At 47.3% G+C, this 108772-nt stretch overlaps 2 protein-coding genes across 5 annotated transcripts; both read left to right on the plus strand.

The window, feature by feature from the left end:
* The first annotated feature begins 761 nt into the window (after positions 1 to 761).
* Positions 762 to 59764, plus strand: MECP2 (methyl-CpG binding protein 2). The gene is made up of 3 exons (XM_069464357.1): positions 762 to 872; positions 57161 to 57511; positions 58625 to 59764. Exons 1-3 carry the CDS (start codon positions 811 to 813, stop codon positions 59709 to 59711), a joined length of 1500 nt encoding a protein of 499 aa, XP_069320458.1. The 5' UTR covers positions 762 to 810; the 3' UTR covers positions 59712 to 59764.
* An 11352-nt stretch (positions 59765 to 71116) lies between these two features.
* On the plus strand, positions 71117 to 80109 carry IRAK1 (interleukin 1 receptor associated kinase 1). Of its 4 annotated transcripts, none has more exons than XM_069462854.1 (14): positions 71117 to 71309; positions 71396 to 71563; positions 71682 to 71813; positions 71932 to 72044; positions 72231 to 72419; positions 72646 to 72710; positions 72932 to 73046; positions 73826 to 73944; positions 74323 to 74530; positions 74964 to 75029; positions 76411 to 76647; positions 77355 to 77487; positions 78222 to 78368; positions 78853 to 80109. In XM_069462854.1, the coding sequence occupies exons 1-14, from the start codon at positions 71174 to 71176 to the stop codon at positions 78912 to 78914; spliced, it is 1890 nt and encodes a 629-aa protein (XP_069318955.1). In that variant the 5' UTR covers positions 71117 to 71173; the 3' UTR covers positions 78915 to 80109. The 4 variants fall into 4 exon arrangements, with proteins under 4 accessions (XP_069318955.1, XP_069318952.1, XP_069318953.1 ...); XM_069462851.1 differs by having other exon boundaries at positions 77355 to 77745; positions 78853 to 80108; XM_069462852.1 differs by having other exon boundaries at positions 77445 to 77745; positions 78853 to 80108.
* Positions 80110 to 108772: the final 28663 nt, after the last annotated feature.

Here is a 108772-nt window from a genome sequence, read left to right on the forward strand (position 1 = left end):
AGTGGGGCTTCCTCCGTGCTCCCATTGCCCCTTATTCACACCTCTACCAAACCATCTGAGCCACACGGCCTTGGCGTGCACCCTCTCCCCGCCCCCTCCACGCCCCGCCAGAGTTCTGTGAAGTCCAGGGCTGTGACTTGCTGTCGGTTTATTCCCCACTATGAGACTGTGGCACCGGGAAGGCTCAGATGAAATAAAGCAATTGGTAGGCCTCTTAAACCAGGGTCACTTGGCTGGAACGTCGGGCTCCAGGGCAGGCAACTTTGCTGCTTCTACTGAATATGGTGATATTGAGAAAATGCGGGTGCAATGAAACGCCTATTGCAGCATACTGAGTACATTTGTGGATAGCGGGTTAATCGTCCAGTAGGGCCACGCAAACAAGACGTTCTGAGCCTAGGCCTTCACTTGCCCCAGCATCCGCAAGGGCCCCATTAATCCTTAACATTCAAATTCCGCCCACTAAACCAGTCCATCCACGCCCAAGCCGCCTCTTTTCTCCAAGTGACGGCGGACCGCAGCCAATCGGCAGCTGGACAGGGATCCACCCCCCTTTCCCTGGCTGAAACGGGCAGGAACTCCCCACCAATTGACGGCGGCGCCGCTGAGGCTCCGGCGGGGCCTGGCCGTCGCAGCCAATAGCGCGCGGGCTCGCGGCGGCGCCGGGGGCGGGGCGCGGGCGCGCAGGTGCAGCAGCCGCAGGCCGGCCGGGAGGGCGGGGCGCGACGTCGGCCGTGCGGGGTCCCGGCGTCGGCGGCGCGCGCGCTCCCTCCTCTCGGAGAGAGGGCTGTGGTAAAAGCCGTCCGGAAAATGGCCGCCGCCGCCGCCGCCGCGCCGAGCGGAGGAGGAGGAGGAGGCGAGGAAGAGAGACTGTGAGTGGGACCGCCGCGGCCGCGGGCTGGGACCCTTGCCGGGGGGCGGGGGACAGGGGCGGGACGTGGCGCGGGAGGGGCCCGCGGGGTCGGACGACACGGCTGGCGGATGGCGTCCCTCCTCTTTACCCTCCCCCTCCCGCCGGTGGCGGCTCTCCCCTCGGCCCGTCACCCGCTCTCATGGGTGACCGTCCTCGGCGCGGCCTCCCCGGAGCGAGCTGCTTTCGCCTGGCGCCCCCCTCCCTCCTGCCCGCCCTCGGCGCACATCCCGGCCCCGGCCCCGCGAGCGCCCCTGTCGCCGGGGCTTCGCCTGTCGGGGCTGCGCGCGCTCCTGCCCTTCTCGGGGCTTTGGGCCGCGGCGCCGTCGCGCGCCCGCGCCCGCGGCCCCGGCCTCTCCCTGGATCGCGCTCTCCCCTCTCCCTCCCTCGCGCGCCCCCCTCTCCCGTTACTCGGCCCCCCCACCGGCGCGCGTGCGCAGTCCGCCTCCCGTCGGGAGAGTGCGCCACAAGGGCTCCTGCGCTCTCACCCCCATCTCCGGGCTTTGCCTCCCCCTCCTTCTGGCCCGTTCCATGACTTTCTGCCCCCACTGCGAGCGAGTCGGTCCACCAGCTTCCTTCCCCATCCAGCAAGAACAAGCAGGTGGGGATTATTGTCCACCCACAAAAGGGTCTAGACATTATGTTCCTGGGTCCCACAACTGGTAAAGAGGTGGTTATAGTTCCCATCAGGAACCGTGGGTAAGGGATGGTGCGTCCGGCAGCACCTGAGGCTCTTCTGTGGGAGCGTGCCCCCAGGGTGCTCGGGTCTTTTAGGGGTACTGTGGCCTCGGAATATGAGCGCCCTTCCATCCTCCCCCCGCTTCGCCGGCGATCTTCCAGTTACATAAGTGGAGTGGGACATAGTATGTAACGGGCTCTCATTGCCCTGGAGCGCTCAGAATCACCAGTACCAGATGGGACAAGTTCATCGCAACGCTGTGGCTCCTGTCGATGTCCCTAAAAGTTTCTCTTTTTAGTTTGGTTGTAACTGAATCACCCAAACTGAAACTCAGGTGACTTTTATGTGGCAGTGGCAATGTTTCTGTGGTTTTGCTCTGAAGACTTAAGGTCATGATGAGTCTAAAAAGATTAGACTCACGGAGGAGAGCGTTTATGACATTGCTAAGTATGGGCCTCAAGGGGGGAAAAGCTCACTCTGGAATACCTCTGTGGCGGTTGCTTGTGTTGAGAGTGTGTTCGGGTGTGGGTTGGTCACAGCAGAAATGGGCTCCACCACAAAATTGATATTCCTGACTCATGGTCAGGCAGATGTGCGCTTCTGGTGATTTCCAGGAACAGGAATGGGCTCTGCTCAGCCATTCGCACGTGTGTCTCTGGTGTGTGGGATCAGTACCCCCAATTGTGACATGATAGGACTGAATTCAGGGGGTGGTTGGTGATCGTGGAACCAAACCTACTGGTGTGTGATGCTAAGTGGCTTAGATGTTGTGGGAGTCTCTCAAGTTTTAGGCATTTTGTTATACTGTAAAAACGAAGCATATACAGGCCTCAGGAGTAAAATCGTGCCAATAGGCAATTATTACTCCCGAGAATTTTGGGTTCTGTGGCTGGAATTTTCATCTGGATCTCCAGTCATAAAGCCTAGGAAACACTTGGTTTTATTTTCTTACCTGGATATGTCAGAACCTTAACGAGCACAATCTAGTAGAAGTACAATTGATTAAAATAAGTTGCCATAGATCACTCATTTGTGGCAGGTCAGCTAAGTGGCTGATCACTGGGATGGGTACATTCACATCTACACACAGACTCACAAACCTCACTTCACAAAGATTCCAATGTTTGTGCATCTGAGCTTGAGACTTGACAACTTGAGGTTTTTGCTTTGTTTTTCATAGTTGGCAATGTGTTTGCCTCTTCCGGAACCCCTCCGGTTAGCCGTTTGTCATACCTCTTTTAACAGCACAGGCAGTTTCCAGAGTATAGTTTCTCTGCAAAGTGCCTGGTGGCATCTGAAGTCAGCGTGTCCTGACCGCTTGAAGAAACTGTGTACGGTTTTCTTGCCAGTACTGGCCTACTATACCTTCCGGTTTCCTGTTATTAAAAATGTGCCTGGAATGCTTTAAACCTATAGTACCAGGTCTTTGTTTCACGTGATAGGAGAGCATCATGCAGTCAACTCTACTCCAACTTTTGTGCTGTTTGAATCCTGAGGTAGGTCTGGGGCAAGGACAGATCACTGTGAATTCAAAGGGTTGTGGTACTTGTATTCTGTGTTTTTATGTTTGTAATTTCCAGCCTGAGTCGTTTCCCCTGCCTGCCCTGCCTCCATGCAACCTAATCTAGTGGGGCAGGGAGGCAGGCTGCAGAGTTTAAAAGAAAAACTGACTAGATGAGCCCAATCTGATATTGCCCCCACCCAAACATTCCTTCCTCCATGTGGAGGTGGAAGAAGTTCATTTCTTTAACCTAGAATAAATAGCAGAGATAAAATTGTTAGTTCCTCACTTGAGCCTGGTTTCTACTACTGATGTACCTACTCGGGACTGTTTGCATGATAAATGGTGTGTACTATAACCTGAAATAACAGTGAATATCCGTGGAAATCTTTTAATTGGCTAAGAGCAGTTTGTTGCCAGGCTGCCTGAGTTATCTCTGAGAAGGAGAAAGTCACAGAAAATGTTTGACATTTGTAGTAACCAGTGTTTTAAGTATACAGGGGTGAAGCACAGTCCTAGACTGGTGAGTTCCAAGGAGTGTGGCAGGACACCTGCTTGTTTTCACTACCCTCTGCTCTGGTGACATCTGTGCACACCAGTCTTGTGTGGCTGGCAGATGAACTCTTTTTTTCTTAGGTAGAGCATTATTGCCGGGATGCAATGGAAGAACTTTGTCCTTAGTGCTTCCAAACCAACCATTGCCAGTCAAACTGCTGCTGTTCTGTCAAACCCCTGTGCCTTTACATCATTTTGGGTGGGACAAATGTAAACAGGTCCCTCCTCCTCCTTGGGCTTGCTTACACAAAAGTTGTGCTCTTCTGCTTTTTTTACCTGTCCTCCTCTCCCTTTCTCTTGCAAGGAACCTTTTCCTGTTGAAAGCTTGATTTGCATGCTGTTGCTTAAATACTAGGTTCCACCACTTTGATGGTAGGTATGGTGTGTGGGATTACTGAGTGGGAGCAGGAATTTGGGGGTGGGCAGGGCATCCCTACTCCCATATCAAGGAGGGTGACTATTCCATTAGAGACTAAAGCCTGTCCTTTATAACTTCTTCAAGGCACACTTACGCTGGGTCTTCTGGCCTATGAATGTGTCCTCACCATAGTGTGTAGCTGTTCTGCAGTTTCTGCAGGTGTCTCGACTCTTCATTATTGCCTCTGAAGCTGACTAGACCAAGCTTTAGTAAGGATGTGCTTGTCTTCCTTGTCTAAGAAGAGCTGGAGGTGTTATATATATGGACTTTCTTTATTGGGTTTTTACTTAACTGCTCTTATTTTCTGGCTCTTTTTTTTTTTTTTTCCATGAAATCTTGAGTTAATCAGTGATCTTCAACTTTCAGGACTAGAAGGAATCTTAGTCTAGTTCCCTCAATTTACAAGTTAAAAAACTTGTCTGTGAGAAGTTGGGACTTTTCTGGGGCCTCCCAGCCAGGATACTGATTTAGTTTTTATTATATAGCTAACGAAGTAATATTATTAACTTGACTTCTGGGATTTCAAAGCATTCTATGACTTGACCGTTTATGGGAATTATAAGGCTTCACTGAACCCCAAAAGATAATTCTAGGTACCGTCCTCGTAGCTGTAGACCAGTAAAAGACTTGATTGGTGTTGCCCTTCTTCTGAGTTTGATTACATGAGTAATCGTGTGAATAGTCTCTAAGTTGCATACTCTGAGCTTTTGTTTTTAGTCTAAAGATAAAAGTGCTACTCTTGGGCCAGCACTGGTATTAGAGATTAGCTAATTAATATGGGGCAGTTTAGGTTTTAACAAGGAAATGGTGATTATCTTGATGACAAAAAAATGTAATGACAAAAGTCCTTTTTTGAACACGTATTCAAAAGCAAAAGAGAAACTATCAGACTAATAACTCTGTTGAACTCTGAGATTTACTGATCTGAGAGGCTTAAAAGTGATTGCTCTGAAATAGACTTGCTTATTTTGGATGATGGCTTTGGATATCCCAGGTTGCTTGGTTTCCTTTGGTGCTGCTTTTTTTCTCTCAGGGTTAAAGCCCCTTTACGTGGTGATACAGCAGCTTTTTCCAAGTTCAGCTGCTTGAAAAAGAAGGGATACTTTGCTGGGTGTTCTTTTGGGGATGATATTTTGATGTCGCATGTCCTGTTGAACGTGTATTCTCTCCCCAAGTATTTCTGCATGACGTGGTGGAAAAAAATACTTGCCAGAAATCACCACTCATGGTATGCTTTGTAGTGTCGAAGCGTCCCCCAGAGGTGACAAGGCTTGTGATAGTGTCAATTCTAAAGAGCATGAATCTTGACTTTATTTTGGCACTGTGTGTTATGTGCCAGTAATTTGCAGTTTATCCTTTGTTTCTAGCTAGGTAAGCTGGGAAATAGCGTAGTACTTTGTCTACGTGTTTATCTTCAAAATGTCCCAAATAGCCCTGGGAAAAAGGTCGTGCAGCTCAATGGGGGCTTTCAACTTACGATTTTCTTTGTTTTAGGCTCCATAAAAATACAGACTCACCAGTTCCTGCTTTGATGTGACATGTGACTCCCCAGAATACACCTTGCTTCTGTAGACCAGCTCCAACAGGATTCCATGGTAGCTGGGATGTTAGGGCTCAGGTAAGTAACCTTCCTTTTTTTTTTTTTAGTATATGTCCTGGTTTGGCCATCTGTTTTTAAAAACAAAAGGAAAAAAAGATATACAACTCTTGAACAGTATAAAAGTACCCCAAAGACTAAAGATATAACTGTGCCAAACTGTGCCATATAATAAAAAAAAGTCACTTCCCTGAGCCCTGAAAGGTCAGTTTGGGTAGGGTTACTTGGTAGCCACAGCGTGATCTGAGGGCGGGCGTCAGATTAGAGCCGGAACTGGTGATCTGCAACTTCAGTTCACCTTGAAGCAGGTCAGCTGACCTGAGAGCGCTTGTGCTGAGCTCTTCACCTGCGCTGCTGCTGTTGCCTAGTGGTCTTCAGCATGATGCTTTGTTTGCTTTGGTTTTGGGTAAATGACTTACTGGTCAACGTTAGTGAGCAGTGGTAATGAATTTTCAGATAGGGGAACTGGCGTGTGGTCCCCTAGAAGGACGCCCTCCTGAAAGCTGTCACAGACCAGCAGGGCCCATGGCTAATGGCATATGCTTGCCACACTCCTCCCGTGGCAACTCAAGAGAGTACGTAGACACACATCTGGCTGTTGGGGCTCTAGAGCAGGATGAATAATTTTTGAAAACCTAGGGGCCCAAGTCATTCTGTTCTAGGTCTGACACTCAGGTGCTGTATCAGTTGTACTTTGGACTACTTTGGCACCATTGTGTGGTCTTTAGTTTTGTAAAAGTGAATGGTTCCTTAGTTTCTCAACTGTCAGGCTCAACATCTCAAGCTTTTTTTTTTTTTTTGAGACAGGTCTTGCTCTGTTGCCCATGCTGGAATGCAGTGGTGTGATCACAGCTCACTGCAGCCTGGAACTCCTGGGCTTGAGCGATCCTCCTGCTTAAGCCTCCTTAGTAGCTAGGACTACAGGGCTCATGCCACCATGCCTGGCTAATTTTTGTATTTTTTGTAGAGACAGGGTCTTGCTATGTTGACCAGGCTGGTCTCTAACTCCTGGCCCCAAGCGATCTTCCTGTCTCAGCCTCCCAAAGTGCTGGGATTACAGGCATCAGCCACTCCACCTGGCCCACATTTGATGTTTTGACACCTGGATTTCAAAAATTCTGTGTGATAAAGCAGAGTGTTCCAATTGAATTTTCTTGTTTCTTTTCCTAAGAAAAAATGAGTTTTCACATATGCTGCCATTGTGATTCCAGCTGAGACCCCAAGTAGTACTTTGTTGTGTCTCTGTAGTGATTTCTGACACCTCACTATAAAGATGTTGTAGACATCCATGACCAATGGCCTGTTTAGGGATTATGCTGGGGACAAGGTTTGGGTGGAAGAGAATAGAAGGTGTAGAAGGAAGTGAAGGGCATCACACTGCCTCCAAGTCCCAAATTTGGTTCCGCTCCTGATCCTGTGACTCAAATTGTCATTCCTCTTTACTGCTACAGGGTGTGCTCTGGGCTCAGCTGACAGGACGTTCTTTGTACTCCATGTATTTATGCTGGTGGGAGTTGTATGGCTAGTGCTTTGTGCTTTGTCTTGGAAATTGTGTGAACTAAATGTAATATGGGCAGTGAATGGGTTTCTTCTGGTAGATGTTAGGCCTGGGGGGTGGCTTGTATTTTTTAATAGTCTTTTTCTCAGATTACGAATGGATTTTTACAAAAGAGGCAACAGTGACTCTATAGAGTTTTTCCTAAGAAATGTAGAAAGGAAGAAGTTTGTTTTTTTTTTTTTTAATCTCTTATTACGAATGGGAAAAGCACAGCCATTTGAGCTTCAAGGAACTTTTTTTTTTTTTTTTTTGAGACAGAGTCTCACTCTGTTGCCCGGGCTAGAGTGCCGTGGTGTCAGCCTAGCTCACAGCAACCTCAAACTCCTGGGCTCAAGCAAGCCTACTGCCTCAGCCTCCCGAGTAGCTGGCACTACAGGCATGTGCCACCATGCCCGGCTGACTTTTTATATATATATTTTTAGTTGTCCAGCTAATTTCTTTCTATTTTTTTAGTAGAGACGGGGTCTCGCTCTTCCTCAGGCTGGTCTCTAACTCCTGAGCTCAAACGATCTACCCGCTTCCACCTCCCAGAGTGCTAGGATTACAGGCATGAGCCACCGCGCCCGGCCTTCAAGAAACTTTTAAGGGAATTCTCAAAAGACAGAACCTGTGTTTAGTAGATAAATGCTTGATATCTTATTATTTTTCTTCTTTTACCTTTTAAAAAATTTCAAAAATAATACACGCCTTTATAAAAAATCAAATCACTTAAAAATTTATTGAGTAAAAAAAAATGGAAGATGTCTCTTAACTCTCTGCTCTCACTACTGAGAGTAACTGCTGTTAATACCTTAATGTAGATCCTTCTACATCTTCTAAGACTACAAATATGCACTTTTTGTGGTTTTGAGAAACAGGATGGTATTACATATACATTTTCTGCATCTATCCATCTCACATATTTATCTCTGCCTCATTTCTTTTAAATAGCAGTGTAGTCTGGCGCTGACTTACCATCATGCATTTCGTCGTCCCTCTATTGGATTTCCCAATGGTTTGTTATTAAAAATACTGGGAGATTGAACTTCCTCATGTGCCAATATTTTTGAAGAACGGCTGCCTAAACTTGGAGTTGCTGGTGGGTACTGCCACATCACCTTCCAAAATGGCCATCCCAGTTCCCACAATAGTCTGAGAAAGTGCCATTTTCCCATACCCTCTCAGAATCGGATATACGTCTTTTAAGTCGGTGCTCCTTGGATTATTACTGAAGCTGAACCTCAGTAATCATTGGTCATTTGTATTTGGTCTTTGTGAATTGCCTGTTCTTGTTCTGCATTCATTCTTCCATTAGGATATTTCTTTTTAAATTGATTTGTAAGAACTCTTAATGTATTAAAGATATTAATTTTTTGTCATGGAGTATTCTTCCTACTTTGTCATATGTCCTGATTCTGCTTGTCTGTTACAAAAAAATTCTGTTATGATTTCTTCTTTTGCTTTTCTACTTAGAAAGTCCTTTCCTACCCTAAGAACAAATAAATAGTCACCTCTATTTTCTTTCTTCCTGAAAAAATTGATGATGTACTATATTCATATGTACAAAAGAACCTTATAGGTAAGTTGTTCTGTGTGTCTCCTGTGTTTTTTTTTTTTAAATTACCTGTGTGGGAATAAAGAAAAATAAATAAATATCTGTTTTTGTATTTAACTATGGGACAGGATAAAGTCTAGAGCCCACTTAGCCAGTTGTGTCTTAGCCATTTACCTGTTTTTGTATTTAACTGTGGGACAGGAAGAAGTCTAGAGCCCACTTAGCCAGTTGTGTCTTAGCCATTTGGTGAACCAATCATCTAGTCTTCATCTTTAACAAATGCTGGCTTCTTCAAGTGAACAAAGTATCTCTTAAACTTTTTCCTATTTCTCTCTATAAAGTTGCTTTTTTTCTTTCTGAATTTTTTCTTTGAGAGGCTTAATGACAGGCCCATCTGCATATGACCACTCATTCGCCCGACAAATATTTGAGCACCTACTTCGAGCCAGGAGTAGTACTAAGCCCTGGAGATGGGGCCTTCTCTTTGTCTGGGGGCAGAGTTACAGTGCTCATTCCAGAAGACTCGAGAAAATAGCAGATCATCACAAAAGCAGGTTTTAGATAAATGAGGAGGAACCCAGAGGAGTGTGTATATGTGTGCATGTTTTAAATTCTGACGTGTAAGTTAGAGCTTTAAAGGTAGACTGTGACATAAGCGTAATTTGTTTTCCAACTCATGTAATTGCAGGCTGATTTTGGTCTTAAATTATCATGATGGTAACTTTTTTTTGTTGAAACACTTCTGTATTCATCTAGCTTGGTTGGGATGGAATAAAAGTTGTGTACTGGTAAAAATGGTAATTTTCTTCTGTGATTTTTGAAGCTTTTCTGCAATAGCTGATAAAAATAAAGACAGGCTTTTAGTGAATATATTCTTAGGGTAACAAGTGTAATTTTTTGGAATTTGCATCATTTAAATCTAATAAATATCCTCAAAATTGGATGGAATTCTGACTTGGATTGAATTTTTTTTTTTTTTTTTTTTGAGACAGGATCTGTCACCTGGTGCTAGAGTGCAGGGGCATCATCATAGCTCACTGCAACCTCAAACTCCTGGGTTCCAGTGATCTTCCTGTGTCAGCCTCCTGAGTAGCTAGGACTACAGGCGAGCACCACTACACCCAGCTAATTTTTCTATTTTTTGTAGAGACGGGGTCTTGCTGGTATTCAGGCTGCTCTCAAACTCCTGGCCTCAAGTGATCCTCCCACCTCGGCCTCCCAAAGTGCTAGGATTATAGGCATCAGCCACCTCGCCCAGCGAAAATGTTTTTTACTTCAAGGAGAAGGGATATAAGAAATGACTTACGATTAAGGAAAAGACTTCTTGTATAAGGCTGGGTTGTTTTTAATGATTTTTTTTGAATAGTTAGGTATATAGATACAGAATGAAAAAGATGATATAAAAAATTACATAGTAAAAGACCTCCCTGTTATCCTGTCCCCAAGCTTTGATTTCTCTCCCTGGAGGCAGCCACCATTACGAACTTCTTCTTTTAAAAAAAAAATACGTGTGTGTATTACATTTTTATTATGGTAAAATATACATAACAAAATTTACCATTTTAATCATTTTTAAGTGTACAGTTCAGTGGCAGTAAGTACATTCACACTGTTGTACAACCATCACCACTGTCCATCTCCAGAACTCTTTTCATCTTGCAAGACTGAAATTCCATACCCATTAAACACTAACTCCCAGTTCTCTCCTCCTCCCCCCACCTCCTTGGCAACCACTATTCTGCTTTCTGTCTCTATAAATTACATGCGTTTGTGTATATGTTTTACGTGGGTGTATACACATGCAAACAAGGGTGTGTGGGGGTGTGTTTTTGCACAAACTATAAAATATGCATGTTTGTAAAGTTTGCTCTTTTAGTGTATCTTGGAGATTGTTTGGAATCAGTTCATATAGAGCCATATCATTCTTTTTAAGGATTGGGTTTACATTGTCTGTTATATGGATGTACCGTAATTTATTTAACCAGTTTTCTATTGATGGATATTAGTGTTTTCAATTTTTTTTTTTTTTTTTTTTTGAGACAGAGTCTCACTCTGTTGCCCGGGCTAGAGTGAGTGCCGTGGCGTCAGTCTAGCTCACAGCAACCTCAAACTCCTGGGCTTAAGCGATCCTACTGCCTCAGCCTCCCGAGTAGCTGGGACTACAGGCATGCGCCACCATGCCCGGCTAATTTTTTGTATATATATATTTTAGTTGTCCATATAATTTCTTTCTATTTTTAGTAGAGACGGGGTCTCACTCTTGCTCAGGCTGGTCTCGAACTCCTGACCTCGAGCAATCCACCCGCCTCGGCCTCCCAGAGTGCTAGGATTACAGGCGTGAGCCACCGCGCCCGGCCAGTGTTTTCAATTTTTAAAATTTTATTAATACTGTAGTGAATAATCTTTTATATGTACCATTTTGCTCACGGGCAAGTTTTATCAATAGTAGAAATTCCTAGAAGTGGAACTTGCTGAACCAAAGGGTATATGCATTTTAAACTTTAGCAGATACTGCTAAATCAAGAGTGGCCTTTTAATTGCAGGCTGTTAAAGAAAAAAACTACATATGAGTAGATAAGTACACAAATTTATGACTGCAATATTATTTGTAGAGATAAGAGAGCTGTTCATTAGGCTAGGAAGTAGTTTTTAGCTAGCATTCAGCACTAGAAAGCAAAACTTCAGAAGCTTCTATTTTATCACATGTGATCTCACGTGAGCATGGTATGTGAGGCAGGACCTTTTACTTGACAGGGGGAACTTCAGCCAGGGTTTTTTTGTGAATCTTGAAGAAAATGGATCATCTTTATTTTGGGAGCATTCTAAGTTGTGGTAGCTCCTTGGGACTCAGGGTTAGAGAGTCTCCCTCAGCTGCTGGACCTCTGCCTCATTTGTATTGTGATATGCGTAAGGAGTATCCTGGAAGTATTCAGGGCCAGGTTGCTGTTGCTTCATTTCTCTGTGACTTTTTTTCATCTTCTCCTGCCCTTGGATGTTATACTCTTCATATCGCAATGAATGAATAACTACAGATTATTCATTTAACTTGTAGTAACTAAACACGTATTATGTGTCAGTTACTGTGCTAGCTGCTGGGAACTGTCCTGCCCTCAGCAATCTTCTGGTCTAATGGGTGGTACAGAAAGGCAAACGGGCCATGACTTTTCCAGGGGCTGACTTCTGTAATGGAGATAAGTACCAGCCACTAAGGGAACACATAAAAATTAGGGGGGATCCCACCTAGACTAGGGGGATGGGGTCAAGGAAGAGATGTCTTTGAAAAATGACACTCGAGACCTGAACAATAAAGGAAATATTAGCTAGGTCAAGGAGAAAGCATTAATGGGGAGAGATACGTGAGTCTTGTGTAAGGATAGGCACGGATAGAGGCTCAGACAGAAGAGAATCTCTTGGGCCTGTTCAGAGTAGTTCAGTGTGTGGAGATGACGCAGGAGCAGCAAGCCAGGCCATGTGGAGAGAAGTGTTTCCATTTTCAGTTTGTCCAGTTAACAGGTGTTCAGGCACCACCGCACCAGGTATGCTGAATGGGCCCGGCTTTCCTTTCAGACTACGTCATGCTCTGAGATGTTCCCTGGGCCGCAGAAGGCAATGCGAGGTGCCCTATCCATCCATCCTGTCCCCCTTCTACTCCACATTGCTCTGAAGGCCATCTGTCATGAGCCAACTTACTGTTGCCTTCCTTCCCCACCCATTGGGCCCCTGAGGCTCTCACTCCACTCCAGGTCTGTGTTTTGTTTTGGGTTTTTTGTTTGTTTGTTTGTTTGTTTTTGAGACAGAGTCTCACTTTGTTGCCCGGGCTAGAGTGCCATGGTGTCAGCCTAGCTCACAGCAACCTCAAACTCCTGGGCTCAAGCGATCCTCCTGCCTCAGCTTCCCGAGTAGCTGGGACTACAGGCATGCGCCACCATGCCTGGATAATTTTTTCTATATATTTTTAGTTGTGCAGATAATTTCTTTCTATTTCTAGTAGAGATGGGGTCTCGCTCTTGCTCAGACTGGTCTCGAACTCCTGAGCTCAAACCATCCGCCCGCCTCGGCCTCCCAGAGTGCTAGGATTACAGGCGTGAGCCACTGCACCCGGCCTAGGTCTCTTCACAGAACTTTTTTTCTCTTCCCTTCTGCTCCACAAGACCCAGGGGACCTACGAGGACAGGGCTTCCCCTTTTCTAGCACAGTTTGTTCCCTCGTGCTCAAAAGTGCTGTTCATGTGGTAGCTACTCAGGTACTTTCCACCCGGACTTAGGAAATGTTAGCAGTTTGCCATATTCATGTTAAGCCTCCTTTTATGGAACTCAGATATGACAGATCTAGCTGAATCCCGGCCCATGGTTGCACTCTCTGCCATATCTCCCCAAGGTGGCCTGTCCCAGACCTAAAGGTGATTAGGTTACTGTCTGTGAAGGTTTATGGTTGTATTATACATGACAGTGTGTAGTATTCTAAAGAGCTTGCATATTTTTACAGGATGATACTCTACTGTATGAAACATTCTGCAGCTTACTCTTTTCACTCAATACTTGGCTTTTCAGCCAGGTCCGTGCTGCTCTATGCAGACCGTGTTCATTCATTTGACATGTCTCCTTATGCCTTAGAAACAATTTTTACAACAGAAGCCCAAACAGAGCCCTGAGGGAGAATGGGATTGTAAAGAAACAAGGATAGGCATCTGGTTTATGTTTACATCCTTTGGTCTTGTTAACCAAGAAGAAGAAATTTTTATTTCTATGTTTGTGAAAGCTTTCCACCAAAAAAAGACATCCATTTTCTAGACTTATTAATAGGACAGTCCACAGGTTTTATTTTTAGATTTGAAAGAAAGCAAAGCATGCTTCTGAGATATGCACATTTCCCTTTGTCCCTGTCTCCTTTGCAAGATTCCACATTGCTGCTAAAACATGAACTTGAGCATTTTCAAGCATGAGCTTACTTTCTGTGTGAATCATTTTTGAAAACATTAAAGAAAAAAACAGTAAAGCATTTTGGTTTCTTTGGGACTTCTGGTAGTACGTAATTTTAAACATTACTTTTATAAGTTGTATTTAAAATTTTTCTACTCATAGTAACTTATTTTTAAAATATAAATTTCCGTGTGTTTTTGGGTTTTGTGTTTTTGTAAACAGCAGAAGGTATTAGTCCATATTAAGTACTAATTTTCTCTAATATTTTCAGCAGTTTTTGGAATTACACTTGGCAAAAAAAGACAAATGTCTGCGGTTGTGACAGTTTGTCTTTTTGTTCTTTTTAACTCCAGAATAAATAATTCTAGTCAACAAGTGAATGTCCTTGACTTGTAAGAACATAGGAATGATTAAAGCCATCATAATACTGAAGTAGTTAGGAAAGGTTGAATGTCTGTTTTTTAAGTGCTACCACTCTATTAAAAATGTTAATATAGCTTGTAATCAATTGTATAAAATTTTTTAGTCATCCTTTCAGGTTTAAGACAAAACAAACAAAAACACAGTATTCAGCTCTTTAATTACATAAGTAAAACATCATTGTAGAACACTTAGAAAATGCATATAGCTACAGAGATAATATTTGGTGCATATCTTTCTAGACCAAGGGCTCTGATTCTGGGGTTGAGAATTCAGGGGATCTGTGACCTTTGATGGGAAAAACGTTCCATCTTTATTTCCACTAAGCTCTCACTGAAAATCCAGATTTCCTTCAATGGCAATTGTAGGCAGCAGACCATGGTAGTATCAGGAGTACCTGTGACTGTCACCACTAGCGATCAAAGATGCTTTCATATCATATTATAGTCATTACAGATATTTTTAAATATATGTTTATCACTGCCTCAAACTTAGGGTAGTTATTAGACCCATCTCTACATCTAGTTATTTGTTTACTGAAGAAACACATGTTATTCTAGCACCAATTCTCAAGATATATTGTTAATCAATTTCTATACATTTTATTACTATTTTACACATTTCAAAACATTTTTCTGAAGAGGAGTTCACAAGGCCAAAAGGGTCCATGGCAGAAGAAGGTTAAGAACACTTGTTCTGTACATGATACCATGTGACTACAAATGTGAAAACAGCACTTGAACTAGGTGTGGTGGCACATACCTGTAGTCCCAGCTACTTATGAGGCTGAGGCAGGAGGATTAGGAGGATCACTTGAGCCCAGGGATTTGAGGCCAGCCTAGACAACATAGATCCCATCTCTGCAAAGAAAAATGAAAAAAGTTAGCACTTGACTAGTCAGTTATGTGGGGGAAAGAGTTCAAGGGGGCTAGTCAGTGGGGGAAAGCACAAGTACAGTAAAAGGTGACAAAATGACACTTAAAACTTAGTTCATCTTATTATATCAAACATTTATGAACACCTTTAGTGTTTTACAGACACCGTGGGAAGTTTAGTGCAACTAAAACTGCTTAAGAATGCTTAATATCACATAAATTACTTGGTGGATAATAGCCTAAAAGTTACTTTTGCTGTTGGCATTTTAAACATCTTTCTAGAGTCTTCCTTATCTGCCTTTGTGCATGCACACATACTGTTTTAGATGAATGGGATCATATAATATGTGCTGTTGTAACTTTTTTCCTCGACGATATGTTGTAGATATCTGTGTCAATAAAAATGGATTTATATCTTTACTTTTTCCTAGAATGAAAATAACTTAATTGCATTTTATTATAAAAATTATGCATTTGGTGGAAAATTTTTTCAGAAAATACAGAAAGAAGAAAAGTAAAAATTGTCCATAAATCTACCATCTAGAGATACATAACATCTGGATAATATTTTATAGCATCATTTTTAATGACCAAATAACATTTCATTATATGGTTACGCCTTGATTTAGTTAAGGGGCATTTCCATTGTTTCTGCGTTTTCATCACTCTGAATGATGATATTCTGCATGCTGCTGGTGCCAACTCCGTTTTTGTATCTCAGACCTCTCTCTTGAGCTCCACATTTGAAGGCCTCTTCAGTATCCACTTGAGTTGCTCGTAGGCGTCTCAAATTTTAACAAGTCCCTAACAGAACTCTTGGATTTCTTTTCCCCTTCAAACCTACTCCTCTTCCCGTTTTCTCTGTTTCAGTAAATAACATCAACATCCACCCAATTATTCAATCCAAAATTCTAGGTCCCTAGGAGCCATCCTTGAGTCTGCTCTTCTTCCCCTCACCATCCTCTAATCTGCCAGCAAGTCCTATGAGGCCAACCATTTCTCACCATCTCTACTGCCAGTACCCCAGTCCAAGCCACAAAACACCTCTCAGATGGATGCAACAAGACTCTGGATGACATATTGAACAGCTTCTTCACTGACATCTTGTGAAACACTACATGTTTCATAGGTCTGTTTGTTGTACTGACATTCAATTCTAAATGACAGAATTATTCCACACTTAGTATCTTTTTCATCTGGCCAGTACAGTTCAGTTTAAGTACTGAGTTCCAGTCCTGCTCCATGCTAAAGGATATGCAGTTCATCAGGCTGTTGTCCATTCATTCATTCCACAATAGCATGAGGTATCTACTGTACCCCAGGCCCTATGATAGGCAGGAGGTAGGGTGACCTAGACAGGTTTGGTACCTTTCCTCATGGAGTTTGGTGACAGAGACAGATTTTAAATAACTACACAAGGCCGGGCGTGGTGGCTCATGCCTGTAATCCTAGCACTCTGGGAGGCCGAGGTGGGAGGATCACTTGTGCTCAGGAGTTAGAGACCAGCCTGAGCAAGAGCGCCTCTACCAAAAATAGAAAAATTAACTGAGTGCAGTGGCGTGTGCCTGTAGTCCCAGCTACTCAGGAAGCTGAGGCAGGAGGATCACTTGAGTCCAGGAGTTTGAGGTTGCAGTGAGCTATGATGACACCACTGTACTATAGCTGGGGTTACAGAATGAGACTCTGTCTCAAAAAAATACATAAATGAAGTAAATAAATAATTACACAAGTACTTAAGTGCTCAGAAGGACAAGTATCGGGGTGGGGCTCACTATGATCTTATGCAGTCATGCACTACACAAGGATGTTTTGGTCAATGGTGAACTGCATATGCGATGGTGGTCCCATAGGATTATATAATAATATATCATATTTTTAGTGTACCTTTTCTATGTTTAGATACACAAATACTTATTGTGTTACAGTTGCCTACAGTATTCAGTACAGTCACCTGCTATACAGGTTTGTAGCCTAGGAGCAGTAGGCCGTACCATATAGCCTAGGTGTGTAGTAGGTTATACCATCTAGGTTTGTGTTAAGTATATGATGTTTACACAATGACAAAATTGCCTAAGGACACATTTCTTAGAATGTATCCTGATCGTTAAGTGATGCATAACTGTGTAATGGGGGAACAAGTCAGTCTTGGGAGGGTTAAGAAGGCCTTCTCTAAGGAGGCAGCACCAAAGCTGAACTTTATGTTCGGCTGAGGGTTGAACAAAAGTGGACAAGGTGCAGGAAGGCTTTCCAGAGGGAGAAGAGCACGTGTGAAGGCCTTGAGTCTGGCAGGAGCTTAGCCTTGTGTGGCAGGAACAGAGGGGAGGTCAGAGAGGACAGCAGGGGCTGGATCATGCATGATTTTGGACGTTAACATCAGAGCAATAGGAAATTGAAAGGTAAGATTGTTTGGGTTTTGAATTTTTATCAAAATATTATAACTGCTTGGTAACAAGTCAGAGATATAACAAAAGAGATTATGATGAAAACAACAGTCTATATCCCTTCCCCTTCCTGTTCCCTGACCCAGAGATGTCAGTTTTTAACTGTTTCTGCTTTTAGTTCCTTTGATGGTTGCCTTCAAAATTAAATCATATGCTTATATTAAATACATCTTTCTTGCTTTGCCAACTTTAGGGAATTATATTAACTCTCTGAAATGAAAGAGGATGACTTAGCTTATATTACCTCTCCATGTTGAGATTCATATTTACGTTTCTGGGTAACAGTGTTTCTTGTTCCATCAACTTTAGTCCATATGGCAGTTCCCCTCTGTATAAGGTGGAGGACATTAATAACCCTGCTTGTCTTTCTACCTTCCCTCCCCAACTTCTGCCTCCTGAAAGCTATACTTGACCATATCCATTCTTACAATCTTTAACATTTATTTTCTGCCCAGCAACCATAGCCAAGTCATAGGTTAACTCTGAAGTTGGAAAATCAGTCAGCATCATCTACATTATTATACATATGTGAATATTTTTCTTGGCAAGGCCAAGTAATTAATGAATGCTAGGGTTACATTTCCTTCTTTATAGGTCTGTATCGCTCAAGGGAGAATGACCAATCAAGGTCAAACGGATTCTCTTTTCTTAGACTCTATCACCTGCATAAAATCCTTACTAGAATTTAATCTGCTTCACATTCAAACTTTGGCTTTCCTGTATAGCTCTTTGTTTTTTCCCCACTGTTTCTGATTGCCTTTCCCTTTTCTTTAATACTCCTTGATTGTGTTGTAAACTCCTCTTAGTCATGCGGTTCCCTCCCCACCCAGGCCTTCCTCTCTGAGCTCTCTTTCCTCCTCCTGCAATCTGAACAAATATTTGCTCTTTAAGGTTGCACACAATTGGTACCTGGATCTTCCCTTCATTGAGCTTTTGGGTTGGAGCCACTGCATCCCAGAACCCATATCTTTTACTTGGCTTACTCCCTCATTTTCTGGACTGCATCAGTAAATAACTTGCTAAGATTGGGTACGTGGGGAAAAAAACCTCTATCCCATATCCATTTCCTCTTCTCCCATTCCTAATGAACCCTGATATTATTCACCTTTCTACCTTATTCCCAACTTTAGAAAGGATCCTTAAGTCATTCCACACATTGCATTCCCTTAGCAACTGTCAAGGCTAGCACATTGACTGCCACACTAGAAAAAAATATTTTTTTCTTGGGGCCACAGTGTTTTATTACAAAAATAGAATAAAAACTTCAAAAACAAAATGATCCTTTCTAATTTAATGACAATTTTTAAAATTTTTTTATTGTTTCCTGTGCATGAGTTATACGCAACTTGGAAAAATAGTTCTGTGAGTTACATATGCTTCACGAGGCCTCAGGCTCAAAACTAGCATGAGTTAAATACAACTCACAGGGCAGTTAATGTGCTAGACATATGCTCTGAGTTGGTCCACTCAGACTGAAGGGAAGGGCTTTGATGGCACATTCAGGGAAGACTTTCTCTCACTGGAGTAAATAAGGAAGGTGCTGCTGGCAGCTCTTTTGTAACCTCAGATTGCAGGATCAAACCTGATGATAATGCTTACTCAACAAGGAAGGTGGAGCAGAGAGATGGGAAGGTCCTGGGTCTTGATGCCCTTGCTTAGCTGATGATTGCACTGTAGCTGGAGCCTGCCCTAGCTCTGGACTACCAGTTATGTGAGAGAATAAACTTTCTTACTGAATAAGCCTGCTTGCATTGGCTTTTCTGCTCCTTGTAGCAAAAAGCATCATAACAACAGATAGGTCTTCTGAGTCATTGCATGTCTGAAATGCCTTTCTTCTGCTCCTTATACCTTATTGGCTGAATTTAGGATTTCAAGTTGAAAATCATTTTCCCTGCTAACTTTGGAGGCATTTTCCCCATTGTCTTCTAGTATGCAGAATTATGAATGAAAAACATACCTGATGTCAATCTGATTATGGTTCTTTTGTAGGTGGCCTTCTTTTTTCTTTCCTTCCCTGGAAAATTTTTAGGATCTTCTCTTTTTCTTTAGTGTCCTGAAATTTCATGAGAATGTGTCTTTTTCATTTGTTGTACTGGGGTCATTCAATCAGAATACTTTTGTCTATTGTCAACTCTTTTTTTTTCTTTCTTTTTTTTTTTTTTTACACACACACACCCCCCCTTAACAACTCTTTTTTTTTTTTTTTAAAAAAATACTAACTTCCATCCTTTAATTTTCTCTATGGGTACTAGCTATTTAATTTTGGACCTCCTGTATTAGTCCTCTGTCTCAGTCTTTTCTCATATTTTCCGTTTATTGGGGATTTTTTTTTTGCTCTGAATTTTGGAAAATCTGGACTTTATTTTTTCAGCCAAACCTTTTTTTCTAACTTACTGTGAAGCCTGTGTGCCTATTGCCTAGATTTGACAATTGTTAACATTTTGGCATATTTGCCTGCTCTGTATAGATAAAGTGCATTTTGGGGTTTGGAGTTTTGTTTTTTATTTGTTTGTTTTTTATTTTTTGAGACAAGTTCTCACTCTGTTGCCCAGGCTAGAGTGCAATGGCGTGATCACAACTCATTGTAACCTCAAACTCCTGGGCTCAGGTGATCCTCCCTCCTCAGCCTCTGGAGTAGCTGGGACTACAGGCACATCCTGCCATGCCTGGCTAGTTTTTTATTTTTTGTAGAGATAGAGTCTCACTATGTTGCCTAGGATTGTCTCGAACTCCTGGCCTCAATCAGTCCTCCTGCCTGTGCCTTCCAAAGTACTAGGGTGCATTTTTATACCTTTTTGCGGACCATTTGAAAGGAATTCACAGACATCATGACATTTTACCCATAAGTACTTCAGCATGTATCTCCTCAAAATAAGGGCATTTTCTAATATAACTACAGTACCCCAATCACATCTTTAAAAATTAACAGTAAGCAAGGCACAGTGGCATGCACCTATGGTCCCAGCTACTCAGGAGGCTGAGTTGGGAGGATCACTTGAACCCAGGAGTTTGAGACCAGCCTGGGCAACATAGCAAAACCTTGTCTCAAAAAAAAAAAAATTAACAGTAATTCTCTAATGTTATCAGACACCCACTCTAAATTCAAATTTCCCCCAAATGTCTCTTATAGCTGTTCTGTGAGGAGGCTACAAAGCAATTAAGATTTATGCATTACATTTGAATATGCCTCCTTTGTCTCTTTTTAACAAGAACAGCCTCCCCACCTCCACTTCACCTGTGACATTGCCTTTTTGAAGCTGTCAGCCCAGTTGTCTTCTAGAAGGCCCACATTTTAAGGTGGTTTTTTTTTTTTTTTTTTTTGAGACAAAGTCTCACTATGTTGCCCAGGCTGGCCGTGGACTCCTGGCCTCAAGTGACCCTCCCACCTTGGCCTCCCAAGTAGCTGGGACTACAGGCACACTCCACTACATCTGACTGGCCCACATTTTAGACATCTTTCTCTTAAATGAGAAGTTAGGTCTGCATGCTTGTTTAGGTTAAAAACATTTTGGGCAAGAATATTTCTTAGACAATACTGTGTTTGTCATATAGCATCAGCTCAGGAGGTACTTAATAGCTGGTTATCCTGTGGTTTGTGATGCTACATTTTACTACTTATTTAAAGAAGGAGGTAACTGCCAAATCTCCAATTATAGATATACAGTTTTCCTGTTGTAATTGATAAATAATCTGCAATGTGCTGCTTTGGCATCATACAATATCCTGTTGCCCAACAGCCATTCATTTGATGGTTTTAGCATTCATTGATGGTACTTGCCTGAATCCATTACATTGGGGGTTGTAAAATGATGGGTTTTCTAATTCTGTCATCTCTTCTACATTTAATATTGGCATTCCTCTATAAAGAATTTTCCCTCATCAAGTAAGGAGGATTTATATTTCCTCCTAAAAAGACAGTGTACACATAGATGCTTAATCTTTGTTTTTAATTACTAAATTTCAGAGTAAGGAGTTGGAATAACAGTCACCTCAAATGGTGACAAAATATTTGCTGTTGTGGTTTTTCTTTTTTTCCTTTTTCATGTCAGTGTGGCCTCGTGGAGTTTTATTTATTAAATGGTTTACAATTCAACTACAGTCATTATTCTTTTGTGATCAAATAATTCCAAATTTGGTCAGTGACAGTCCCTTCATGCTGGTGCCTGTGTTCTCTTGGCACGCCCTCAGTAATTAGTCCTTGAGTGATTTCTTGTTTTCTGGCACAAGATACTCCATCTCAATTGTGCTTTTCCTGTCCAGAACAGGTTCCAAGGAGCTCTGGTTCCTTTTGGTGGGAAATGGTATTTAGAATCCAAGGTGTGGATGTTAGATGTGCTCATTCTTATTGGGGTGACATTGCATCTAGGCACTTTCACTGGCTAGAAAATATATTGATTTTTTTTTTTAAAGTCTTGAATACATAACAGTATCTTCAATGGCAATTTAACATTGCAGAGTTCTTCTTTAACTTTTACCCTTATATTTTTCTTACACTGAAAATGATTCCTAATAACATTGATGTAGGCCGGGCGTCATGGCTCATGCCTGTAATCCTAGCACTCTGGGAGGCCGAGGCGGGAGGATCGCTCAAGGTTAGGAGTTCAATACCAGCCTGAGCAAGAGTGAGACCCCGTCTCTACTAAAAATAGAAAGAAATTAGCCAAATAGCTAAAACAGAAAAAATTAGCCGGGCATGGTGGCGCATGCTTGTAGTCCCAGCTACTTGGGAGGCTGAGGCAGAAGGATTGCTTAAGCCCAGGAGTTTGAGGTTGCTGTGAGCTAGGCTGATGCCACGGCACTCACTCTAGCCTGGGCAACAGAGCGAGACTCTGTCTCAAAAAATAAAATAAAATAAAATAACATTGATGTAGTTACTTGCTTGCTTTATCTTGTAATACACATAAAATTATAAAATTTATAATACCAGTATTACTATTAACAATAAAAATACTGAATGAGGCTTAAGATTTCTTTCTGTCCTTAGCATATATCTTACTAAGGATGTAAAATCAAGATTATTTTGTTCAGAAGTCATCTGGAAGTTCACTTCTGGTAGTGGTGAGGTAGCTCATTTTGGACTACCCCTCTTACAGATAGTTAAAAACTCTGAACAAAAATAAAAAACAAGCCAGGTACAGTGGCTCACGCCTGTAATCCCAGTGCTTTGGGAGGGTCTCTTGAGCCCAGGAGTTCAAGACCAGCCTGGACAACATGGTAAGACCTCATCTCTGCAAAATAATTTTAAAAATTAGCCAGGCATGGTGGTGCACATCTGAATTCCTAGCTACCTGGGAGGCTGAGGCAGGAGGATCGCTTGAGCCCAGGAGTTCGAGACTGAAGTGAGCTTTGGATCGCACCACTGTACTCCAGCCTGGGTGACAGAGCAAGACCATGTCTCTAAATGAATGAATGAATGACAGCTATTTAAAGGCACTGGAGCGTGACTAAAAGCAGACAGAAACTGGAGGGAAGTTGATAAGAAGAAGGAAACTGCATTGGGTGAATTTCCTATTTGTAGTGGCTTTTCACCTGAGAGCAGTCTCAGTCAGTGCTGCTGCGGGGAGGCTAAGACTTGGATAAAAACCTGCAGTCTTGGGTTGAGGAGTCAAAAGACAGTTCAGAACAAGCACAACAGCTGGAAACTGAGGGGGGAAATCCTGGAAAGCAGATAGCCCACAGGCAAGGGGCCCAAATTCTTCATATAAACTGCTGAACTCCAGCTGAGGCAAAAGAACTGAACAGAGATTTCAGCTGCTACTCACTATAGGGAAGACTGAGTTTGGAGTTCAAGTTCAGCAAAGTTAACTGCCTGCTAGAATAAAATAAAAAACCAGAACTCTTCATTGGAACATAACAGAATCTGAAGTCTGACAGTGTATCACTCACAATGTCTAGACATTTAAAGAAACAGGAAAATGTGACCTTTACTCAAGAGCAGGGGTCAGCACATTTTTTTCCATAAACAGTAACTATCTTAGGTTTTGTGGGCCTTATGGTCCCTGTTGCAGCTGCACAATTCTGCTCTTGTGTGAAAGGAGCCATAGACAATATGTAAATGAATGGGTATTTCTGTGTTCAAAATAAAACTTTATTTACAAAAACAGCCAGTGAGGGGCAAGGTAAAAAAAATAAAAACAGTCAGCGAGTCAGATTTGGCCTGTAGACCATACTTTGCCTACCCCTGTTCAAGAGAAAAGACAATCAATGGAGACTTATCCCAAGATGACCCAGACCCAGATGTTAGAATTAGAAAGATTTTAAAGCCGCTATTATAAGGACATAAAAGAAAATATGCCTATAATGAAAGAATAAATCAGTAGCCCTAAATCCATTCGTGTCAATTACATTAAGTGTAAACAGACTAAGCATTTCATTTAAAAGGCAGAGATTGTAGACTGGATTAAAAAGTAAGACTCAACTATATGTTATCTATAGGACACACAGTTTTAATATTAAGACATAGCTAGGTTGAAAATAATAGAATGGGAAAAGATATACAATGCAAACAGTAAGCATAGGAAAACTGGAATGGCAATACTGGTATTAAAAAAAATGTATGTATCCATCAGGGAAGGTGGCTTACACCTGTAATCCCAGCACTTTGGGAGACCAAGGCAGGAGGATTGCTTGAGCCCAGGAGTTCAAGACCAGCCTGGGAAACATAGTGAGACTCTGTCTCTACAAAAAAAAAATTTTAAATTAGCCACTGTGGTGGCATGTATCTGGAGTCCTACCTACTCAGGTGGGCTAGGCAGCAGGATTGCTTGAGCCCAGTAGTTCAAGGTTGCAGTGAGCTACAATTGTGCCACTCTACTCTAGCCCCAGCGACAGAGTGAGACCCTGTCTCAAAAAAAAATGTAGATATCAAAGGATATTATCAGAGATAAAGAGACACATTTCATAATGGTAAAAGGATCAATTCATTAGGAAGACATTAACAGTCATAAATGTGTATGTGCCTAATTACATAAATGCAAAATACATGAAGAAAAATTTGGTAAATTTGAAGAGAAATAAGTCCATAATCATACTTGACAATTTTAATACCCTATTCTCAATAATTGATAGAACCACACCAAAAAATCAGTAAGGACGTAGAAGATCTGAACATTACCAGCCACCCTTGACCTAATTGCCATTTATAGAGTGACACACTCAACAACTACAAAATACACATTCTTTTCAAGGGTATGTGATATAGTTTAACAGTGTATCATTTGCTAGACCATAAAACAAGTATCAGTAAATTTCAGAAGCTTAACATTCTACAGATTATGTTCTCTGATCAGAATGAAACTGAATTAGAAATCATAATAATAAGATCTAGGAAAAGCCCCAAATATTTGAAAATTAAACAGCACACATTTTTCTTTTTTTGAGACAGGGTCTTGCACTATTGCCTGGGCTAGACTGTGCCCAGGAGTTGGAGGCTGCAGTGAGTTATGATAACACCACTGCACTCCAGCCTGAGTGACAGTATAAGACCCTATCTTTTTTTTTTTTTTTTTTTTTTTTTTGAGGCAGAGTCCCGCTCTGTCACCCTGGCTAGAGTGCTGTGGCGTCAGCCTAGCTCACAGCAACCTCAAACTCCTGGGCTCAAGCAATCCTTCTGCCTCAGCTGGGACTACAGGCATGCGCCACCACACACCCGGCTGATTTTTCTATTTTTAGTAGAGATGGGGTCTCACTCTTGCTCAGGCTGGTCTCGAACTCCTGAGCTCAAGCAATCTACCTGCCTCAGCCTCCCAGAGTTCCAGGATTATAGGGGTGAGGCACCGCACCCAGCCCAACCTGATTTTTAAAAGGGGGAAAGATTTTATTGGTTACTTAACAAAGGAAAGTATATGAGTGATGACTAGTATAGCCATGAAAATGTACTCAACATTGGTCATCATCATCAGAGAAATGCAAATTACAACAAATTGCAACTGCAGTGAGATACACCCCACTGGAATGGCTAAAAAAAATTTTTTTTTTTTTTTTTTTTGAGACAGAGTCTCACTCTGTTGCCCGGGCTAGAGTGCTGTGGCGTCAGCCTAGCTCACAGCAACCTCAAGCTCCTGGGCTCAAGCAACCCTTCTACCTCAGCCTCCCGAGTAGCTGGGACTACAGGCATGCGCCACCATACGTGGCTAATTTTTTCTATATATTTTTAGCTGTCCAGATCATTTCTTTCTATTTTTAGTAGAGACGGGGTCTCGCTCTTGTTCAGGCTGGTCTCGAACTCCTGACCTCGAGCGATCCTCCCACTTCGGCCTCCCAGAGTGCTAGGATTACAGGCGTGAGCCACCATGCCCAGCCGTGTATGAACTTTTAAATGCATCAGAATGGATTGATGGCTTGATGAATGATAATGGTAGAATCTAGATGAATATGTGGCTGTTCTTTGTACAATGTTTTCAGCTTTTCTGTATGTTTGAAATTTTTCTCTGTAATATGTTGGGAAAAGTCAAGTCACTTGGAATAATTCTTGTCTGTGTTATCAATTTGATATACAGTTAGATTTATTTGTTTTCTGTTTCGTGGTTTCCTTTTTTCCCTTTTTATTTTTGGATTATATAAAGTATTTCAGTGATTCAAAAGTCAAGCCTAATTTAGTATGGGAAATTGCTACTTCACCCAGCTTTTGTTTAGTTAATTGTGGGTTAACAAAAAGTTATAGTGTAGTAGTGACTCTTTATATTAATTGCCTGTATGCACATAAACAACATGTATGGTTTTCACAATTCTATGTTTTACTCTGATTATATTTGTTGAAGTGCAATTTGATATCCATTGACTCTAATAAAACAGGCTTGAATTTTTTTTTTTTTTTTTTTTTTTATTTTTTTTTTTTTATTTACTTAGCTGTCCATATAATTTCTTTCTATTTTTTGGTAGAGGTGGGGTCTCGCTCTTGCTCAGGCTGGTCTCGAACTCCTGAGCTCAAACGATCCGCCCACCTCGGCCTCCCAGAGTGCTAGGATTACAGGCGTGAGCCACCGCGCCCGGCCCAGGCTTGAATTTTTAAAAAAGGTTTAGCTGGGTGTGGTGGCACACACCTGTAGTCATATTTTCTCATTGTAGACAATGCCATACTACTGAAGAAGCTGAGGCAGGAGTATCACTTGAGCCCAGGAGTTTGAGACCAGCATGGGCAACATAGCGAGAGCCCCCGCCCCCCCCATTTCTATTTTAAAAAGAAAGAAAAAAAGATTTACTTGGACAAGTTGCATTTCCATCTCTATCCCTTTGGTCCTATTTCCCTTTATCCCTTATAAATGATCATTTTTATTAGTGTCTTGCTCATCCTTCTAATGTTTCCTTTTGTAAAAATAAGCTAACATATGTATTATTTCCCCATCTTTCTTACACAGAAAGTTAGTGTACTGGATATACTGTACCACATCTTGTTTTTATTTTGCTTTTACTCAATCTATCCTAGAGATTACAACCCCCCCACCTCCACCCCTGCCACTGTCAGCATAGAGATCCTCCTTTTTTATGCCAGTGTAGAGCTCTTCCTTCCTCATTTTTTTTTTGTTCCCATTGCACAGTGTCCATTATATAGAAAAAACATGCTTTAGTTGAACAGTTCCCCATGAATGGATGTTTGGGTCCTTTTTAGTCTTTTCTTATTGGAAACAACGCCACACTGAAAAACCTGTGCATGTATTATTTGGTATTTGTAACCCATTTTTAATCTCTGAGTTCTTTTATTGTCCGTTTCTTTCTTGTTAATGGATGTTTCTGTTTTGATTTTATGGCTTTATTATCTTCTAGGATTTCTCTGCGCTGTAGGGACAGAATTGGTCTCTTCCATAATGCTGGTTCTCTTCCCCCAACCCTGGAGAGCCTTTGGGGTCGGGGAGAGGGAGCCTGGGTAGCTGGCATGCTGTCCCTGCTCTGCTGTGGTGGGATCACCTGTTTCCTGCCGAGTGTGGTTTGGAAGAGGAGATCTGTGGGGAGACAGGGCAGGTTGGTAGGTAGACTCTGCTTTAGGGCAAATATAGGGGCCATTCCCACCATAGGGACCCTCAGAGGCCATAAAGAGGTGGGCATTCCCTGGGCTGCCACCAGCTACATCAGGCACCTTGGTAGGGAGGAAGGGAAGGTTCTATACACTGATTTAGAAAAGACCCTTTGATTTCTTGCCTGAGGAAGGAAGTGGCACCTTGTCATTCCAAGTGTGCTCTGCTGACCAGTCCCAATAGCATCAGCCTCATCTGGGAGCTTGTTGGAGGTGCCCTGCCCCAAACCTTCTAGATCAGGATTGGCAGTCAATAAGTCCCCTCGGGTGATTTGTGTGCAAGTGAGAGTTTGAGGGACACTGCTTGCCCCCTTGTCTGGTCTGGTCTGGGAGCCTCTTTGGAATTCTGACAGGTACACGGGCTCCCGTCTTCTTTGTAGTTCCTTCGTAGTACATTCTACTCTGTTCCATTAGTCAGCATGTTCCTGCCTGCTTCCAGCATCTAGAAATTTGCTAAACATATCTGTTTGTAAGTCTCCTCCTGCTATTGTCTCTAAAGTTTCTTCCTTTTTATATTAGGTCATTAAATATGAAATGTTTGATTTCAAATCAGAAATTTAGTTTATTAAATCTAAAACAAGAAGCAGTACAATTAAAGTGTGCGCCTAAAGTATTGACATAGTTTTGCCATCTTAATGGTAACTTGTTTATGCCAGCAGCAAAGAAGCCTGGAGAGCGAGTGGCAATGAAATCACAAAAGGTGTTTTCCACAGCTTGTTAAGAATTAGATATTTTTCCTTGCAAGAAGTGGTCCAAAGCCTGGAAGAAGTGGTAGTCAGTTGGTGCAAGGTCTGGTGAATACAGTGCATGACTGAGTTTCCACATCCAGCCTTTGTAGTTTGAGCAGCATTGTTTGTGCAACATGTGGTCAAGCATTGTCTTACAAGAGGATTGGCCTGTCTCTGTTGACCAATCTCAGCTGTTTAATTGCAAGCATCTCATCATTTCATCTGATTGGTTGCAGTAGACATCTGCTGTAATCAGTTGACCAGGTTTCATGAACCTGTAGTGGATAATACCAGTGCTGGATCACGAGACACCATTAGCTTATTTTTTTGATGAATATTTGGTTTTGGACTGTGTTTTGGCACTTCATCTTTATCCAACCATTGTGCCAAAGACTTGCAATTATCAAAAAGAATCCATTTTTTCATTACATTTAACAATATGGTATAGAAATGATTCGCCTTTATGTTGCGACAGCAAAGAAAACCAAGCTTCGGGATGATTTCTCTTCTGATGCTCGTTTAATTCATGTAGTACCCATCTATCCAGCTCCTTTACCTTGCCGATTTGTTTTAAATGGTTCAATATTGTTGGAATAGTAACGTCAAACCTTGCTGCTAATTCACGTGTACATTGAGATAGGTTTGCTTCCACTGTAGGTTTCAGCTCATCATTATCCACCTTGGTTGCCCATGTGGTTCATTTCCAAGATAAAAATCACCAGAACGGAACTTCTCAAATCATTGACATACTGTGTGTTCATTAGCCACATCCTTCCCAAACACTTCGTTGCTATTTCGAGCTATCTGTGCTACATTGGTTCCATGAGAGAACCCATATTTGAAAATAACATGAATTTTTGACTTACTCATAGTTTCACAAAAGTTGCTCTAAAAGGCCAGGCACAGTGGCTCACACCTGTAATCCTAGCACTCTGGGAGGCTGAGGCAGGAGGATTGCTTGAGGTCAGGAGTTCAAGATCAGCCTGAGCAAGAGTGAGACCCCGTCTCTACTAAAAATAGAAAAATTAGCCAGGCGTGGTGGTACACACCTATAGTCCCAGCTACTCGGGAGGCTGAGACAGGAGGATCGCTGAAGCCCAGGAGTTTGAGGTTGCAATAAGCTATGATGATGCCACCGCACTCTACCCAGGGCGACAGAGCAAGACTCTGTCTCAAAAAAAAAAAAGAAGAAGAAGAAAGAAAGAAAGAAAGAAATCGAATCTCCTCCTCACTCCATTCTTCATAAAAAAAAAAAAAGTTTGAAAAAAATTTTTGAAAGATAATCACAAGCCAAACCATTCATTTGAAAGACTGAGGATGTACCTTCAAAATAAAAATAGGAAGTGTCAAAGTGAAATGTCAGAGATATCAACTGTCAAATTTAGTACTTAAGGAAATCAGACATTTTATACTTAATAACCTAATATGTCTGTGCTTATATTTCTTTGAGGTTTGAAGGGCCAGGTGGCAAATGCATGCACACAGTTGGCTATCCTCTAATGAAGCATTTTAAGCCAGGAATAACAGGCTCCATTTACGTCTAAAAACTAGCAAGAACCCTATCCCTAATATAGTGAACTTAATTAGAGGTAATGGGGACAGGAGCCAGATTGGAGTGGAAGGTAAGGGAGTGGAGATTGGGTGTAGATAACTCTTTAAGAAGTTCTGCTGTAATGAGGACCAGAAGAATGGGGGCAGGTGGAGGGAGATATGAGGGTCTTTTTCAGATGAGTGGATATGAGAGCATGTTTGCATCCCTCTGGGAATGGCCCAGTAGAGAGGGAGCACAAGAAGGAGATGAGGACCTGAAGGAGCAGAGTTTTTGCATGACAAGGGGTGGGGCGGTGGCATCTAGAGCAGCCATGGGAGGATGGGCTTTGGGCAGACACTTCCTCTTTGGTAAAGACAGGGAGGGTAGAAGCCACACGGACCATTGGTTAAAGCTCAGAAATCTAATGAGAATTAGAGCTCAAGTAGAAGCTAGTGAGTTTACCAGGTAGTCAGAACCAAGTACCCCAAGCCAGGTGGCTTACACCAACAGCAGTGTATTCTGCTGGAGGCCAGAGATCTGAAATCAAGATGTCAGTGGGCCCCACTCCTTCCAGAGGCTCTAACGTGGGATCCTTCCTTGCCTCTTCCAGCTTCTGGTGACTGTTTGGCAATCCTAGACTTTCCTTGGTTTGTGATCACATTACTCCATTCTCTGCTTCTGTTTTCACATGGCCTTCTCTGGGTCTTCTTTGCTGGATGCCTGTTATTGGATTAGGGCCTACCACAAATCCAGAATGATCTCATATCAAGATCCTTCACTTAATTACATCAGCAAAGATCCTTCTTCCAAATAAGGTCACATTCACAGGGTCTGGGGGTTAAGATGTAACGTACCTTTTGGGGGCCACTATTGAACCCATTGTAAAAGCCTATCCATCTCCAGGATAGATGGGCCCAAGGAAAGGCCAGGAGACCCCTCAGAATCATTGTTTTCACTGGAGTTTTCACTGGACTCCAGAGTATAAACACATGGGCAGTGGCAGTCAGTCCTACTCCATATATAACAGTGTGACCACAGTAGTTTAGCCTGAAGGAGTTCACAGTAGACTTAAATGAGATGCTTACCTTGTCCTACATAGTCTTCACAATAACACCCATATAACTCCTGGCTTTGAGTGATGATGCACGCTTTTGTCGGGTTGTCATAATTCAGTAGATATAAACAGGACAACCCTCCTTATTTGCTGGAAAATTTGTGTGGTTAAAATCAGGTGTCCCCTTGAGTCCATTGTCAAACTTCTGTTGTACCTTATTCTATGACTATAAACATGGAAACAAAACGTTATTAATAAAAAGCGAAAGTATTTATGATTCTGCTCTTAAAGACAACTTTTTAAAGATGCCTGTGCTGTAAAGGCTAGCCACATCTTTTTATTCTTTCTCAAAGTCAAGCAACTTTTGCAGTGGCTAGTGCTGGTGCCAGAAAATTTAGCCCTAATTATTTTATCTTTTTTGTCATCTCTAAAGCAGAGATCCTCCTATGTTTCGAGGTCACTGCTTCTACTACCCGACTCCAATACTCCTTTGCCCTTGTGGGCACCTGGAATCCATTGATGGTTCCATCTTTTCTCAGGCCTTGCCTCCCTTATATCTTCACTCATCTTCTTCCCAGCTTAAATGTCACAGTCAGTCGTCACTGCTCCCTGGCGTACCACCTCAGCATTGTTATACTTCTTGCTTTGTTATACTCAGTCAGCAAAGCCCCAGCCCTGGTGAAGTTCAGTCATCTGCCTGCCCTGAGCTTGCTCTATTTTGGAGCTGAATATGACCCCAGACTGGTCCCCTTTTAAGTTCATATCCATTCCAGGTGAATTTCATGCTACCCAGCTGGCCAGCATACTGCAATTCCCCAGTCTCTCTCTGCCTCTCCCACCCTCCTCCTCAGCTGTCACACCTCCTCAAAGCTGATGTCTCAGTTCTTAGTTCCCAGAGAGCACAGAAGCAATCACAAGAGAACATCTCCAGGCCAGCATCTGCCCCCTCGCTCTGCTTCCCTCCTGCTATCAGGGAGCCCCTGTCCTGGGCCTACCCTCCCTCCCATTCTGAGGCATCTCTCCAGCCCTCTACCGTGCTCTCCCACATCAGAGATCCCTCCCTTGCTGCTGGGTCCTTCCCATCACCCTAGAAGCCTGCTGCTCCCAACCCCACCACCTTTCCAGCTTCTCTGCTTCCCTTTACCAGCAAGACTCCAGTCCCTCTCTCCACATTCTCTTGACCAGTTAGTCCTTTGCTGCCACAGCTCTGCTAGGCTGCTCTGTGAGGTCTCCAGTCATGACCTTCATGTCGTTAAATCTGCGGGCTGATTGTGACTTCTCTTCCTGGACCTGTGTGCCTCTGTTGAAACCCATATTCACATGAGTCAATCTCTTCCCTCCCTTGAGTCTCTGCTCTGATGTGCACCTTCTCAGTGGGGCCTACCCTGGCTACCCTTTCTTTCCAAACCACAGTTCTTTGTCCCTTTCTAACAGAATATGTGACTGACTGTGTTTATCTTAACTGTCACCCCTGGAGCAGAAGCTTAATGGGCTAGGGTCATCCACTTGATTCACAGATGTAGCCCAAGTGCCTGGAACAGTGTCTTGCGTCCGTGGGTCCTCAGGAAGTCCTGGGTGAGTGTGTGAATATCTATTCCTCAGTCTTCCTCTGCTTCCCATGTGATGTTAGAGGGCCTCAGGCTCAGATTTCTCTTCTCTACCCTTACTGCCAAAGTGATTTTCTCCAGCCTCATGGCTCTCCATCTCATTTATAAGCCACCCAAATTCATGTCCACAGGCTGACTAGGTCACTGGAACTCCCGATCCTCCCTATACCTTCTCTTTCCCTGGTCGTCTTCTTTCCCGTCAATAGCAACTCCATCTCCCTGCTTCTCAGGCCAGAAACCTGGTATCCACTCCGTTCATCCACAGGTCCCGTTCACTCCACTTGCAAGATAGATCCAGCATCTGATGCATTCTTCTCACCTCCACTGCCTCTGTCCTTGTCCAAGCGTCCTGTTGCTGCCCTTGTCCCCTGGTTCTCTGCTCAGTCCTGCAACGTGCAAGCCAGACTGTGACACCCTTCTGTTCAGAACCTTCCAGTGGGTCCTCTCTCACTCAGTCACAGCCCAAGTCCTTACAGTAGCCTGCAAGGCCCAATGGTGATCACCTGTCCTGCTGTTCTCCCATCATTCACCCATTGCAGCCTCACTGGCCTCCTTGCTCCTTCCTGCACCCTTCAAGTACACCCCTGCCTCAGGGCCTTGACCCTTACTCTGCCCGCTGTCCCAGGTGTTGCATGGCTCCCTTTGTAGTTTGTTTTAGATCTACTCAAATGTCATCTTCCAGTATGGCCCTCTCTGACCACACCCCAGTAAACTGAAGCCTGCCTGCATTCCACCGGTTCCCCTTGCCTAGCCTAGCACTTGTCACCATCTGCGGTAAGCTGTTTTACTGGTTCGCTTTGTTTGTGCTCTCCTCCTCCCCCTTCCCCCACCAGAATCTGAGCCCCATGAGAGCAGAGATTTTTTTTGCCTCTTCCCTGCTATATCCCCTGTGCCTAGAATCATGCATATTTATTGAATGAATGAATAAATTCTGCAGTGTGACCCTGCCCTAACATTTTGTCTTATAAGAGGAGCAGAAAAGAATGCAGCCTGCACTGCTGATGTTGGCTCATCAGCTTCTACACGGCTAACAGGAACAGTATTGTTTATGGGCTAACCAAGCCTGTAGTCACGAGTCAGAAGGTACACAGATAGGGCTAATATGTGGAATTTGAGTTACTTTTGGGGGGTTTGCAGTTATCTGAAAACATGGAACAAATCAATGAAAGTCTAAATAGCACCCACGTTTCCCCCTCTTTTTAAACATACCTCCTTTATGAGTGTATAATTTAACAGCACAGTTTGCCGATGCAGCTTTGCAAAACAGGAGAAATGAAGTTTAAAGGCTGTCAGGTGCCTTTGCAATCTGTGGCTTTGTATTTGTGTGACATTTGTGTTTTGCCAACAGGTGTACTGCTTAAAGTACCCATGAGAATGGCCTCCATGGTTTTCCACTTGACTGGATGGAACGTTAGGAACTGATTATTGAGAAGAGGCTGACACTACCCACTCTAGCTCCCAGGCCTCAGGAACTTGGCCACCATCCCTGTGGGCCTTCACTGACCCGTGCAGATACCTTTTGCAGCCCCTGTAGCCAAAAAGGACAACAGCTTTCTGACATGTTGTTCTTTCCCTAATGGGTTATGAACTCTTTGAGCACAGAACCATGTGGAACTCCCCTGGGGCCATCCTCTGTGTAGCACAGCACCTGGCAAGTCGGAGGCACTCAATAACTGAGTAAGGAACGAGCAGTTGATGGAGCCTCTCCTGGAATGGTAAGGGGCAGGATTTCTGGGGTCATTCACAGAGAATCTGGTCGTTGACATCTAAGTATGCCTGTCACCTGTGCCTGGTGTCCATGTTCACTCAGTAGGTTTAGGCTGCTCGTTTCACTACTAGGTGGCTGTAGTTCAGGAGAACATTTTCTATGCTGTGGCCAGTTGAACTTTCTGAGTCTCAGCAATTCGAACCATGTTTTGTTTTTGTTCTGGTCAGGTTAGAAAGGAAAGGAAAGGAATCTGGAATTGTAGGAGGTGGTGTGTTGTGTAGTTACTTCTAAGTTTTTTTATATTTTTGCAATGAGACAGGTTTGCTTTGAATAAATAATACCGTGAGCTTATAACATAGAAAGGCGTATGTGTTGTGCTCAGTACATTCTGAATTACCTGGGTTTATTTTTGTCTCTCGAATTTACTTATAAACAATTCAAAGGCTGCTTTTTTAACTAATAGAAATAGGAAGAAAGAATCTCAGAATCTATTTTGTCATTTTTTTTAATGGCTTGAGTTATAGTGATTGTGGTAACTTGGTAAAAAAGCAGTGTAGTGAGTAAACCTCATATATGGTATATCATGAATATTTTGTTGCCTTTTTTTGACTTCTGACCATCTTGATACCTTATTTGTATTGAAAGAATCCCCCATTATGTATATTTTGGGTAGGAGGCAGTAGACCCTAACTTCTACTTAAGAAAGCCTAATGACAGGGGCAGGGGCTTGTGTACTTTTTTCTCATGTGCCATGAAGTGTGGAAGTAGGTTGTCCATAGCTATTGCAGTGGCTCTGGAAGTATCCAGGATCCAGGGGCCCTTGGTGGGTGACTTCTATTCTCAAGGTTGCCTCGTGGTTGCAAGACGGCAGTTGCAGCTCTAGCCATTGCATCCACCTCTCCAGGTAGGAAGGAAGAGGGCAGAGGGGAAGGGCAAAAAGGCACTTGACATCTCAACCTCCAGGCCCATTTAATAAATTCCATTTGCATCTGCACATCCATCATCTTTCACTAGGAAACAAACAGCTCCAGCAGCTCAGTGGCTATAACAGCAATCATTTATTTCTCACTCATGGGTCTGGGTCAGCTGCAAGATGGGGTTCAGAACTGTTCTCAAGCCTGTCGTTCCAGGACCCAGGAGGGAGAAGCAGCTGCCAGGGGAAGTCTCTTCGTAGGCGGAGGTCAGGAGTCCAAGAGGAGTGAGCAGAGACACAGAGGCCTCTTAAAGCCTTTTCCTCCCCCAACCCGTCAACACGTGAGCAAGCCCAGAGCCAGTGGGTGGGAGGTGTGCTCCGCCCATAGTCAACAGGGCAAGAACAGGCATGAAGGAGAATGGTGAACAGGAGTGCACTCTGCTGCCATCTCATTGGCCAGAACGTAGTCCCATGGTCTGCTGGGAAGTGGGAAATATCTTTCCTTAGCCTACCTTAGTAAGGCAGATGGAGAACGTGGGTTTTTTGCGGGGAGGGGGGGCAGCTGGCAGTGCCTGTCACAGGAGGATGGATGTATTCCCTTCTCTTGTTCCCTGGAAGCTTGGGGATGGCAGTGAGGCCTAGGCTTGGCCAAACCCATACTGCCCTCAAGGACTTTGACTCTTGAGGGATAGTAAGTGATTGATTAGTCATGGTACTAGCACCTCGAGTCAGGAAGCCAGCAGCAGTGGCTAATGTCCAGTGATGATGTGGCAGTGGTGCCCAGGGTGGGTGTCCCAACCAGACGGTCCCTTTAATATAACCTTGGCTGTGTTTTCAGTTGTGCAGCCTCTCTATTTCTGCTGCTTTTCTTAGCCCAGTTCTCAAGTCTTCTCTCCATTTCCAGATCTGCTGCCCAAGAACTCCTTTGTGATTGAAGTTAGCCAGAGTTGATTTCTGTTGCTTGCAACCCAGGACCTTGATGCAATGTGCAGGGTTTGGGCAAGGTAAAAACACACTTTCATGATTTTACCTCAAGTACAGTGGACAAGTTTAGGTTTTTTGAGTCATGTTAGCCGTGGGATTAAATCCCAGCTCTTTCACCCTGCTGGGGATCTCAACAGTCAAGTCACTTACCCTCCTTGAGCCTCAGTGTTGCCTTCAGTTTAATACTGTTTATGTGTGTTGCTGAGCATTCAGTGAGATTGTATGTAAAGTGATGATTGTGAAAGTGTTGGGAAATAACTTGGGAAAATGTCCTGGTCTAAGCTTTTTGATTGACTCTCTGTCATTTGGATGATGGGATAATTTAGGAGCACTGTGATAGCAGCTCAAGGAGCCCTTTTGGAAAGAGTGTGAGGAAGGGCAGGGATGAGTCTGAAATGTTTGGCTTGGGAAAAACAGTTTGGCTGCAGGTCACTATCCAGTAAGTCATCCTGGGCTTAATGCCTCTGGGCAGTGGGTCCAACTATCTCAGGCTATTCAGTAGTCATTTATTATGAAGTACATGTGGGCAGATTTTTAAATTTCCTTCTCAGTCGAGACTTGAATACAACAGTTCTTATTGCTAACTTACCACTCGTCACCATTAATGAACAAAGAAGATGGACAGGAAATTCATAGAAGAGATACAGATGGCCAGTGAAGATGGGAAAAGAGTTCTGCCTCTGTGCAATCAATGGGATGCAAATGAAAACAAAAAAAGATGGCTTTTTTACCTATCAAATATGTGAAGATTAAAAAGAATGCAAAGACCCAGCATCAGCAGATACTCATACCTGCTCCTGCTTCATAGCTTGTTAATGTTCTGCTTGCTCCTTACTGTGCCAGGCCAGCCTCCAGGACACAGCCAGGTGAGGCCTTTCTGTGTATACAGGCACATTTGGATTCACTGTTGAACAAGTGACACGTGTGTATGGTTCATAATTCAGGCATTTCAGACCCAAGAATGACACTCGGAGCAGGGCACAGTGGCACACTGCCTGTAGTCCCAGCTATTTGGGAGACTTGTCGCGGGAGGATTGCTTAAGGTTGTAGTATACTATGATTGCGCCTGTGAATAGCCACTGCACTCCGGCCTGCGCAACATAGCATGACCCCAGCTCTTTAAAAAAAAAAAAAAAAAAAAAGTGACACTTGGTCTGAGTGTCCCTGTTGCCCTGGTCTTCCCAGCCACCCAGGCCCCTCTGCAGGGAACAGCTGCTTCCAGGCTCTCGTATGTGTCCTTTGAGGTGTTCTGTGCATGTACAGACACATCTAAACCTATTTTTATTTTCCCTGCACCTGCTTGGGCTAGTGTGGGGTAAGTTCTATTTTTTTCTAGGAATTTGTCCATTTTGTGTTAGTTACTTAATTGACTAGCATAAAGTTGTTCATATTATCATTTTTAAAACATGTGCAACATCTGTAATTATGTTTCGTTGTATCTTCTCCCTTTTTGCCTTTTGGTAGAGGTTCAGTGGTTTTGTTTATCTTTCAAAGAGCAGACATGTAGGCATTATTATCCTGCATTACTCAGCATCTGTTTTCTAGTTCATTAAGTTCTACTTTTATCTTTCTTACTTTTTTTTCTGTGCTCTTGGAGTATATTCTGTTTTTCTAGCTGCTTAAATTGTAAATTTAGTTCATTGATTTTTTTCAACCTTCCTTTCAAATATAAGCATTTAAGGCTCACCCTCTGGAACTACTTCAACAGTATCCATCAAGTTCTGATATTATAGTATTGCCAGTTTAAGTCAGCTCAAGGGGTTTTTTAATTACCTTTATGATTCTTTCTTTGACCCACAAATTATTCAGAAATGTGTTTTTAAATTTCCATGCACATGGGTTTGCATTTTTTCCCTAGTTACTTTTTTTTTTTTAATCAACTTCTAGCTAAATGGTACTTGGGTCCAAGAACTTGGTCTGTGTGACACCAGTCCTTGCAGGTGGTTGAGAAGTGCTTTATGACTTTGTCTACAACCAGCAAACAGAACGTGCCACCACCAGGTATGGGTGCAGGATTCTACATATATTCATTACCTTGATGTTCATTGTGCTGTGAAAGTATTTTCTCTTCTTGCTTTCATTTGCTTATTTATCAACTGATAGGGAATATGTTAATATGTTAAAATATCCTACTGTGGTGGTGGACACATCAGTTTCTCCACACAGCTTTGTTAATTTTTTGTTTTCTTATTTATTTTGAGGCCATGTCTTTAATTTTCTAAACAGTTTTATCTTCCTGGTGAATTGAACCCTTTGGCATTATGAAGTGACCCTCTTTATATTTAAAAATGCTTTTGCCTTGGATTTTACTTTGTCTGATAGAAATAGCACTGCACCACCTGTGTTTTTGATCAGCACTGCCTGGCATATCTTTTCCCAGCTGTTTTCAGTGTCTTTATGGGTTAGGCGTAGCTCTTGAAAATGGCAAATAACTAGATTTTTTTTAAGATCCATTGTTTTGTCCTTTAACATCTATTTGATTACTGATGTATTTAGATTCATTTATACCATCTTACTTTGTGCATTCTATTTTTTCCACAGTTTTTAAAATTTTTTTTCTCTTTTCTTGCTTTCTCTTGGATTTTTTTTTAAGAGACAGAGGTCTCACTGTGTTGCACAGACTGGTATCAAACTCCTAGGCTCAAGCAATCCTTCTGCCTCAGCTTCTCAAGTAGCTGGGATTATAGGCACAAGCCACCATACCTGGCTTGAATTTTTTTTTAATTGTGGTAAAATACCCATCACCTAAAATTTACCATCTTAACCATTTTAAGTGTATAGTTCAGTGGCATTAAATACAAATTAGATTGAGTTTTAATTGGTATCATGTGATATACATGGTGTTGTGCCATGCTTATTCATTCAACATTAAAAATAAACATCACCATTGTTATGGATTGAATGTTTATGCCCCGCCCCCAGTATTCATATGTTGAGGCCATAACCTGCGTATGATAGTATTTGGACATACATACGGGATCTTTGGGAGGTAGTTAGGGTTAGATGAGGTCAGGAGGGTGGTTTCTTATGATGAGATTAGTATCCTTATAAGAGACACCAGAGAGCTTGCGCGCGCGCGCGCGCGCTCTCTCTCTCTCTCTCTCTCTCTCTCCACCATTTGAGGACACAGTGAGAAGGCAGCCATCTACAAGCCTGGAAGAGAGCCCTCACTAGGAACCGAATCTTCTAGCACCTTGATCTTGAACTTCTAGCCTCTAGAACTGTGAGAAATAAATAAATTTCTGTTGATTAGGCCACCCAATCGGTATGATTTTGTTATCATAGCCTGAGCAGACTAGTACACCCATGTTGTGAAAAGCTATAAACATCCCTTTAAAGGCTACCTAACATGCCGTCATATTCTGTGATGTATTTTCTGTCTTGGCCTTTTAGCAGCTCCCTACCCCTTACCTCTTAAAGCAACCACATCTCTGTGCTGAGGTTTCCAAAACAGTAGTTTCTGTTCACAATCTGTACTTCCCCACTGGTCCATTGGTCAGCCCCTGGGATCAGGTCTCTGTTGGGGCCCCTCCACTCACCTCACCCTCTACATGCAGCAGTTCCTGACGAGCTGCTGTCTGTCCTTACCCATACTCTTCAGATGAGAACTTAACCAAATTCAAGATTACCATATTTTATTTTGCATTCCTAAATTCTTAAAGTAAATACATATAAACCTAGAGGTGGTATGTTAAATAAGAGAACCTAAAACCGAGTTCATCTAGGTTCAAGTGCCCCAAAATTTTTGTCCCACCAGTTTCATGGATGTCTACAGATTGGTTCCCTTATGCCTCAGGTTTTGTTTTGTTTTGTTTTGTTTTTGTTTTTTGAGAGAGAGTCTCGCTCTGCTGCCCAGGCTAGAGTGCCGTGGCGTCAGCCTAGCTCACAGCAACCTCAAACTCCTGGGCTCAAGCAATCCTTCTGCCTCAGCCTCCCAAGTAGCTGGGGCTACAGGCATGCGCCACCATGCCCAGCTAATTTTTTCTATATATATTTTTAGTTTGGCTAATTTCTTTCTATTTTTTAGTAGAGACGGGGTCTCTCTCTTGCTCAGGCTGGTCTTGAACTCCTGAGCTCAAACGATCCGCCCGCCTCGGCCTCCCAAGTGTTAGGATTATAGGCGTGAGCCACCGCGCCGGCCTAAGCCTGTCTTATACCTGGTTTTGGGAGCGCAGAGAAGTCAAGGTTAACGTTCATCTGCTGAAAATGATCTTAAATTAAACTAGGTATTATTAATAAACGAATGTCTCTTTCAGCTCCAAGAACCTCTGGTCTTCCAGAAGGGGGTCCTGATGATTTTCCAGAAGCAGCTGGACTTCTTTGGGTCCTCTTCCACCCAAGGGCTCCCATTCCTTCTGCCTGGGTGGGTTTGGTTCCTCAGCCATGGAGTAGGCCAGGCTGCTGTCTCTTGACCCCTCTTCCTCCAGTCAGTCCATTAGGTGGCGGCAGAGAGCACTAAAAGGAAGTATGAAAGAAAGAAAACTTGTTTTGCTTTGTTAGAAAAAGGTTTATGGGGTTTATGTACATTTTAGTCAGATTTTACTGTGCAAAGCATATGAAAGATTTTTGCCCTCTTTTCTCCCATCTATTCTTCTCAACCCACTGCCCGCCCTACCACCCCCATGCCGCCTCCAAGATGAGGTGGACAGATCAGAAGATCCAACAGCCAAGCACCATGTCCTCTGTTCTCTGTCATCATTGATAGCCACGCCAGTCACCCAAGCCGGAAACCCAAGAGGCTGGTGCCCTGCCCTTCACTATCCACATCCGGGGAGCCACCAGGCCCCACCCATTGTTCTTTATTTCTCTCACCTCTCTCTTCTTTCACCCCTTCCACTACTGTCCTGGTTCAAGCCCTTGTCTCTTTCTAGGACTCCTGCAGTAACTCACAAGCTTCCCTATACCTTTTTGTCTTCGACATAATCCCTAGAGTCGAATCTCACTCCCCTGCTTTAAACCTGAGAGTGCTGCCCCTGCCTTCAGATGCCATCAAGGCCCCTGATGTGGCCCCTGCCTGTCTTTCTGGCCTCTTTGTTGCTGCTGCTTTTCTCAGATGTGTACCCCTCAGTGATGCAGGACTGCTTATAGTTCTTCCTAAATACCATGCTCTTTGGTCCTCCTGCCCTTGTCTGTGGTTCCTCCTGCCCAAGTCCCCTTCTCTTTTCCTTTTCTTCCTCTGTCACATTTCATCATCCTACTTACTCTTATTCCTTAAGGTTCAGCTCAGGTATCTCTTTCCTAAAGAGCCCTTTCTAACCACCCACTACCCATCTGGGTTAGATTCCCACCTCTCCATGCCTGTACCTCATACCAAATTCTCAGCAGCTCTTTGATTGTTTCACATCCCATGTACCCCAGGAGCAAGAGGAGGAGCTGTGACACTCATCTTGCTCCCCGCCCCAGTCATGCCTCTGTGAAGGATTAGGTGCCAGGCCCACAGTCTTTGTCTCTCTGTCCCAGTCCCTCCCATCCCATGGGTGACGTCGGTGGATATGGAGACAGCCCTCCTAGCGCCTGGCCCCCTGTCTCCTTGACTGCCTCTGCTCCTGTAACCTCAGCCACCCACTCCCATGGTCATAGCCTGGACTTCATCACCACTGGAACTGCTCCCCCCACAGAGCTCTAACTCATACAGCTCCGCCTGTCCTTCCAGCTCACACTGTCAGCCACCGTTTCATGCTCCCTGGGATTTTGTCAGTCTTCCCTCCTCTCATGAATTGTGCCCATCACCATATGAACTTGTTTTACAATTTACCATCTTAACTAAGCACTCCCTTCAGCTCACGCCCTCCCCAGCTCCTGCCCAGCCTCTTTCTCCTCCGTTAACCAGATTCTTCAAGCATTATCTCTGTACTCACTGACCCCCTTCCTCAGCTCCTACTCTTTGCTCAGCCCCCCTCTACAAAGGTTTGCTTTCTCACATTCCATGAAATAGTCTTATCAGTTCCCAGTGGATGTCCACATTGCTGTGGCCAGTGGCAGGTCCTCCTCTTTCTTGACACAGTTCTTCACTCCTTCTCAACCCTTTCTTTGTGTTTCTTCTGGGACCCCACACTCTCCAGATACACACTGGCCATCTCACCTCGCACCCTGAGCCCATTTCCGTGTTTAAGAGAATTCTCACCTCACCTTATGAGTTAGATGGGAGGCCAAGTGACCTCTGACTGTAATTGAATCTCTGAAAATGCCAGATGCTTGTGTACGTAGCTTCCCTTTTAGTCAGGGCAACAGTTGGCAAACTATGTCATGAAGGCCAAATCCAGCCCACTGCCTGTTTTTGTAAAGTTTTATTGGAACCCAGTTCCACCCATTCTTTATGCATTGGCTGTAGCTCTACTCTTGCTACAACAGCAAGTTGAGTGGTTGTGACAAAGGCTGTGTGGCCCGCAAAATGGAAAATATTTACTATCTGGCCCTTTACGGAAAAAAATTGCCCAAACCCTGTGCAGGGGTATAGGCGTTTGCCCTGGGCTCCACCAGTCCGACTCACCCACTGAGAGGAGAGGGGCCAGGCAGGGGGAGCTCCCTCTCAGCACTGGGGCCACAGTGGCCATGGTGCCAGTGGCCAGTGCTGCTCACATGCAGGGTGGCAGAGGCAGTGCTGGCTGCCCTAGGCCAGCTTGGCAGAAGGATTTGGAGTATTGTTCTTAGCTAACTGAACTCAAATGTATTCCTCCAATCCTCTAGGAGTTCTCTGACTACCCAGTAGTGTTTTTTCCCCTAATTTTTTTTATTGTGGTAAAAATACGCATAAGACAAAATTTACTATCTTAACTGTTTTTAAGTGTACAGTACTGGTATAAAGCACATTTGTATTTTTGTGCAGCCATCACCACATCCATCTTCAATAGCTTTTAATCAGTCCTCGTCTGCATAAATCAGCTAGGTTTCCATTGATTGCCACCAATAATCTTGACAGATACGTCTGATCTTCCTTCTGCTGCACTGACTCCTCTTTTTCTGTCTCTTTGCTGACTCTCTCCTCATCAGAGCTCCCAATAGTGGATGGAGGCTTTTCCACACTCACATCTAGGGTGCCCCCACTCACCTGAATTCCAGACTCATGTGTCCAACTGCCCCTTTAGGACTCTAGAAGACTAAACACTTCAGTATCAAAAACATGAAATAAAGAAGTCCGAGCCCTGGATCTCCTACAATCACCCTGCCCCCAGCACACATGTCCTTCACTGATGGCACCTAGACCTGCCACCCACATCCCTGCTTAGACTCTACAGTAGTCCCACATGGCAGACTCAGAGGTCACTGCCAGGATCCCCTGTGGGGACTACAGTTAGCAGTCAGCCTCCAACTGCCTGTTCCTTTAGCTGGCCTCGGCTGCAAGAGCCTCCTCACCTGAGGTCATGACATTTGCAGGTCAGCACCCTGTTGACTGAGTAAAATGAGGGTACAAAACCCTCGTGGGGCCATCTCACACTTTGACTTCTTCCTCCCACCTACTTTTATGAATGCCAACCCCTGATAAACATCTTGTACCCCAAACCATGACCCAACAGCTGCTTCTGCACAGCCCACCCTGTAGCATCTTATGTCCTCCTGCCCCCTTCTACTCTAAATCACTTGACATCTCCCTGTAGTTATAGTGGGCCTTTTGAAAATGTTCATCTGATCAGGTCACTCCACTGAGGAAAGCCCTCTCAAAATAAAACCCAAGGTCCGTTGCTTGGAGGAGGGCCAGTTTCATGTAGTTGCCCAGGGTTTAGAAGAACCTGTGCTTGGTTAATGCTATACTGTCATCATCTCAAAATTCTTAATTTTTGAACAAAGGTCCTGCATTTTCTTTTTGCACCAGGCCCCACAAATGAAGTGACTGCAATTACCTCAACAGCCAGCTATAACCTGGTCCCTACCTGCCCCTATGAGCGTATTTTCTACCATTCTCCCCCGTGCTCACTTGGTTCCAGCCCACTGTTCTTGCTCTTCCTGGAACATGCCAGATTGTTGCTGGACTCAGGACCTTGGCTCTTGCTGTCCTTAATGGACTCCTCTTTACTCAACCCTCCCCCAACTTCCTTCAAATCTCTGTTCAGATTTCATCCTCTCTGAGAGGCTTTGACGCCTACCCATCTCTCTGATCTCACTTTTGACCTCACCACTCACCGCCACTGCACTGAGCTGCCTCGGAATTTTGTAAACATTGTGCTTGATCTTCTGAGGTTTTCCCCTTGGAAGAATTCTGAGGTGCCTCAAGAATACTTTATTTGTCCTTGAAGTTGAGTATGTTGGCTAGAGTCTGTTGAGTGTTCTTTATCAAATTTTCCTGGGAACACAGTGTATTCTTTCAAGCTGCAGATACAGCCTTCTTCGTTTCAGGTCAGTTCTCTTATATATCTTCGACAACATCTTGTGTTCCCTTTGTTAGGTTCTCTGCTTCATGGACACAAATTATCCTTATGTTGGGTTGTCTTTGTCTCTCTTCCAATGCTATTAGCTTCATCCTAATTGCTTTAGCTTTTGTCTTTTTCATCTGCATCCACTTTATCTAATTTGATTTTCAGCTATGTATATGCTGTTTCTGGCTGTTTTTCTATGTGTTTATTAGTTCCATAATGATGTATTTTGGTCTGCAGTTTGTCTAGGTTAGAAATTTGACTTTTCATCTTATTCTGTTTTATCATCTCATCTTTTATTGGGAACATGTTCTTATAAAGTCGTGGGGAACTTCCTTCTCTTCCTTGTGGTGTATTCTCTTCTTGGTGGGAGACTGCCTTTCCTGAGCCATCTCCCTTGCTGTGTCTTTTTTTTTTTTCTTGTGGCCATAATATGTTTGCAGAGTTACCAAGTCGCTTCTTTTCATCTGGGCTCAAGTTTGAATGGCTCTGCATGGTCATTCCATTTGCTTTGAGACAGTGGGGGAATTCTTGGCTCTCCCTTCCCTAGTCTCTTGGCATCCTCTCACTATTTTCCCCCCTGAGCTATAGTGCACAGGCTTGTTGTTATCTTGTGTTCAGAGAGCATTTGCACGCTGGAGGGAGTTACAGCCATGTAGTCTTTGGCAGTATCTAGAGTCTTTCTCTCTGTTCTAAGAATTGTGTTAAATGTCTTACACTAAAGGCTCATGCTAGCTGCTTGAGTGTTATGTATACCATTTCCATAGGAATGGGGGCTCTGGGTGGTTCCATAAATCTGTGTGTACCTAAGAGCAGTTGCTTCCCACAGAGTGGACCTGGCTCGCTGGGCACTTAGCTATTTCTCCCACACCTCCCAGGCAGAGTTTCTGTAGTTCCTGATATACTTGGTTACTTCTCTCCAACTTACTGGCTGCGAGTTCTCAGGGTGTCCTTGACTCCCTGGCATGGTCTCTGCGGGTGGGGTAGGAGCCGGATCTTGCTGCTGCATTGTTCTCTGGAGTCTCCTCTTAGACTGCTTTCACTTATGTCCCTTTCCTTTGTTTGATGAATTCTTCCTTCACACTTCCCTTCCCCGCCTGTCTTTTTTTTTTTTTTTCAGACAGAGTCTTGCTTTGTTGCCCGGGCTAGAGTGAGTGCCTTGGCGTCAGCCTAGCTCACAGCAACCTCAAACTCCTGGGCTCAAGCGATCCTCCTGCCTCAGCCTCCCGAGTAGCTGGGACTACAGGCATGCACCACCATGCCTGGATAATTTTTTCTATATATTTTTAGTTGTCCAGATAATTTCTTTCTATTTCTAGTAGAGACGGGGTCTCGCTCTTGCTGAGGCTGGTCTCGAACTCCTGAGCTCAAACGATCCACCCACCTCGGCCTCCCAGAGTGTTAGGATTACAGGGGTGAGCCACCGCGCCCGGCCCCCACCTGTCTTTGTTTCTCGCTTTACTAGAGATTGGAAGAGAGGAATTCTGTGAGGAAGATTCAGTCTAATTCTCTAATCCATGTGGCAGCACTTCTGTTGTGTGGTGTGCGATGCGATTGTAGGAAATAGTCCCTAGAGCAGTGGTCACCAGAAGCAAGTCACAGCCCCATCTGCCCTCCCCCATTCCCAGGACTTTCTTTTTTTTTTTTTTTTTCTGCATAGTTGATTCTTCACATTCCCAGTACTTTCTCCAGCTGTTCTCAGGTGCTTGTTCTAGGTAAGTGTCAATTTGCAAAGGAAATCCAGTTGGGATCTTGACTGGAATGACTGGTATTTAGTCTTCCCATTTTATTTTCTACCTAGTTAGTATTTGTACACAGAGTTGATTTGTTGATAATTTGTTTTGTCCCCAGCCATGTTACTTACTTTTCTTCCAGTCCCTAGAGTTGTTTATGGGATGGAGCTTTAGCCTCTGTTGCTTCCCCTATGGCAGAAGCTGGAGTCAGGGTGGAGACCAGGGTGCTATTGGCAAATCACTGAGCCAAGTAGAATCTCCATCCATATCAATGTGTCTCTTTCTCTTTGTCCCAGTAGTGCCCCTCCACTGTTCAACAGTACCCAGGGAACCCTGGCCAGCCTGTCACTGGCCTTTACACCTAGGGCACTGGTGGACTTCAGGCCCTTATATTTGCCACCAGCTAACTGTGCTTCAGCCAGCCTGGCTCATGGGTCTGGTTTTTCTGATCTGGAGGATTTACTGGAGCCCTGTTGGGGCATCCTATCCTCGTATATCCCAAGAGGTCCCTCCTTTGCTCGTGTGTTTAATTGTGGTAGAGTCATGTGCACACTGCCTCTCTCACATGGATCCCAACTGCACCACATTCTGTGCCATTTTCTCAAAGTTTCTCAGCCACTGATGGCACTCTAATTGTTTGCCAGCACTAACAGATATTTCCCCCTTTCTTCCATTTTATTGGTCATTTCAGTTAGGACCAAGGTAAAGTAAACATGGGGGCTCAGATGTCAGCATCAGGAAACACAAGTATGTCCAGCATGCAGATGTGGAACGGCCTACACTAGTAAGAGGCAAGGTGACAGAAACAAGGGCATTCACTCCAACTTAGTTATGAGATATTAAGACCAGGTGAGCTGGCCCTTAGGCAGAGTTCTCGCTTCCTTTACTAGAGATCTGCCTTTTTTGCTCCCCAAAATATTTTGCCTTCATGGTGAAAACTTATTTTGGTAGATAGTCTGTTCTTCGATAAAAGCAGGCAACACTTTGATAAAAGTCTGTAAGACTTATTTACATAAAGTATGCAAAGGTAAGAAAAAACAATGTTATTAATATCAACAGGAAATGGAGAAGGTAATGCCAGCGTCTGTGGAAACAGGCTGTTTGAACCTTGAAGACTAGGTATTTGGAATTGGAGGTATTGGAGGCCAACCTGGCCCTGGTGACTCTCCAACTGCTTGTGTAGGGGAACAACATGAGAACCTTGCTATTAATAGTATGTATAGGCAGAGGCACAAAGGAAAGTGATGGAGAAGTTGCTAGAGAATGGAGAGCTAATCTTAAAAATAGAGGCTTTTAAGTCCAACACAGTGGCATGCACCTGTGATCCCAGCTACTCAGAAGACCAAGGCAGGAGGATCACTTGAGCCCAGGAGATCGAGTGTAGCCTGGGCAACATAGTAAGACCCCATCTCTCGGCCGGGCGCGGTGGCTCACGCCTGTAATCCTAGCACTCTGGGAGGCCGAGGTGGGCGGATCGTTTGAGCTCAGGAGTTCGAGACCAGCCTGAGCAAGAACGAGACCCCACCTCTACTAAAAAATAGAAAGAAATTATATGGACAGCTAAAAATATATATAGAAAAAATTAGCCGGGCATGGTGGCGCATGCCTGTAGTCCCAGCTACTTGGGAGGCTGAGACAGGAGGATCGCTTGAGCTCAGGAGTTTGAGGTTGCTGTGAGCTAGGCTGACGCCACGGCACTCACTCTAGCCTGGGCAACAGAGTGAGACTCTGTCTCAAAAAAAAAAAAAAAAAAAAAAAAAAAGACCCCATCTCTCAAAAAATTTTTTTAAATAAATAAATAACTTTTTAAAAGTACAGGCTTTCCAGGAGAAAGATATTATTATTCAACTTACATGAAATGTCCAGAATAGGCTGATTCATAGAGACAAAAACAGATTAGTGTTTACCAGGGGCTCAGGGGAGTGGGAACGGAGAGCAACTGCTTAATGTAACAGGGTTTCCTTTGGAAGTTATAAAAATGTTCTGGAGCTAGATAGTGGTGATGGTTGCACAACATTGTGAATGTACTAAGTGCCACTAATAGATAAATTTTATATAATGTGCTATTTTATCATAATTTTAAAAAATGGTCAAATGTCCTCAGAATATTTAGCCAACAACCTTCCACTTGGCTAAATGCCTAGTCATTAAACTTCTTAAATTCCTTTCTGACTGTCATAGTTACTGTGTCCTGGGCTTGACATTCAGTTTGACATTTAGGTCAGCTTGGTCCAGTCTAGCATATATCACCATAGGTCCCCACATTGGCCTCTTTCTCAGACGAATAGCCCAGCTGCCTGTCAGGGCTCTGTGCCACAGCCAGACGGACTTGCTCGGAGACAGCTGTGTGGGCTCTGCGCACTGCCCAGGCATCACAAAACCTACCTTTATGATTTAGAGTAACTGGTGAAGTCACCTGCTGTTTTAATGGGGTTTTTAAAAAATTTAGATATAATTCATATCCCGTGAAATTCACTCAATTTATAAGGTGTACTATTCAGTGTCATTTAGTACATTCACAGTGTTGCACAACCATCACCTCTTTCCATTACATTTTTGTCACTCCAAAAAGAAACCCCAGACCCGTTAGCAGTCACTTCTTATTACCCGAAGCCCCTGGCAATGACTAATACACTGTCTGTCTCTGTGGATTTTGCTTATTCTGGATATTTCCTATGAATAGAATCATGTACTATGTGGTCCTTTGTGTCTGGCTTCTTTCACTAAACATAATGTCCTCAAGATTCATCCATGTTGTAGCATGTATCAGAATTTCCTTCTTTTTTGAGACTGAATAATCTTCCTTTGTATAGATAGACCACATTTTGTGTATGCATTCATCTGTCAGTTGACACTGCATTGCTTCTACCACTTGTCTATTGGGAATTGTGCTGCCATGAACATTGGCATACAAGTATCTGAGTTCCTGTTTTCAGGTTTTTTTGGGTGTATAGGAGTGGAATTGCTGGATCATGTAGTAACTCCATGTTTAACATTTTAAGAGACTACCAGACTGTTTTCTACAGCAGGAATTTTTTTTTTTTTTTTTTTTTTTTTTTTTTTTTTTGGAGACAAGGTCTCACTGTGTCGCCCAGGCTGTTCTCGAACTCCTGGGCTCAAGTGATCCTCCTGCCTTGGCCTCCTGAGTAGCCAGCATCACAGGCTCACCACTGTGCCTGGCAGGAATTTTTTTTAATGTGTTCTCTTTTTTTTACCCATGTGTGGTGGACTTGTTTAGATTTTCATTTTACATACCTATAAAAATGAGATTTACTGTATGTCACTGGTTGCCTTTATTTGGGGAAGAATCTGCTTTTGGTTGGCAAGAACTGTGTTTTATTTAGCTTTTCAAAACATAGATGGTTTCTTGCATTTTCTCAAAAGTGGAAGATTAAAAAATGGACTGTGAATTCAGAGCAGGGCGGCTGAAGCTCCGGCTCTACCATTGTAGCCTTCCAGCTGAACCCCAGTCCCTTCTCCCCAGAGACCACTGAGACTCTTCCAGTGCCAGTTTGATTTCTCAGATTTTCAAAGGGCTGCTGGTGGTGTCTCACGATGCTGCAGCCTTTATTTATTTGTGCAGAGAAGCCTCCTTCATTCTGAGATTCTGTAGCTTATACTGGAAGTAGAAAGAATTGGAAGCACCAAGTGAATGACACTTTCAGATGGAAGCAGCCAGTGCAAGGGGCTAATTCTCTCCTCTGGTCCCAGACTGTTTATCTGGGGGGAAGTAGCTGCTACCCTGCCCTTGGATCGGGCTTTGCTTTTTTTTTTTTTGAGACAGAGTCTCACTCTGTTGCCCGGGCTAGAGTGAGTGCCGTGGAGTCAGCCTAGCTCACAGCAACCTCAAACTCCTGGGCTCAAGAGATCCTCCTGCCTCAGCCTCCCGAGTAGCTGGGACTACAGATGTGAGCCACTATGCCCGGCTAATTTTTTGTTTCTATTTTTAGTTGACTGGCTAATTTTTTCTATTTTTCAGTAGAGATGGGGTTTCGCTCTTGCTCAGGCTGGTCTCGAACTCCTGAGCTCAAGCGATCCTCCCACCTTGGCCTCCCAGACTGCTAAGATTACAGGTGTGAGCCACTGCGCTCCGCCTAGATTGGCTCTTTATGTGGTGCCATGGAGTAATTGGAAATGAAAGGTGCTGAAAAATGCCATCTCCTGAAATTGGCCTAATGCAAACATGAGTGAAATTAGGAAAGGTCAAGATATTGCTGAGGCTCTGGAAGTTTCTCTGAAGCTCACTCCAGGGGGAAGGGAGGGGGCTGGATTCCAGTTCAAGTGAAAAATACCTTTCATCTGCTGCTTTCTAGGCTTTTCTTTTTTTTTTTAACCTGAAAACCTCCAGGATTAGGTGGTTATTCCTCAACTGCAGTTGTCTGGCCAGTCACACCTGCCATCTGTTGCTTGCATCCCTGTAATGTGTGGGAGCCTTGGGTCAAATGAGCACCAGATACAGCCTCCTGAGACTGCCTTGTGGGCATTTTGGGGCAGGATTATTGTAGGTTACTTTCATCATGAAAACGCAGGCAGTTCTCACAGTTAAACCCCTCAGGGTGGCTGGGCAGGGTGGCTCATGCCTGTAATCCTAGCACTCTGGGAGGCTGAGGCAGGAGGATCGCTTGAGCTCAGGAGTTCGAGACCAGCCTGAGCAAGAGCGAGACCCTGTCTCTACTTAAAAAATAGAAAGAAATTAGCTGGACAACTAAAAAATATATGCATATAAAATTAGCAGGGCATGGTGGCGCATGCCTGTAGTCCCAGCTACTCGGGAGAATGAGGCAGTAGGATTGCTTGAGCCCAGGAGTTTGAGGTTGCTGTGAGCTAGGCAGATGCCACGGCACCATAGCCTGGGCAACAGAGTGACTCTGTCTCAAAATAAAAAAAAAAAAGTACAAAAAAAAAGTATAAACCCCTCAGGGTATAATGATTTGGCCTGAAAACAAGATTCCTGCAACTCTGATTTTCCTTGCTAGATCAAATGAAGGATTTGATCTAATGTTTGCCTTCTAGCAGTAAAATCACTGAATGACATTTTATTACTGAAGAGCCTTACCTCATGTTTTGTAGATACTTAAAATTTGTAAAGACCTTTCTGCTTCAATGTGATATGTGCATTCCTGGAAAAAAAATCTCATGTTCTGTAAATTATACAATAAAAATACGAGTTTTTGTAGGAAAAACTGGGGTGGGGTAGACTACTCCAAACCTATGTGGTGTGGTAACCAGAGCTCACTAATGAAACCCAGAACAATTCTGCTGAAAAGAACACCAGAGCACAATGAAGTCTCTGTTGACATTTGTCCCCAGCCTTGCTGCCGACCCTTTTGGCTGCAACCTGCGATTGTGCTCCAGGTCTTTGATGCCAGTCGCTCAGGTACAAATGAGCTGTTTGGGTCCTAGGCAAGGCCATCTTTGGCAATGCTTTTTTAAACACACAGGAAATATCTTTATACCTTCTTCATTCACACTCACAGCTTCACCGTATAGGTGTAACATTGTGGAAAGCATTGTGGTTACTTGAGCCACTAAAAGAAGGCATTTCCTCAAGGTTTCCGGCTTTTTCCTCTTTATGTATTTGTGTAACATGGAGCCTTTCTCTTTAATAAAAAGCTTGCCTGCCACTGCTTCAAAATATTACTGTCAGTAAGCACAGCTTCAAATTATATTGGTGTCATCCCTGCCTTTTTAAACATGTTCCCATATTGGCATCATATCTATCCCCCACACCCATTTAACATTTGAACATTAGTAGCAGTCATGGTGGTGTTTCACTCCTAAATATTTGAGCATCGCTTTCCTAAGAGCAGACAGTACAGTTGTGATACTCGGGAACCTATTCACATTTCTCCCAAATGCCCCATTAATGCCTTTTTTACTTACTGCCTTTGCACTGGAAATCCGGGATCACATGTTACGTTCAGTTTCACCTCTTCAGTCTCCTTTAATCGGGAACATTCCTCCAGGCACCCACCACCACCTTTTGTTTTCTCTTGTCTCCGGCTGTCTAGAAGAGTCCAGGCCCATTGTTATGTGGAATGTCCCTCTCTTTGGACTCTTCTGGCTGTTTCCTCATGGTGTGCTTCAGTTACCCCTTCCTGGTTACTAGTTCATCTCAGGCAGTACTTTGAGAGGCCAGAGCTCAGTTTGATGGCCTATTAAGGTGGTACCTGCCAAATTTCTCCACAGAAAGGGACCCCATTTTTTCCCATGCTCCGTAGCCCACGTACTCCTTACTTTCCTGCCAGCTTGTGTGTATCTTGTCTAGTGTCTTCTGGATGTTCAGTCCAGCATTTTCAGTTGTTTCAGAAGGAGGCATGTCTGTATACCTGACTGCCACATTGCTGGAAGTCATCCATCGTCCTAGTGTAACCATCCTCCATACTGCTGCCCCCGTGATGCCGAGGCCCTCGGTGACCTCCGCTGCCTCATCTCCAAACCACCAGTGTCCAACAGGCCAGCATTCATTCTCAAACTTATCGTTTGTTTATTCACTTATTCGGAGCCTGCTTGCTTTCAGTCACCCTTGTTTGCAGGAAGCTTATGGTCAAAGGCATATAGCTATCAAAAGAAGCACGTGTGGCACAGTATCTGTGTTGTGGTTATTCATTTGGCATATATTGAGTGTTTTTCCTGTACCTGGCATTGTGCATCGAGGGGGGAGATGGGGGTTGGCACGCACAGGGGTATATTCTAAGTACACTGGTAGCCTTAGGGCGCTCTGGTTTATAGAGCAGGGAGGGAAGGGAGAGAGAAGAGGCAGAAGCAGGGAAGTCTTCTCAGAAGTGCCATCTTAACTGAACCTAGAAGAGGAAAGTTCTCCCAAGTAAAGGGGGGAGGGGCAAGGGCTCCAGGCCCAGAGCTGCTGATGACACAGGGTGGGCATCATTGGTTACTTTTCCTTCTAGGAAGGAGCGTCACAGTGGTGATCGGTTAGGAACGATAACCATTTTGATATTGTTGCCTCTGCCCATCTGGCGTGGCATGCCCAAGCCCTCCTTGCCAGCCTATGGAACTCCAGCCCACACACTCCTGTTAATTATCCCCGTCTCTGCTTCCACTCTGCCTGGAACAAGCTGTTTTTAGGGGGAGGGTGTTACTATTTCTTTGTTACCTATTTGTACCCACTACCAAATTGAGCTCTGGAAGGTGGAAGAATGATGCTAATTCAGCCCGTAGCTTCCTAGCTCCTGGCGGGAGCTGGCTCAGAACAGAGGCAGTGTGAACATACATGCGTGTTGTGACTCGACAGTGAATTGAGATAAGTTCCTTTGTCTAGTTCAACTTCAGTTTTTTCCATCTGTAACACTCAAGAGTTGAATAGGTGGTTTTTCTGAGGATACTCCCAACTCTAAAATGTATGAACTTGTGAACTAAGTGTTCTGTTTTCTTCATAATCATCTTGAGATCATGTGTGGCTATGTACATGTGTTGTGTGTGGTCTGATTAGAGGGAGGATGAAGAGGGGTGTTTGGTTTCTTTGAAACAAATCTTGTGTTTCAGCAAATGCCATAGACCCCCTGGGGAGACAGCCTTGGGGAGCGCCTGCAGTGAAGGCCCATGAAGGTGGGCCACGGGTAAATTCATTGGGATTACCTGTTTTGTATCATTTTTACCTCCACTGCACACTCAGCAGAATCCAGGCTTCACTATGGGCGTTTATTATTTGTTTTTAAATGTAGAAGTAGCAGTCAGAAAATAAAGTAATAAATACCTGCGTGCTCTTCATTTCACAGAATTAAAAATCACCATATTATATTTGCTTCAAGTAATTTCAATTTGAAAGAACTAGAATGTTACAGATAGTTAAAGGCCTCTTATTCCCCATCTTCAGTGCTATTAAAAGCTCATTTTGCACTTAAAAATAGTTAAAAAGGTAAACTTTGTATTGTATATTTTACCACAATAAAAAACCTAAAAAAAACAAAACCAAAAACAAAAAAACCAGACAAACAGTTAGTTTAGGCCCAAGTCAGAGTCTAAGCACAGCTGAGTTTCCCCTGCTTATGGGTAAGAGCTGAAAACCTGTTTTCTCTCCTTGACCTTCTACCCATCATTGTGGTTATAACACACCACCCACCCACTCCTCGTCCAGTCTTCCCCTTCTCAGTCAGTGGCACCTGCTGTCCTCCCAGGCTTTGGAAGTGGTCCCTAACTCACCCCTGGCCCTCACCCCCACACCAGTCCACTGGCGAGCTTGGTCACTTCACCTAGACAGGTCCCAAATCTGCTGCCCCCACCCTGAGCGGTGCCCAGACTGCTGCTAGAAGCTTCTCACAGGTCCTCCCTGTTTTCCTCTTGCACTCCCCTGGCTTTCTGGCACCACAAGATGCCCCAGAACCAGAATCACCCATTTCTCCTAGGAGCCAGTCTGGTGTATTTACTGCCCTTGGAGTGTCATTGTTGGCCTTAAAATATGTCATACTGTGGGTGTCCAGAGCACTGTGGTCAAAAGTCATTTGAAATAAATCTTTTGTCTGTGGTATGTTGTCAGTTTGATACACAATTAAACTCTTCTGTTTCTGTTTGCAGTCAATGTAATGGGGGTTTGTTGCTTTTTGTTTTAATTTTATTTTCAGTTTTGTAAACATTTATGTGATTCAGTAGTCAAAATTACACTCAGAGGCATGTTTCACTAGGTCTAGGTCTCGCTCCTGTGCCTGTACCTCGTCTTGTTCCTGCCCACGCCATGCAGGGCACCACTTTCGCTAGTCCTGCTATGTCCCTCCTTAATCCTCCTTTCTCGCAGAAAAAGTAGCATACAATACACGGTTTTTGCGCTTTGCTCTTCTCACTGGAAATCACTCCACAGCAGTTCTTAGAGCTCTTCTTTAGTCCCTTTGTAGCTTCACAGTACTCCAGTGTGTGGGTGTACCATAGTTTATTCAAGAAGTCCCCTGACAACGGGATCTGAGGCGTCTGCAGCCTTCGGCTAGTAAAAATAATGCTATAGTGAATAACATCATGCATATATTGTTTGGCATTTCCAGGGGTGTGTCTTCAGCAGAGATTTCTGGAAGGCATTCCTTTGGTCATGTGGTTTGTACTTGACCTCGTGGTGGTCAAGATATCTGGGAATACAAATGAGAGTTTCGAAGAGGCCAGACCTTTCCCATTTGTCCAGTGTTTTTCTCTGACTTCAGGACTGTCCAGGTTCCAAGGAGCGGCCTGGCATTAAGCAGTGCTGAGAGAGATTGTGTGGAAGTGGTGATTCCTGTCTGTCTGCAACTCTGGCCTTTCTCTCGGCCCATTCTGCTGGAGAGCTCCCCTTCTTTCCTCCTTTATAGGCGGGATGCCTAGTGGGCCAGTCCTGAAGGCTGAAGGGGTGGGCTGCAGGCCACACCTAGCTTTCCAGGGTTCTTCCTCATTTCCCATTAAGAACCCTAAGACTCAGATATTTGAAAAGTGAGCTCTGTGCCAGAAGAGATTAGAAACTCCCCCTTTACAGCGAGAAAAGGTACCCTGTGGGCTGTGGGATGCATCTGTGTGTGGAACAGCTCTAGGTGACCCCGGCAGCCACGCTCTGACTAAATTGCTGGAGGAAGATACAGGATAGGGAGGAACTCAGGCAAGTCATAGTGAGGCCGAGATGTTCCATCTATTCTAGGACCTTGTCATTAGACTAGAGCCTCTCCTCCCTCCCCAAACCTGACGTGACAGTTCTAGAAAGGTGTATTCTCATAGCTTCTGAGTCCTGGACCCAACGAGCCTTTGATAACTCACCCACCTCACTGGAGTCCTGGTTGCCCGACGGTGCTTGCCAGTGCGTGCCATGGTGCTTTCCTTGCACAGTCTCCACGGTGTAGACAGGGCAGTGACCGGCACTGACCGCCATGTGGGACAGGGGAGTTGTGGGGCTGAGAACACAGAGGACAGGAATAATTATGCCTTTTCCAAAATGAGCTAACTAAGGGACTAGCAGGCAGCCGTTTCTTTCCAAGGCTCCCTTGGCCTGGCGCACAGCTAAGAGCTGCAGGTGGTGGCAGTGTTGCTGAGGCTCTGCAGTCCTAGGGGGTCTCGACGTGGCATACTCAGATGGGTCACTAGAACATCTTGGCCAGACGCTGATCCTGGGGCCTGGGGCCTCACAGTGGCCATATCTGAAATACACAAGGAAGGGACCCTACTAGGCTAAACCAATGTGTAGAGAAGGAGCTGCTTCTGTCAGCATAGAAGAACAGGGAAGTGTCCCACCGTGGAATGGGGTGGGTGCTCTTCTGCGCCAGCAGGAAGGGCACACATGGCTCTGCCGAGACCACACCTTTTTCCTTGCCCTTCCCTCCAAGTCTGCTATGGCTAAGGCTGTTCCTGTAAGAGAACGTCTCGTGACAAACATTCACACAACCTGGAATCGCTTCTCTAATCACATCAGAACCCTGGGCAGCAGTTCCTGGTTGCCTGAGCTAGCTAGTATTTATATAGTGCCTCCGTGCCTTTTCTCCCGTCATTCTCACAGTATAAGGATGCCTCTGGGATGAGTTACCCCTTGTCGAGATGAGGAAACTAAGGCACAGAATGCTAGGGCATTTGCGCAGCCCTAGCATTTTTGGGAAGTGGCAAAGCCAGGGTTTGAGCTCACGTTGGCTGGCTCCAAACCTGTTTGTTCTTTCCATGACACTGCACTGTGTGCCACCTCACAAGTGGGTAGTGCTAGACCATGTTCCATCAGTAAGTTGTAATGTGCCTCAGTGAGCACAAATTTGATAGATGTGTTAACACATTTGAGTAAACCGAAAATGTACCCAAGCCTGGGCCTTCATGAAGGGGACTCCCACTCCCATTTTGGGTGGGCAGCTCCCTTTCTCCAGTTGTCAGCTGTTAAGCCCAGAGGCCCTTAGGGTGTGACTCAGAAAGTGGCCTCCGCCAGGTGGTATGCTGACAAGCCACACAGTGTTTCTACTCAGAAGAAAGACACCTATACAGGTCACTCACTCCTTGCCGATTCAGGTCAAAACCACCGGCAAAGAAATCCTTAAAGAAATCTTTGGGCCCCATTGTCCTGGGGAAGGGCATCAGGACCTGAGCATACAGTGGCCTGGGGCCTTGCGTGTGGTGGGGTGCCCAAGCCTGCCCTTGCTCGCTTTTTCTGCAGCCTGATGTGTTTTCTGTGGTACTTACATATTTGTTTAACACTTCAGGGAAGAAAAGTCAGAAGACCAGGACCTCCAGGGCCTCAAGGACAAACCTCTAAAGTTTAAAAAAGTGAAGAAAGATAAGAAAGAAGACAAAGAGGGCAAGCATGAGCCTCTGCAGCCATCAGCCCACCATTCTGCTGAGCCAGCAGAGGCAGGCAAAGCAGAGACATCAGAAGGGTCAGGTTCTGCCCCAGCCGTGCCAGAAGCTTCTGCCTCCCCCAAACAGCGGCGCTCCATCATTCGTGACCGGGGACCCATGTATGACGACCCCACCCTGCCTGAAGGTTGGACACGAAAACTTAAGCAAAGGAAGTCTGGCCGCTCCGCTGGGAAGTATGATGTATATTTGATCAAGTAAGTAAGGGTAACTCCTGTCTCTTCAGGGCGGGGAGAGCTGGCTGGCTGGGAGGTCAGGGACAGTGATGCCTTGGACGGATAGCTCTTTGCTGCTCATTAATCAGGAAAATGCATGTGCTTAACCCTACCTGGAGGGGACATAAATAATGACTCCAAGACCAGGTATGCTCGGGATGACTGTGTACGGAGGTCACTGCCCTGAGTGGGGAGTTCTTGGGATAGCAAGCCCTTTGCCCTCTCCACACCTTAAGTCCTTGTCTGGAGATGGAATAGCAGTAGAATCTACACTGATTTTGTTTTCCTCTGCATATCGATGTTAAAAAAGGTGCGTTCTCTAACGGCCTCTGAGAAGAGACAGACAAGTTCCATGTGCCTTTCCAACTGTCCCTTTTGTATTTGTCTGGCTTTGGACGGACAGCTGGGCATTTCCTATTGAAGCAGAGTGACCGTAACTTCCAGGGGCAGAGGCTCAGAGGAGTGGTGAAGAAGCACATGTCAGTTCAGCCCCTTAAATGATCCCAAAAAGGTTAGCAATTTTCAAAAGACATTTGCGGACAGCCTCATTTTAATTCCACAGTTCTGAGAAGGTTGAGCAAAGCATTATCTGTTGAAACCAATTCCCAGAGAGGCTGAGCACCAGGCCTAAGTTCAGATACAGGAATATTCTGGTGGCGGATCAGGCCCAGGCACCAATCAGCAGAATGGCCCCCAGCCTGATGGGCTCCAATTATATTGGGCCAGGCCCCTTTGGTTGCTGGATTGTGGAGCGGCCTGGGAGGGCCAGAGCAGTGGCCTTGGTGACAGCAGGTCCTTGGAGGGCATCCAGACAACAGCTGTTGAGCAGCCAGCACCCAGCTGTTTTCAGCATCGGAGCAGGCCACGCAGGTGCCCACTTCCACCAGGCGACCTGATTCCTGCCCATGCTGCATTGCTTCACGTATAACCCTGGCTGTCCCCTCTTTAGCTCATCCTGGCTTTTCCTAAATATGACTCTCATTCAGTAGTAATGTCTGTCAGAGAGTTGGTCACCACCATCTGCTCTGCCCCATTTCTGACATTGCCGTGGAAAGCTTCTAATTGTTCTTTGTGTCTCTCCATTTATTCCCACAGTCCCCAGGGAAAAGCCTTTCGCTCTAAAGTGGAGTTGATTGCGTACTTCGAAAAGGTAGGCGACACATCCCTGGACCCTAATGATTTTGACTTCACGGTAACTGGGAGAGGGAGCCCCTCCCGGCGAGAGCAGAAACCACCTAAGAAGCCCAAATCTCCCAAAGCTCCAGGAACTGGCAGAGGTCGGGGACGCCCCAAAGGGAGTGGCACCACGAGACCCAAGGCGGCAGCGTCAGAGGGCGTACAGGTGAAAAGGGTCCTGGAGAAAAGTCCTGGGAAGCTCCTCGTCAAGATGCCTTTTCAAGCTTCACCAGGGGGCAAGGCTGAGGGGGGTGGGGCCACCACGTCTGCCCAGGTCATGGTGATCAAACGCCCTGGCAGGAAGCGAAAAGCCGAGGCTGACCCCCAGGCCATTCCCAAGAAACGGGGCCGAAAGCCAGGGAGTGTGGTGGCGGCCGCTGCTGCCGAGGCCAAGAAGAAAGCCGTGAAGGAGTCTTCCATCCGGTCCGTGCAGGAGACCGTACTCCCCATCAAGAAGCGCAAGACCCGGGAGACAGTTAGCATCGAGGTCAAGGAGGTAGTGAAGCCCCTGCTAGTGTCCACTCTTGGTGAGAAGAGCGGGAAGGGACTGAAGACCTGCAAGAGCCCCGGGCGGAAAAGCAAGGAGAGCAGCCCCAAGGGGCGCAGCAGCAGCAGCGCCTCCTCGCCCCCCAAGAAGGAGCACCACCATCATCACCACCACTCAGAGTCCCCAAAGGCCCCTGCGCCACTGCTCCCGCCCCTGCCTCCACCCCCACCCGAGCCCGAGAGCTCCGAGGACCCCACCAGCCCCCCTGAGCCCCAGGACTTGAGCAGCAGCGTCTGCAAAGAGGAGAAGATGCCCAGAGGAGGCTCACTGGAGAGCGACGGCTGCCCCAAGGAGCCAGCTAAGACTCAGCCCGCGGTCGCTACTGCCGCCACGGCCGCAGAAAAGTACAAACACCGAGGGGAGGGAGAGCGCAAAGACATTGTTTCATCCTCCATGCCAAGGCCAAACAGAGAGGAGCCTGTGGACAGCCGGACGCCCGTGACCGAGAGAGTTAGCTGACTTTACACAGAGCGGATTGCAAAGCAAACCAACAAGAATAAAGGCAGCTGTTGTCTCTTCTCCTTATGGGTAGGGCTCTGACAAAGCTTCCCGATTAACTGAAATAAAAAATATTTTTTTTTCTTTCAGTAAACTTAGAGTTTCGTGGCTTCAGGGTGGGAGTAGTTGGAGCATTGGGGATGTTTTTCTTACCGACAAGCACAGTCAGGTTGAAGACCTAACCAGGGCCAGAAGTAGCTTTGCACTTTTCTAAACTAGGCTCCTTCAACAAGGCTTGCTGCAGATACTACTGACCAGACAAGCTGTTGACCAGGCACCTCCCCTCCCACCCAAACCTTTCTCCCATGTGGTCATTAGGGACAGAGAGCAGTTGAGAGGACACTCCCATTTTTGGTGCCATTGGTGCCCTGCCTACAGCTCCCCCAGCTCCCCTCACCTCCCCCACTCCCAACCACGTTGGGACAGGGAGGTGTGAGGCAGGAGAGACAGTTGGATTCTTTAGAGACGCTGACGGAGATGGCCAGTGGCTATGGCCAATGTGATCCCACCTGTGGTGGCACGAGTCTGGCCCCACACCAGCCCCAATTCACAACTGACAAGGACATTTCACAGGACAGGAAAATGGCACCTGTCTGCTCCAGTTCTGGCGTGGCTAGGAGGGAGTCATCCCTTGAACTGCTGAGGGTAGACTGGCCTGAGCCACAGGAGAGGATGGCCCAGGGTGAGGTGGCATCACCCATTCTCAAGGGACGTCCTCCAGTGGGTGTCGCTAGAGAGGCCATGGAGGCAGCAGGACAAGGCGTAGACAAGCTGGCTCAGGGTTGGGGCCGGGCTGAGCTCTGTGAGGCAAGAGGGATTCCTAATCTCTCGAAGCAGTCTGTGACTGGTAGTTAGGGACTTAGTGGACAGGGCAGGGGGCAAAGGGGGAGGAGAGGAAAATGTTCTTCCAGTTACTTTCCAATTCTACTCCTTTAGGGACAGCTTAGAATTATTTGCACTATTGAGTCTTCATGTTCCCACTTCAAAACAAACAGATGCTCTGAGAGCAAACTGGCTTGAATTGGTGACACTTTGTCCCTCAAGCCACCAGACGTGACGGTGTTCAGAACTACCTGGATCTGTATATACCTGCGCTTGTTTTAAAGTGGGCTCAGCACATAGGGTTCCCACGAAGCTCCGAAACTCTAAGTGTTTGCTGCAATTTTATAAGGACTTCCTGATTGGTTTCTCTCCTCCCCTTCCATCTCTGCCTTTCTTTCATTTCATCCTTTCCTTTCTTCCCCTTCCTCCCAGTTCATCCTTTCTGTTCCAGGCAGCCGCAGTGCCCAACCATATACCAAGCTGGCAATTGTCAGCTCCAGCCCCTAGAACTCTCCCTGCCCTTTGCCGTCCTGCTGCCAGTACCAGCCCCACCCTGTTCCGAGCCCTGAGGAAGCCTTGGGCTCTGCTGAGTCCAACCTGGCCTCTCTGTGAAGAGCAAGAGAGCAACGAGGTCTTGCTTTCCTACGTAGCCCCCTCTTCCCTGGTAAGAAAAAAGCAAAAGGCTTTTTAGACCCTTCTGAACAAGGAGCCTTTTCACGCTTCTACTCTAGAGAAGTGGGCTGGAGAAGCTGGGCCAGATTGGGTAGCTGAGGAAAGCACAGGGGACCCCAGTGGCCTGCCAGAGTCATCAAGTGGCCCAGCAGGGACTCCCTTCCACCTTCACATTGGCCTCACCCAGAGTCTAGCGTAGTGCAGCAGGACAAGTGGACCCCAGAACCCGAGCCAGGACCAGCACCTGGGCCCCCAGCCCCTCCTCTGCTCCTCCTTTTCTAATGGAAATGTTTGGCTTTTGCTCACTGGAGACTGGGTGGGGCCAGAAAACCAGGCACTTCAGTATCTGGTCCATGGGTGTGGTGTGGGGTTTAGAGGGTTGGGCTTGCTGTGGGTTTTTAACTGATGAATTTTCATTTGGGATCCCATCTTTTTAACCTCTGTTCAGGAAGTCCTTATCTAGCTGCATATCTTCATCATATTGGTATATCCTTTTCTGTGTTTACAGAGATGTCTCTTATATCTAAATCTGTCCAACTGAGAAGTACCTTAACAAAGTAGCAAATGAGACAGCAGTCTTATGCTTCCAGAAACACCCACAGGCATGTCCCATGTGAGCTGCTGCCATGAACTGTCAAGTGCGTGTTGTCTTGTGTATTTCAGTTATTGTCCCCTGGCTTCCTTACTACGGTGTAATCATGAAGGAGTGAAACATCATAGAAACTGTCTAGCACTTCCTTGCCAGTCTTTAGTGATCAGGAACCATAGTTGACAGTTCCAATCAGTAGCTTAAGAAAAAAACGTGTTTGTCTCCTCTGGAATGGTTAGAAGTGAGGGAGTTTGCCCCATTCTGTTTGTAGAGTCTCATAGTTAGACTTTCTAGCATATATGTATCCATTTCCTTATGCTGTAAAAGCAAGTCCTGCAACCAAACTCCCATCAGCCCGATCCCTGAGCCCTTCTACCCGCTCTGCTGTTGACCTCCCGCTTCACTTCTGACTCCTCCCCAGGAAGGGAAGGGGGGTCAGAGGAGCAGGCGAGTCCTTCGGAACTCCTCTTCCTCCAAGGACAAAAGGCTCCTGTCCCCGCAGTGGCCTCGCACTCCCAGCACCCCCAAAGGACACCTATCATGCAAGTGCGGCATCCAGCCAGGTTGTCACTGAGAAGATGTTGGTTTTGGTCAGTCGGGTTTTATGCATTACATTTAGTCCAGTGAAATGTGGCTCCTGGACCTGCTGTGAGGAGCTGGCTTCTTCGTCGGCTGCGTATGAGCTGGTCCTGGTAAGAGGAGTGCAGGGGCCCACCAGGCTCCCCTGCCGCCCATGACAGTTCATTCAAGGGCTGATTGGGCATCTGTGGTTGGGAACACAGCATTTGAAGTGTCGTTTTCTTTCGATTGGGCCCCACCTGCAGCTCCCTCTCTCCCCACTGCCTTTCCTTAGAGTTCCTTCCAAGGCTGCAGGTGGTGCCTGAGGCTCCTTAGGGTCTTCTCTCTTCCCCCCCCCCTTTCTTCCGCATTCCCTCTTCTTCCCCCAAATAAAGGCAGCACGGTTTATCACCCTGGCAGGCAGGGGCCCTGCAGGTCCCATGCTGCCCCTGCCTCGGGGTCAGGTTGACAGGAGGTTAAAGGGAAAGCCTTAAGCCACAGGATTCTCACCAGCTGTGTTGGGCCGAGTTTTGGGGTGTGACCTCAACTTTGTCTGTACTTGAACACTATGAAGATTGGGAGGCACTTTCCAGTGAAGTTGTGAAGAGTACAGGAATGAACTGACCAACGGCTTTCAAATACCCATGGGGCTAGGTCATTAAGGTCACATCCACAGTCTCCCTCACCCTTGTTCTAGTTGTTAGCTACTACCTCCTCTCCTGACAGAAGACTGTATGTCCTCAAGCTCCTCCCAGGTATGCACATCCCGGCCCTGCCCTGCCTGTTGGTGGGCTTGTCATAACCAGTGAAATTGCCGGCCTTGACAATGCAATGAGCTGGGGACCCTTCACCATAGCCAGGCTCTAGTACAGCTCCCTTCTGATGCTGTATTGCCATATCAAAAGGCACAGGGGACACCTAGAAATGCCACATCCCCCAGTCCATCAGTGCCAAACTAACCAGGGGCCCCAGCCTGTCAGCTAACTGGATAGTAGCAGCCCAGTACAGTCTGTTTGGTGGCATCATTCCAGGCCAGAGGCCACCAACAGTGGAAATGGGAACTGGAGCAGCCCCAGATTTTCACCTGCTTCTCTGCCCAGCTTGTCATTGCTGTGACAGAGATGATGAAAGAAGGTAATAACCAGAAACAAACTGCCAAGTTTGATGGGGAAGGGAGTTTCCTTAGCTGACAGGATCTCTGAATTTTCAACAACTTTTAGTAAGTGGCTCAAACCCAAGAGGGAGCAAAAGGATATCAACTGAATCCAGCAAGTGGGATCAGCTGGATTTTGTTTAGCCCAAGTGGAGCCTGACAGCTAGAGCTCTGTATCCCGTCTCTAACCACAGCCCCCTTTCCAGAGCATTCCAGCCAGGCTCTCTGGGCTGACTGGGCTGGGGGAAGTCACAGGCACCAGTCCTTTGAGAAGACCTTTGTGCATCAATTCTAGGCTGTGTTGTTGCCCCAAATTGATTTTCTGATTCGAGTTCACACCTACAGATCCTAGGACCAATGGCCTAGACTTCGGGGAATAAGCTGTTTCTAGAGCCCCTGGGGAGGATTGCATAGCAAGTCCCCCAAGTTCTTGCCATGGAACGGGCCTGGAGCACCTGCCACGGCACAGAAGCAGCAGCGTCCCGTGTCTGGGGCAAAGGCCTCTGCTCCCTCCGTGCCCTCTTCCTGCTCTGCCTCTCTGCTGTCCGCACCAGTGAACTAGCTCCACTCTGAAGGAATTTGTTGATTCTCTCCATTTTCGTGTCTTTCTTTTTTAGATACTGTATCAGTCGTTAGAAAAGGCATACATAGTCTAATTGTTATAAATCGCTAGGATACTGCCTCTCCCAGGGTCTAAAATTACATATTAAAGGGGGAAAAGTGAACACTAAAACTAGTTCTCAACAATTTAGAACGAAAACCTAGAAAACATTTGGCAGAAAATTACATTTTGATGTTTCTGAATGAATAAGAGCAAGCTTTTGCAAAAATGCTGATCTAAAAATACTTAGTGCTTGGCCTGAGATGTTTGGTGAGCGTTACACAGGCAAAGGCAAATCTAGCCTGAAGCCTCCTGTATCTGAGGAGGTGGAGGAACCAGGGGCCTCCTGAGACTTTGGGCCATTTTGTCATTGGAAAGCCAGTCTCTCCTTGGGTAACAGTCCCTGAGGACACAGCTTCTGACCCTGTCCTGTGTGGGTAGTATGAAGGTTAGCCTGGTCCCAAAGCTGCAAGAGCCCAGCTCTTGGTACGGAAAGCGGAGTGTTCACCAGTGACCCGGAAGGCCCAGCACCACCCTACTTCCTGCTCTCTTCTCATCTTGACAGCCTGCCCCCGCACCGATTTGTCAGGAAAACACCCAGGAAACTAGGAAGACAACCCTGCCTGTGGTGTGTGCCCTGCCCTTCCTCTGGGGCTGCCCCTTGCACATTCCTCCTGCTCCGCTCTCCGCTCTCCCTGGGTCTTGGGCCTCGGGGAACTGGCTGTGTGGCGCGCACCCTGGCGCTCCCCTCTCAACTGGCTCCTCACCCCAAGCCTCTCGCTGCCTCCCCAGCCACCCTGCCTGCCCCGTCGGGAGGCAGAGGGAGGACACCCCCCCACCAACTCTGCACAGGCAGAGCCCAGACCCTCACAGAAGGAAATCCCACCTTTGAATTGAAGAGCATTTGGGAAACTTGCAAATCGCTTTGCTCCCCAGCTGCCCCTTCTGCCTTACCTTTCATCAGGTCCTGCTCAGCAGCGAGAGCTCCTGCCCACCGATAGTCCCTCTCCGCAGTGTCTGTGTGTCAAGTGGCAAAGCTGTGCTTCTTGGTAACCCTGATTATACCCAGTAACTTACAGACTGTACGCATAGGCCTGCTTTGTCTCCTCTATCCCGGGCTTTTATTTGGCTTTTTAGTTTTGCTTTTAATTTTCCTGTCCCTTTTATTTAATGCACCGACTAGACACACAAAGCAGTTGAATTTTTATATATATATCTGTATATTGCACAATTATAAACTCATTTGCTTGTGGCTCCACACAAAACAAAGACCTGTTAAAATTATACCTGTTGCTTAATTACAATATTTCTGATAACCATAGCATAGGACAAGGGAAAATAAAAAAAGAAAAAAAAAAAGAAAAAAAACGACAAATCTGTCTGCTGGTCACTTCTTCTGTCCAAGCAGATCCGTGGTCTTTCCTCACTTCTTTCAAGGGCTTCCCTGTGCCAAGTGACGGAGGCTCCAGGCAGCATCCAGGTTTTGCACTCTCTTTCTCCTGTGCTTCTGAAAGAGGTCCCAAGATCCTGGGTGCAGGAAGGACAGTTCACCTCCGTGGGCAGGTGCAAGAGCACTCCCTTGTCCCACTGAAGTCCAGAATGTAGTCAGCACAGCCTGGTCCCCTTCCACCTCTGGGAGGGGGGAGCTGGAGTCCACTGGGGTGGCCTGACTCCCCCCAACCCCCTCTCAGGGACCAGGTCAGGGTGAGCCCATGTGAAGAAGTCGGCTAGCAGGCCTCCCTGCCAGTAGGGCTCGAAGCGGGGGTTGGAGGGGACATGGCAGGCCTGTCCTGTCTCTGAACCTGTGAGCTGCACCAGGTAGAACGCCAGGGACCCCAGAATCTCGTGCACCAGTCCAGTGAGTTCCTCCAGGAAGTAGTGAAGACTCAAGAAATGTCCCTTCTTCTCCCTCATCCTATGAGTAATTGCATTTGCTTTTGTAATTCTTAACGAGCAATATCTGCTGGAGAGTTTAGCTGTAACAGTTCTTTTTGATCTTTTTTTAAGTAATTAAAAACACCAAAAAAAAAAATCCAAAAACTTGTTCTTCCAAAGCAGAGAGCATTATAATCACCAGGGCCAAAAGCTTCCCTCCCTGCATTATTGCTTCTTCTGAGGCCTGAATCCAAATGAGACACGGTGGAGTGGCCAGGCTACCCTCAGGCCTCTTGGAGGACCAGGCCTGGGGCAGCCTCTGGGCCCACATCCCAGGGCCTACTCCATCATGCGTTCAGTATTAGCAGTGGGTCTCGATGTTCTTTCCCACCCAGCCTGGGGTGTGGGCAGAGGAGTCCGTTGCCGCTGATGTTTGGCCACTAACAGGTGGGTGTCCGCGTGTGTCCACGTGCGTGCTCTCTGACTGACGTGAAATCAGCGCCCGAGTTAGCCTCACCCGGTGACCTCTAGCCCCGCCCGGATGGAGCGGAGCCCACCCGGTTCAGTGTTTCTGGGGAGCTGGACGGTGGAGTGCAAAAGGCTTGCAGAACTTGAAGCCTGCTCCTTCCCTTGCTACCACGGCCTCCTTTTCCGTTTGATTTGTCACTGCTTCAATCAATAACAGCTGCTCCAGAGTCAGTAGTTGATGAATATATGACCAAATATCACCAGGACTGTTACTCAATGTGTGCCGAGCCCATTCCTTGTGCTGGGCTCCCCGTGTATCTGGACACTGTACCGTGTGCTGTGTTTGCTCTCCCTTTCCTTCCTCCTTTGCCCTTTCCTTGTCTTTCTGGGGTTTTTCTGTTTGGGTTTGGTTTGGTTTTTATTTCTCCTTTTGTGTTCCAAACATGAGGTTCTCTCTACTGGTCCTCTTAACTGTGGTGTTGAGGCTTATATTTGTGTAATTTTTGGTGGGTGAAAGGAACTTTGCTAAGTAAATCTCTTCTGTGTTTGAACTGAAGTCTGTATTGTAACCATGTTTAAAGTAATTGTTCCAGAGACAAATGCTTCTAGACACCTTTTCTTTACAAACAAAAGCATTTGGAGGGAGGGGGATGGTGACTGAGATGAGAGGGGAGAGCCGAAGCACTGATTCTGCCCACATCAGCCAGAAACCACCCAAAGAAGTTAAGCCCGGGAGCCCCATTCCGAGCGAACAGGAACAGACCGAATAGCTGATGTGTTGCCATTTTTGAAGTCAGAGCAAAACCAGTTTTGGTTCCGCCCAGTGAATTCCTTTTTGCCTCCCCTCCCCTGAAATCATTACTGTCATTCGTTATCTTTAAGGAAAGACAAGGTCGATCCTTTGAGGGGAGCCAGGAGGGGATATGTGTGCAGAGCTGACGTTGCCGAGGAGGGAGGGAGGATGGGGTGAGCGCCTGGCTGGTGCGCTCCACTGTGGGCACAGGTCAGACATATGTTGGCAGATAGATTGGCCTACTCCCCACCTGATGCAGCTCTTCCTGGACAGGGTGGGCATCCTCATCTCCAAGGCATGCCGCATGGGCATTACCACTGGAGACACTTCTGTCACACCCCACCCTGTCCCCCAGAGCACAACACTAACGTGACGTCTGTAGTCCCCATGATCCGGGGCGATAAAATGACGGTGGAGGGGCCTGCTCTCTTTTCGCTGTCATCCAGTCCCCAGCGAAATTTGGACATGAGAAACCCCCTTCCCTTTCTATGGCAAAAACAGATCCTTCTCAGAGAGGCCATTACCCTCATTAGACATTGTTTTGGGCTCCCGTAGTGCCTGATGGCCCCTCCTCTGAGAGGTGAGGACAGTCCTGACTGTAGTGAGCATTTGCACGTGGGGTGCAGTAGCTGGAGGAAATAGGCAGGGTGTCTGTCCCCTCCTGAGTCAAAGTCATGCACCCCTGTGCCAGCCTGGAGGTCAAGGTTTGTGGACAGTGCTGCCAGTGTCACAGGCCACCCTGTGCAGAAGGGAGCCGGCGCCAGCCCAGAAACCCATCTGAGGCTGGGAGAGGTGCGCTTGCGGCACGGGGAGAGGCCGGGACAGACTTAGCTGGAGATGTCTCTAAAAGCCCTCTATCGCATTCACCTTCAGTTTTTGTGTTTTGGGACAATTACTTTAGAAAATAAGTAGGTCGTTTTAAAAACAAAAATTATTGATTGCTTTTTTGTAGTGTTCAAAAAAAGGTTCTTTGTGTATAGCCAAATGACTGAAAGCACTGATATATTTAAAAACAAAAGGCAATTTATTAAGGAAATTTGTACCATTTCAGTAAACCTGTCTGAATGTACCTGTATACGTTTCAAAAACACCCCCCACTGAATCCCTGTAACCTATTTATTATATAAAGAGTTTGCCTTATAAATTTACATAAAAATGTCCGTTTGTGTCTTTTGTTGTAAAATCAAGTGATTTTTTCATAAGGTTCTTTTACTATTTGAAAAGATGGGCAGCACGCAGTTTTATTTTATTTTTGTAAGTTTTTTAATACATGTGAAAGCAAAGAATACTCAGCATGCCTTTCTAAGTGATGCGTTTGCACCTTTTGTTGGGAAGTACTGTATCCTGTGCTGTTAGCATTCTCGATAAATCTCTCTGTGAAAGTGACTCAAGGTCTGGGCTTTCATTATAAGATAGAAGTCTTCCCTCCAGCTCACATGACAGCACGGTGGTGTGTTTCCTCATTTGATCTGGCTGTCCCTGAACGCAGATAGGCACTTTCAGGACTGCCACGAGAGGAAAGGGAAGCCCGCTTCACACGCTGGCCTTGCTGGCACCTTCCTTGGCTTGCTCCAGCGTGTGGCAGGAAGGGCCTGGCATGAGTCTGCCTGCAGCACAACTTTCCTGTTGCTGACCTGTATGGTAAGGGCGCCTCCTGGGTCTGATGTGCCGTGGTGTTTTGAGACCCCCTAGGCCCTGGCTCCTCCTGTGTTCCGTGCTGGCAGAGACCCTCACGTGGCCTCTGCTGACTGCTAAGCTGGCTCCCTGAGCAGGCATGCTGACAGGTGGCCCAAAGGGAGACACGTTGTCCTGCCTTCCCATAAGGAGCTGCCTCACCAGGTTGGTACTGGGCTGGAGGAGAAAACTCCACCGGGCAGCAGGACTGTGGAGTAGTCCAGCTTCACGTGCAGATGTGGGCACACCTACTAGAAGGTGCTCTGAAGTGCTGGCCTTGAACGTTAAATGAAAGGGTTGAAGATTCAGCCTGTATTCATGGAGCATGTCTGTGCCGGGGCCGTTCCTGGAGCCGATGTTTGAGCGGTGTGCAAGTAGGACCAGGGCCCTGCTCCCACAGAGGTCAGCGTGTGTGTGAGTGATAATTTCAGATACTTGAGGTGGCACATCTCAGTAAGGGCTGTACCTGTGGGAAGCCACTGAGGCTTAGGACATAGCTGGCTGTCCCTTTGGGAGTGGCTGCAGCTTCAGGGAACAGGCTCCAACAGGGGCCGGCTGTGTGCCTTGGGCAGACCTCATTTCTAGTAACTAAGTCTCCGGGAGGACAGGTTGGGGCTGAGATGCCCCTTTGCCTTCAGGATCAAGAGGGCAAGGGGGACTGTTGGGGCAGGAGATCCGGCTGGAGAAACGAAACAGTCAGTCCCCATTGCCCCTCGGGGGTCTTTCTCTGTGCAGTGGGGGAGTCAGACAACTACAGGGGCTCAGGGCTCCAGCTCGAGAAGGATGTGCATGAGAGGAAGGGTGCAGGGGCTGCGGCAGCTGCCTGTGGGGCTTAGGACACCTTCACCACAGCTGCTCGAGCTCAGCCTTGTCAAACAAGAGCCAGGGGAGCAACCAGCGCGAACTCACGGCTGTTGGGGACGGCGTTCTTGGCACATTTGAGAATATCCTGGGGAGTTCTGAATGGCTTAAGGCCACTGATTTGTGCAGAGGGTGGGCTAGACATGAGGTGGGCAGGCAGGCGGTGCATCGTAACGCCCCTGTAAGGCAACACCAAAGGGCTGGGACTGCATAGGAGGGTGGTTTGATTTGGGCCTGAGGAAGACCATCTGGACAGAGACAACCAGGGACCCGTGTCAGGAAGGCAGCACGTTCACCAAGGTAAGACGCAGTGGTAAGGGCAGTGGGCCTGCGGGGAAGGGGCAGACTGCAAAGATGTTCCGCGGGATCAAGATAGTGTCCGCTGAGACGTGGGACAGAGGAGTGGCCAGGGAAGCGACAGAAATCCAAGGGCGGAGAATGCTGAGGGAACGGGCAAGACTGATGTGGCCGTGGGTCAAACAGGCTGGGACGAGGGTGGGAGAAGCTGCTGGACTCTGGCCTCCTCACAGGGCCAGAAGTGCGACACAAAAGGGAGGAGGGACAGCAGGAGCTGAAAACCGTGCATGCAGGGTGGCGCAAAGCCCTGTTAAGAGACATAAACACGTTTATGTGCTAGTGGGAAGGAGCCAGCAAAGAAGGAAAAAAGCAAAGAGCTAACAATTGCTGACGCAGGTTGCTGAAGGAGTGGAAAAGATGGGATGGAGGACACAGGAGGCGGCCTGGTGTACGAGCTTCCAGACGGTTCTTCCTGCATCCAGCCTCACCACCAGCTGATAAGAGTCAGTGGCGAGAGGGGGGAGTTTCTGTGACCCACATCTGCCCTCGTCCTGCCTAGGACTCTGCCGACTCTCCACTGCCTCTCAAATAACTGGGCCTCCCAGTGACTGTCACCAGGCTGGCGTGAGCCACCTTTCCGGAATCTTCCATTCCTTCGCCGTGCCCTTTGTCCCCTAGTGCTGGGAGCCGCTTTTTATCCTTCAGAGTCCCACTCAGACGGCCCCTCCTCCTGGAAGCTCGCTCTGCCCGCCCTGCCGGGGTGAAGCGTCGCGGTACCCGCCTTGCGCTGACTTGTCTCGTCGGGACGCGTTGCGGCGACGGGGGCCCCTTCCCCCGGCGCGGCGAGGGACGCAGGGCGCCCCCGTGCGGCGGAGGGGCGCGCCGGCCGCCGCGCGCGAGATGGCTGCGGGCCCGGGCACCGCCTCTTCCGCCCCGCCGGGCGTCGCACGAGGCCGGCTCGAAGGGGAAGTGAGTCAGTGTCGCGGACCCGGCCGGCCCAGGCCCGCGCCCGCCGCGGCCTCGAGAGGCCCCAAGAGGCCCCGGCCCGGCGGCGGCGGCCATGGCCGGGGGCCCGGGCCCCGGGGAGCCCGCGGCCCCCGGCGCGCAGCACTTCTTGTATGAGGTGCCGCCCTGGGTCATGTGTCGCTTCTACAAAGTGATGGACGCCCTGGAGCCCTCCGACTGGTGCCAGTTCGGTGGGTGGCGGGGGGCGGGGGGCGGGCGGGCAGGGGCGGGGGCAGCGGGCTCCTGGCGCCGAGGCCTGACGCCCCCCTTCCCGCAGCGGCCCTGATCGTGCGCGACCAGACCGAGCTGCGCCTGTGCGAGCGCTCCGGGCAGCGCACGGCCAGCGTCCTGTGGCCCTGGATCAACCGCAACGCCCGTGTGGCCGACCTCGTGCACATCCTCACGCACCTGCAGCTGCTCCGCGCGCGGGACATCATCACAGCCTGTGAGCGTGCGCGGCCCAGGGGCCCCGGGGCTGGGGGCATGGCGAGACCCCCTAGGGCTCCTCCCCACCCCCAACCCCGACCTGGGCCTCAACCTTCCTTTGCTTCCTTGGCACCCAGGGCATCCTCCCGCCCCCCTTCCGCCCCCAAGCACCACTGCCCCGAAGCCTAGCAGCATCTCTGCACCCCCTCAGGCCGAGGCCTGGAGCCCCGAGAAGTTGCCGTCTTCAGCCTCCACCGTCCTCTCCCCAGGTAAGAGGGCCTTGGTGTTGGGCTTGACAGACCTGAGAAAGGGACCACCTTGACCATGGCTAGGACTGTAGATCCTGCTGCTGGTCTCTGCGCGCCCCTCACTGGTGTCTCCGTGAAGCTTTTCCAGGCCCCCAGACCCATTCACGGCCTGAGCTCGGCCTGGTCCCAACCCCTGCTCCTGTCCAGCCACCACCACCACCACCACCGTCTCCAGCCTCTTCCTCTGCCAAGGTAGGTGCTCCCCACCCCCAGGCAAGGTCTGAGCCAAGGAGGGAGAAACTCAGCCTTCGGTGCACCGCAGAGCCCCAGCCAGCCAAGCCGGGTCAGCTGGGAGGCAGCTGGGATCGGGGGGCTTGTAGCCCTGGACAGAGTGGGGGAGACCAGGCCCTCACCTGATCCAGGGTCTCTTCCCCACAGCCAAGCCCGGAGAGCCCAGCGCCCCTCCTGAAGGGGGCCCACCCCTCTCCATTCTGCTGGCCCCTGTGTGAGATTTCCCAGGGCACCCACAACTTCTCAGAGGAGCTCAAGATTGGGGAGGGCGGCTTTGGGTGCGTTTACCGGGCGGTGATGAGGAACACTGTGTATGCGGTGAAGAGGCTGAAGGAGGTGGGTGCTGCGTCCTGGCCAAGGCCCCACGAGGCCATCAGACAGCCCTCACTCCCCTCTCCAGTCCTTTCCCCTGGTGTCCCCCACGACTCCTGCAGGCCTCTGATTCCAGTGCAAAGTCCCTGGCCCCCCAGTTGTTTTGGAAGGGGCTGACAAGCCTTGGCCACAAGAGCCTGACGCTGCCCATTTTCCCTGCCCCTCCCCCGCCGCACCCCGGGGGCCACAGGAGGCTGACCTAGAGTGGGCCGCAGTGAGGCAGAGCTTCCTGACCGAGGTGGAGCAGCTGTCCAGGTGAGCCTCGGGTTCCTCTCGGCTGGGGACAGAAGGAAGGCTGGACAAGGGCCCTGTCACGCTTCAGGACACACACCACGGGACCTGGCTTCGTTGGGTGCCTGAAGCCTGCCAGGCCGAGCCTCGCTGAGGGACCAGCAGGGACTGCCCAACGAGTCTGGCCAAATGGAAAGAGGGGAGCCTGGGGGGCCAGAGTGCTCAGGCCCCACTTTTTCAAACAGGTTTCGTCACCCAAACATCGTGGATTTTGCTGGCTACTGTGCCCAGAGTGGCTTGTACTGTCTCGTATATGGTTTCCTGCCCAATGGCTCCCTGGAAGACCGTCTCCACTTCCAGGTGGGCTCGCCCGGCCCGGCACACTTGCCCAGACCCACAGCGCTCTCGGCACCTGGGCAGGCTTGGGCGTGGGGCTGGGGGCTTCCAGCGTCGTGTTTGGGTCCTGCCGGGTGGTAGGCCTGGGCTTCCAGTTCCCTCCCAGCACCTAGCTCAGGGTTTGGCCTGAGGCCGGTCACTGTTTTCTACAGAACTCTTGCCCGAGTCTGTCCCTGGTTGTCCTCTAAAAGGGGGACTCTTGACTCAAGCTTCTCCTTTTTGTAATCAGAGTAGCTGAAAAGTCCTGTCGGTATAGCCCTTGGGTAGAGGGGCCAGTGGTCAGCAGGCTGTACCCTCTGAGACCTGGCCCCGTCTGAGTGAGGCACCCGCGAGACACAGGGACCGAGCGCACACGGGGTGACGGGTTCCTTGTCTTCTCACTTACGCTGTGTTGGGGGAGGGTGCGGAGAATGCCTCTGACACCTGTCGGCCACACAAGGACAGCGGAATGGACTCTGGGAACCGAAGCCCATCAGATTCTGTCATGAATCCCCAAAACACATTCCCCAGCCATTTCCCTGGCCTTGAAGTGCTTTACAAAGCAGCGGGACAGCTTAGTGTCCACCCACTTGTGAAGGACGTCATAGAGACTTTGCTCCTTGTTTTCCAGAAGGGGGAACTGAGGCCCAGAGAGTGCAGTGGCTTGTTCCAGGCCACGCAGTGACAGGTGGAGGGAGGGTTGGTGGTCAAGGAACGGTCACCCCCAGCCCCCCCGTGCCCCTTTGCTCCCTTTGCCTCCCCAGACCCAGGCCCGCCCCCCTCTCTCCTGGCCTCAGCGACTAGACATCCTTCTGGGCACAGCTCGGGCAGTTCAGTTTTTACATCAGGACAGCCCCAGCCTCATCCATGGCGACATCAAGAGGTGAGGAGGGGCCCACAAGAGCTGCAGGGACAGAGCCCGAGTGCCCCCCTCCCCCGTGAGAACTGGCTGCCCTGTCCCACGATGTGGGGGACAGGCACAGCCTGGGACCTCAAAGTTGGGCCTTCTCGGGGCATTGAGCACCCCGGCATGGCACAGGTGTGGAAACAGGCGAGAGATGGGCCCACTGATGAGCAGAGTGTGGGGGCCGGGAGCTGCTGGCCCGGCTCCTGGGACACGCACAGCAGCACCGGCCGCCTTCTGTGGGCGAGGCGCCGGGTCGGCAGCCTCGAGTCCAGTTTCACCCGGACCAGGCAGGTGTTGGGGACAGAGCAAGCTGGCGCTAGGGCCAGGCTGACTCCACTCCCTTCCCTCCTCAAGTTCCAACGTCCTTCTGGATGAGAGACTGATACCCAAACTGGGAGACTTTGGCCTGGCCCGGTTCAGCCGCTTTGCAGGGGCCAACCCTAGCCAGAGCAGCACCGTGGCCCGGACGCAGACCGTGCGGGGCACCCTGGCCTACCTGCCCGAGGAGTACATCAAGACAGGGAGACTGGCCGTGGACACTGACACCTTCAGCTTCGGGGTGGTGAGCCGCTGGCCCCTCCACTGGCGTCGGGGAGGAAAAAGCACAAGTAGGCAAAGGCGAGAGGGCCTGGAGAGTCCACTGCGGGCACTGGAGGCCAGCCTGGTGCGAAGCTGGCAAAGCTTCAGTTCCAGGGCCCCTCCCTCCCTTGCATGGTTCTCGTCCTCACCCTGCAGCTCGTGCTGGGTTTGTAATTTTGCCACCTTTTCCTTCAAGTGGGCCCTCCAAGATGCCTAAGCTTTGGTCCCATAACACCTGGCTCCGTCCCTGGTGGCAGCCGGTCCTCATCTGCCTGTCTCAGGGCCACACCCCTGTCAGCCCCAATCCATGTCCACCCCAGAGGCCTCTGCTCTGCATGTAGTCTCTCCCTGCCAAGGCCTGGGGCGACGCCGACCCGGAAGCCACTGCTACGCTGTCCGTCCTGCCCTCTCTCCAGGTGGTGCTGGAGACGCTGACGGGGCAGAGGGCTGTGAGGACACACGGTGCCAGGACCAAGTATCTGGTGAGCCTCCCGAGGCGGGGCGGCAGCAGGTGCACCCCAGAGGGTGGAATGATCCGGCACGCACAGAATCCTGTGCCGCTACTGACTCACCTTTGGAAGTGGGCAGGGCCCCAAACAGCCTCCTTTGCCTTGCCCAGGAGAAACCTGTCTTTCTTCTGTAGATGCCATGGGCCTTGCACAGAGCCCCCTGGGCTGGGCGTAGGAAAGGGGGACAGTCCTGGTGGGCTGGGAGCAGAAGGCAGGGGCCTGGGGGGGGCAGCGGTGGAGAGTTGGGCCCCCCTGGGCAAACTGGGCGAGCGCTGGGTGTGGATGCCCCACGTCCTTACTCCTTCGCTCCCATCTGCCTCGCCATGGACTGAGATGGGCAAGAGATGGGAGACCCGGGGCGGTGGGCCCCTGCTTGACGGTGGCCTTGGAGCAAATTCCTGCCCTTGTCTGGGCCTCAGCTTTCCCATATATAACACAGGTTTAATACACGCGCAGCACTCACACAATTCCCGGGCCCAGAACGTGCCCCGCCAGTGTTTGCTCCTCACTCTGTGCTGCTCCCGCTTGCGGCTGTTTTGTGTGTTACGGGGTCAGGGCCGCATCAGGGCTGCATCGCAGTGGGGACTCGGCCCCTCCTTCCTTTCCTTCTGCGCTTGTCAGTGTGTCCTCCTGGCCCTAGAGGCTGCTCTCCACTGTCGTTGTTGCCGTCCTGGAGAAGCATACCAGACTTTTCAGAGATCTTTTTCTGGACCCTTCCCCACTGCCGCTCCGTCCTGCAGCCAAAGTAACCTTTCAGAAAGCCCCGTTGCCTTTTCTCTGCACTTAGGGTGAATGCCCAGTCCTTTGATGTGGCCTGACCCCACAACTCCTCAAGTCCCCTGTGCTTGGGGAGCGCCCTGTTGCCTGCCCCAGGACCTTTGCATGTGTATGTCCCATTCCCTCTGCCTGAAGAGCCACCACCCACCCAGGTGGTTTCCCTGGTCTGTCCCATCTCAAAACTCAAGATGGCCTCTTGTCCCATTTCTACTCCCAGGGTTTCTTTGTCGGGTGTTCCGGGTGTCGGGTGTCGGGTGGCCCTGCCCTTTCTGGTAGTTCATGCCTTCAGATCCCAGCTCAAGTGCTACTTGCTCGGGTCCCAATTGAATGTCCCATGGCCCTCTCCAACAAGTTAATAGATAGGCTTATATTTGGCATCTCTTTCCCCCACCCGGAAGTCAGCTCTGTGAAGCCGGAGCCCAGGGTGTCCTATGTGTCGTGGGGGCAGCACTGGGCACACGGTGGGTGTTTAATAACCCCATAGAAAGAAGACCACAGGATTGGGTGGCAAGGGCCTGGGGAACGCAGCTGAAGGGGTGGCCAGCCGGCGGCCATGCTCACAGCATCTGTCCCACAGAAAGACCTGGTTGAAGAGGAGGCTGAGGAGGCGGGGGTGACCCTGAAAAGCACCCAGAGCGCACAGCAGGCGGGTCTGGCAGCGGATGCTTGGGCCACTCCAATCGCTACCCGGATCTACAAGAAGCACCTGGACCCCAGGCCCGGACCGTGCCCACCCGAGCTGGGCCTGGGGCTGGGGCGGCTGGCCTGCTGCTGCCTGCACCGCCGGGCCAAGAGGAGGCCCCCCATGACCCAGGTAGCCCTGGGGACACAGGAAGAAGCCAGCTGCCACAGGGACCGTGTGGCCAGCTGAAAAGCCCACATTCCTGGACCTGCTCTGCAGTGAGCAAAGCACGGCTCCTGCCAGGTCTCTTTCCGGAGACGAGTTTCCAGACATCCCTTGCGTGCCCTTTGGTCTTTCCCAGGGTGGTGCCCCCGGGCAGTCAGGTTTGCTGGGCTCGCCTCTGACCCCACCTCATAAAGGCGGGATGAAGGGCTTCTGCCGCGCCCCCTACTGGGTGCATCGCGCCACTGCATCTGCCTTTGTCCTGCCTGGTTCCCCACCTCTGGTGACTGTCGAGAATGGAAAAGCTCCATTTGAAGGCAGCAGGGCAGTCAGATTGTTTCTAGAGGAGAAAGAGAAGCCATTCTCAGTCTTTGGCTTTGGTAGCTGTGATTCACAGCAGTCCTTGTGACAAGGACAAAGGGGCAAGGCACGGAGCTTTCCCAGCTGCAGGGTGTGCCTGCTTAGTGGTTCCTGCAGCCCCCAGAGCAGCTGTGCGGCGCCAGGTGCGGCAGCCCGAGCACTGGGGCATGTCACTGACGACCTGGAGCAGCCCTGCGGTTTGACCACAGGATGCCAGGCCTTTGCTGCCATCTTCTTGAGGTCAAGGCCGAGCCTTGCCTGGCACGTCCAGGAGCGCTGGCTCTGCTGTCCCTGAGAGTCCCTTCCTCTCCCCGCAGGTGTATGAGAGGCTGGAGAAGCTGCAGGCCGCGGCAGCAGGGCTGCCTGGACAGCCGGAGGCCGCGAGCTGCAAGCCCCCTTCCCCGCAGGAGAACTCCTACGTGTCCACCACTGGCAGTGTCCAGAGCGCGGGTGCGCCTTGGCAGCCCCTGGCACTGTCACCGGGAGCCCCAGCCCAGGCTGCAGAGCCGATCCAGAAAGGCCCCAACCAGCCCGTGGAGAGCGACGAGAGCGTATACGGCCTCTCTGCTGCCCTGCACTCCTGGCACTTGACCCCGAGCTGCCCGCCAGGCCCAGCAGCCCTCGGGGGGGCTGGCTGTACTCGGGGGGACACTGCTGGAGAGTCGAGCTGGGGCAGTGGCGCAGGGCTCCGGCCCACAGCCGTGGAAGGTAGCTGCGGGGACAGATGCCCAGAAGAGGGACCAGGGGCCTCCTTAGGCAACAGCCCCCATGCTCCCAACCCTGGCCTTCTGGGGAACGAGAACCGAGACCGGATGTTCAGCTCACTCTGTCCTTAGCAAGCTTGGGGCCACAGGAAGGAGCACAGAGCATGGCCTGTTGCTGTCTGGTTTCCCTCCCCAGGTCAGGCCCCTCCCCCAGTGGACTAGAGGCCAGGAGCTCACCGCCCAGCCCCTGTCCCCACCCCGCTCCTGGAATCCAGGAACAAGGAAGGCTCTGTCCAGGGTAGCCCGAGAGCCGGGTCCGCGGCACAGCCCCCTCTGGGCCCTGCCCTCAGAGTTTGCCCAGGCATTCTGTCCTGAGGCCGGAGAGGCAGGTCTAGGCTAGGGTCTGGAAAGATTCGTGGTGCTGGAAGTGTCACTGAGGTGTTCCCAGGGACAGCTAAGAGGGTGCTATCTCCACCCCAGGATCGCCCCTGGGCAGCTCCGTGTCCTCATCAGAGCCACCACAGATTGTCATCAATCCAGCCCGACAGAAGATGGTGCAGAAGCTAGCCCTGTACGAGGATGGAGTCCTGGACAGCTTGCAGCTGCTGTCATCGAGCTCCCTCTCAGGTACCCGGGGACCGCTCCAACTCCGCCTTCCTGGGGCCACCCACACACTTGCAGCCGGATGGCCGGCTCGGGCGCTCAGGCACACTTCCTCATGCCAACCCCCAACAGCAGCGCGTTTGTTCTGACTGCGCAGACCAACGGGGCCTTGCTTAGTGAGGGTGTGGAACAGCCAGGCAGGCCGCTCCCTCTAACGGTGTCTGGAAGCCCAGCCTGCCCCCCGCGCCTCCCTTAGGAGCTGTCTTGAGGTCCCTCACCTCCTGACAACAGCGCCTTCCCTTAGCCTGAGGGTGCTATGCCCCCCTCCCCCGCCATGCTTCTGGAAAATATGAAGCCCCAGCAAGAATTTTCCATTCCAGGTACCATCTGAAGAGCCACTGCTTAGAACTAGAAACCCTCGGCTCCTGAGAGCACCCCAGGAGCTGAGGGCTTCTGGCAGAGGGAACCTCCTCCTGTTTGCTAAGTGGCATTTCCTCCTCTTCTGTAGGCTTGGGCCTGGGACAGGAAAACAGGCAGGGGCCCGAAGAGAGTGATGAATTTCAGAGCTGATTCGTTCACCTGGGCAGATCCCCCAAAACCCGGAAGTCAAAGTTCTCATGGTCAGAAGTTCTCATGGTGCTGGAACCCTCAGCAGCCCACAGGCAGTGGGGCTGGGGCCCCATCAGGGGAGAGAAAGTGGTGGCCCCCCCGTTGTCCTAGGGGTGTGGGCACAGGCAGGGCCCCGGGGCCAGCCAGGCAGGTTTGGTGGAAGCCGTTGATAAGGGCAAGACATCTCAAAGACCTGCTGTCAGTTCAGCGTTCCTGTTCCCGGGGAAATACCATCTAGGGGTGGGCGGGGTCGTGCATGTCAAAGGCTGCTGGCGGCACAGGCTGGGGAGGAGAGGGGAAGTGGGGTGCGGTGCCGAGGGATGCAGCAGGGACCAGCTCCTCCGAGAGCCAGACAGGGTGTCTGCAGCCCAGGCCTGCAGCAGCAGCTCCTAACCCACCTCTTTGAACTTTTCTGAAGTCCTGAAGAGAAAGTGGCCACTCTGCACAACAGTACATGAGGCCCGGGGCCCTCCCAGCCACTTACAGTTTGGAAAAGTAAAAGTATGGCTGTCCTGTGGTTCAGTCCACTAGCAAGAAGTGAGAGTTTTGAGATCCCCCAGAGAGGCTAGCAGGACACCCCCTCAGGCCAGTGTCTGCAGGCTTTACTGGAGACCTGTGAGCTAGCCTAGCGTGACAACCTGCTGGCCAGGCCACCCCTGGGCGCTACAGATGGGCCCCACGCTTAGCCTCAGACACTGATGGTGGCAGAGGGGCCACTACCCAAGGTCCAGCTAGGCCCAAGCCATGTGTTACCTAGACAGCGAGAAGCCCCAGGAAGGCAAGAAGCTGGGAGCAAGGCAGGGAAGGGAAACATTTTCAGGGAAAAAAAAAAATGTGACTCACATTTTTAGAAGCGAGTTGGGTTTTATGTAACCGAGTGTCTTTGGAAGTAGCCTGGCAGTAGCCCAGGCTTATGGTGATTTTGTGTTCACAACCATGAGTCACACTACATGCCCTCATGAAGCTAGGCATTGGTGAAGTCCAAGTTGTCCTTGAGTAATAAAGACTTACGTTTTGATCTCTGGCTGTACTTGTGGAGTTCGTTGCACTGAAAGCCTTGAGCTTTCCCGGTGCTTTGTATCTCAGGGTTCTTGAGCGTCTGCCTGAAACTCCAGACCACCACCACTACCACCACCCCTGCTCTTGTTTCCACTCCCAGTTAGCCACACCCAGACTGGTGACAGATCCGTAGTACTGCTCCCCAGGACTTGCATGTGTCATTAAGTTTTTCCTGACATATTTCTTGTTTTTTGAGGCTATTGTAAATGGTATCTTTATTTAGTTTTCTTATGGATCATTGATAGTGTATGGAATACAGTTGAGTTTTGGGTACGGACCTTCTGTTCTGTGACTTTATTTAAATTCACTTATTAGTTCTAGTAGCGTTTTGGTAAATACCTTGGGATACTTTATGTACACAATCATTTCATCTGTAAATAAAGTCAGCTTTACTTCTTCCTTTCCAATACGTATGGTTTTTAGTTCTTTTTCTTGCCTTATTGCACTGGCTAGGTCTCTAGTCAAATGTTGAATAGAAGTGGTGAAAGTGGACATCCTTGCCTTGTTCTCACTCTTAGGTGGAAAGTGTTGTCTTTCACCATTAAATGTGATGTTAGTTGTAGGATTGTCATAGACATTTTGTCAGGTCATCTTAGTTTTCTGAGAATTTTTATTATATTAATACATGGTTGTTGAGTTTGGGGATGTTACTGAATTTTATCAGATGTTTTTTCTGCATCTATTGAAATGATCATGTGATTTTTCTCTTTTATTCTGTTAATGTGGTGAGCCACATTCATTTTCCAATGTTTAACCTCGAATTCCTTAAATAAAAACAGTACTTGGTCATGATATATTACTCTTTTATATACTGCTGAATTCCATTTGCTAATATTGCTTGAATTTTTATATCCATGTTCATGAGGGATATTGGTCTGCAATTTTCTGGTAATATCTTTGTCTGGTTTTGGTATCAGGGCCTCTAAATCAGTTGGAAAACGTTCTTCCCTCCTCTTATATTCTTAAAGGGCTTGTATATGATTGGTGTTATTTATTTCATAGATTCACAAGGGAAGCCATCTGTACCTGGAGTTTTCTTTGTAGGAAGGCTTTTGATTACAAACTCAGTTCCTTTAATTAGATGTTGGGCTATTCATGTTTCTGTTTCTTGTGTCAATTTTGATATTTTGTGTATTTGTGTCTTTTAAGGAAGTTGTCCATTTCATTAAAGTTGGCATAAAGTTGATAATACCCCCTTATCATTCATGTATGTCTGTAGGATCCACAGTGACACCTCTTTTATTCCTGATGTTGGTAATTTGTGTCTTTCCTTTTTTTCTTGATCAGCCTAGATAGAAGTTATCAATTTTATTGATAATTTCAAAGAACTAATTTTTGGTTTTATTGACTTTTCTCTTGTTTACTTTTCATTTCATTGATTTCCACTGTTTATCGTTTCTTTTGCTTATTTTGGATTTAATTTGCTTGTCTTTTTCCAGTTTCCTAAGGTATAACCTTAAATCATTGATTTTAAACCTTTTTTCTTTTCTTATACAAGCATTTACTGCTATAGATTTCCCTTTAAGCACAGCTTTAGCTGTATTCTATATATTTGGATATATTCTATTTTTGTTGTCATTCAATTCATAATGTTTTCTAATTTCCCTTGTGATTTCTTCTTTAATCAATAACTTAGAAGTGTGTTGTTTAATTTACAGATGTTTGAGGATTTTTCAGCTTATCTTTTTGCTATGTATTTCTAATCTAATTCCATTATGTCAGAGAATCTACTCTGTATGATTTCATTTCTTTTATATTTGAGACTTACTTTGTGGCCTAGTATATGGTTTAGCTTGGTGAACGTTCCAGGTGTGTTTGAAAAGAGTGTAGATTATTAAGTAGTTGGGTAGGGTGTTCTAAAAATGTTAAGTCAAGGTGATTGGTAGTGTTGTACAAGTTTTCAATATCCTTGCTGATTTCCTGTCTACCAATTCTGTCTGGTGGACAGAGAGAAAAGTACTGTAGTCTCCAACTGCACGTGTGGATTTGCCTTTCTCCTTTCAGTTCTGCTAGAGTTCACCATGCATATTTTGAAGCTCTCTTACTGAGTGCGTACACACTTGTGGTTGTTACGTGTTCTTGATAGATTGGCCTTTTTATTATTATGAAATGCCCGTCTTTAGTAATGTTCCTTCTTTTGAAGTCTGCTTTGTCTGGTATGAGCATAGCTACCCCAGCTTTCTTAACTTATTTTTTTTTTATAATATCACTATTCCATTCTTTTCTTTTAATCTATCTGTATCTTTATACTTAAAGTCCATTTATTATAGACAGCGTATGGTTCAGTCTTTTTTAACCAGTCTGACAATCTCTGCCTTTTAATTGGTTGTTTAATCCATTTACATGTAATGCTTGGGGCCGGGCGCGGTGGCTCACGCCTGTAATCCTAGCACTCTGGGAGGCCGAGGCGGGTGGATCGCTCGAGGTCAGGAGTTCGAGACCAGCCTGAGCAAGAGTGAGACCCCGTCTCTACTAAAAATAGAAAGAAATTATATGGACAACTAAAATATATACATACAAAAAATTAGCCGGGCATGGTGGTGCATGCCTGTAGTCCCAGCTACTCGGGAGGCTGAGGCAGGAGGATTGCTTGAGCCCAGGAGTTTGAGGTTGCTGTGAGCTAGGCTGAAGCCACGGCACTCACTCTAGCCCAGGCAACAGAGTGAGACTCTGTCTCAAAAAAAAAAAAAAAACAAAACACATGTAATGCTTGGGCTTGAGTCTGCCATCTTGTTATTTTTTTTCTATTTGTCCCCTTAGTTCTTTATTCCTTTTTTCCTCTGTTCTTGAATTCTTTTGGATTAATCAAGTATTTCGGATATTTTATTTTTTATCTGCTATTGGCTTGTTAGCTCTAATAACTCAGTGACACTGTTGGTTCTGCTCAGGAGCCCCCTTCCTGCACTATGGTCTGGAAAGTGCCCCCAGGCAGAAAGCCAGGGTGCTTGTACGGGTCACAACATTTGTCTTCTGATCACAGTCCTGCGCTGCCTGTTGTCCAATATCTGAAAATAGTTGTTTCAAATGTGTCGCCTAGTTTTTTAGTTGTTGATAACTGGTATTAGTTATTCCATTATGGCCAGAATTGTAAATTTCTCCTGTTTTCTGAGGACTTCACTCCTAAGGTCACCCCATCTTTCTCCTGCATGATCAATTTCTGCCTCGCGTCTTGATCTAGTTTTATCAAACATGTCCATTCCTGAATAAGAAAAAAGAAAACCCCTTTGACCCGACAACCCCCTCCAACCACAACCACAGTTCTCTGTTCCTCTTTATAGCCAGACTTCTCAAAATAATTGTCTATTTTTTCACTTCTTCCCATTCCTTCTTCAACCCCTTCTACTCTGCCTCCTACTCCTACCACTCCACCAAATTAACATTTGTCCAGGACACCAGGGATCTTCATGTTGCCAAATCCAGTTGGTCCTCTTTCTGACTTCATGCTACTGGGCCTCTCAGCAACATTTGACACCAGTACCCGCTCCCCCTCTGACTGCTCCCCTCTCATGACCTCTGTGACATTGACCTCTCCTGGTCCTTCTCTGTGTGCTTTGGTGGTTCTCTCCTCTACGCAACCTCAAGGTACGAGTCCCTCAGGGCACACCCCTGGGCCCTCTTTGCTACCTACCTCATTGCTGTGGTGATCTCCCTCGTTCTCATAGCTGCAAAGACCACCTCTATATTGATAATTCTCCAAAGGTGATCTGTACTCTGAGCTTTGGGCCCATGTTTCCAACCGCCTACGGGACATACCCTCTTTGATGTCTCCCAGGCACTGTAAACTTAAATGGCAAAACAGACTTTGGATTGCCCTTTGCCTCAAGCTTCCCATCTTGGTATGCGACACTACCCCCACCGTCCACCAAGCTGCCCAAGCCAGACCCTTGGAAGGTAGGGAAGGTAGAATTTTTCGAAAGACTTTTTTTCTTTTTTCTGTGTTGCCCGGACTAGAGTGAGTGCCGTGGCATCAGCCTAGCTCACAGCAACCTCAAACTCCTGGGCTCAAGCAGTCCTCCTGCCCTAGCCTCCCAAAGTGCTGGGACTACAGGCATGTGCCTCCATGCCTGGGTAATTTTCGTATTTTTTGTAGAGATGGGGGTCTCAATATGTTGTCCAGGCTGGTCTCAAACTTCTGGCCTCAAGCGATCCAGGGAGGTATAACTTAAAGGTAGAGAAGTACACACAAACTACACGTACAGCTCAATGACTTTTATATACGTACACTGCCTTGTGACAACCACCGTTTAGACCAAGATATAAGTCTGTTCCAGTTATCTCTTGCTACGTACCAAACCACCCCAAAATTTAGGGGCTGAAAATGATGACAATGTTTGTTTTGCTCATGAACCTGCAATCTGGACAGGGCTCAGTCCAGGGAGCTCGTCTGTTCCACGCTGTCAACTGGCGTGCTGCAATGGCTGGAGCTCGAACCATCCAGCGTCCCCTCACGCGTCCAACTGTTGATGCTGGCTGTCAGCCCAGGACCCTGCTGGGGCTGGGACACCTCCATGTTCCTCTTCCTCGTGACTATGGGGCTGGGTTCTAAAGGGAACATCTTGAGTAAGAGCATGGTGGAGGCTAAGTCATCTTTGACGGCCTGGCCTCAGAATCAGGTGGCTGCACCGTATTTATCCGAAGCAAGTCACCCAGCCTGTACTCAGGGAGAAAGGTATTTCAGTCCGCCTTTAGTACCAAAGAATTTGCAGACATGATTAAAACCACCACAAGGGCACTCTCACTTCGGAAAGACTTCTCGCGTGAGATAACCACTATCCTGGCTTTGAACATATAGTTTAGTTTTGCATGTTCTTGAATTACATGTAAATGGGACCATGGAGCACGGACTCTTTTGTGTTCGCCTCCTTTCACTCTGCACACTGTTCTGAGATGCAGCCGTGACGTGGCAGGTAGCAATAGTTTATTTTTCATTCCCAGGTAGTATTCCGTCGTATGAACGTACCACATTTTATCCATTCTACCCTTGATGGACGTTTGGGTTGTTTTCAGTTTGGGGGCAAATGTAAATAAAACTGCTATGAACATTTTTGTATATGTCTTTGTGTAAATGTGCACTCATTTCTCTTGGGTGTCGTGTCAGCTTGGAACATCGGAGCGGGGAGCCTCAGGAGCTGCAGGCGGCCCTGCACCAGGCTTCACAACACAGAGATGCCTGCTCCTTCCGTTTGCCTTAGAAATCCCAGGCCGGGGCTCCTGTGGCCAACCCTCACCCACGACCACACAGAAGGGAATTCTGTGAACTATAAAAGTAGCACAGGCACATATCCCTGGGAGCAGAATCGCCGGGTCATAAGAAATGTATCATCAGCTGTGGTGCAGCTGTACCAATTTACATGTCCCCAGCAGTAAATGGTGCGTGGGAAAAAAAGGACATCTTGATGTCTACCTACCCTAGACACAAAAATCCATTTGAGATGTAGCACGGACCTAAATATGAAAGCTAAACCAATGAAGTATCTAGAAGTCAAAGGGGGATTTTTTCACGACCTTGAGATAAGCAGAAATCTCTTAAACAGAACACAGGCAGCAGCGACCATAATGGTTTGAGAGTTCCAGTTGCTCCACATCCTCACCAGCACTTGGTATTGTCAGTGTGTTTTATTTTTAGTCATTTTAATAGGTGCAGAAAGATATCGTTGTGGTTTTAATTTTCATTCCCCTAATGACTAATGATAGTGAGCACCAGTTCATTTACTTACTGGCCTGTCTGTGAAAGGCATGTTCAAACCTTTTGCTCATTGTTTAACTAGGTTGTCTTTCCCTTATTAATATGTAGTATTTGGGCAGGGCGTGGTGGCTCACGCCCGTAATCCTAGCACTCTGGGAGGCCGAGGCGGGAGGATTGCTTGAGGTCAGGAGTTCGAGACCAGCCTGAGCAAGAGTGAGACCCCATCTCTACTAAAAATAGAAAGAAATTAGCTGGAAAACTAAAAATATATAGAAAAAATTAGCTGGGCATGGTGGTCCCAGCTACTCGGGAGGCTGAGGCAGCAGGATTGCTTGAGCCCAGGAGTTTGAGGGTGCTGTGAGCTAGGCTGACGCCTCGGCACTCTAGCCCAGGCAACAGAGCAAGACTCTGTTTCAAAAAAAAAAAAAAAAATGTAGTATTTGTTCACATATTCAGGATACAATCTTGTGTATCATCACAAACCTTTTTCACTCAGTGATGACTTCTGAAGAACAGGTGTTAACTTCAGTGCAGCCCAATTTATCGTTCTTTTCTGTTGCGGTGGCTGCTGCCTGTGCTTTGTTTAAGAGATTTCTGCTTATCTCAAGGTCATGAGATAAGCATACTCCCCTTTGACTTCTAGATACTTCATTGGTTTAGCTTTCATATTTAGGTCCGTGCTACATCTCAAATGGATTTTTGTGTCTAGGGGCAGGCAGACATCAAGATGTCCTTTTTTTCCCACATGGACATCCAGTTTATCCCACACCCGTTAGGAAAAGACTGTCGCCACTGAATCAAATGGAGGCCTCTGGCAGACAGCTGGCAGCTGCATTGGCACAGGCAGCCTTCTGGCCCCTCGGTTCTGTCGCGCTAGTCTGTGTGTCTCCCCCGCACCAACGCCACACTAGCTTCATTCCTGTAGCTTTATAGTCCATCTCTGTGGTGAGCCCTTCAGTTTGTTCTTCTTCAAGTTTGTCTTAATAAGTTATCCTAGTGTCTTTGCATTTCCATATAAATCAGAGAGCAGTCGGACCCCTCATGTACTGCTGGGGGGAATGTCAAATGGTGCGGCAGCGAGTTTGGAAAATGGTTTGGCAGTGTCTTGAAATGTTAAACACACACTTAGAATTCACTCCTAGGCTTTACTCAACACCTAGGTATTACTCAGTACCTAGGACTGGAATTCCAGTGTGAATTCATACATCCGCACGGAGACCTGGACTCGTGTGTTCATGGCAGCTGTAGTCACGATAGCCAGGTGGCGGAAACAGCCCCGGTGGCCGACAGGTGGGTGGATAAACAAACGGAATACTCATCAGCGGCTGTCGTCAATACTGGGCAACAAAGACGGACGAACTGCTGAGCTCAGAAGAACTATGCTGAGTGAAAGAAGCCACACGTACTGTGTGACCCCGTTGCTACAAACTCTAGGGACAGAAAGCTGCTCAGTGGGTACCTGGGACTGGAGGCAGGGATGACGGAGGCACCAGGCAAGTTTCGGGGGTGAAGGACGTCATCCTCTTGATTGCGGTGATGGCTTGGCAGATAGGACCTTCAAACTGCCTGCTTCAAATATGTGCAGTTGATTTTATGTCAATTATACCTCAATAAAGCTATTTTTTTAAAAAAAATACAGTTTCTCTTTGAAGCAGCATGTTGTATCATTTTGTTTTGTTTTCCCCTCCAATCCAACCTGACAATCTTTGTGCATTTACCCATTTATGTGTGAATGTATTTGCCGACGTGGTTGTGTGGTTTTTTATCGTGATAAAATGTGCATAACGTAATATCCATCATGTTAACCACTTACAAGTGTACAACTCGGTGGCAGGAGATACATTCACAACGTTGGGCAACCATCCGCAATATCTATACCCTAGAACCTCTTCATCGTCTGCAACTGAAATTCCGCACCCCTTAAACAATAACTCCCAGCTGGGTGCGGTGGCTCACGCCTGTGATCCCAGCACTTTGGGAGGCCGAGGCAGGAGGATCCCTTGAGGCCAGGAGTTTGAGACCAGCCTGGGCAACATAGCGAGACCCCATCTCTACAAAACTAATTAGCCAGGCGCGGTGGCGCTCGCCTATAGTCCCAGCTTCTCTGGAGGCTGAGGCGGGAAGATCGCTTGAACCCAGGAGTTCAAGGCTACATTGAGCTGCTGTGATCGCGCCACTGCACTCCAGCCTGGACAACAGAGTGAGAACCTGGTTCTGAAAAACAACAACAGCAACAACTCCTCATCCCCACACGCAACTGTACTTTGTTACCACCCCCCCCCCGCACTTTTTTTTTTTTTTTGCCTTTTGTGTGTGTGTGTGTGTGTGTGTGTGTGTGTTGCTTTTTATAATCACTGCAGCACTTACCTGAAGGACTGAGTCTGGCCCTGACCTCCCACAGCCCGAGCTCGCCCAGGGTCCCGGACAGCAGTGCGGCTGCATCGTCGCCCCCCTGCCTTTGGCACTCTTGTTTGCATATATTTTAAACCCCAAAAGACATTACTGGTGTTCTAAACAGTCCATTTCTACTTATATTTACCCACATATGTATGCTTTCTAGTGCCTTCCATGCCTTCCTGCAGATGTTTTTCCATCTTGAATCAACACTCATTCTCAAATTACTTTATTTCTTGGCAGAAAATAGGGTCAAGGAAATAATGAGAGGATAGCATCATCCCAGTAATAGGCATTAAAGGATACGCGTAAACACCCATTCTCAGCTGTTTTCCGATTTTGACTCGACAAACATTATCCAAGACCCTCTACGGATCCCCCAAATAGAAGGCACTAGATTTTGTGTAACTTTTTTTTTTTTTTTTTTTTTTTTTGAGACAGAGTCTCACTCTGTTGCCCAGGCTAGAGTGAGTGCCGTGGCGTCAGCCTAGCTCACAGCAACCTCAAACTCCTGGGCTCAAGAGATCCTCCTGCCTCAGCCTCCTGAGTAGCTGGGACTACAGGCATGCACCACCATGCCCGGCTAATTTTTTCTATATATATTTTTAGCTGTCCATATAATTTCTTTCTATTTTTAGTAGAGATGGGTTCTCGCTCTTGCTCAGGCTGGTCTCGAACTCCTGAGCTCAAACGATCCGCCCACCTCGGCCTCCCAGAGTGCTAGGATTACAGGCGTGAGCCACCGCGCCCGGCCTGTGTAACATTTTAAATAACAATATGCTATAGATCAGGGGTCCCCAAAGTATGGTGAGTTGCATAATTATTTCATTCTATATGACAATGGAATAATAATAAAGTGCACAATAAATGGAATATGCTTGAATCATCCCGAAACCATGTCCCCCCATCCCCAGTCCTCAAAAAAATTGTCTTCCATGAAAACGGTTCCTGGCACCAAAAAGAACGGGGACTGCTGCTATATTCTCCTCTACAACACGGGGCAAACGTGCACCTCCTTCGTGTGTTCATTAAGAGGGCCAGGGTGAACGTGCTGGGGTTCTAACAGCTTTGTTAAAATATAACTCACATACCATAAGGTACACCTGTTTAAAGTGTGCGAGTCAGTGATTTTTAATATATTTGCAGAGTAGTGTAACATCACTATAATCTATTTTTGCACATTTTCATCATTCCAAAAGAAACAGAGTACCTTTTTTTTTTTTTTTTCCAAAAAAATTTAGGGGGTACAAGTATTTTTTGTTACATAGATGAGTTGTATCACGCTGAAGTCAGGGCTTTCAGTGTACCCGTCACCAGAACAGCGCACATCGTACCCAATAGATTTTTAGCCCTTGCCCCTTCCCACCCTCCCCCGGCTTGGTTTTCGATGTACGTTACACCACTTTAGCACCGTGTGTACCCATCACTTAGCTTTCACTTAGCAGTGAGAACACGTGGTATTTGTTTTCCCATTGCTGAGATACTTCACATAGGATGACGGTCTCCAGCTCCATCCAAGTTGCTGCAAATGACATTATTTCATTCCTTTTTATGGCTGAGTCATACTCCACGGAGTACTCAGTAGTGCCACATTTTCTTTCTCCGTTCATCAGTTAAAGGGTGGTTCCACATCTTTGCAGTTGTGAATTGTGCTGCAACAAACATTCAAGTGCAGGTGTCTTTTTTTTTTTTTTTTTTTTTTTTTGAGACAGAGTCTCACTCTGTTGCCCAGGCTACAGTGAGTGCCGTGGCGTCAGCCTAGCTCACAGCAACCTCAAACTCCTGGGCTCAAGCGATCCTCCTGTCTCAGCCTCCCGAGTAGCTGGGACTACAGGCATGCGCCACCATGCCCAGCTAATTTTTTCTATATATATTTTTAGCTGTCCATATAATTTTTTTCTATTTTTAGTAGAGATGGGGTCTCGCTCTTGCTCAGGCTGGTCTCGAACTCCTGAGCTCAAACGATCCGCCCACCTCGGCCTCCCAGAGTGCTAGGATTACAGGCGTGAGCCACCGCGCCCGGCCTCAGGTGTCTTTTTGATATGAGTTTTTTCCCTTTTGGTAGATACTGAGTAGTGGGATTGCTGGGTTGAATGGTAGGTCTACTTTTAGTTCCTTGAGGAATCTCCATACTGCTTTTCATAGCGGTTGTACTAGTTTGCAGTCCCCACCAACAGTGTCTAAGCGTTCCCTTTTCACTGTGCCAACATCTATTGTTTTTTGACTTTGTCATAATGGCAATTCTGACAGAGGTAAGGTGGTATCTCACTATGGTTTTAATTTGCGTTTCTCTGATGATTGGTGATGGTGAGCATTTTTTCATGTTTGTTGGCCATCTGTCTGTCTTCTTTTGAGAAAAATCTGTTCATGTCTTTTGCCCACTTTTTGATGGGCAATTTGGGTTTCTTTCTTGCTGATTTGTTTGAATTCTTTGTAGATTCTGGATATTAACCCTTTGTCAGATGTACAGTTTGAGAACATTTTCTCCCATTCTGTAGGCTGTTTACTCTGTTGATTATTTCCTTTGCTGTGCAGAAACTTTTTAGTTTAATTAAGTCCTCTTTGTTTTTGTCGTTGCTGTATTTGCTTTTGGTGTCTTACTCATAAATTCTTTGCCTAGGCCAACGTCTAGAAGAGTTTTTCCTATATTTTCTTCTAGAATTGTTATGGTTTCAGGTCTTACATTTAAGTCTTTAATCCATCTTAATTTTTGTATATGGTGAGAGAGGGGGCTCCTGTGTCATTCTTCTGCGTGTGGCTCTCCAGTTTTCCCAGCACCACGTATTGAATAGGGCGTCTTTCCCCAGTCTATGTTGTGTCTATTTTGTCAAAAATCAGGTGATTGTAGCTCTGTGGTTCTATTCATGGGTTCTCCATTCTGTTCCATTGCTGTACGTCTCTACCTTTATACCAGTGCCGTGATGTCTGAAACACCCTACCTTTTAACTGTCACTCCCCGTCCCCAGACTTCTCGCCGAGGCAATCAGTAATCTACTTTCAGTCTCTATAGATTTATCTACTCTGGACATTTCATATAAATGGGATCAGACAAATGGGATCTTTCGTGTTTTGACTTCTTTCACTTAGTATAATGATTTCAAGGTTCATCCATGTTGCGGCATGTGTCAGCACTTCATTCTTGTCATAGCTGAGTAATATTCCATCACATGGACCGACCACATTTTGCTCATTCATTCGTCAGTTGATGGACATCTGGATTGTTTCCATTTGGGGGCTACTATGAATAGTGCTGCGATGAACATTCGTGTGTAAGCTTTTGTATGGATGTGTTGCCATTTCTCTAGGAAAGGAATTGGTGGGTCATATGGTAGCTTATGTGTAACATTTTGAATATCTGTCAAACTGCTTCCAAAAATGCCGCACCATTTTACATTCCCACCAGCGGTATATGAGGGTTCCAATTTGTCTACGTCCTTGCCAACACTTGCTTTGCACACCCTTCTGATTATAGCCATTCTAGTAGGGATAAAGTGTTATTGTGGTTTTGATTTGCACTTCCCTAATGAATACTGATATTGAGAACATCTTTGCACATGTAGGATCAGTTCCTTCAGCATGAAGAACTACCTGTAATACTTTTCTTCATTCTTTTCTTAAATTTTTTTTTAATTTTTAAAATTTTGTTCTATCTGTAATATTTCTTATAGTATAGGAAGGCTGGCATTGTATCAACCTCAACCATTGTCTACAAATGTATTTATTTTGCCTTCATTTTTTTTGGGGGGGGGGAAGAGTCCTGATCTGTCACCCTGGCTAGAGTGCCGTGGCATCAGCCTAGCTCACAGCAACCTCAAATTCCTGGGCTCAAGTGATCCTCCTGCCTCAGCCTCCCGAGTAGCTGGGACTACAGGCATGTGCCACCATGCCTGGCTAATTTTTCTCTATATATATTTTTTTAGCTGTCCATATAATTTCTTTCTATTTTTAGTAGAGACGGGGTCTCGCTCATGCTCAGGCTGGTCTCGAACTCCTGAGCTCAAACAATCTGCCCGCCTCGGCCTCCCAGAATGCTAGGATTACAGGCGTGAGCCTCCGTGCCCAGCCTATTTTGCCTTCATTTTTAAAGGGTATTTTGCTGGATATAGAATTCTAGAGTGGCAGTTTTTTCTCTTTCAGCGCACAGAAAGATATCATTCCATCGCCCTCCATTATTTCTGCCGAAACGTCAGCCATCAGTCTCATCATTGCATCCTTGTAGATAATGTCTTTTTTTTTTTCCTCTGGCTGCTTTTAGTAATTATTTGCCTTTGATTTTCAACAGTTTGACTGTGATGTGCCTAGGTGTGGTTTTCTTTGTATTTATCCTGCTTAATGGTTGTAAACCTTCTATAATCTGTGGTTTGATGTCTTTTTGTCAGTTCTGGAAAATTCTCAGCCAGTATTTCTGTAAATATTGCTTCCATATTTTCTGCTTGTCTTTGGAGGAACAAGCACTTCCAGTCATGCCTGTGTTGGTGGTTGTGCAGTGCCTTCAGTTTTTTAAAAACACAGATTTTGTCCAACTTCTATAGCTGTTTCCAGTGACAGTCTGATCTAACTCTAACGTGGTTAGAATCAAGTCTCCAGAAGTTATTCTTAACTCCGCCCATGCCCTCACACACACCCCACCCTCAACACCAGATAACCAATACATCTTGTCTTCTTCTGAATTTTATATTTCCTGCATTTCCCTGCCCTGGCCGGCCCACCAGTGCCCCTCTCCCGCATGGGAGTCCCCCTGTGCCCCTCTCTCCAGCCTCCTGTCCCGCAGCACGCACGGGGCACACCGTGTTCCAGCCTCTGCAGTCATCTTGCAGTTCTGTGGACATGAACGTGACGTAAGGGGCACTTCACAAAACTAACTTGTTTTTCTGCTTCCGGCTTCCAGCGTTAAACGTTGCCCCTGGTTTATCTTCATTCAAGACAGATCTGGCCCCAGGTGAGGCAGAATGAAGTCAAATCAAACACATTCCCTTAGCTTTTCTCTCGGTTGGATTTATGAACTACACTCAGTTCCACCGTTGGAGATGTTTGGTTTCTTTTTTTCTAAAACTCTCCAAGAGCCATGCTTGTGGTCTACAGGACACCAGTTACTGTAGCAACCTTGGGCAAGCACTTTGCGAACGGAAGCTGGTTTTAGCCTGTCAGCAGGAGGGTCTAGAAGGAAGCTGCCATAAGTGGAGGCTGCGTATTAAGTAGAGCAAAGGACAGGCTGGCAGAGGGAAGGGGACCCAGAGATCCCCAAGGGACAGGGGAGCAGAGTAAACGATGCCCCTCCTAGTGAGAAACTAGAAGAGAGGGTCGACTTCTTTGTACCACCTTCATTTTTTTTATGAGCTCACCAGATTGCAAAAGCAACATCAGAAATACACCCTCGCTGTTGTTTTTCTAGGAGAGAATGAAAGTCGCCAGGCGAAAACCGTGAATGGAGACCTCCCTCTTGGGTTGGGTTTTCTGCTGAGTCACTGGCGTAATGGCTACCGGAGACGACCGACTCCCCTGTCGCAGCCTGTTTCTAAGGCAACCACTGAGCAAGGCGAGAGCGAAGCCAGTCTGGTCTCAGGAGACTCAGAAACCCCGCCACCATGTTGCCTTTTGTTTTTCTATCCAGAACATTTTTAGAGCCTATTAAAAAAACAAAAACAAAAAAATCCCCAAGCTTTCCTTTTAAAAACACCTGCTCATTAAAAAAAAAAAAAAATCCAAACAAGGCAGAGGTGTACAAAGAAAAACCCTTCTCACTCTCCCATCGGGTCCCCTGCCTGAGAGTGGTGGCTCCAGCCGCCAGTCTCGGATTTAACTCCCGCTTCTCTGGGGATGCCACACCTTGCCAGTCTCGCTTAATGCAAATCAGGACTGTTCCCTGTCAGCACAGAATAACTGATGTCGCCCGTCCTCCACGGAGGGTCAGTTCGGTTGTTTCCAGTTTCTGTGTCTGTGTTTTTGCCATCACAAACCATTCTGCATCCTTGCACGTCTATCTCCGCACTCAGGCAAGTGTATCTTGCGGCGAGATCCCTGGGAGCGGGACTGCTGGGTGATAACGGTTGTAGCCAACGTGGCCTCCAAAGCATTGGGTATTGGCAAAAGTTTCACCTTAGCAAATCTAATAGGCAAGAAAAGCAAATCTGTTTTATTATTTGCATTTCTTTCATCATGAATGAGGTCGGACAATCCTTTATCGTCTTCATTGGCCTTTGGAGCCATGTAGTCAAATATCTGACAATCTCCGTTGTCAGATTTCCCTTGGCTTTGTGGCTCTTTCTCTTATTGCTGGGGAGAGTTCTTTCCACATTCAAGACCGTGACTCATATGTGTTGCAAATATTCTCTCCTGGTTTGTGATATGTCTGACTTTGTTCATGGTACTTTCCACGCAAAAATTGAGTCATCTTGCACAGCTTCTGCCTTGCACGTCGGGCTTCAAAATGCTTTCCCCGCTTCAAGGGCATTTTAAAAAGCTACTCCTGTTTTCTTCTGGTATGAGTTTATCTTTTTAATATTTAATTATCTTCTGATAGATATACACAGACAACTGTGCCCAACAGAGGGACACATTGTTTTCAAAGATACATGGAACGCTGAGAAAAATACCGTGCTGTTGGCCACAAAGGTCAACCAATTGCAAGGAGTGGAAATTCGACAGACCACGAAACAGAGATTAGCCAGGAGAAGATAACACCTCCCCCCCTTTTATAAGGTGACAGAGGCATTCGCAAGGTGGAGAGCCAAGCAAGCCTGGAGTGTGACAAGAAATGAGCTTTTCCCAGCCCAGGGAGGCCCTGCCTGGCTGAGGTGGAGGTTGTGGGGCTGCATCTGTCCCTGCCTGGGTGGCGGTGTGGCTTTGCACACTGTTCTGGATCTTTTGCTAATTAATTTCAGAGCCCAACACAACCTATATTTCTACCTACCTATCCGCAGCCACCAGAGCCACTAAAGATGCTAAAAGGGACCCCCGGCACCGCGTTTGCCCAGTTGCAGCTGTTGGCTGTAAGCTCCCCAAAATCACCACCAGAAAAACCTGTTGTTCAGGCAACGCGGCGTTTACTGGATGCACCCACCGCAGTGAGGAAGGCCTCAGCCTCCTCGACAGAGTCCTGTTGCCTGCAAAGAAACTGGGAGAGGAAACGCCCAGAGCCTTAGACAGCCCAGGGGGAATTCAAGGTGGGAAGCTGCGGTCAGGTGACATTTATGACACAATTGCTTTGGATTGGTGGACACAGCCTAGGGGCGGGGCTCAGCGAAGCACGCTCTGTTAGTGTTGGGTCAGTCTCATCTTTCAGGAGCGAGGATTTTTTGACCTCGGAAGCAATTACTTTTTCTAGCTCCCAGTATTGTTTGACATAGGAATGGGAAAGTATACCTGGTCCCTGAATTGTTTAGCGCTGCGACGGGAAGGCACGTTCGCCCCCAGCATTGTTTAACACAGGGCTAGGAAGTGATGTTGGTTTCAGATGTCACAACTAAGCTCCCCAGTGGAGAACAAAAGAACAGAAGGCCATGGCCAACTCCTGCTCCCCATAAGACCATCGAGATCACCTGTTGGTCCTGCTAAGCCAAGATCATTGCTGCCAGCAGTAACGGAGACCACGACCTTGACAGCGCTACAAGGGTGAGGTGAAGGGGCAGATGTTTTTAATAAAGATGTTTAGGGACTGGCTTAAGACAGGTCTTTCAGTGAGGGGATCTAACTGTGACTGAGCAAAACTGGCTACAGCAAGGTGGGGCTTTGAAGGTGACCTTGAAGTTTAAATGGCCATCTGACAGAGCCCAGCTGAGCAATCTGTTGTTGAGTAGGACGCTGTTAACCCGATGGGGGCTAGTTGAATCATCTAATATTTGGATGAATGGATCTTCAGGAAGTTCCTGAAATAAACAATAAAGTTTTTTGTAACTTCCTTTTCCTGGACTAGAATGTCCTGGGATAGTAAAGTCATGTTCATGCAGGAGTCAAATAGTAAAAGTCTAGACACTGGGTGACAATGAATGGTTTCAGTTCTCTGAATAGCTCACATTTTGAGGTCAAACATGAATATCTCACATTCTGAGGTCAAAAGCTGCCGGAAGTCGGGGCGCGGTGGCTCACACCTTTAATCCCAGCACTTTGGGAGGCCGAGGCGGGAGGATCGCTTCAGGCCAAGCGTTCAAGACCAGCCTGGGCAACAGCGAGAACCCCTTCTCTAAACCTAGAAATAAAAAGCATTAGCCAGGCATGGTGGCGTGTGCCTGAGGCAGGAGTTGGAGGCTGCAGTGAGCTGTGATCATGCCACTGCACTCCAGCCTGAGCAATAGAGCGAGGCCCTGTCTCTTAAAAAAAAAAAAAAAAAAAAAATCTGCTGTGTTTGGGGACAGCTACCTTGATTTGGGGCCTGCTGAGAGGTGGAATTGATCAGACCTGGCCTGACCAACATCACCAGCTCCCACGTCGGGCAACAAGGAGCACGGGGTGGGTAACATATGAGGGGAGCAAATGGGGGGGGTGCTTCTGCAAAGCCGAGGGAGGGGTGCCTCAAGACAATCACTCCTTGAGAGGAGAGGTGCTTGAATTGTCTGTCCCTGTCTCATCTGAAAGTGGCTGAGCTCCAGGTGCTGCTGTTTGGCATGTCAAAGAGGTGGCAGGATTTCAGCATCCCAAGCAGTTAGGATCTCCTGCTGGGGGGGGGGGTCCCCAGTAGCAAGAGCCATGGGGTGGCTGCCTTGTATTTCCCTTTTGATTGCATTGGCCAATACCAATTACAGGGCAGTGTTAAATAATACTGGTGATCACAGGGATATTGCATTGCTCTTAGCTAATGAAAATGCTTCTGGCGTTCCACCATTAAGCATGGGACTGCTTTGGGCTTGAGATATATACAATCAGCTCATGAAGCTATCATCTGTTGCAGATTTCACTTTCCAAAAATGGTTGGAATAATATTTCCCATCCCAATTGTCGTACCTGAACATTTCTACTCCCCCATCAAGAGGTAGAGTCCCTTTGAACCGGGGTGGGCGTCTGTGGCTGCTTTGATTAAACAGTGTGGCAGAAGTGACGGTGGTGACTTCCAAGGCATGAAAAGCTCCCTCTCTCGGAACCAGACACCATGCTGTGGAGGCGGGTAGCAAGGGGAAGTGCTTGTGAACAGGAACCAATGTGCTCAGTCCTCCGGGCAGCCAGCACCCACTCCCTGGCTTGCCGGCCACGTGAGCGAGTCACCTTGACAATGGCTGCTCAGCAGAGTGCGTGCTCAGAATTGTTTTAAGACACTGTTTGGGGGTAGTTTGTTACGTAGCAATCATTAACTGAAGCATCATCTATTCCAATGTTATTCCTGTGTTAAAATTAGCCAAATGTGCTGGTGCCTGTAGTCCCAGCTACTTGGGAGGCTGAGGCAGGAGGATCGCTTGAACCCGGGAGTTGGAGTCTGCAGTGAGCTGTGATGGTGCCTGTGAATAGTCGCTGCACTCCAGCCTGGGCAGCATGTCGAGACTGTCTAAAAATGAAGAGAGAGAGAATTGGGTTTTATCAAACAGCTTTTTTTCTTCTTTCCTTTATTTTATTTTTTATCGTGGTAAAATATACATGTAAAATTTACCATTTTACAAACTAAAAAGTTTATGCACAGCAAAGTAAACAATCAACAGAATGAAAAACAAACTTCAGAATGGGAGAAAGTATTTGCAAACAATACATCTGATAAGGGGCTAATATCCAAAACATTTAAGGACCGCACACAACTCAACAGCAAGAAAAGAAATAACTCCATTAAAAAATGGGCAAAGAAACTGAAAAGACATTTCTCAAAAAAAAAAAAAGACATGCAAATGGCCGAGAGATATATGAAAAAACGCTCAACATCACTAATCATCAGAGAAATGCAAATCAAAACCACAATGAGGCTGGTCCAGTTGGTGGTGTTCACAACTAATTGATCACAACCAGCTACAGATTCCTCTGTTCCTTCTCCACTCCTACTGCTTCATTTGACTAGCCTAACAAAACCCACAATGAGATACCACCTCACACCTATTGGAATAGCTCAATAGCTATTATCAAAAAGACAGGCGATAACAAATGTTGATGAGGCTGTGGAGAACAGGGAACATTCACACACTGTGGGAATGTAAATTAGCACAGCCACTATGGAAAACAGTATGGAGGACCTCAAAAAACTAAAAATAAAACTGCCGTACGACCCAGCAATCCCACTACCAGGTATATATACAATGAAAATGGAATCGTTACGTGCCAGTGATACCTGCGCGCCTCTGTTCAGTGTAGCGCTGTTCTCGGTAGCCAAGATAGAGAGTCAACCCAAGTGTCTGCCAAGGGGTGAATAAAGAAAATGGGGTAACATACACAATGGGATACTATTTGTCCTTAAAAAAGAGGGAAGTTTTCTCATTTTCGACAACGTGGATGAACCTGGAAGACATTGTTAAGTGAAATAAGCCAGGCACAGAAAGACAAATGCCAGACGATCTCACTTATATGTGGAAAATAAAAAGGTTGAACTCATAGAAGCAGAGAGTAGCACGGTTGTTCCCAGGGGCTGGGGGGTTAGGTGAGGGTAGGACGGGGTTGGGGAGAGCTGGGGGAGAGAATGATGGGGCGATGTTGGTCAAAGGACACAAAATTTCAGTTGACAGAAGGAATAAATTTAAGAGATTTATTGTACATCATGATGACTATAGTTAATATCAATGTATTCTTGAACATTGCTAAGCAAATAGATTTTAAATGTTCTCAACACAAAAAATACATATATGAGTTAATGGATATGTTAATTAGCTTGATTTAGTCCTTCCATAATGTATACAAATATCAAAATATCATGTTGTACACCATAAATATATTCAACTTTTCTTTGTCAATTTAAAAAATTTACCATGTGAACCTTTTTTTAAATGTTTTTGAGACAGAGTCTCACTCTGGTGCCCAGGCTAGAGTGCCGTGGCGTCAGCCTAGCTCACAGCAACCTCAAACTCCTGGGCTCAAGCGATCCTTTTGCCTCAGCCTCCCGAGTAGCTGGGACTACAGGCATGCGCCACCATGCCCGGCTAATTTTTTCTATATATATTTTTAGCTGTCCATATAATTTCTTTCTATTTTTAGTAGAGATGGGGATCTCGCTCTTGCTCAGGCTGGTCTCGAACTCCTGAGCTCAAACAACCTGCCCGCCTCGGCCTCCCAGAGTGCTAGGATTACAGGCATGAGCCACCGCGCCCGGCCTGAACCATTTTTAAGCATACGGTTCAGTGGCATTAGGTACATTCCTGACATTGTGCAGCCATCCCCACCGTCCATCCACAGACCTTCCTGATCTTCCCAAACTGAAACTCTGTCCCTATTAAGCAATAGCTCTTCATCTCTCACCCCCCCCCAGGCCTTGGTACCCACCATTCTACTTTCTATCTCTATGAGATGGACCATGCACCTCATAGAAATGGAATCCTGCAGTATTTATTTCGGAAACTCGACGCGCGTCAGTGTTTCTCCTTGCTGTTGACGGTCTCCGCGTGTGCGCGTGTGGCGTGTGCGTGTCACCTGCGGCAAGTCTGGAAAGCAGCTTCGGTCAGTCAGCCTGAAGAGCCTGCGCTGTGCCAGCCACCTGTCCGGACCGTGTGCTGGGGCAGCAACCAGGACCCCCAAAGAGTCTGTCTTTGCGTCGCTAACATGCTCCTGGGGGGAAGAAGGTTATTCCAGCTTCATAAAACACATCTGGAAGCTTTTCTTTACTTTCTTTAAAACGCTGGGATTGTTTGTGTCTTAAAGGCCAGAAATAATTCATTTGAGGATTCTCTAGGCCTGAGGCTGTTACAGGGGTGGTTGTCTGATAATTTGCCATTTTTTTCCCCTGCTCAGCTGTTGTTGGGGTGTCCCTACCTCCGCAGCTGCAAAACTGTGTGAACAAAAGTGTTCCTGAAAGCCCTGCAGCCCACAGTAGCATAGCGGGCGGGGCAGGAAGACAGGAGAGGCTCCTTTTGGAGCAGGTCACACTTTCCAGTCGCTCAGGATCTGGGGACACCAGAGGGCCAGGCCACTGCTCAAACCCTGAACGCACCTCCCTTAGGGTTAAAATGGTTCAAGAGCTAAGAGCCCTCCTCCCTCCTCCCCTCCCATTCCTCCTGCCCTCCCCCTGCTCCAGCCCTCAGGGCCCCGCCCATGCACTCCCCTCCCCGCTCCCCTCGTCCTCCCACTAAGGCATAGGAAGAGATGCTCTTCCCGTGTCGTGGGGAAATGGGAGATGCAGCCACATGAGCAATCTCGCACGCACACAAGAATGACCAGCACTGACAACACTGATGACCCCAAGCATCGGTGAGGATGTGGAGCACGTGGAAGGTTCACACACAATGGCCAGCGAGAGTGCAGAATGGTACAGGCTCTTTGAATAACTGTTCGGCAGTTTCTTATAAACTTAAACTTCACCCACCCTAACCAAGGAAATCCACTTGTGTGTGGCAAAAAGAAACGAATGCATAGACTCGTGCAAGGGCGTTCATAGCTGCTTTATTTGCAATAGCCCATCAATAGATGAATGGATAAACAAAACGGTGTCTCTGCATACCGTGGGATACCACTCGGCAAGAAAAAGGAGTGAAGCAGGAGCGGTACCCCAGTAGTCCCAGCTACTCAAGAGGCTGAGGCAGGAGGATCGCTTGAGCCTGGGAGTTCAAGACCAGCCTGGGCAGGCCGGGCGTGGTGGCTCACGCCTGTAATCCTAGCACTCTGGGAGGCCGAGGCGGGTGGATCGCTCAAGGTCAGGAGTTCAAGACCAGCCTGAGCAAGAGCGAGACCCCCGTCTCTACTAAAAACAGAAAGAAATTATCTGGCCAACTAAAATATATATAGAAAAAATAGCCGGGCATGGTGGTGCATGCCTGTAGTCCCAGCTACTCGGGAGGCTGAGACAGGAGGATCGCTTAAGCCCAGGAGTTTGAGGTTGCTGTGAGCTAGGCTGATGCCACGGCACTCACTCTAGCCTGGGCAACAGAGTGAGACTCTGTCTCAAAAAAAAAAAAGACCAGCCTGGGCAACATAGTGAGACCTGGTCTCTACAAAAAATTTGAAAAAAAGGAAGGAAAATTCCAATATGGGTATGAATCTCAAAAACATTATGCTAAGTGAAAGACACCAGACACAAAAGACTGTCTGCTGGTTGCTTCCATTTATATGAACTTCCAGAACATGCCAAACCAACCTGTCGTTTTTGCTGCAGCCTCCACGTTGCGCGTGTGAAAAATTCAAGTTATATATTAATATGTGCACACTTCACTGGATCATGTAATATAGCACAATACAAATGTTTCAGTGTGTCAGCTTCTAAAGCTGTACCTTTCACTGGAAGGGCCACTTTAACTGTCTCCCACTGGTTTTCTCATGTATATGTAGCTACTAATAACTACATTGCCAACATGTTCTGAGTATTTTAGAATTCTCCTTGTGACTTTCTTAAAATTTATACTGAGTAGGGATTTTGTGTTATCCACTCCGCTGCGCCCGCGCTGTCCTCTGAGACTATGCTCTGTCTGGTGCCACGCCCGAGGGCTGAGCTGCTTCCTGTGTCATGGCTCCGACGCTGTCACGTCTGGAGATGCCGCTCGTGGACGTGGCGCACACGCAGGGTGCAGAGCGCCACACCTTCCTGTCACCGCATCTCCGGTCAGGGCCTGCCCACATTTTCTGTGTCTTCATGGAGCTGTTTCCTGCTTGACCCAAATGCCTGCGAGGGAAGCCTCGGAGAAACCTCTTTTCACCATGTCTCTTTCTCCCTAGAGGGCTGGCAGTTTTTGCTCTAGATATTTTGAGCCTCTTTTAACATTATTCCTAAAATGTTTTTGTTTTGTCCCAGTCTATTTTGTCTGATATTAATATAGCTATGCCAGCTTTCTTTTGGTTAGTAGCTGCCTAGCATTCATCCTTTCACATGTAATCTTCCCATGGACATATGTTTGAGGTGTGTCTCTAGTAAACAGCATATGCCTGCAAATTGTGGTTTTGGTCCAATCTGACGATCTCTGGAACCTCTGACAGTTGCCAATCTGAAGCCCTCAAGGAAGTTACATCTGCCGTTTGCTGTGTCTCTTCCAGGAGAAGCCCCCAGTGGGGCTGGCTCAGCTTCCCCACCTGCTCTCGCTGTACCATGTACAGAGCAGTCTGGGAAAGCAGCCATTGCAACTGCCGAGACCAAGCGCAGGGGACTCCCAGAGGAAGCTGAGATGCACAGCAGCCGCCCTGTGTCCACACTTGACCCGTGACACATCTGAAGGGCGGTTGCCAGGGGCTGGTGGGGGTGCGGGGCACTGGGGGGACAGAATTTCAGTTTTACGAGATGAAAAGAGTTCTGGAGATGGATAGTGGCCATGGCTGCACAATGTTATGAATGTATTTGACACCACTGAACCACACACTTAAAAGTGGGTAAGATGGGTCAGGAGTTCGAGACTAGCCTGAGCAAGAGGAGACCTGTCTCTAGCAAAAATAGGAAAATTAGCAGAGTGTAGTGGCGTGCACCTGTCGTCCCAGCTGCTTGGGAGGCTGGGGCAGGAGGCTCGCTTGAGCCCAGGAGTTGGAGGTTGCTGTGACCTGTGATTGATGATGCCACTGCACCCTAGCTGGGGCGACAGAGAGAAACCCTGTCTCAAAAAAAAAGGGGGGGGGAGGGGTTAAGATGGTAAATTTTTTGATATATGTATTTCACCACAATAAAAACATTTTAAAATGTATTTTCAAACTGAAATTTGGATCCGAAATGCTGGTGGCAAGGGCTCCCTGGAACGCAGTTACAAACAAGAGCTACAGAGGGAAATCCAAAGCCCCAAGGCAAACCCTGCCTTGGCCACTTCCGACCTCCATGAACTTGAAGGTCTTTCAACTTCTCTAAACTTACTTTCCTGGACAGTAAGTCCTCAATGACTTTTCTCTCCTGCCACTAGGATTCCTGTCCTATCGGACAGCTGTAGCAATGGTCCATCCTGCCTCGCTTGCAAGTTACCAACGACTTAGTACGTGATTTTATAGCCTCAACCTAAAGGAAAAAACTGAAGCAGAATTAATATAAGTAGAGAGTTTATTTGGGCCAAATTGGAGGATTGCAAACTGGGAAACACACTTCCAAACAAAGTTTGGGAGATGCTCCAAGTTGGGGCAGTTACGACCAGATTTTTGAGGACAAAATGAAGAGGTGCCAGGCACAGTGGCTCACATCTGTAATCCTAGCACTCTGGGAGGCCGAGACAGGAGGATCACTTGAGGCCAGGAGTTCAAGACCAGCCTGAGCAAGAGAGAGACCCTGTCTCTACCAAAAATAGAAAAATTAGTCAGGCGTGGTGGTGTGCAACTGTAGTCCCAGCTACTCTGGAGGCTGAGGTGGGAGGATCATTTGAGCAGGAGTTCGAGGCTGCAGTGAGCTATGATTGCATTACTGCAATCCAGCCTGGGCGACAGAGTGAAACCCTATCTCAAAAAAAAAAAAAGAGGAGGTTTAGCAAGGTCTAGCGAGGCCTGTTCACACAGAAATGCCATTGGTTAACAGGACTAAGCTTCGCTTCAGAATAGTCATTCTCAGTTTGTGATTAACTCAGTTTCTGGAATTCTTTACAAAACTAGGAGGGCTGATTCTGCTGGGAGAGAGTATAAAAATGAAAATAAAAATTTTAATTTTTAAAAGTCAGGAGGGTCCAGGAATTTCGGGGAGTAACTGTGGCCTCAGGCCCACTCCCCTTTGGCCGCTGTAATTGAGCTAACCTCAGTTTGTGTGATTTCGTTTTCAGTGGAGTAGCTTCTACTCTTGGTGACCAGCCTACACGCTTTGAGAGAGGAAACTGAGGCACAGAGAGCTTAACTCACCCAAGGCCTTCCAGCTAGTGATGTGCAGAGATCAGCCTCTATTTTTTAAAAAAAATGTGGTCAAATACGTATAACATTTATCATCTTAACTATTTTTTCTTTTTTGTTTCTTGTTTTTTTCCTTTCTTAATCATTTTTAGGTTCAATGATATTAAATACATTAATAATGTGCAGCCATCACCACCATCCCTCCCTAGATCTCTTTTCTTTTCTTTTCTTTTTTTTGAGACAGAGTCGAACTCTGTTGCCCGGGCTAGAGTGCCGTGGCATCAAGCTCACAGCAACCTCAAACTCCTGGGCTCAAGCAATCCTCCTGCCTCAGCCTCCCGAGTAGCTGGGACTACAGACATGCGCCACCATGCTCGGCTAATTTTTTTCTATATATATTTTTAGCTGTCCAGATCATCTCTTTCTATTTTTAGTAGAGATGGAGTCTCACTCTTGCTCAGGCTGATCTTGAACGCCTGACCTCGAGCGATCCTCCCGCTTGGGCCTCCCAGAGTGCTAGGATTACAGGCGTGAGCCACCGCACCCGGCCGGCAACCTTGATTTTAAAAGGCAAACGAGAACAAAATGAGCTTCTAGGTGACTCCCATCAGATTAGCAGAGAGTAAACCCTGTGACAACCCAGGCGCAGATGAGGCCGCGGTGCAGCAGGAACTCCGCGGGGCGGTAATTTCAGCACGCGCTCTGGCGAAGGAGTCGGCACAGGGCCGCGCACGCGCAGCAGTGCTGTCGTGAAGAACACCAAACGACGAGAATGCGGCCCGGGGAAAACCTGCCACCGATCCGGCCCTGCAGCCGGTCCAAAAGGACCCGGACAGCGTGTGCATTTATAGAAAACGGAAACACGAGGCAGACAGTAGTCGCATCACTCATGCATGTACCACGTGTGGGAGAGGGATGCGAGGGACATAGACCTAAAGCTGGATGGTGGCTCCAGTCCTGAGCTGGCCGAGATGGTGGCGCAGACACCCCGGCCGAGGCCCCAGTGCAAGTCAAGTGGGGCCAGGAAGAGGCAGAAGTAAAACAAGAAGTCAGCAGTTCCGAAGAGAAACAGCAAAGATCAAAGCGAAGGGCGGGCAACAGAAGAAAAGACTAGAAAAACATGAAAAGATTTGAAGGACCGGGCTCCCGTGGATCTCTGGATCCACAGAGGCCTGGCCCTGGAAACAAGATGTCCACAAGCTGGGCCAAGGCAGTGCCTTCCAGCCACCTGGTCACTGAGCAGAGAAGCAGCACCCAGGACACCTAGGAGGAAGGCTGCTTGTCTTGGCACAGAATGCAGAGTGCAAAAATAGACTGGACTGGATCAACCCCGGTCCTAAGAGCCTCTACTTTGAAGCCTCCAGGGCCGGGTGCGGTGGCTCACACCCTGTAATCCCAGCATTTTGGGAGGCCGAGGCAGGAGGATCGCTTGAGCCTAGGAGTTTGAGACCAGCTTAAGCAACATAGAAAGACCCCATCTCTACAAAAATTTTTAAAAATTAGCCGGGCATGATGGCACACACCTGTAGTCCCAGCTTCTCGGGAGCCTGGGGCAGGAGGATCGCTTGAGCCCATGAGTTGGAGGCTGCAGTGAGCTATGATGATGCCACGGCACTCTAGGTGGGGCGACAGAGCGAGACTCTGTCTCAAAAAAAAAAAAAAAAGCAAAAAAACCCAATCACATGACTATTTGGGGACTTGCTTGAGAACATAAACTGCCTACATTATATTCATCCAATATTTCTACCCACGGGGACCTTCAAAGTAGGGAGGGAAATGCTTTACCTGTTGGACGTGCCTGGAGAACAAAATCTCCTTTGCTGTCCCCGGCCACAGCGAGACACCTTGCACAGGGTGCTGGCATTTCCTCTCCTCAGTAGAGCGTGCTCCGAGCTACACCAGTTAACTGTGGCTGGGCACGCTGTCACATTAACAAGATGACGGCTGCATTGTTTTATATATAAATACAAATTTTAGGTATTTACTAATAAATTTATAGTGATTATAACAATTTTTCTTATCCACGGTGCAGTGTTCATATAATAATTTTCTAATGAAGATTTTATAACAGAAAAGATCTGAAGTGCCTATAGGAGATGTTACAATTTAACAAAGCTAGCTGACTGTGCAGGCACCCAGAAAACTGTTTTCAGCAAGGCCAGACCCCCAAAAGCTATGACGAAAAAGACAGACATGTAGGACCACATAAATCTTCAGCCATGTTGCCTTAAGATATTCGCAGAGTGAAAAGACAAACATGAAAAGCAGGGCTGAAGGGAACTTGAGTTCCAGATTCCCGGGCGTCTCTACGATCCCACTCCTGAGACTCAGGCCCAACGTGTGCCGTTGCCAGCACTGCGTGAGGTCCTCAAGGCAAGATGGGGCCTGTACGTTCCATGTGAATTGAAGGGAACAGGGGAAAGTGTGGGCAGGTCACCATGAGACCCAGGTGGGGGAGGTGACAACGATGACTGTGTCCCGATCAAGCCGCATACATGCGTGCTATGGAATCCCCGTGAGAGTGTACATGTCACTTCGTGTGGAGAGACACATGTGAAGGTGGTGGAGCCACCAGAATCCTGACAGTCCCCTTCACTGGCTGTGGGTGACGTTTACGTTTCTTCTCTATACTTTCCTGTGTTGCTGGTTTGTTTTCCCTCCAATGAGCCCGTATTATCTACACAGTCAGAACAAAAACAATAAAACCATTTTCTTGGAGGAAGAAGCCCAGTGGCAATACTATTGCCACTCGGTTCAGGGAGAAGCAGCGTGGAGAGCAAGCCGGGCGGGGCGGGTGCTCGGGTTTCTAGTCCTGTGTTGTAACTTTCAGCCAAGTCAAACTTCTGGAGTTTCAGTTTCTCTATCTGTGAAATGAGGGGGTTGGCACAGACGATTTCTAAGATCCCGCCCAGCTTGGAACCTCTCAACCGTTAGGGCAAAGGTAAAAGAGAGGCCCCATCTGGGAGCCATTGGCTCCTCAGCTGTGCAGGGACTTGGTGGAGCAGCAAGACTGAGAACAGTGACAAACACAGACACAGCAACAGCCAACGTCCCTGGGAGCCCCGTGCAGAGCCAGAGGAGGCACAACCGCGAGGCTCGAGTCTCGTCCCTCCGGTGGTGGCTCAGGGGATGCCGGCATCTGCGAGCCTGGGCCGGGGCTGAGGCACTCTGAGGTCCCAACCCCAGAAGCAGGGGTTCACTTGGGCAGGAAGGGACGCAGGAAGCTGTGTCACTAAAGCTGGCCACACTTTGAGACACACTGATCAAAAAAAGGGCACGGGGAGAGAAGGTGATCAAAAAAAGGGCACGGGGAGAGAAGGTTCCAGGCCGTGGCCTGCCCTGCTCCGTCTCGCACAGGTTCTGGGACTTCTGGCGTCAGTTGGGTTGGCTCAGTGTGGGGTTGCTGGATTTAGCAAATAAAAAATACAGGATGCCCAGCCGAATTTGAATTTCACCTTGACAATGAATAATGTTTTAGTGTAAGCATGTCTCATGCAACATTTGAGATACATTTGTGTTAAAACATTATTCGTCACCCTGCATATAATCTGGCAGGAGAGAGGAGAGTAGGTAAGGCGTCCTGAGGTCTCCAGCCCTCCTGAGGTGTCCCCTCCACTTGGGCCCCTCCCCAGGGTTCCCCCAGGCCCCCTGTGGCTCCACACCCACCCCATGCTCACAGCGGTGTGCACAGTTCTTCACGAAACTGCCCTGAAGCACGCTAATCTGGGTGTTCCACCTGTTTCCTGTGGGACCCTGCCTGACACAGGAGTGCGATGAAACCCAGAAGGCTCTCGGGGTTACTAATGACATAGGTATTGGTAGAAATAATAAGTAAAATAGTGTTGGTGCGTGCGGCTCAAAGGTATGGAATGAACAAGTCCCAACAATTCAGTGGATCCACTCTGCCCGTGAGAGAAACAGCTGTGAGCAGAGAGATAACAGAAGAGGGGTCACTGGACACCAGATGAAGACCCTGGTTCCCGTCCCCCGCCCCCGCTCCCATATCTAACGGAGCCCCGAAGGAAGCCCGCCCTTTCCTCTCCCTCCCTCTGGCCTCTCTGCAGACAGCCCACCGCCCTTTCCTCTCCTAGGGCACAAGGGGCCTTTGAGACAACTTCAAATGGAGCAAAGCTGTTTCCGCGCGCGCGAATGCTGCGCCCTGAGGGAGGGGGAGGGGCAGTGCTCTCGGGCCCTTACGTGGTAGCGTTTCAAGAGGGTCCTTCAGGCTGAGCCCCGTCACCCCACAACCCACTTGAGATGTGCTCAGCCAGGACAGGAAGTGCAGCCCAGATGCCCAGTTTCGATAGCATGTCAACCCTCGGGGCACTGAGCAGGTGCACTTGGGTGGCCCATTCTGAGATGCCATTTGGCAAGGACAGGGCGTCCTCTGTCCTCTGCCCTCGCCTTTGTAGCTGATCACTTATCCATTTAATTTGAGGATGGCCACTCAGACGGGCCCAAACTCTGTACCAGTGAATAAGAAAAGCCTAAACCAGAAAATTCTACTCAGTATTTGAGGCTACAGGGACAAGACGGCTGCAGTCTGGCACTGGAGAGATCTCAGCTGAAATGAGTGGTTGACATCCGCTTTCTTCCGAAGTCCCCTTTAGGGGCCGGATGCTTTTCAGGTGAAAGGTGGTGACACTGGCCTATACGGAACACACTGACAAGCAAGGAGGAAAGAGTGCACAGAGGGGAGAGGCCCCCGGGGCTCTGGAGAGGGCAGTCCAAGTGCAGAATCCTCAGTGCCTCTTTAGCCCTGGCATTGGCCGAGAGATGACCCGGCATCCTGACCCACAAACTAGGGGGTCAGACCCCTGGCTAGAGGGCTCAAAAACTGTCATCTGCATGAGAAGCACAC

Source organism: Eulemur rufifrons, chromosome 30 (genome assembly GCF_041146395.1).
Source record: "Eulemur rufifrons isolate Redbay chromosome 30, OSU_ERuf_1, whole genome shotgun sequence".
NCBI lineage: Eukaryota > Metazoa > Chordata > Mammalia > Primates > Lemuridae > Eulemur > Eulemur rufifrons.

Coding starts and splice junctions, on each gene's coding strand:
- MECP2 (XM_069464357.1), top strand. CDS start 811: ATGGCCGCCGCCGCCGCCGCCGCGCCGAGCGGAGGAGGAGGAGGAGGC. Junction 873..57,160: donor GGAGGCGAGGAAGAGAGACT/GTGAGTGGGACC, acceptor TTAACACTTCAG/GGAAGAAAAGTCAGAAGACC. Junction 57,512..58,624: donor TATGATGTATATTTGATCAA/GTAAGTAAGGGT, acceptor TTATTCCCACAG/TCCCCAGGGAAAAGCCTTTC.
- IRAK1 (XM_069462851.1), top strand. CDS start 71,174: ATGGCCGGGGGCCCGGGCCCCGGGGAGCCCGCGGCCCCCGGCGCGCAG. Junction 73,945..74,322: donor ATCCATGGCGACATCAAGAG/GTGAGGAGGGGC, acceptor TCCCTCCTCAAG/TTCCAACGTCCTTCTGGATG. Junction 76,648..77,354: donor GGAGGCCCCCCATGACCCAG/GTAGCCCTGGGG, acceptor CTCTCCCCGCAG/GTGTATGAGAGGCTGGAGAA.